The following is a 121,435-nucleotide window of genomic DNA, read 5'->3' on the forward strand; positions in this document are numbered from 1 at the left end:
TATCCGTACTCAACATCCACTGCCAGAGTATAATAACAGAGTATCCTTACTCAACATCCACTGCCAGAGTATAATAACAGAATCCTTACTCAACATCCACTGCCAGAGTAGCAAAAAATCCTTACTCAACATCCACTGCCAGACTATGATACCAGAGTATCCTTACTCAATATCCACTGCCAGAGTATAATAACAGAGTATCCTTACTCAACATCCACTGCCAGAGTATAATAACAGAGTATCCTTACTCAACATCCACTGCCAGAGTATAATAACAGAGTATCCTTACTCAATATCCACTGCCAGAGTAGCAAAGAATCCTTACTCAACATCCACTGCCAGAGTATAATAACAGAGTATCCTTACTCAACATCCACTGCCAGAGTATAATAACAGAGTATCCTTACTCAATATCCACTGCCAGAGTAGCAAAGAATCCTTGCCCAACATCCAATGCCAGAGTAACAGAGTATCCTTACTCAACATCCACTGTCAAAAGAACAGAGTATCCTTACCCAGTTACAACTGTCAGAGTGTGAGGGGGAGATAATCATAACATGGGAATGGGGGGGGCGTATGTTAACATATCTTTAGTATTTAAAAAAAAGAAAATAGACAACATTAAACAATTAATAACTGATACACATGTATCAAAAATATACGTCTTAAAATCTAAACGACAAAAAACACATAAAAGAAAAAAAATAGGACCGTGTCTGTTTTTTTCTTTTTATTCCATTAAGCTTAACGAGTCTTATCCTTGCCATCATGGTTTTACTTTATTTTTTTAAAGCCACAGTTTTTATACATCGCTAATAATACATCAGTTGTTTATATGCACATCCATGATTAAATCGTAATATTCTATACGTACATGCGAACTCTACAAGACGTGTTCTACAAGAAGAACTTGTAGCTAACTGCACCAATACTCAAAGAGTTAATAGTGAGGCACGATAACGCAGACCCTGAGTTTAATCTGCTTGCTCCCACGGCATAGGCATAAGCATATCTGGGAAGCTCCCCGGGTTTTGCCTGGAGACTCTGGGTGAAGTGCCACTTCTCCGGGTCTCCGAGTCACCCCCAGGTCGTGGGACCGGTGTTGGGGCGCGCGCTTAGACAATATAGACAAATAAACTATTCGAACAATAATGCGAAACTAAAACTGGACTGGGACATCTGTCAGAGATGTTCCAAGAGACATTAACCACTAACAGATAAACTAGATGTCCACCTTGGAAAGAAATGGTCCGATGTCAACTATTCAGGTCTTGCCGGGTCTTTCTCCAATGGAACAAACAATTTGCTCCATGTTGTAGTAGCCTTAAAAGTTCCTGCTTTAGCTTGGGGGTTCTGTAGATTAGGTAACTGGTGTGTAAAGTTGGGGAAAGGTTCAGCCATATGTGCATCCATACCACAGGAAGGGAAAAAGTATAGTACGCAACCACAATACTAGTTCCGATATGAAAAACATAAATCAAAAAGGACAGAAGTAATGTTCTAATGGCGGAATAGTAGGTTCCGAGGTTGGTTGCTAAGCCATTGTCACTGCGTCTCATTAGCTTCACGTGATGAAACAGAGAGGCGAGTAACAGAACCGATGAAGTGCTGCACGCAAGGAACGGAACGCCATTCCCGATTCCGAAAAAGACCATGTTTATCCCCAGCAGCTTCGCTTCCAAGGACTTGGTTTGGGGAAGAGAATAGGTCGCGTTACCAACCAAAAGTCCGGCGATTTCTTTGGTGGCGACAGGCAGGAGAGCGAAAATAAGAGATATCAGTGTGGACGCAAAAATGAAATGGTTCACCCTCCGGGAGACTTCCACTTTGAGTCGCAAGAAGAAGGAGTACCTGTAGTTGGCGACCTTCAAGCAGTAGAAGACGGACAACAATGTGGAAAACCAAATATTGATGTAGTTGAGGGAGAGCTCCAGGATATCAATGAATTTTACAACTGTTTCAAGAGCGGTATTTTGTAAAACTAAGAGAATGTCGATGGTGCTCATGCATAGAAGAAATACCCTAGAGATTGCCAGACAGGTTATCATTTTGTCGGTTGGGTTGAGACGGCTGCCCCTTAACCAGCCCACAAAATCTACAGCGATGATAAATGTATTTGTCAGTAACCCCACCGCGAGCGCAGAGCCAGCGATCGCAATGATAGCCAAGTGCTTTGAGCCCATTTTATTTCCTTCCCCTGACTGTATCGGGCGTCGGACTCGAAGTGATCCCTTCCCCGAATGGAATCTTCTTTTTTCATATGTTTTAATATGCAAAAAAATGAATGCAAATTAGAAAGCCAACGAATACAGAATACTATTACAGAAGGGAAATCATTTTCTGAACCTAAACGATCCATTCATTCTGTAAAAATATCCTAAAATGATCAAGTATCAATGTAATTTAGGGTAATAATCACAATACTTAATAATAATAATATTAATAATCATAATAATTATTATTATAATTATTATTTATTTTGTATGTTTTTTTAAAAGGAACCATTGAAACCTCGTGTTATACTTGGGACAGAGAGATGCGCCTACCCTGCGCACGTTGTCAGAGTAACGTCTACTTTTGGTATCTATGGAATTTGATGGCACTATATAAAACAATAAATAATAATAATAATAATAATAATAATCGATAGCGCTTTATATGCTTTTTCCTTTCATATAAATATAGTTTTTACTTATACAAATATTCTCTGTAAGTCAGATTGTTATTTTACATATTACTTGTATTGTCCTGTCCACCCATTGCACGGCGTTATGGAATTTGATTCAGATTTGTGTCAGATTTGCCCCAATTAGTTTGTCAGCGCCATCTTTGCCCCAAACAACTTATCAGTGCCATCTGAACCATGTTTGTCCTGAAACAGCCCATCACTTCCATTTTTGTACCCAAGCAGTTTCATTGCCATTGTATGCCCAAACAGCTTGTAAGTGCCATCTTTATCCCCAAGTAGCTTGTCAGCGCAATGTATGTCCACAAACTCACCAGTGCCATCTTTGCCCCAAGCAATCTGCCAGTGCCATCTCACCAGTGCCATCTTTGTCCACAAACAGGTTGTCAGTAACATCTTTGCCACCCGAAACTGCATTACACTGAATGTGTCAGTGACATCTGATACTCTGAAGGCACCTGTGACGGAACCCTCCATCACTGGGACCACTGGAGATGCCTGAGAGCCAATCTCATCCCTATGACTATGGGCCCTGGTTTTGTAAAGACTTCTCTGTCTACACCCAGAGGATCATCTCATCATTTGCTGAGGGGATTATCTCCAGCAGACAGCCAGGATCTGCCACCAGGGAGTGACTGCGATTGTTTCAGTTTATTGTTGTATAAGTCAGTCCCCCCCCCACCACCACCACTACAGACATTTACCCGGGCCAAATGCTGGAACTGATTTCGCCCAGTAATAGATTACCCATTGTATTGGTAATCCCTTTACTGCCCCTGTTGTCTCTGGGAGGCAGATTAAGGGGGCGGTTTGTGTCCCAATATCTTGTTTTATGTAAATGTGTGTTTTGCTGGATATATCCAGCTCTGTGTGTGAGAAATAAATCAGTCTTCGTTTGGTTTTACCCTACACTGAGTCTCGGCGAGTGACTGGGGAACCGGGAAAGAGTCTGTTGTCCCAGGCTAAGGGAGCACAAGACAGCGGAGGTCGGACTATCCAGCTCCGTGACAGCACCAAGTGCCACATTTGTGGACAAACAACTTGTCGGTGCCGTATTTGCCTCCAAGCAGCTTGTCAGTGTCATATTTGCCTTCAAACAGCTTGTTGGTGCCATTTTTGTGCCCAAATAACTTGTAAATGACATCTTTGCCACCCAAACTGCATTACATGGAGTGTGTCAGTGACATCCGATACTCTGACTTTAAATAAGACATTGGGAGCGAGGGGGAGAAGCATGAAGTCTCTGCTGATTTAGTGGCAATTTGTTGCCCCAAGGCATGTTCTTTCAGAATAGATTTGTGGAGAAAGAGATGCATTTCCAATACTGGCATGAAGTGCACCGGGAGGAGTGCACTGGGTGGCTATGGTCACAAGAAAGAGGATGAATAAAGAAGACAGAGGGAGAAGCAGACAAAGAAAGAAGACAGAAGAAAGAAGAACAAGAAGAGGCAAAAGAAGAAGGACAGCTGACGGAAAGGTGACATGGACACGAAAGCAGTCGGCGGGAAAAGTAGGACGACATCGGGAGAGAGCATAAAAGATTGTTAATGAGAGTGCGAGAGAGAATGTATTAATCGCGATATATCATAAGACATGTGGGCGTGGTTATGGTGGTGGGCGTGGTTTGGTTAGGGTGGGCCATTTTAAAAGAAGCGCTATGAAATAGCTGCCCTTCTTGCCCCCTCTGCCAGAATTCTGCATCACCAACTGCTGAGGAGGTTTCAAAAATCCAATATTATTTATACTATAAGAAAAAGAGAACTCATTCATTTACTGGTTGTAAAAAAATAAATAAAAGCTAAAATGCTTTTTGAATATGTGTAAATACTTGTTTTTTTTTGTTTTTATATTTTTTTTTGAATATGTGGTTTTTGCCAGGTTTTTTTTTTTGTTGCATATAATTATTGTAATTTGTTACAATAATTATTATCTTTTATTTATTCCTTCAGTACAAGATGGATAGAGATCCCTGTAGGGATTTTTTTATTTTATACAGCGCCATCATATTCCGTAGCGCCGTACAATGTGTAAACAGGACACAACAAGTACAAAAACACAACAATTTGACTTAGAGAAACAAGAGGTGAGGAGGGCCCCGCCCTACAATGGAGCCGAGTTCGGCAATTGCCCCAGGCGGCACTTTTGAAGGGGCAGCACTTTGCCGCCCCAAGCGCTTTTTTTTTTTAAGTGGAGGAGAGAGAGGGGCGCTGAGTGGTAAGTACAAAGGGGGGGGTAAGGGTAGATAATGCCGTTGGCGAAGTTTAAAATGCCGCCCCCCGGCGTCAGGGGCGGCATTTTAAACTTCGCCCCAGGCGGCATTAAGTCTTGGGCCGGCCCTGGGCCCCGCTCACGGGAGTTTACAATTTAGAGGGTCTCTCAGGATATGTCATGAATTCCACAATGACATCAAGGAGTTCACAGAATTGTTTATTTTTCTTTAAAACGATTTTTTTTACTTTTTTTTCACCCCTTCGTTTATATAGAGAGAGACCAGATCAGGGTCGCTAAAGACCCTACAGACCCCTGACTGAAAGAGTTAACCTCCTCCAGTGACGTCATCATATGACCAGGGACCTGACTTGTATTAGCGGCTCCTGGCCGCCAGGCGGCGCTGCTGGCAAGCGGCTGCTGCGTGTCTTGTCTCGCCTGGCAGGGGATGCACTCGTCTGCTCAGTGTCCACTTCCGGTGTGTGAAACGCACTGTGTGCTAGAGCTGGATAGTGCTGCCGGAAGAGGAGTGAGCGGAGACTCCCGGCTCTGGAGTGGGAGGGAGAAAGCAGTGAGGGTACAGAAACCCCCCGTTAGGAAACGGAGGGGGCCGTGGAGAGTGAGTACACAGAGACCCCGGTTGTGACAGGGAGAGGGCCGTGAGGGATGAGAGCTCCCTAGAGGGAGAGGGCAGTAAAGGGTGACTACCCAGGGACCCCTGGGCTTCGGGACAGTGTATACTCCCACCATGCTCAGGCATTCTGTGACTAGTGACGCCTGTATTTGGCAGCAGGGGGTGGCAGGTGCTATTCGGTACCGCCAGGTCATTCCTGAAAGAAACTGGATTACTGCATTCAGTTGCTGCATATGACAGCGGATAAGCTTCAGTCCTTCTGACTGCTTATCTGTCCAGCTTACCCTAACATAGAAACATAGAACCTGTCAGCAGATCGGCCCCATCCGGCCCCCGTCTAGTCGCCCGTTTCTCCTGCTGTAAAGACTCAAACCTTGATCAGTCGTTGGTCTCATCCTAGATTCAGGAGCCGTATGTCTATCCCATGCATGTTTAATACCCTTACTGTATTACCCTCTACCCCTTCTGCTGGGAGGCTGTTCCACTTATCTATCACCCTCTCAGTAAAGTAAAACTTTTTTTTATTCCGTCTCATCCTCTGCCTCTCTGGTGTTAGATTCTGGTCTCTTGTTGTCATTTCTCCTCCTTTGGAACAAGAATCCCTCCTGTACTCAATACTTAAATCCTGTTTACTCTTAAGCTTGTCTTTCGCTTGTTCCCTTCTGCCACTTGTGCTGGAAGGCTCTTCCGCTTATCCACTATCCTTTCAGCCAACACATGCATGTGTTTCAGCCAACACAATATCCTTTCCTCCTGTACTCTACACGGCTGTATAACTAACCGTTATCTATGTGTATCGGAATTCTGACGGTGAGCTTTGCGTTTCAGCTGTCTATTGGTGTTTATGTACGGAGCCGGATCACATCCTGTTACGGATTAACCCCCGGATATCTGCCCTCTGGTGTAGCCGCATCGCAGAGACCCACTATGGTGTTCTACTTTACAAGTAGCGGTAAGAAAGCCCGGCGTTCTGTGTGCCCCCGTGCCGTTCTATGTGTGCCCCGTGCCGGTATTGCACACCGGCCCCTCCGGCCATGGTTTACACTTTAGAACATACTGGGGCTCAGGGGCCCCTCTTTAATCTTTGTTTCATCCCCGTTGCTAATGGATGGAGGATTTCTGCATGATTGCCGCGTACTCGTTATCCTCCTTACCTGCCTGCCTCCTCCTCAGCGCGCAGGATCAGGTCCGGCCGAAGTCATCGTCAGCCAGATCTAGCATTGACCGGCCCAAGAGTTCCCAGGGGCCCCGAGGGCCCGATGTGCAGAAAACCCTCCCAATTAAATACTCGAGAGTAGGGAGCTCTGAGGGAGTTGTGTCGCGGCCCAGGAGCGCTTTACTTTATTGTTACAGCGAGTAAAGTACTTCCACGCGGCTGAGCGTGATGTGAGCGTATAATGCCGTTAATCCAGAGGTTGCCACCAGGGGGCACTATTGTTTGAATCAAATAATTGGGGCTTTTTTCATACAGCTCTCAAAACTGTAGATATTTTATGTAATTTCAGGCAAAGCAGAAAATTAGTGGAATCTGCCGGCAGATCGGCCCCATCCGGCCCCCGTCTAGTCGCTTGTTTCTCCTGCTGTAAAGACTCCAACCTTAATCAGTCGTTGGTCTCGTCTTAGATTCAGGAGCCGTATGTCTATCCCATGCATGTTTAATCCCCTCGCTGTATTACCCTCTACCACTTCTGCTGGGAGGCTGTTCCACTTACTCAGGGAGCTCAGGGAAGTCCCTTCGGTTTTGCGCATGGCCTGGAGATTGTGACTTCCCAACACGTTGTGTTGATCCACCCGCTGGGATCCTGACTTCCTTCGTTTTGTTTTTGTAAGAGTTCCAGTGCCATTAATCGGTTAAATCGCAGGATAATGAGATGTAGAATACCAAAGCCGCTCGCTAATCCACCTCTCCGTCTCGTGTGTTCTGTTTGCAGTCGTCTCCCCGGCTTACACAATTTACATGGGAAAGGACAAGTATGAAAGTAAGTGGCCTGCGTCTCACTGATATAACATGATGCCTGCCGCTAATGGGAGTGATGGGAGTGATAAAGGGCCATTGGAACGTGGGAGTGATGGGAGTGATAAAGGGCCATTGGGACACAGGAGTGATGGGAGTGATAAAGGGCCATTGGAACACAGGAGTGATGGGAGTGATAAAGGGCAATTGGAACACAGGAGTGATGGGAGTGATAAAGGGCCATTGGAACACAGGAGTGATGGGAGTGATAAAGGGCCATTGGAGCACAGGAGTGATGGGAGTGATAAAGGCCCGTTGGAACACAGGAGTGATGGGAGTGATAAAGGGCCATTGGAACACAGGAGTGATGGGAGTGATAAAGGGCCATTGGAACACAGGAGTGATGGGAGTGATAAAGGGCCATTGGAACACAGGAGTGATGGGAGTGATAAAGGGCCATTGGAACACAGGAGTGATGGGAGTGATAAAGGGCCATTGGAACACAGGAGTGATGGGAGTGATAAAGGGCCATTGGAACACAGGAGTGATGGGAGTGATAAAGGGCCATTGGAGCACAGGAGTGATGGGAGTGATAAAGGGTCTCTGTAGGCCCATGAAGAGATTCCATTAAAAATCAGCCGTTTCCAGCTACAATAGTCATTTACAACATTAACCCCGTCTGCGCTGGATTTCTGGTCCTTTTCAATAGACAAAATGTGCTTTTCTTTCAAAAAAACAAGGACGTTTCTAAGTGACCCCAAACTTTTGAGCGGCGGCGTGGCTGCACACTTTGTAGTTATCGTGTCTGATGGAAATTTATTGTCTTCCAGATGAAGATCTTATAAAATACGGCTGGCCGGAGGATATATGGTACGTAGGAAGCAGAGCAGCTGCAGATTCCCTGAAATACGTGTTTGAGAGAGCGTCTCGGGGTGAAGTTCTCGTGCATCGCGTAGAGTAACGGCAGTCCGGAGAGACGTTACATACGTGTTTGAGACGTTCCCTTCTGCTGTAATCCGCGGTGGGGGGAGATCTGAGCCTCTATGTCTGAATGTTATGTCGGGGAACCGGTTAGAAAGCGAGACTCGATCTTAACACTAAGTGTTCCTAGCTCTTCCTAGTGCTCTTCCTAGCTGCGTAACTGGTGCCGGAATCAGGAAGTAGAAGGCTTCAGATGACTGCTCGCTGTAATGAAGGGATATCTGGGATATATGCAGTCCTCGTAGAGCTTGGCGTGGGTTTCCTGTGGGTTTATTTTATACAGGAATAGGACCTTTATGGCAGTTTAGAAATGGCATGGAGGGGCTGCTGGTTATTCGGGGGTTAACTGGTGTAGTATTGAGGGTCACTAAGACTCTTCCATCAAGGAGAAGCTCGTCGTCTCTCGTGTTTCGGAGCCCGTTGAGTCTCTCCGTATCTTAAATATGTGGGGGCCATGCGAGCCCCCGCGAGTTTCTTATGCAAATGGGGCTGACCAATCGCGTCGTTCTTCCCGTGTCCTGCAGAAGCTTTAGACCCTCCGTCTTCCCGTCTTCCGTTTGGGGCAGGAGTGTCTCCCGTTTCACCGACCTCGTGTGTTCTTTCGCCCGCAGGTTTCACGTGGACAAACTCTCGTCGGCTCACGTTTATCTCCGACTGCACCAGGTAAATCTCCGGGAGAGGAGAAGACGAGCGTTGTTGCTTGCGTTGTTGCTTGCGTTGTTGCTTGCGTTGTCGCTTGCGTTGTTGCTTGCGGAGGAGCCTGTTAGTTAAATGAGGCGGATCCGAGAGCATTTCACAAATAAACATTCGGCAGACACCTCGGTCGGCGGCTCTTCCAGAGATCAGACCCTGCATTCATCCCTCCGTACAGCCGGCGGCCGCAGATTTCCTTGGTAACTGATGACGCAGCTAATAATACAGCTTTCTGTTTAACCGTAGTTAGCCCCTGCTGAAGCCGTTTTGACCCCACAGAGGCTCTGCAGCGTTGCCCCCTTGTAGATTAGAACGTTAGATTTGAGGAACAATGGTAATGAAAATATATATAATCTCTGAGCTCTCCCGTGGGGTCTGAGATGTTTTACGTATGTTTTATGCAGTGCCTTGCTACTAATCCTGCATCTATGTGATTAGTGGCCGGCTGCGGGTGATGAGATTTCTTTCTCGGGCAATTTTCAGGTCATTTTATTCGATCTGAGTATAATAAAAGCACATTTTTAATAATTCATTATTTTTTTCTTTTGATGATTACTGTTTACGACATGGGGCTCTCACCCGTTATCTTTTGGAGCCTGCGATCGGTCTTTTTGCGTGTTCTGTAGTAGTAAATGGTTTTATCGCACGGGACTTGGGTATCGGAAGAAGACTCCTTCCATCAGTATTATCATTCATGCCTTCGCGAGATGCGCTGATAAAGACCAGCGGGGCGGCCGTGTATTTTTAGGTGACGGATGTCACTTTATTCCAGTTTAAGAATGTATTAAATACACTTTTTTTGTCCGTGCGGTGGGCTTTGCGATTTGTTTTGGAGCTTGAAATGCTCTGTGGCTGGCGGCCCCAAATTCAGCCGAGGGCCGGTCACGCATCGTGGCAGAACGAACGGCTGTTATGGATAAGGAGACTTTGCGCCGTTCAGAGGCAGGCGGCGAGATGACTTTAGACCAAAAGCGTCAAGCGGACGCCCCGATTCCGATGCATTCACCGGTATTCACGCGTTTGTTGGTTTTTTCTTCCCGTGTTTAGGGTCAGACGATAGAGGATATTCCCAAGGACGTTCTAACGGACTGCGCCCAGCTGGTGAAAGCCAACAGCATCCAGGGTACGTGCCGGCATCTCTAACCATATTAATAGGACTTTCACAAAACTTTATTTCACCCACGCAACTACACGACGTTAAAGGTCAACCCAGGAGAGACCTTTCCTATTGGCCTACAGAACACAAACCTAAATGTATGGGTTATATAGGGGCAAACTCTGCCCTTCCTCCAGGGGAAACTTCTCCATTCCCGATAATCTTTCAAAGCTGATCGTTATATCTCTGATCTATTTGGGAGCGTGATGAGAGAGATCGGAATTAAGTTTCTCTCCATTTTGAGGGAAAAAAATTAAAAGTAGTAATAAAAAATAAAATAAATCAAAATAAAAAGAGTAAAAAGGCATATATAACAAGTTCTGAGTGATGTTACATAATCATCGAGGGGCGCTATAGTTACAGGAGAACTACGAGTCTACGAGGGCCTAAAAGGGACTAATGGTCATGCAAAAGAAAAAAAAAATGTTTTTATGAATTTAAGGGGCGCAGCAATTCCTCCCAAATAGTAATAATTAACAAAAAAAAAACCCAGTTAAAATTTACTTAAAAAAAAAATCCTAAGTGTGTGGAATGTTGCGAAACATAAATTAGCTTTTATATCATCTATCCAGTGAAAGGATTTATAATACGTTTTTTTTAATGAAAAACCCTCCAATTTTGCCTCTGTTTTGTAATATATTATTCCTACTAAATATTGTGATATATGTATAAATAGTCATACTTTTTTCTGAAAAAAATGTGAAAGTAGCAATCATCCTGTAGGTAGATGGTAGCCCAGACCCAGGAGTAAAAGAACGGTCATATATTCTGATCTAGGAATGTTCTGGAAGATTTGAAACAAGACTAGTTATTCGAACCAGTTGATATTTAAGGTTAAATCTTTTATCAGAAATCTGCTTTATTGTTGGCCTCATATTGGGGAGCGAGTGAGAATAGATAGAAGCAAAATAAACGGGGGGGGCGCTGAATGGAGCATCTTGGGTTATGTACGGAGGGTCAGAACGGAAGAAAGTTTTACTTTACTGAAAGGGTGGTGAATAAGTGGAACAGCCTCCCAGCAGAAGTGGTAGAGGGTAATACAGTGAGGGGATTAAACATGCATGGGATAGACATACGGCTCCTGAATCTAAGACGAGACCAACGACTCATTAAGGTTTGAGTCTTTACAGCAGGAGGAACGGGCGACTAGACGGGGACCGCATGGCTCTTCGGTTACGCCTTGTTCGTCTTTAGTTGTCCCTGAGATGAACGTCCCGATCAGTATTTTTGTCAATTGCAGGATGTAAAATGAACAACATAAACGTTGTCTACACACCGTGGTCGAACTTGAGGAAAACAGGAGACATGGACGTCGGACAGATCGGGTTTCACCGGCAAAAAGATGTAACTAAAATTTTTGGTTTTGTGGTAAATTTTAAAAATTGTACTAAACCCCCCCCCCCCAAAAAAGTACTTACTAGACATGGGCCAAAAGCGGTTCAGCAAATCTTCTGGTTCCTTCTTGGCCCATTAGTTTTCAGATGAATAATTGAGTTCCCTGCCCGTTCAGTTTGGCCATTTTTGATTTGGGAATGAAGTTCGTTGCCTGCTGCTGCATTCGCTCTCTCTCTCGTTCCCGTTCGCTCTCTCTCGTTCCCGTTCGCTCTCTCTCGTTCCCGTTCGCTCTCTCTCGTTCCCGTTCGCTCTCTCTCGTTCCCGTTCGCTCTCTCTCGTTCCCGTTCGCTCTCTCTCGTTCCCGTTCGCTCTCTCTCTCTCGTTCCCGTTCGCGCTCTCTCTCTCTCTCGTTCCCGTTCGCGCTCTCTCTCTCTCTCGTTCCCGTTCGCTCTCTCTCTCTCTCTCGTTCCCGTTCGCTCTCTCTCTCTCTCTCGTTCCCGTTCGCTCTCTCTCTCTCTCTCGTTCCCGTTCGCTCTCTCTCGTTCCCGTTCGCTCTCTCTCGTTCCCGTTCGCTCTCTCTCGTTCCCGTTCGCTCTCTCTCGTTCCCGTTCGCTCTCTCTCTCTCTCTCGTTCCCGTTCGCTCTCTCTCTCTCTCTCTCGTTCCCGTTCGCTCTCTCTCTCTCTCTCGTTCCCGTTCGCTCTCTCTCTCTCTCTCGTTCCCGTTCGCTCTCTCTCGTTCCCGTTCGCTCTCTCTCGTTCCCGTTCGCTCTCTCTCGTTCCCGTTCGCTCTCTCTCTCTCTCGTTCCCGTTCGCTCTCTCTCTCTCTCGTTCCCGTTCGCTCTCTCTCTCTCGTTCCCGTTCGCTCTCTCTCGTTTGTTCCCGTTCGCTCTCTCTCGTTCCCGTTCGCTCTCTCTCTCTCGTTCCCGTTCGCTCTCTCTCGTTCGTTCCCGTTCGCTCTCTCTCTCTCTCTCGTTCCCGTTCTCTCTCTCTCTCATTCCCGTTCGCTCTCTCTCTCTCTCTCGTTCCCGTTCGCTCTCCCTCTCATTCCCGTTCGCTGACCTTTTACCGTTATGAGTTGCTGCTTTTTTTTTCGTTTGCCTTTTTTGTTTGGCGGGCAGGAGGTTTAGATTTATTAGTTCTACCCATGTCTAAATTATAATGAAATAACTCTTTCCTTCTTTAAATCCCAAAAAACAAACACTGCAGCTCGTGTGGGCACGTTAAATAATAAAGAATGTCGGATTTTCTGTGCATTCCTTGAATATATTGTAATTCTGTAATTTATCCAGAAGAGGGAGCACTCGGCTCACAAACAGATTCCTAAATCCACTAAACGTAGAAAAAAAACATGGCTACCCGGATGTTTTCCCTTTCCGCGCAGTCACAAGACACATTGGATTGTTGACGTTACGAAAGAATGTTTGAAAATACCCTTTTTTTCAGAATTATGGATTTGTATTTCCATTCTTTTTGCCCGATTTTTTTTATTTTTGGGGTCCCCGGCCTCATTTCGCCGAGCATGCCGCTAACTCCCCTGTTTCTTCCGCTCCAGGTTAAAAGCGTGACCGTGGAGAAGAAAGTGAACGAGGTCGTGAACAGGCTGGAGAAGACGAGGGACGAGCGCTACCCCGACCTTGCCGCAGAGAAGGAGTCGCGAGACCGAGAGGAGAGGAACGAGAAGAAAGCCCAGATCCAGGAAGTGAAGCGAAGAGAGAAGGACGAGATGAGGAAGAAGAAAGAACTCGATGAGCTCAGGTGTGCAGAGGGTCCGTGGGGGCCACAATGGACAATTTTGGGCTTAATGGAATGATTGAAGTATCAGAGTCCCTCTGTGTTTTATCGCTCGCTGGCTGCTCTGTTAAAAAAAAAAAATATGCATTGCCACAAAACATCAGAATTTTTATTCTTTTAGAAGGAAACTTTGCAGTTCATAATGTATGGTTAATGCGGGGGGGGGGTGAAATAGTCATCTGATCATCTACCACCCCCCAACCCCACCACGTTAAAGGCGATTCGGATGAATGGGTTAACTGGATAAACAGCCCAGCGGGTCTGTAACCTGCATGCGCATGCTAAACCCCCTGTGATGTTCGGGTCTCTGTATATGTTACAACGGAATTTGATGGTGCTATATAAAACAATTAATAATAATAATAATAATAGTAATAATTAACACGCCATTGTGTTTCAGGAGCTACACTTCATTGATGAAATCCGAAAACATGTCTTCGAATCAGGTACGGCTCCTAAAATCTTGCAGACGGCTGTCTGCGCTCAATAAATAGACTTTAGGCGCTCTTAGATGAGCCGTTAAAGGGTAGCTTGTGAAATATGCATGCAGTAACGGGCCCGGTCGCTTTTTGGTGGGGTGGGGGGTTTGTTAAAGTATCCCTGAAACTAATACGATTTCCCTCTTTGAGCAGGACGGCAACGACTCCGATGAGTTCATGTAACGACGGCCCGAGGCGCGTCATCCCTCAGCTGGACTTTTTTTTTGTTTCTCCGATGCCAAAATAAGGAAAATTAAACAGGGCGTTTAACGTGCGCGCAGCTTGTTAGCCCCCCCCCATGCGTTCCACGAGAGGGAAGTCACAGACTTGGGGAGGAGGGCAGAGGAATCCTGATAAAGACCTTGGAGAAGGCAGCATGGACCCTGAAGAAGAAGAAGAGGGTCCTGTCCGCCTCCCAAAGCCTGGGTTTGCTGTTGGATCCGTCGACGGCCCGTCGCCATAACTCAGACTCGTTATGGCTTCCAGCGCCCCCAAAGTTTTAGCCTCACGTGAGACCGCCCAACATCTGCTGACGAAAGCGTCCGGAATGAAATCTATTTTTTAAATGCTTTTTCAGCGCTCTCGCGTTTGTTTGCCCAACTCCTGTCTCTGAAGGAATGCGTTAAAATAAGCAAATAAAATGGCTGCTTAACCAAGAAAAATGTATTTCTGCATGCATGTTCCCTGTGTGCTGCCTCCTTCTGTATAAAACTCCATGATCTGATAATCGGCTATACATATTTTACGGGTTTGGGGTCTCTTTGGAATGAAGTGCTGAACGGTCCTTTAAGGGGGCGTCTATTCAACCCCCACCGATGAAGAACGGATATTAGTGTTTTTCATCATTATACCGTTTTATGAAGCCGCCGCCCAGATATGCACCGATTTAAATTGACTTTCACCACACTGAGCTGATGCTTTATGGCAATGCTAATGAAGTCTGCTCCTCTATTGACTTATATTAGTCAGAGAGTCCAACTGGGTGATAAGGGCTGAGCCATTCCTGACATGAGGTGTTTGTTTAGTAGATTGGGGGCTCAGATAACCGAGTGAGAACTATGAATGCCTGATATGCTGCTGTCTGAAAAATCTTTAACATGAAAACAGAGCCCGGGGGTTAACTCTGATTTTGGGAACTAACAAAGCGTGTGGATCTGCGTTATATTACGCGGTGAGGTCATAACCTATTCTATATCAATGAGCCGGTCCCTGCAGGGGACAGACTATGACGGCGCTTGGAAAATGTTGTGTGTTGGGGGTAACTGGGGGGGTAACATCCTTTTACAATCCATAATCCTCTGATTTTGTTCATGTTTTTAATCCCGTGACCTACAGATGAAATAGAACGCTGATTATTGACTAGAGGCCGCCTCTCAACTGCTGCCAAACATCAGGCTTGGCTTCGTGAAGTCAGATGTTTTGCTTTTAGTGTGTAAAGTGTAGTTGGGTTTTATTTATTTTATTTTGTCTTGTAATTGTCATGGCCCTTTCCTGCGACACACTGCTCCATTCCTTTGCGCTGCACTTTAAAGGGACATCATATGAGTTGCGCAGTCCTTTCATTTTTTTGTGCTTATCCCCCTTAATACCCCAATATACCCCCCAAGCTATTTGTTGTCTATCAGAGATGAAGATCACTTACCGCCAGTCGGGTCCAGCGCTGGATTGGCGAATGTTGCGCCTTTCCCCTCAGCGTTTTGTTTCTTTCCTGCCTCTCCTGGGTAGGTGTGTTTATCCTCCTCGCGGGAGAGCTCCGTTCCCATGATCTGTACCCTGCCTCGCGTGCTCTGTAGTCTTGGTTGGGCCTGTCGATTACCAGGTGCCTTGGTCGGATCACTAGATCTTTACGGCACCTTGGACGGGCTGATTACTTACTGGCTGCTAGAGCCCTGTTTCCACTCTAGCGTGTGGTGTGGACACAGTGGGTGATGAGTAGAGCTTAGCCCCATATTACGGCCTGCCTGGCCGGCCTATTTCTCCATGCCTCCTGCCGGGACTTGCCTATTGACCTGCCGTACGCAGAATGTCCTCAGACAAACTTGAGTTATCTGAAGAGTAAGAAGACTACGTCCACCCCGAGCATCCAGCTTGTCGGAATGGAGAAGATGCTTTTGTTTGACCCCAGCAGGAGAACCTTGTTCTGCTTGTTCCAAGCTGGAGTCAGTAACGGACTAAAGGATCGGATGACGGCTGATTTACAGACTATCTTGGAACAGCTATGTTCTCCATGGGGGCTTCATCCCCTCGGTTTTCCCTGAATAGGGATTTTGTGCGCCCATCATTCCTTGGAGGTACCGACTTTACAAGATGAGTGTGAGGCGTTTTTAAAAAAAAAAAAAAAAAAAAAAAGAGAAAAAGGTTTTCCGGTGGAGGAAGTGGATAAGTTGGCAGCCGTTAAATCGACGTTGGCATTAGGTGAAGATAAGATGTGTAACCAGACCGGTTGTCGGTTAGAGGAGCAGTAGAAGCTACAGATGAAGCTCTCAGTTTCTGGAGGGGGTCCGGGCTGAATCCCTTTGCAGGAGAACACCTGGAATTATGTGATGCCCCTGAGATTGATGCCCCTGTGGCTAAACCAATCAGGAGGTCAGCCTTTTCTTCTAGATGATTTCTTCTAGATGGCCCCTTTTTGGATCCCATGGACCGCTAGAGAAATCTTTGAGCATTGCTGTTACACCTGTGACCAGACCCGTCAGGATTTGGCTGCAGCGACTGGGGGTGATGCGGCTGGAGGAGATGTTCCTTGTATTGCTGATATCAAAGAGCTGCCGATTTTATGGCTACTCGGCTATGGCGTCCCTGAGAAGAGCTTTGGATCTTCTGGATGCGTGCGTTCATGTATCTATAAGGAAGACTTCTGGAGGTTTCTTGGGGACAGCAGTACGAGGACCAGGAATTCAGGATCTGCAGTCCCCGGAGCTTCCGGTTGTCCTCACATCCGTACCGTGTACCTTTGCGCTGTTCCCAGTGGGGTATCGCTCAAGTTCCTATTGGGGGCCATATTTTTTAAAAATTTTATCTTATAAATTTATATTTCATTTTTCCTTTTTTTTCCCCCTCATTTTTAGGAAGGGGGAAAAAATCAACTGTGATCAGCAAGCAGGGCTCCATCATATCTTGGTGCTCTGCCTATAAATCTATGCGCTACAGAGGCTGCGCCAACGCGACGCGCTCCTCCATAGTGGTCTCCTTGTTTTCTGGAGCTGGCACGCTAGGCCAGAATCCGTGATCACACGCAAGTACGTCATATTAAGAGAAAAAAATAGTTTAGTTCTGCTTTTGCCTGTAATTTTTATTCCCCCCCCCGTCCCCGAGTCACGCGCCCCCCGCCCCGGCTTATTCATCTGCTTTTAAATCTGCTTGTAGAACAAAATCGGCGTCTCTGCCAAGTGACCTTCCTTTCACAGAGTCCGAGTCAGCTCTTTTCTGCCGGCTTGGAAATTGGCCGGGCGGAAATGTTTTTGGTTATTTTAGCTCTCGGATGAAGACTAATCGCAGGTCATCCGTCTTCACGATCTGTTGGCTCGGTGTGATGGGAATGGCTGTTGGAATTCTTCATTTAAAAGTGATTTCAATCATTTTATTTATTTTATATTTCCGTAATTAGCTAGATTTTAGAATTCTGTAATTACCGTAATCTCATAGTTAGCGTTTTGTATCGGGGAGAGATTTTCTGCATCATACCCCCTTTAAATAGCGACGTGTGACATCACACTCGCTCGTGTGTCCCTGAAACTGTATACTGTGGGCATCCATTCGCATACCTGCAAAGTGTCCCTGTTTAGGAGGGCTAGTCCCTCATTTCTAGGAGCTCAGAACGTTTGCTGGGTAGGATTGGATCTGATGTGAAACTGAGCTTTGTTCACGTTTTGCTCAGGTAGCCCAAGCAAAGCATCAGGAATCATCTCTAAACGGCTAAAGCCCCCGGCCCATACCTAGACTTGAGCCATTGGGTCCCCCTAGTTTGATACGAAGGTGGTAACCATGCCTGGGAACTCTCAGGGTTTTTGGCCCAATCTCAGGGCAAAGGGGCAGATTCTGGGGGTCACGCAGTCTGACTCCTTCCTATTCTCCCCATGCTGGGATCATATATAAGACTCCCAGTTGGTGCTTTTGCTTCCAGTATGTTATGGTTGATCTCCCTGCTTGAGTGCAGGTGACTTAATTAAGTCTATCTTTAAATAATAAGTCAAGGTTTCCATGACGACCGGTACTAGAGCCATTCACAATGGGGGTCTCAGGGTCAACTCTTTTAGAAAGGCACTGTTAGTAGCTGCTTAGGTCCCTCACTTGGTCACGGGGTCCGATTCCAGCCGAACGCTGCTAGGCTGAACCCCTGAATATATGGAAACTGTATTTTTTTTTTGTTATTATTTTTTTTTATTACCTTCTTAGCATAAAAAATACAAAAATGAACCAAATCTTCCAATGCCTCAAAACACCATAGTAAAAAAATGAAATAAATACATAATTCCAAGGAAATATATGAGTGCGGAAGATAAACGCATGAAGTCTGTAGGTAGAAAGCCCCCCGATCCTCTTCCGAGCGCAAACATCTCGCTGGCACTCTGGTCGCTGTCGGTGGAGTCGCCGCTCCCGTCCAGGAAGGATTCGTGTGTTTGGGTTGGGAAGCGTCTCGAGTCCCGCCGCTCGGCTTCCAGAGAAAGATGCTGACCGTTCGTTCCTGCAGAAGACGCAGACTCCGCAGCCCGTCGGGTTATTTGATGAAATTTGCTGATTTCAGCCTCGCTTTGCAGCTGGTAATGAGTCACCGGCCCCCGACGGCTGCTTCTGCTTCGGCGTATGATTCAAAGAATGATTCTATTTCCAGAAGCAGAGACAACAATGAAATACGGAAGCCTCGATTATTCGCATTATTATTATTACGTTGTATTTACGGAACGAAAAATGCAAAATGAACAAAAACGTTCAAAGTTACAATATCACAAAAATTACAGGTAAAGAAAAAGAAGAGGGTCCGGCTCTGGTGAGCTTACGCTCTATTATTAAAATTAGGAATACTGATTAAAAAAAATAATAATAAATACAAAACCATGGATAGAAAACTTGTACATTGTGTTAATTTTTGGGGATTTTTATGTTTGTTTGTTTTTTATCATAATTTTTTTTTTTAATTATAAAGATGATCTGATTCCTGCGATAATTACCGATGATGTACTCTGCTATCCAACATGCGCAAAGCGTAGCAAAGGCGTTGGCGAAGACTCCGTTCAGTAAAACATCTGCCTAATCTGAAGGACACCCAATTATCTTGCAGTACGGTAAATTTATAAATCCCCCCCCCCAAAAAAAAATGATTTCATTTTTAGATTTTTACCATAGATTTTAATTTCCTAAAATTAGAAACAGTGACTGATAAGAAGCATCTGAAAGTCTTAAAGGGAAACTCCAGCCATTAATGCACTTTAATGTATATGATAACCTAGTGCCCCCCCCCAAAAAAATACATAGTGGGATTAAGCAGAATATCTCCCACCCCCAATTAATTTACCCCCGTAGCTCGTGTTTTTGTTTTTTTTCAATAATTAAATTTCTTCTTTTTTTTATATTTTATTTATTATTTTTTTTACATTGTTAGTGGCTGGCAGGGATAGGGAGGGGCACCTGTGACATCATAATTCCTGATCCCCGCATGCTAGCAGGGATCAGGTTTTTTTTTACCAGGTTTGGGGGGGGTGTCATTAAAAACGCTACGGGGACATTGGGAAAAAAAGGGGATCCTGTAGAAAATGCCATATTTTGTTAACACTGTTGTGCTGTGAATTTATGTTTTTTAATAATACTCATTTTTTTCCTGTATTTAAAAAATATACATGTTTTTTTCCAAAACGATGGATTCTGTTCCCATGTAAAATGCTGTATCTGGAATTACGATACAGTCAGACTGTGTGGGTGTTTCTAAATTTGTGTATTTCGGCACATTTTTGGGATTTTTTTGGAGCCCGCAGGTATGTTTTTCCCGCACAGATGTGTGCTGCTTGTACTTGGTCCACATTATATAACTCAATTTATATGTAACCCGTTGTGGTTCAGACGATTTCATTAAGCAGACTTTATCTTTTAGCTGGGCTCCTTGGTGTTCATAGGTCTGTTCCCAGATCTTTGACCCCGGTCTTGTAACTGGAGCCATGTCCCCGGAGACCTGACCGCACAGTTTAACCAGTCTGAAACCAGTCTGAAACCAGTATATAGAGTTTAAGAACCCATAACCTCCAGGTGAGACCAAGAGAGCTTCTAGTAAGTCTAAGACCACTCTTAAAAGTACCTCCTAATTGGATCTCGCCCAGGATGGCCCCACGTCTCTCCATTAGCAAATCGCCCGAGAAAAGACCCTTTGGGCTCATGCCACCATACACCCGTAATAGCAAGTGGTGGACTATGATCCTCACAATCCTCACCAAGCAGGCGAAGAGATTTCAGTATCATGCAGGGTTTATGGTGACTCAAAATTATGGAACAGCAGGAGACCAATCTTTTTCACATCAAAACATTGACATGCCTGGAAATTCTCTCGGTTTCGACACCTGAGTCCTCCGGGTCGCGGGGTCGCCGCCCATTTCCCCCTTAAATGTGTTTCCCATGACATCAGCAGGACCGCCCAGTGACATCAGACAGGAAAAATGCCAATATATTAGATATATTTGTAATCTTTATTATTATTATTTATTGTTTTATATAGCGCCATCATATTCCGCAGCGCAGTACAATAGGTACACAAGCATAGGAAACGTACGAAGATAAGGCTAAGTGAGCTAGTACAGGAAAGTACCTCGCAATATGCCATTTGTCCAGATAGACACATCAGGGGTGTTGCTATAGTTGAGAGGGGGCAGGGCCAATGGTGAGAGTGGATGTGGCCCTTACCGGCCCAAAAGTGGGACAGCTTTGCGGGGGACACAGCCCAAGTGATGGAACAACAACCCATTCTAAATACCCAGACGTAGTTTCAAGACCCCTGGCTCCCAAGGGTCAGTTCCTCACGGAAAGAGCAGGAATGTGGAAAAAAGGATAGATTTTCTTATTGCCTCTGTTATTGCCTCTTGCATCATCACTTACTTCCTGGGGCCTGTCTGACCAACGCTGTTACCTCATATCCTGCTTCCAATGTGGTTCCTTATCATTTGCGTGGCTTTGGAGATTTTTCCTAGAAAATGAGAGACAAAAGTGCCCACAAAGGTACCACAACAAACTCAATGCGAGCTACAATACTTCTTCAACAAATGCTGGCACTCACTCACCAGGGTCACACACAAAAAGACCAGAGAATAACAAAAAGGATCTCGTCAGGGTGAAAATGCTGCGCAAAGATCTGGATTTCTCCCGGTGGCCGTGTGCGGTACTGCAGCGAAAACCACAGCTAACCAAATAGCCATAGAGCTCCGGCACATTCCGTAGCGCTGCTACAATACGGAGAGAGCGAAAACATTTAGTAAAGACAACTTAAAATGAAAAATAAAATGAACGCATGTTAAGACAGACTGGAACGGAAGAAGAAGAGGGCCCTGCTCTTACGATCCATTGGACGCCACATGGAGAACACATATAAATCACTTAATAAATCAGAAACCCACGTTGACCGTGCTGTAATTAATATATTAAACATCACTGCGGCTGGAAGAAATAATTATGCTAATTATGTTATAAAAACTCTTAATTAGCAGAGGGCGGCTTTCCCGCTGTTACACATAAATACCGCTAGACACACACATATATAACCAGGGAACCAAGAGAACAGCAGCCATAGCAACGTATTCTCTGTACGACACAAAAGCATTTGGATTTCATTTTTATACGATGTTTCTGTGTTATTAAAACCATCTGCGCTCTCTATAATCGTGTGCACGGACTCCGATACCTCGGAATGACTGCCAAGACTTTAATTCAGAAGTTCCTCGGTTTGGGCCACACATTACTAGACAAATAATGGCTTCCTGATGTTAAGTGTTCTGTGCGACATGACATTCCGATGGAATTCTCTTAAGATCGACCCCGATTAAGATAGATCAAGACCAATAGGCAGGACCCATGTTTGTCCCCGTCTAGTGGTCATCAATAAGTCTTCTTCAAGACCTTAGTTTCTTATGGTTTTTCAGTTCCTTAACTTTTTTGCACCATTCCCAGAGCAACATAGATGGAGACCACCTTGGTCACCTCTCTTATATCTTACTGCATCCCATAATCATTTTGTTGTTTCATTTATTTTTTATTTCTAAAGCATTTTTTTAATTCTTTTTCTGTTTTTGGAAGAGTGAGGAACTTTGATCACAGTACCAGTGATCAGCCATCAGAGGGTGTGATTATAGATCTCAGAAGGGCCCTCTCCCCCTGAGACCATTGGATGGATGTAAGCTTTGATCACATGCACCACCAATGCTGACTCCGGCTAGCAGGGGAGAGTCCAGGCTGTGTTTAGATCTCCCTGCTGCTGCAAAAAAGTTGGACGTACATCTATGTCGTAAGGGTCATCTTGGCAATGTTTTTGAGAACATATATGTATGTCCAAAGGGGTGTAAAGAGGTTAACCTCTTCTGATGGTTGGTAAATAAAATGTACAACCGATCCCTTGAACTCTGTGATAATATAAGCAACACACGCACTTATACACACATTGACACATTCACTCTCACACTAACACTCTTACACGTTCCCACTAACATTCACACACATACACACCAGCAAACACATACACATTCATGCTAACATAAACACTTACGCTAACATAAACACACATTCTTAACATTCACAATCATGTTAACACGTACACATATATACACACTTATGCTAATACAAACACACACACATACACAATCATACTAACACATACTCACACATACACACTTATGCTAAAATATACACACTAACACACACACACACACGAAAGCACTCACACTGATACACATGGTAACACAGACTTACATATACACACTCATGCAAACACACACACATACACTAACTCTATCACATAATCACACCATCATCACACCCTTACCTTGACCGGAGCGTTCAGAGGAATTTACCTATAAAAATTGTGACAATGCCCCACGAACATGATAGGAGAACATAACAAAAGGTTTATGCATCACAGCGGTTTAACCAAACGGAATGTTTTTATGGTGAATAATTCAAGGCATATTCTGCAAGAGATTGGAATTCTCAGTAAATAGTCATTATGGAATAATACTCCACGTCATTCATGTTTCAGCACAAGTTTGGAAAGCCAAAGCTGGGAAACGTCCAGCCAAGATTTTGAAAGTCCTTTGTGCGGAAACAAAGCTGTAAAAGTTATTTTTTTTATGGAATAAAAACATGTTTTTCAGTTGTAATGGCGAAAAAGGATATTAATTAGATGTTAAGAGCAGTCATCCGTCTTGTGTAGCGTCTTGTGTAGCGATGACGATTGGCCGGATCTCTTTCAATGTCATCTTTCAAACAACAATATGAAGGAACCGGCAGATACACTCGGCTAACGTTATTTAAAAGCACCGCAAAAGAAATTATTGGGGGGTTTCCAGCAAAAATGAAACTTTAACATTTCAGTTCCGGAGCCGGACTGACGCTGACGGAGCGACGCTGGCACTTTAAGGCCAGCAGCTGCCCGATGGCATAGGTGCGGCCAACGTCTGTGTATTTTAATAAGAAACTGCGGTTTCCATGTAATCATCATTTAATACTTCTGGGGAGGAAAAACAGGAAACTGGGCTGCCAGCATAAATACAGCCACGGCGCGGCCAAAACACGACCTCTGCGGAGAGATTTACACAATCAGAGGCTTCGTATGTCGGGTCAGACCGAGCACGTTACTTTTTTGTTGTTGGTTTAACCATTTCAGTCCCAGAGTAATGACCATGTGTTTTATAGGTTCCACCGGGCAAATCCAATGTGCACCCGTGGGGGGTATCTGGTCTTATATGGTTTATTTTTACATCTCCAGAAATACCGAGCAGCTGCTTTTCACCATTATCGGCAAAATCGGCGTCTTCTTAAAGCAAGGCGCCAGTCATCATAAGTCTAATAATAACTATAATAACTCTAATAATAACTATAATAACGGAATCCCCCTCCCCTTGCAATTGAATGGAAGGGGGGGATTCTGTGGAATCCTCCATATGCATTGCCCCCCATTTCCCAAACTACGGCCAAACGCATCTCCTGCTCACCACGTGCGGTATAAACGTGCAAGAATTCCAGGGGGTCTAATGAGATGAGTAGAATGTTACAGTAGGAGGAACATTTGGCAATGCTTAGACCTTGACTGGATCCATTCTGTGCTCCGCGTGTTTTGTGTGCAGTTCTACCTTCCTTGAATGCGATGTCACACAAAAAGGAGGCCACAGAAGTCGGATTATCTTCCTTCCATCTCATGTGTCCATCCCAGGGATGACCCAGAGTCTCCGGGTGAAGGTCTGCTTCCCCGGGTCTCTGGGTCGCTTTCCTATTTCTCTGCTCTCTCCACTCTCCGCTTACTCTCCTACCCCTTCCCACTTATTTAAGGGTATCTCTGGCTAGCTCTACGCTCATACGCTGCTGGTTCCGATTTCTATTTAGTGGGCTATTTATAAACATCTGTGAATTGGATTAAAATTAAGGGAGGGGGGGATTGAAAAACTTTATTTTTTCTCACCACCGAGCCTAGGGCAATAACCTGTTTTTTGAAAGCGCGGACGTTTCAGACAATGCGCCTTTTATATATGTCAGGATATGCTGATTAAAAGTCGTGGGTGTAGCGAGCGTTCCTGCCAAGTGCCTGCTCGCTAAATTCCATTATATTTAAAAAAAATCTGCCATTTTTTTTTACCGTTTCTGCCAACGTCTGTATTCTAATTAGATTCATTACCGCCTGCAGTTAGTAATCTAATCTCTGCGTATTTTAATAAATCACAGATTAATGGGGCGGAATTGTAATGAACAGCTGTGTTTTGCCATTTTTCCTCCTAAAAATGTAAAGTGAAGAATAACCAGTGTTTTAACTCATTTAACAGCATTTAACTCTTCATTCCTAGAATTCTTAAATTTAAAAAAAATCTTTCCAGAAATCATTCTTTCGGTGGATCAGTGGATCTCCCCAACCCGTCCGTGCTCCCCAGTGCCCTCAAAGGAGAGACAGTGGGGCAGCTTCCTGGGGCAGCGTGACGGTGCCCGGAAATCAGGACGGTCTCCCACTTTAAGATACAGAACGTTATCGTTAGTGGGTAAAATCTGTGTGTGAAGGCGAGAAGTCAGATTCTCAGAGCAGATTCTATGACTTGGCCGGAATTTTTGTGGCTTTTCTCATTTCTCTCATCGTCTTGGCGATTGTTTTGAGATCAGCGAAATCCTCAGCTTCCTGCCACAAGAGCCGCGTCCTCACCGCGGAATATTATATTACTGTATACAGCGCTGGGGGGTATATTACTGTATACAGCGCTGGGGGTTATATTACTGTATACAGCGCTGGGGGTTATATTACTGTATACAGCGCTGGGGGGTTATATCACTGTATACCGTGCTGGGGGGGGTTATATTACTGTATACCGTGCTGGGGGGGGTTATATTACTGTATACAGCGCTGGGGTTTGCACTCCCCCTGATTCAGTATCACTGAAGGTAAGACATGGATGTACTGGGTGTAGAGTATGGCAGTCTCACTCCGCTAATCACCCCGTGGAGTGTATAGGGAGGAAGGTGAGCAGCGGGCGAGATTAGTTTCTTTTATTTCGGATTTCCGTGTTTATGGGATTTGTGTGTTTGTGCTGTTTTCTCATGTAACATCTGGGCACTGGAAGGCCCGTTAATGTGTGATACTGTGACCTCTGGGAGTTGTCCCGCTCGGAGGGGTTTAATAAATAGCAGATGTCTACAGCATGAGCCAGCGTTTCCCTAAGAAAGTCCAATAAATTTCCCAATTAATCAGACATTTGTCCAAAACAGCAGAAACCAGATCTATGCCGTTTCCATGTAACCACGCATGTACAGGCCAGCATGCAGGGTAATGAACTTTCAGGATGGCCACCCAAGAACACATTTTTATGAAGTCCTTGCTGGAACCTGTTGGTTGCCACCATTTGCGGGGTCACTACACTCAATCTATGTTACTAACTATTAAAGGGTTAATATTGAAGAGTTTCTTCCTGAGTTTAACTGCCTCGGGGAAGCCGAGATCTGTGGAAGAATCTGGAACACCTTGCATAGCTAATCGATTTGCTATCCTGAAGTTCTCACCCTTCTCCTCATCCTCACAACCAGCGTGACAAAGGAGACTCCAAGGTCCCTAGTGCCTTGCTGCTCAGGCTTATCCGTCCTTGTACCTTCTTCTTCTACCAACGGCAATGACATGGCCGACCCTTAGGTGAGTCCGACTCTGAGTTCTTCTGAATTTAATCCAGAATGTAGTGGAGCTCCTATTCCTAACTTTTCACTGAGCCCCACTGCAAACTCTGCGCAGTCCGACCTTGAACGCCGGTGACCTTTAACTATGTCTGACCCCAAGTTCTGTCTGACTTGAACCTCAGCTAATTCCCTTTCTGGTGACCTCTGACTATGTCTGACCATGAGCTTTGTCTGTTTCGGAACGCAGCTGGCTTCCTTGCTGTTCTCGTTCTACAGCAGATTAAGCCGCACCGCGGGTCAGGCTATTTGTCTTCTGCTGAATTCCTACCGGGTTGCCGCTGACTAGTACACATCTCGTAAACACCTGCGGGAACCTTCTGTCTGACTTTTTATGAGTCCTCTGACTTCCTGGTGCCTATTTCTTGGTTCCCAGCCATATTCCATTTTTTATATCCTGACTTTGTTTACCAGGCTATGGTACTCAGCTCATCCACAAACTGTATGAACCAATCAACAGGGAGAGATACAGGAGAGATACACATATTTTACTTATTTTAACCTGTAAAAAACACAGTTTTTTCACATAGCGCTCTCATTGCACCTATCACACAAAACACCTCTCTTCCTCATACCATCACACATTACGCCCATCACACCTATCACACAAAACAAAACACCTCATTTCATCACACCTATCATTCATCACTCCCATCATACGACTCTCTGTTTCTGTCAGGGCCCGGGTCAACAGGTCGGGTAGGAGCCCAATTGCAGGGGATTTCTGAGGCTCTGTCTGTACTCTGAGATGCATACTGACAGACCGGTAAGTACAGACAAGAGAGAACAGTCACGCACCAGGCTGGTAAGAATAGATTACACTGATGAAAGCCGGCTGGTCAGGAACAGGACCGGTATATACAGTGGATTAAAGCACAAACAGGATACAATCGTAACACATGGCCTGGAAAGTCTTGCCGGACAGGCGTGAAACTGAAGACCCTCAGGCACGGCAGAAAGCCCACAGAGAGGGTACACGACAGGAAGCCCACCGGCAGGGCACACGTGTTACCTCGTCCGTCGTCCCGCGGGTAGGGGAGCTGAGACGCAGCCCCCTGCTCGTTTCGTCGGCAGGAGCTGCTGGTAGACGCGCGTCCCCGCAGAGATCAATGGATCCTGACGGGGCGCGCGTCTCGACGTCATGAGTGCCCTTCGCGCATAACTCATGAATATTCATGTCGCTTCTTAAAGCGACATTTATCTTTTTTCCTCCTCCCCCTAATTAGGTGGGTAGGAGGATCCAGATATTGAGGGGGATATTTAAACCCTCAGTAAGCACTTCACCTTTGCCTGTAATAGTGCCTTATAGCCTTCACTAGCGTTCCATTACGGTTTTGTTATTTTTGGTTCTGACTCCTGCTAGTTTTTGACCTTTGATGTTTGCTGACTGCCCTGACCTCTGCTTGTGACCCCAACTACTCTTCTCCCTGACCCCTGAATTTATTATTTGATTTATTATTTTGTTCCTGATTATTCTGTACTTCGCTACGCTCCTGTGTCCTCTATACGTCTCCGTGCTCTGTTGCTGTGCTCTCCATCTCCGCCAGGGGGCGCCTTTCTAATTTCTGCAGCGTGGATCCACTGCCAGTACTGCAGACGTGACAACATGGCAGAAAGCCCACCGGCAGGGCACACGGCAGAAAGCCCACCAGCAGAGCACACGGCAGAAAGCCCACCGGCAGGGCACACGGCAGAAAGCCCACCAGCGTTCCGGACTCCTCATACGGGAGAGTGGCCTCTTGAGGTTGCATGGAAACATGACAAGGGTATGATATCATGAAATACAGGAACCCTGACAGTTTCTCGGTAGCTGTACTATTTCAATAAACATAGTAAACATGAGCATTAATGAGAAAAACAAAATGGTAGACAGGTTTCTTTAACTTCTCTCTACATGATGACGCGACAATTATCGGGTTTTTTTATGAGGTACCCTAGGTGTAAAAGCCTCTTTTAATAAATGAAAATGAATTCAAATAATCCATTCAATGGCACACCCAGGACAAGAAATCGTTTCCACGTTGCACCATATAATGAAATGAAGAAACACATCTGTCATCTAATTGCCTTTAACAGCGCATGTTCAGGGCACTGCGAGGTCTCCGTAACCACACGTTCTGTTACATACTACACGCAGAGTTTTTTCTATGGTTTTTACTAATACAATTCCAGAGTTTTTTTTCTGTGAAGCATATTCTCTGGGGGGGGGGTGATGATCAGAAAGGCCAATAATGAATAAAGAAGATACCCTCCAAAAACATACCAATTGCCCAAATATGGGCAGATTTGGTTCCAGATGGTGTGGTTAGAAGCCACGAATAGGTGACCGGACTTTATTGCTATTTTTATATGACTTTGTAACTTATTAATAACTATTTATGTAACTGAGTAAGCATGCCCTACAACATTTCAAGTTGAGACACCATTGTTGAGGGTGTGGTTAAAGGTGGCATGGGGTGCGGTTAGAGGTGGAGAAAGGGTGTGGTTAGAGGCGGGACAAGGCCATCCATCTACCTTACCTCTCTGCCCACCAAGTGATTTATTTCATGCAGAATCCCGGGAGAGGACGTCATATTGTGGTGCTCAGCTTTAATGAGTTGGTGTAGCGCCCCATGAACATGCAAGAGTGAGCTGATCCATCTTCTCCGTAAAATCCAAAAATGGTTAAATATAACAATTTCAGTAAAAAAAAATAATCATGATATATATATATATATATATATATATATATTATGTTCCAAAGCATTATGCTTGGTGAATATTAAAATAATGATTATTATTTAATTTTTCCTGCAACTTTTTTATTCATTTTTCCGGATATTTGATATTCGAAGCAAAATGTACCTGGGTTAATGTGCTGGCTTCAAGAACTGCAGCTTTTGCCCAAAATGTTTTCATTTCGAAAGCATAAACATCCAAGTCATGCCGTCATTTGGCTCCCTGTCATTTTTTTTATTCCCCCCCCAGATGGACGACTGGTTCCTTAAGAGACTTGGTTGTTATGTAAGTCAGGGTGACACATAACGTTACTTAATATTCTGGCTGGGAAGGAATAAAAATGTCTTAATTCTGCACATTGAGAATTACCACTCAAACGATCCAAAGTACGGCCAGTTCTGAGGCCTTCGCCAGAACCACTCTGCGAGTTCTCGAAACACTAGATCATTGTTACTCTTATTCTTCATTATGACCTAATATGCCACCATCTAATGTGACTACGTGTTCCTCACCTCCTCCCAAACACAACAATCCTCTTTAAAGATTGACCCAACCGCTAATAGTCTCAAGAGCGGGCAGCGTTAGAAAAAAGTCTACCCCCTGGTGTTGTCTTCTTTACTTAAATTCTATCTCGGAATAAACAATAACAGATTTTTTCATTCAAACAGATCATGGATAACCAAAAATTCCACATCTGACCATGTCTTCTGCAGTCTGAGTCCAGACCCCCAGCTCTTATACAGAGAGGAAAAGTAAATCTATAGGACAGCATGCGCAGGAACTTCCTCGGTAAAAATATTCTACTTGGGTCAAAAAATTGTTGGTCCTTCATGTCTTACATTGAATTATTTGGTCCTGTTTGTTTGGTTCTTCAGTGGCCTACGTTGAATTGTGTACGAGGACATGGTCTCCTTTTGCAAGAAAGTATTTGTGGGTGAAGCCCCGGGGCGGGATCTGTTACATCAGTAATACTAAGGTGGGAAACAACGCTCATTGTGGACCAATCTAAGGTGCAGGAAGAAGACTCTGACATCATGGTCATAATATCAGGAAGTCGGGGCTGTCAAAAAAGGTTGAGAGAAGAAGTATGGTCCTAGATCATACGGTCAGACCAAGGACAAGCCAAGTGGGGTAAAGAGCCAAAATATGGTAGTCAACATCATAACACATGGGCATCAGAGATATTTATGGGTAAATGGTGTGCCCTATGTGAGTGGTCATCATCCATTTTTTCACGACATACTTATGATGACATGCTGAGTAGTTCCAAGAAGAGAACTGGTCATTTTTCCATCTTCACCCTGTATTCACTTGAGATTCATTGAATCCAAAACCAACTTTGTCACATTTTGCGACCCAACAGATGTACGTTCAGATCCTGCATACAGGCCATTTATGTGAGGGCAATACCTTGGCTTTCCAGGCCTTCTCAGACTGGCCGTAGATGGCATCTAATTTATGAGTCCAACATCTTCTCTGTTGGACACTCCTGCAGCATTTGAGTCGACGTCCTTTTAACCCCCTTGCGTACCTCTTGGCTTGAGGACAGACATGGTGAAAGTAACTATCTATATAATCCTGCAGCCAGTTACATCATGTGCATCATTCTGACATCATCAGCAATTGTCAAGCAATGGCGCTCCCGCAGGAATTATAACTTAAAGGGCCCAAAATTGTGAGAAGGAACAACATGTCCCCTTTCTGCCCAGCTTTGGCCAAGATCAATGAACCACCAATGATCCCAGAACTTCCTCTCATTCCGTACACCGTACAAAGTGAGATCACTTAAAGGGAGACATCAGCGTCGCATGGAACCCCAGCCAGCGAGGAATTCCATTGAAATTCTACAGAATCCCGCAAATCAATTGCAATGAAGACAAAATCGGAAAAAACGTAACGGGATCTGTCGTCTGTGGTATGCATGAAAGTATCGCTTTAGTTCTTGGCCAAGCAGCACAAAACAATGTTTCTACTAAAAAAATTAAAGAAGTGAAACAGAAGGAAATGTTCCAAGATTCTATTATTCTTCTTTTTCTATAATTACTGAAAATTAGATGTTTGCGCGCTGAGGTCTAGAAGACATTTGAGGGACATTAAGAGAATGTAGAAGGCGTGTAATCCTGAACCTTCAATTACATACCTGGGTAAAAACCATCAGCCGCTAATTCATACAGCGCTGGAAAACATCAGAGCGCCGTCTTTCCAGAGCCATATTTATATACGAAGAGAGCGTCTGCAACCGGAGACCTTCCCTCAGAACAAAATAACGTTAACTCTTAACATCCACAAACCACTGGAATAATATACCAGCGCTGTATACAGTAATATAACCCCCAGCGCTGTATACAGTAATATAACCCCCAGCGCTGTATACAGTAATATAACCCCCCAGCGCTGTATACAGTAATATAACCCCCCAGCGCTGTATACAGTAATATAACCCCCAGCGCTGTATACAGTAATATAACCCCCCAGCACTGTATACAGTAATATAACCCCCAGCGCTGTATACAGTAATATAACCCCCCAGCGCTGTATACAGTAATATAACCCCCAGCGCTGTATACAGTAATATAACCCCCAGCGCTGTATACAGTAATATAACCCCCCAGCGCTGTATACAGTGATATAACCCCCCAGCGCTGTATACAGTAATATAACCCCCAGCGCTGTATACAGTAATATAACCCCCAGCGCTGTATACAGTAATATAACCCCCAGCGCTGTATACAATAATATAACCCCCAGCGCTGTATACAGTAATATAACCCCCCAGCGCTGTATACAGTAATATAACCCCCCAGCGCTGTATACAGTAATATAACCCCCCAGCGCTGTATACAGTAATATAACCCCCAGCGCTGTATACAGTAATATAACCCCCCAGCGCTGTATACAGTAATATAACCCCCCAGCGCTGTATACAGTAATATAACCCCCAGCGCTGTATACAGTAATATAACCCCCAGCGCTGTATACAGTAATATAACCCCCCAGCGCTGTATACAGTAATATAACCCCCCAGCGCTGTATACAGTAATATAACCCCCAGCGCTGTATACAGTAATATAACCCCCCAGCGCTGTATACAGTGATATAACCCCCCAGCGCTGTATACAGTAATATAACCCCCAGCGCTGTATACAGTAATATAACCCCCAGCGCTGTATACAGTAATATAACCCCCAGCGCTGTATACAATAATATAACCCCCAGCGCTGTATACAGTAATATAACCCCCCAGTGTTGTATTCAGTAATATAACCCCCCAGCGCTGTATACAGTAATATAACCCCCCAGCGCTGTATACAGTAATATAACCTCCCAGCACTGTATACAGTAATATAACCCCCAGCGCTGTATACAGTAATATAACCCCCAGCGCTGTATACAGTAATATAACCCCCAGCGCTGTATACAGTAATATAACCCCCAGCGCTGTATACAGTAATATAACCCCCCAGCGCTGTATACAGTAATATAGCCCCCAGCACTGTATACAGTAATATAACCCCCAGCACTGTATACAGTAATATAACCCCCCAGCGCTGTATACAGTAATATAACCCCCCAGCACTGTATACAGTAATATAACCCCCCAGCGCTGTATACAGTAATATAACCCCCAGCGCTTTATACAGTAATATAACCTCCCAGCGCTGTATACAGTAATATAACCCCCAGCGCTGTATACAGTAATATACCCCCCAGCGCTGTATACAGTAATATAACCCCAAGCACTGTATACAGTAATATAACCGCCCCACCGCTGTATACAGTAATATAACCCCCCAGCGCTGTATACAGTAATATAACCCCCAGCGCTGTATACAGTAATATAACCCCCAGCGCTGTATACAGTAATATAACCCCCAGCGCTGTATACAGTAATATAACCCCAGTGCTGTATACAGTAATATAACCCCAGCGCTGTATACAGTAATATAACCCCCAGCGCTGTATACAGTAATATAACACCCAGCGCTGTATACAGTAATATAACCCCCCAGCGCTGTATACAGTAATATAACCCCCAGCACTGTATACAGTAATATACCCCCCCAGCACTGTATACAGTAATATACCCCCCCCCAGCGCTGTATACAATCATATACCCCCCCAGCGCTGTATACAGTAATATAACCCCCCCAGCACTGTATACAGTAATAGAACCCCCAGCGCTGTATACAGTAATATAACCCCCCAGCGCTGTATACAGTAATATAACCCCCAGCACTGTATACAGTAATATAACCCCCAGCGCTGTATACAGTAATATAACCCCCAGCACTGTATACAGTAATATAACCCCCAGCGCTGTATACAGTAATATAACCCCCCCAGCACTGTATACAGTAATATAACCCCCAGCACTGTATACAGTAATATAACACCCAGCGCTCTATTCAGTAATATAACCCCCAGCGCTGTATACAGTAATATAACCCCCAGCGCTGTATACAGTAATATAACCCCCAGCACTGTATACAGTAATAACCCCCCAGCGCTGTATACAGTAATATAACCCCAGCGCTGTATACAGTAATATAACCCCCAGCGCTGTATACAGTAATATAACCCCAGCGCTGTATACAGTAATATAACCCCCAGCGCTGTATACAGTAATATAACCCCCCAGCACTGTATACAGTAATATAACCCCCAGCGCTGTATACAGTGATATAACCCCCAGCGCTGTATACAGCAATATAACCCCCCAGCGCTGTATACAGTAATATAACCCCCAGCGCTGTATACAGTAATATACCCCCAGCGCTGTATACAGTAATCTAACCCCCCAGCGCTGTATACAGTAATCTAACCCCGCCAGCGCTGTATACAGTAAGATAACCCCCAGCGCTGTATACAGTAATATAACCCCCAGCGCTCTATTCAGTAATATAACCCCCAGCGCTGTATACAGTAATATAACCCCCAGCGCTCTATTCAGTAATATAACCCCCAGCGCTGTATACAGTAATATAACCCCCCAGTGCTGTATACAGTAATATAACCCCCCAGCGCTGTATACAGTAATATAATCCCCAGCGCTGTATACAATAATATACCCCCCAGCGCTGTATACAGTAATATAACCCCCAGCGCTGTATACAGTAATATACCCCCCCAGCCCTGTATACAGTAATATAACCCCCAGCGCTGTATACAGTAATATAACCCCCAGCTCTGTATACAGTAATATAACCCCACAGCGCTGTATACAGTAATATAACCCCCCAGCGCTGTATACAGTAATATAACCCCCAGCGCTGTATACAGTAATATAACCCCCAGCCTTGTATACAGTAATATAACCCCCAGCGCTGTATACAGTAATATAACCCCCAGCGCTGTATACAGTAATATAACCCCAGTGCTGTTTACAGTAACATAACCCCCAGTGCTGTATACAGTAATATAACCCCCCAGCGCTGTATACAGTAATATAACCCCCAGCGCTGTATACAGTAATATAACCCCCAGCGCTGTATACAGTAATATAATCCCCAGCACTGTATACAGTAATATAACCCCCAGCGCTGTATACAGTAATATAACCCCCAGCTCTGTATACAGTAATATAACCCCCCAGCGCTGTATACAGTAATATAACCCCCCAGCGCTGTATACAGTAATATAACCCCCAGCGCTGTATACAGTAATATAACCCCCAGCCTTGTATACAGTAATATAACCCCCAGCGCTGTATACAGTAATATAACCCCCAGCGCTGTATACAGTAATATAACCCCAGTGCTGTTTACAGTAACATAACCCCCAGTGCTGTATACAGTAATATAACCCCCCAGCGCTGTATACAGTAATATAACCCCCAGCGCTGTATACAGTAATATAACCCCCAGCGCTGTATACAGTAATATAATCCCCAGCACTGTATACAGTAATATAACCCCCAGCGCTGTATACAGTAATATAACCCCAGCGCTGTATACAGTAATATAACCCCCAGCCCTGTATACAGTAATATAACCCCGCAGCGCTGTATACAGTAATATAACCCCCAGCACTGTATACAGTAATATAACCCCCAGCGCTGTATACAGTAATATAACCCCCCAGTGCTGTATACAGTAATATAACCCCCAGCGCTGTATACAGTAATATAACCCCAGTGCTGTTTACAGTAATATAACCCCCAGCGCTGTATACAGTAATCTAACCCCGCCAGCGCTGTATACAGTAATATAACCCCCCAGCGCTGTATACAGCAATATAACCCCCCAGCGCTGTATACAGTAATATAACCCCCAGCGCTGTATACAGTAATATATATTTTTTAATGATTCTAAAAGCCCATAAGCCGTGTGTGTGTTTGTGTGCGTGCGCAGCCCTCGCTCCTGTACGGTTAAACCTGTTTATTTTGCTTGTGTGAGTTTTCGCTGCGTTCCACGGAAAAGTTAGAGAGCGCGGGCGTCAGAGAGTTTTCTCTCCCGAAACGCAGGCGCCTGCCAAGAGAAAGCAAAGCATCCAGGTGGATGCACCGAGTTCCATCTGTGCCGTATAACGCCAACCGCAGAACGCGCCAATCAAACTGAATCAGACAACACAACGCCAACCGCGGAACGCGCCAATCAAACTGAATCGGGGAACACAACGTCAACCGCGGAACGCGCCAATCAAACTGAATTGGAGAACGCGACGGAGAACATTAATTTCCAGCTTCATCCGGAGGCTCCTAAAATCAAAGATGGCGGACTCCATGTCTGATTGGTCTCCGGTCCAGAAGTTCTCTCACATCTCCTGAACCAACCAACAAAAGTCAGCAATTTAAAAATAGGGGAGACGCAACTTAATGGGGATGAAAAATCAGGCAGATCCTAAGAACAGGAAGTTAAGATAAAACACGTATTTTTTTGGCTATTGGGTTTATTTAGTGTACAGAACCGGAACATGGATGATTTGGGAAGATAATTACAGTTTTCTTGTTGTCCCCACAGACTCACATGGGTGGCCCCACAGCAAGGAAACCACGGTAACCCACCCATATAATTTATACAAAGTAACAATAGTATTTATTTTTTGCGGAGAACCCATCATTTTCTCATTTTATTTATCCTTGCATTTTAGTCATAATTTCTCTGGTAAAATCGTTCTTATTGATGAGAAGATCGAGTCGCCCCCATGGAAAGCAACAGGGATTATTGAATTTCCGATAATAGGGGGCAGGAGGGGTAATTATACGTCGCGTGATTTGCTGGCGCCGCTGTCTGCTCTGTTTAAGGCTCAATTATTATTCTCCCGTTACAGTCTCCACTTCATTTTCTCCTGCGTTCCTCTACATTTCAGAATATTCCCAATTCTCCAGCTTCGAACTTAAAATACCTGTACAGGCTCACAATGCATTGTTTTTAATGGGTTTAAGGACAACCCATTGTCCTTAAGGGGTTAAATTACACTTAAAATGACCTAGATTTTTTAGAGGGTGTGGTTAGAGGCGTGGCTGGGGCGGGGCTTTCCCCCAGACTCTTTATGTGACTTTGTGCCCCACTGCGGGGTATTTGTGTAACTGGGTGGGGCATTTAAAAGAAGAATAATGGGGTTTATTTACCCCTTTTAATGTATAAAGCCGTTGCCTGCTGTTTCTATACACATTATCGGGGCTTTTAGGGCTGTAGAGCAAGCTGTCAGCAGAACTTGTTGGGGGATGGTGTGGGCTGTGCTTGCATGATCCTGACACTAAAATATCCACTCATGCTAACACACGCGCACACACGCTTACACACGCTTACACATACACACTCATGACAATATTCACTCGTGTTAATACACACACACACTCACACTCATGCCAACAAACATTCCCTCTAAAATATACCTTCCTTTGGTTACTATTAACATAAAATGTTAATTTTGATGTTTTCCATTTTATTTTTTTTAATACTCATAACCCGCCCTCCGTCTGTATAAACGGCGTATAAGAGCTGAGCGCACTCCGTGAAACGGCTCCCGGCCTTTTGTAAATAAACAAATCGTCTACCTAAGCTGGGTAAGCAAAAAAAAAGCCATCGCTTGCCCAGAGACACGCTCTGTTTGGTTTGGCCCATCGCAGGCACCGTCCGCGCCCCTGGCGGACAGCATGTGCCGGGGGTCCGGAGTCCGGGGAAGGGTTAGCTTTGAGGTGGTCGGGGGGGGGAGGGGTCCATGTTCTCTGCCGTGTGTTGGGGCAGATATTGGAAAGTATGTCTCGTCAGTACCGAGAGCCTCACACAGGGCGCTTTGTTTTCGGCGGGTCGGACGGTCCGTCAGTTTTTCTGCCGCTGGCCGAGGTTTTATTTTCCCTCAGACTCTGGCGGCCGTCAGATGGTGCAGGTGCAGGAAAACGGCACGAGATCAAAGGAAGTCAGCAAATCCACGTTTTCTCTTCCTGTATATAGATATATATATATACTGTATGTACACATTACATTTATTTATAAAGCGCAGCGCTGTTACAGTCAGAAGAACAATTTCACATACAAAACACATACAATAACAAACTGGTACAAAAGGAGAAGAGGGCCCGGCTCCCGGGAGCTTACAGTCTAGTCGGTGGTAGAGGGGGAGGGGAGACAATAGGAGAGGACGGCTTGGATGGGGATGAGGTGATTTGGTTCCGATGATGTTGTAGCCGCTTTCTGCAGTGGTACCTGGTATGCCGTTTCCCTCCCGTGTAACTCTTTCATGGCCACTTACAAGGAGGCCACTTGGGGAGAGGCCACAGCAGCTACGTTTCCAAGTGAGGCTTGGTAATTTATAGGCTTCCTCACAAGTGGTCAGATAAGGTGATTGCATTCAGGAGGCAGATGTTTCACACCTTGGCTAACAAATGCAATTAAGCTATACTAGAGGGCACCAAATTTAACCCTTTGAGAGCAGCGGGGGTATGGAGACAGGCAGGATACAGCCCGAGAATGTTTTCACCGTATCGGGCCGACCGGTGTCTCGCGGATCTCCAGCTACAAACTTTATAACGTTTATAAAAGGTGCGGCTGATCCCAGAGAGCTTCACCCACCCTAACGGGGAAAGCCGGCCCTGTATGATGTATAGTTAATGAGTGGACATACCTTGAAAGGCTTTCCACTCTAACATTTAACTGTACATTATACAGGGGCCGGCTCACTGATTTATCTATACATTATACAAGGCATCACACTGATTTAACTATACATTATACAGGGCATCTCGCTGATTAACTATACATTATACAGGGGCCGGCTCACTGATTTAATGATACATTACACAGGGCATCTCACTGATTTAATGATACATTATATAGGGCATCTCGCTGATTAACTATACATTATACAGGGCCAGCTGTTCTTTATATTTTTTGTTCGGGTTCTGGTTATGTCACAGCTGGAATCCCTGCTTGAATACAGGTGAGATCATTCAGAATAAGTCAAGTCACGGGTCTCCATAGGGACCGTTATTAGAACCCTGTGGCTGCAATGCCCTTGCCCTTGAACTTATTCTAATGAAGAGGACAGACTTTGAAATGTTATAGCGGGTCGGTCACCCAACATCAATCAGATGTGAAAAGGTCTCATCCGGGGGTGGGGGGGTTTTGCAACCACCAGCATGAAATATTCTTTGATGTTCAAGTAGTTTTGTACAGAGCAATAAGCAAACAGTCACAAGGTACATATATGCAAATACTTAGATTGAATCATACCCTCACTGTATTAGTCTCTACCACTTCTGCTGGGAGGCTGTTCCCTGTATCCACCACCCTCTCAGTAAAGTAAAACTTCCTTCCATTCCATCTCAGCCTCTGATCCTCTAGTGTTAGATTTGGGTCTCTTGTTGTAACTTTTCTCCTCCTTTGGAATAAACTCCCCTCCTGTACTGAAGATATGAGTAGAACCGGATAAAAAAAAAATCACACTCTCATCACCTTCAGCCAAATGGGAAAATCCCCACGTATGGATAAGGACCTATTATATCATCACCAGACAATTTATTAGGTCATTCTTTAACTAATTAAACAATAATTGTAATATTAAAGAGACTTCACGGGACACAAATCAATAATAAAGTTAGTTTAAATAAATCATGAAAATCATTTTATTTAAAAAAAAAATTGTTCTATTAACATAAAGAGACAGAAAACGTGGTTTTTTCAGCAAACGTATATTTATTGGTCTGTGAATAGTATCAGAAATATCGGAGACACATTTTAACCTACAAAACAGCATTTTTTTTAAACGTTTGTGCAAACCAGTTGCACGTTTACAAACACAATTCTCCAAACTGAGAATGAGCCAATCCATTTGACCTATGACATCATAATTCATTAACACAACTGTAACAGAATAAGTATTTGGTTTGCATGGTCACGTGTAGTTATGCAGCAGTTATGTAGTCGGTGGCATATTCTGGCCTAGGGTGCCAGGTCCAGGGGGGCTCGGCAGCCCCTTATGTCTCATAACATGTCACTGCTCAATGGGCCTATTAAAAGGGAGATCACTACCCGTTAGCGTTATGGAGGACTGTGCCAAGCGATAACCCCACCCCACGCCCCTGAGACCACCATCTTCACTGCATTAAAAGGCTCTAAGACACCTTTAAGACACAGACCCCCAGGATATGACATCACAAACCCTACAACTGTAGAATAAAAAAAAAATTTTGTGCGTTGAGATGAACTCTATCTCCATAGTAGTTTTAGGACTTGTCGTTTTTTTTAAAAAAAACAACATTTGAGAAGAAAAAAAAAGGTTGATTATATTTTTCACATAACCAAAAACAGCAATTGAAAAAGAACTTAGGGGTTAATTACTCTGCCATGGCCCACCAGCTGGTGAACCCCCAGCTACTAGAGCAGGGTTTAACTTTAACTGTCTTGTTATTATATCTGGCAAAGAAAAAATGAAAATGAATCTACTGAATGTTTTCTTGTTTTGTGTTTTTTTTTATTGGTTTTCTTTTCTGTGCAGCAAATTGTCCCAAAAATATTTTTTTCTAAGGCAATGGGGGAAAAGATTTTAGTTTTTTTTGTAAAAACAAGTATCTTTTTTCAACCTTCACAAAAAAGAAAATGAAAAAAAATTGAAGGGTCTTGGCAATATTCACAAACTGAGCAGAGCCTCCACCCTGGCTCACTGATAACTACACATGAATACATTCAAAAGGACCAGTAACAGAGGTGGAGGACCCTAGGAGGAGGACGCTTATGTTTCTCCTCATTCAGAAGGACCAGTAACAGAGGTGGAGGACCCTTGGAGGAGGACGCTTATGTTTCTCCTCGTTCAGAAGGACCAGTAACAGAGGTGGAGGACCCTTGGAGGAGGACGCTTATGTTTCTCTCCATTCAGAAGGACCAGTAACAGAGGTGGAGGACCCTTGGAGGAGGACGCTTATGTTTCTCCTCGTTCAGAAGGACCAGTAACAGAGGTGGAGGACCCTAGGAGGAGGACGCTTATGTTTCTCCTCGTTCAGGAGGACCAGTAACAGAGGTGGAGGACCCTTGGAGGAGGACGCTTACGTTTCTCCTCATTCAGAAGGACCAGTAACAGAGGTGGAGGACCCTTGGAGGAGGACGCTTATGTTTCTCCTCGTTCAGAAGGACCAGTAACAGAGGTGGAGGACCCAAGGAGGAGGACGCTTATGTTTCTTCCCTCATGATAACCTTGGCCCACTTTGGCTGGCCGGGGGGTGGATCAGCTTCTTGGGTGATCACCCCCCCTGGTGCCCCACTGCTTAATGGGTCGGCTATAGGGGAGATTTAATGTCATATCTTGGCCTTCCGCGATGACCATGGAGAGGGTGGCCGGGGGCAGCCGCCCTGTGTCAAGCCCAGAGCGAGGTCCAAGGTAAATACGTCACTGCCTATATAGTTTAAATTATTTATATGTCTTCTTTAAGGTTTTAATACACGTATCCTGCATTTTGAATTTAGTATTATCAGTGCAAAAAAAGGAAGCAATTCTTAGTTGAATATCAGCAGTTCTTATATCGTCTTTTATATCCATTCATTAACATAAGCTTTAGTACTTGGTAAAGTAAGACTAGTTTTGGAAGGCTTTGTCATCAACCTCATACGTCTTCCACACGAGAGGCGTTCTCTGGGATTTGGTCGAAACCATGGAAAACCTTAGTCTTGACCTTTGTACCTTTTTGTAAATTAAGCACTTTACCAGCAAGTGCCAAAATTCCAGCGGGGAGTAAGATAACGCCACAACGCAGCATAACCGGCCTCTACAAGAGAGACGATCTCTAGACGGCTACCATGTGCAAAATTTAGACCTGGCTGAATACCAAGGAGATATACAGATCCCAGACGAGCTTGAAAACCTTAAAAATAAAGGGGGGGGGGTATTTTGGACCTTCGAGGGGGAAAATCCAACATTCCACTAAACGTTCACAGATTTTTCACACCTGATTTTTCTTTGGTCTAGTGATAGTAGAGAGAAGTGGGAGATTTATGCCTCTGGTGGCCCCAGTATCTAGGCCCCATGAGACCTTGCCCATCAAGGCTTCAAATGATGGAAGACAATGACATATGACATCATACTCACACACTGGTTAAATAGTATTAATGAGACACATCCTATGCAATCTCCATTCTGCATTTGTTTTCCAGCCAATAAGGGCGCTGAATTGTGAAACTTCCCCCTTTTTTCATTCACTACATTATCAGGACTAGATACCCTTTTTCAAACTTACAGTAAAGATTCCTTAATCATTCTTGACACTTTCTGATAGCACAAATTTTTTTTTTAAAGCTCCCAAGAGTCCCGGTTTTCACCTGACAGGTCTGGTTTATGGGCAAACAGGATGATGGACCATCTTGGAAGATCGTCTGATCTCTCCTGACCGTGTCCACCTTGAGCAGCTCTGTAGTTGAGCACTGCAAAGTGGACCAGGTCTAAGTCTGGTCACACCCACTTTTGGGTCAGACCCCTCCCCCCTCACCATTGGCCACATTCCTCAGAACAGGTGTCAGCACTGAATAAAAGCCATGACCATGACTGCATATGCCATAACTGCCAACAGCCCTGAATTGACCAGGACAATCTCACAAAGGAGCTTATGGTCGATTGTAAGCTGTCCCAGCAAATGCTGGTTTTATTGGGACATTTGCAAAAAAGTTAGGAGGCTGGGTATTTTGTTGACAGAATGTCCTGCAACATCACCGCTCGGGTAACGTATTGTGGGTTGAATCGTTGCTTGGCTGAATTTGGGGAATAAAATGATGTATCTAATCCTTTGGGAACTGTAGCCATCTGAAAAAAGGTGTAGAATAAATGGGATTTTTTGGAAGTCCTGACATATAAGCAGCTAACAGTACCGAAAACATGAATCTGATTCTAGATATCGAGTTGTGAAAGGATTGTATTGGGTCTGAATCCCAGATAGACTAAAGGACATTTCAGCTTCACCATCCTCAACTTTTTACACCCAAGGTGGGCCACCATGGCAGACACACCTCTGGAAACTTGAGGAACATGTGAGCTACTCGTTAAACCTTTGATTGGTTTACCTGGACCTCAGAAGAGTCCTGAGTATAGCTATAGATTGTCAAGTTAAGCCCCTGAGTTGGCCAGAGGTTCCTCAGTGAACAACAAAGGTGATAATGAGTTAAACTAGTGAATAAACCACTAAAAACCAGTATATGGAGCATGACTAGCACCCCCCTTCTTCTAGACAATCTGTTATTACTTGATGTGACATAATTCATAATACTTGCTTCTCACTAAAACCATACCTTTTTTTTAAGGGTTTGATCTTCAGGAACATATTCTGGTAAGCAAATGGTGACGACGTCTTCTAAAACAAATGGACTTCCTATCAAACCATGGAAGGAATACCTTTAACATGCCGTCTCACTATATGTGAAGCATTAGATATGTAGCTTATGTAAATTCTTCAATATATATATATATATTGGACAAGTTATTTATCAAGATGATTGCCCAAGTTTTGCTGATCTAGATTAACACAACGTATGGTAGACCACATTGTGACGTCCGGTGGCCAGAAGCGTAGATTCCAAAAAATAAGTGTTGTGTTTTTGGTAGGATGATTTGTGAGGAAAGGGTGCGCATTCAGAATAGTCACAAGATGTTCCTTGGTGTTTCTCATGAGGAAAATCGGTTATCTCCAAAACAGCTCCATTATACTTCAGAGAGAAGATTTTGCTGGTATTCCTGGTGGCCCAGGAAGACCAGGTGGGCCTTCAATGCCCGGTTCTCCTTTTACACCTGGTGGTCCCTGTTTACCAATCATCCCACGAGGTCCAGGAAAACCAGGTTGTCCTTGTAACCCTGGTGGTCCTATTGCACCTGGTGGACCATCCGGTCCTGGAGGGCCAACATCACCTTTTGCTCCTTTTTGGCCTCTTAAGCCTGGAGGACCCATACTGCCTTTTTCTCCTTTGATGCCTTGCGTCCCTTTTACTCCAGTAGGTCCTTTCTCTCCTTGGGGGCCAGCATCTCCAGCGGGGCCTCCTGATCCTTGTGGGCCTGGATACCCTAATTCACCCCTGTCTCCCTTTTCCCCTCTTGGACCTAGAGAACCTTTGATTCCTACATCGCCTTTGAATCCTCTTGGTCCTGGTAGGCCTGGCAATCCTGCCATGAAAGATAAACATAATTAGAAGTGATTTTATTATCTGTATTTATTTGTCCAATTACGTATTACGTTCAGTCAACCTTTTTTGACTCTGGAGGGTAAGTTAATAGACCTTCGAGTCGGTGTGTTTAATGTCTGGGCGGGAGCTATGCTTGATTCTGCCCATTCCCTGCCCGTTCCCCATACTGATCTGATCCACTTGCCCTCTTTCTCTGGTGAGGTCTGATCAGAGATCTGGATCTGACAGGACCACCTACCGCTTCCTGCTACTAATGCCTCCCGCTATACACCCCAGCATACTGCAACGGCTTTTCCAATGCTTTGTTGCATTGCCTGCTTACCTTTAAGTCATTGGAAATAATTACCCCCAAGTCACTCTCATTTATGGCTAACAGCACAGAGCTCCTGAAGCTATATTCTGCTTTTGGATCTTTATTTCCCAAGTGCATCATCTTACATTTATCAACATTAAACTTCAGCTAATCTCAATCAATTCATTTATTTGCCATTTGGCTTTTTCCACCCATTGCAGGCCTTTGTATCATCTGCAAAAAGACGTATCAAACCATTAACGCCTTCAGTATTATCACTACTAAAAATATTAAAAAGTCCCAATACTGGGGGGCCCCACTAGTGACAAGACCTTCCTCTGAATATACCCCATTTACGACAACCTTCTGCCCCCTGTCACTCAGCCATTGGCTTATTCAGATCCAAACAATGCAATTCATGTATGAGTCTCCTATACGTGACAATGTCAGACAGGCGATCTCTACTGCCCCTCCCGGGGCTATTATTTTAGTCACCCAGTCAAAGTAATACATTAAATTAGTTTGGCAAAATCTCCCTGCAGTAAACCCATGGTGTTTCTCGTCTTGCAAACCATTTACATCAAGACATTTAACACTTCTTTCCCCAGAATGCATTCCTTCTTCCCGATTGGCTGCCCGCCACATAGATTTCATGTAATACTTTGTAACATGGGGAGAATCAGACACGCTGGTTAAAGAGACAGTCTAATGTCACCGACAGCCCCACATATTAAAGTGCGTAACATGTAATATGCATTATTCTACAATTGGCACTGCAAGCTGTCAATCAGTGGCAGGAAAGTACTACCTCTGAAATCAATAGGAACACTTTTCCCATGCGCACTGGGGGTCTAAACAGACCCTCGCCCCGAGGCGTTCAGCCGAAGCAGTGGCGGAGATGGCTGGAGGTGAGCAGATCACGCGTAAGGAGATGTCTCCTGGAAGACATCTAGCTGAAGGAATGGAGAAAGGGGCAAATATATTCTGGGGGATTCAGCTAATTATATTATTATTATTAAGGAAATTCCATTTAAAAAAAAGACGGGACGACATTTTTTTAATGTTTCTTCATAAAATGGCACAGAAGACTTGCGGAGCCGTAAAGTTTATTGGTGTCGGTGGAAAAACGTTGTCGACTTGTTTTTCTTAATCCTTTCTCGTTAGCGTGTCTGGCTCGGTGTGATGTCATGCTCCGACTCGCCTTATCCCACCCAGAGCTTAAAGGAAGCTAACATTTTACAACTTGTCAATTCTGCAGCTCTCTGCGGGGTTTATCGCGCTACTTTTTCTTTCCGCCAGAAACTTCTCTGTCCCCAAAACCTTATTTATTCGTAGAGTCTTTTCTTCCGTTGAAAAATATATATTTTTTTAAAATTATTTTTAGAATTCCAAAATATCAAATTACTTTGTCTCTTTCGTGTCTGTTTTATACATAAAGTAGCATACGTGCTCATCATAAAAGAAAAATGTAGCTCTTTATTTTCTTTCTCGCCCTCTCTCTCACAGGGCCGGATTGGCAATGACGAGACGGAGCTGGCACTTTAAGACCAACAGCCGCCACATAACCACCAATGCGGCCGATGGCCGGATACGGGCGCTTTTTTGTAGCGCGCGGCCGGGCATCTCCCCCTGCCGCCTGCACGCTGCAGCACCAGATCTGCCACTGGAGCAGCAGATCGGGCGAGTGTGTGGAGCTGTTGGCCACTGGCCCACTGGATCCTTATACTTAACTGCCCTCACCCTAGAGGTCACACACTGTGCCGCAAAACACTTGGACGCCCCAATAGACGAACTTTGACGCCTACACGTTAGCGGATTATGTCCCTCACAAGTTACTCCATAGTCACAAAGTTTGCTACCTAAGGAGTTTCGTTCTTGCACTAGGAGTATCTAATATAAGACTTTCAGCCAATGCCAACGCCCTACTCCCCTCCTGACGCTAAACACTCCTCACCTAAAACATTTTGTGGATTTTATCGGCTACCATACATTATAACGAGGGTCACGGCATCGGCTGCTGTGTTGTTAGTAACGTTGGGAATAAGGTGATCTTGTGCCCCATACACATATCTGGGAACTCTCCGGTTCTCCTGGTCAACACCCGTCTCCTCCAGGTCACAGGACCGGGGTCTTGACAGGCCCCACTCCCCGCCCATTTCCCCTTTAAAAAGGGGTGTTTCCCACAATGTCAAGGGGAACGCCCCTGACGTCAGTAGGCCGCCCCTGAGGTTCCCAGGTATGCTCATAAACCATCAGGGATAGGTATATCCTATACAATTTTACACCATAACCCATCTCCAATCAGGAGGTGAGAAACCTGAACAGGAAGAGGGTCCAATCACAGTGAAACAAATGCACTACGATTGGTCCTTCAGCTTAAGGTCCAATCACAATCAACAATTCCCACAGTGACATGCCTTTCATATATAGAGGTACTTTGCCTTTCATATATTTATATATATACAGCCAGATTGGACCAAGTGTCCGGTGGTCACTCCGTATCTTCCGATAGCCCCGAGTTAATCCACCTCCGACGCATTTACCCCATTCAGTATTTTCGAGGGATATTTTTCAAGCCAAGAGCGGTTCAAAACCAGAAGTTATTTGGTACGTGGTGGGAGACTGTAGTGTTTAAGGAAATTTACTAAAAGAAAATGTAATTTTTGGAATATTTTGTAAAAAAAAAAAAAATTGTACAAATGATTCCTAATTAGGAAAAAAAAGCCAAGAAATGGTGCTTCAGTGAACCTCACACGCCCATGTATGTCCTTTAAATGTTTTTAAGCTAGAATAGGGATGATAAAATGTTCCTTTGTACGGCTCTGTGGAATATGACGGCGCTATACGAAACAATAAATAATAATAATACCCATTTGGCATTCACAAAATAAACCCATTTATTTTTATGGTTTGGGAGCAGAATCTAAAAAAAGACATTTTATATACACATTTGCTAAAGAGCACAGTTTCTTTAGCATCAGCCAATCAATGCTCGCCTTTGTGTCACGTGACAATTAAGTGTTCCCAGTAAAAAAAAAAAAATATGAATAAGGCAAAATTAGACATGCTTAATGAATTCATTTTTTGGGGCATTCTACAGCGCCAGAAATGATGCTTCTGAGAATGCATTTAGTTCCAAGCGTCGGTGGAGCTTATCTCCAACAATGTGTATAGAAACGGCGGGAAATTAGCTGGAATTGCCACAAATACGCTAAGCGAACTTGTTTCACGAGTCATCGAAAGCTTGTAAATGCGATAGAATAATAAACGCAACGCCCGTCGCCCCCACACGGGTTTAGAGTCAAACACGGAATTGGGTGGACCACAGGGCTTTTAATCAAATAAAGCTGCCTTGGCACCCGATCGCCACATAAAACCTTCACGTACTACTCACAATCCCCTGGTAGCAATAGTTACAGAGTTTATTTGGCTTTCGCCGGTTACTTACTGGAGAAAGGTTAAAAAAAAAAAAAGCTTGGAAAAGCCAAATATTAACCCCTTATTAGTTTATTCTGGGTGCTCCTTGGCACTGAAAAAGAGTAAAAAATATAAATAAAGTAATGAAAAATCCAGCTCTCTCCTGGAAAATAAGACCAAGTTTCAGTTTTAAGAACATTAGTCCAAGATGGGATTACTGGGTATTTTCGCCTTAAGCATACCCCCCCACACCAATATTATTTTAGATCTACCCGTCTTTTTGATATTTTGTTTCGTTGTGTTCAGCCGCTATAACCTCTTGTGAGCATCTACTTCCGCTATCGTGAAAAGCCGGAGCTCCACTAGACTAAGGGTTTCTTTGTAAGTCATAAAAGCTCACACACTTGAGGCCCCACATGTGGCAAGCTCAGGAGGACACGGCAAGCTCAGGTGGACACGGAAGTCTCTAGCTGACTTACACTGGGACATACTGATGTCCTTCAACTGCTACCAGGAATGGTACTGGAGATGGACCTCTGGCTGATAAATGACTTGTGTCTGGAGACATGTTGCTGCATGCTTCAACCTTACGCTTTTTCAAGGTGTACCTAGCAAGCGGCCGCAAACCAAACCATCAGATCGGCCCCATGAGTGGAGAAAAGTGGGAGCCCAGAGAGCAAGTAATTGGTGCACCTGGCAGGTATGTAATGTTAGACGGGTCCATACCAAGAGCTTTTGAAGATGCAAAACAAGTCAGTGACTGTATATACCAGATCTCTACCTTACCTTTCACAAAGGTGACATCGTCGAGAATTTTCCCGTGCTTGGTGTCCACCAATTTCATCTCTTCCATGATCATGGACAGGTTCCGTACGTCAAAGTCGAGCCGGGCGCTGAGGAGGCTAAATCTTTCCCTTAGCAGATCAGTAGTGCCCTGCATGAGGGTCACGGATTTATTTAGGTAATAAAGTTCCTCGGCGTGCGAGTGAAATCCCAGGGTGCAAGAGAGTCGAACGTCGTCAAGATATTTCAACATGCTATGGACGTGGTTGTCCGTGGCGTTGATATTGATGAATATGGTGCTGATCTCGGTTTCATGGGAAGACATTCTGCCTTCCAAGCTCTCGAACCTCTCGACCGTCCGATTCTGTGTGTATTTGGAATGGTATTGAAGATCCTGCATGTTCTCCTCGTGGTCATCCAAATAGGAGGAGACGTTGTCCAGTTGTAACTGAAGGCCCATCACCTGCAGAACCAAATCGTGCATGACCTCAGTGTTTTGGCTGATCCTCTGGGCCGTAGCTCCGATACTGTTCTGAATGTTCTTGGAAAGCTCGGCCGTTTTGGCCGATGTGGCCTTAAACCCGTAGACGACTCTGCTGTAATTCTGCCAGTCACTCACAATCTTTTGCAGCGTTAGTGTCTCCTCGTCGGTTTTCCTTTGGATAACGTTCACCCACTCCGATGTTTGACCTAACGTGAAATTTATTTGCTGAACCGCAGCCGTGATGTCGTAACGTTCCTGGACCAGCTTTTTCACCGAGGTGTCCAGCTCGCTAGCCGCCGCCTGCCAAACTCTCACCTGCGACAGGAAGAGCCCCAACGTCTGGTTGATCTGTCGGAGAGAGAAGTCGCTTCTTTGGATCTCGCCATCCATTCTGCTGTTGGTCGACGTGAGAAGCTGGTGGCTTTGAGAAGTCCTGTCTAGAAGCATTTCTTGTACCAAAAGCATCTTCTGGATCTCCTCCAGCTCCGTGTGGAGCTTGTTGATCTCCTCGCCCAAGCGGGTGGCATCATGGCAGTAGGAACAATTGCCCAAAGATTTATCATCTGAAAAGAAAACCAAAAAAAATTAATTTACAATTTCAAAAATGTTAAAAAGTTCTGATTGATGATCTACAAGAAGGTGGCACCTTATCTAAAAGACAAGGAAGACATATTCTCCATTCTCTACCTGGTTCTGTCAGACTCTTGCCTACTTGTTCTAACTTTAAATGTTCACAAAAACCCCACCTGTTCAGAGAAGCTTACAATCTATCCCCTTAATACCCTCAACCTGCCCCCTAAGGAACCATCTGTCCACACCACCTTGGAGATTTCCATCCATTGACCTCTCCACGCCCCCCCCCGCTACAATCAAATCATCATCACCAAAGTGGTCTCATGTCCTCCTCCTGTCTCGTTCCCCCTCAACCTCCTCATAGATTGTAAGCTCATAGGGCCAGCACCCTATTCTCCTTCTGCCCCGGTATGTCTTAACAAGTGTTAATACTTTACTAAATTGTTGTTAATTATCACAATCCCCTATTTGTAACGGTAATATAAATATATATTAATAATAATAATTAATACTAATTTGAAAGAAGTAAAAATGACAATAAAATGAACCTTGTTTTTATTTTTCACGTGAAAATAATTCAGCCGGCGCGATAAATTTGCCATTTAAATGAATCTAAATCCTCCTCCTTTTGGGTTACTTTTTGCTGTTTAGCGAATTCCCGTCACTCGTCTTTTTTTTTTGGCCGTTCGGAATGAGTTCATTCCAAAAACAGGATGTGGTTATTTTTTTCAAGTGAACTTTTGATATTAACAGAAGATTCCGTGTCCAAGTTTCTTCCCCCTCGGCCGATACACAGAAACCACTATTATACCCTTCAAGGGCTTATGTATAGAGGGGTTACACGGTTAGGGCAGGGGCCAGACCTGGACTGGCCATCTGGCAACCGCCCAGCTGGCACCAAGTGGCAGGGGCCACTCACTTTTCGTGCTGCTGGCATGGCGGATCCGGGCCGTTTATAAAGAGTGTAACAGGAGACCAGGCGTATTCACGCACGCCATTTAGCGGCCGCTGGCCTTAAAGTGACAGAGACGCTTTTCTGCTATATATATATAATCGGAACGATGTATACATTGTGGCTCATATTCCTGATATATTGACTTAAAATGTGTATTTTAGTTTTGTTGAGTTTTTGGCACAACAAACCCCGCTTTTGGTTAAAACACTGATCAAATCAGTCCTACAGGTAGCCAACTGTGATCAAAAAGTTCAGTGTGTCCAGATCCCCTTGATACGAACTGAAATACAACCTTTACAGGTATATATTAAAAAAACAAATACCAGTATATATATATATATATATATATATATATACTTATATTACTATTAATAATTCAAAATAATATATTAATATAAAAATAACTGATATACCGTAGTATTATAATAACTAATATTGAATAATTTATAATATACTAATATAATAATAATATAATAATAAATACCGTAATAATAATAATGTTTTAATTCATTATAAATAATTATCTTTACTATTCTTCCTGCTGCATGTTTTTTTTAAATATTTTTTTATATTTAATATTATAATTGCTAGTTTAAACTGGAGGGGGGGTATACTGAGAGCACCAGTGGTCTGGCTCGAATGCTATCTTATTATTTCCCTGTCTTTAGTGTTGTTATTACGTAGCCATAATTGTTACAAAACAAGGCCAGTTGCATCATGATGATGACATCACAGGAACGCTTTTAATATGAGGAAGCACCAGGAGGGTTATGTTGCCATTGGGGTTACTGCAGAAGGGGGTGAGACTTTCCGCCCCGGGTGCCTATGGGTAATTCCGCTATTGAACAGTTTTGATTTTGACCAAATTTTTTTTAACCCCTTAAGGACAATGGGCGGTCCCTAAACCCATTGAAAACAATGCATTTTGAGCCCGTACATGTACAGGCTTTGTCATTAAGGGGTTAAGGCTCTTCTTATCAGATCTCAGAGAAAAAGGAAATAATAAAGAATATTTACCGAGTTCTTGGAGGTTTTCCTGCACGGAAACAATTTTCTCCTCGTAATAATTCTGGGCCGTGCTCAGGTCGTTGTACAAAGAGTTGACTTTCCTGAAGACTGATGAGGTGAGAGATGAAACAATCGGAATGAAAATGACATCACCGGTTTAAGCAATCCGTGCACGGCCAGAAAAAGTCAATAAACTGAGTTGGCGTTCTGATTCATGTAATGTAAGGAAGTTTTACTTTACTGAGAGGGTGGTAGATAAGGGGAACCGCCTCCCAGCAGAAGTGGTAGAGGTTAATACCCTGAGGGGGATTAATCCCCATCCAAAGCATTAATAACACATGCCCCGGGGTATTACGGATGTCACGGAGCATGAATTGTTTTTTAGGAGTTGCGTATGTCCTGTGGGTGAAATCCTCAACAGAAATTCCAAAATAAAAACAATTTATACCTTCCAAGTGTCCCCTTTTCTGGGTCACAGTCCTGATTTGCTGAGACTGTCTGTCTACTTTGACTGACTGGCCCAAGGAGCTTTAAAATTGATGGCGGTCTGTACCGAGTGCCACGAGGGGGGTCTCCTGCCCTTGTCCCTCCCCACCTTCCAGCCACTACTCCCAACAATAGTGCCCTGATTTGTAGGTATGGAAATGCCTGTGTCCATTAAGGGGTTAATAGACTTGTTCTTTTTGCATAACTATTAAGGTCATAAACCCACCGCGTCCGAGCGGAGACCCCATGTTTCATGTCACTAAACGAAACCCAGCTGCCTTATAACGGACAATATTGGGCAACATCTCCATTCTCTGGAATTTTCAATAAATAATCTTAAACTCCACTGCCCCCCCCCTTCCGATCTCAATCTTGTAAACAGATTAATCCCATGTAACCCGCCAAATCGGGAAACAAAAATGTTAAGTATCTCATTTTCAAGGCAAAACTGTAAACAAGTTACCTTTTTTTAACACGTTAAGCCCTGGAAGAAAACAATCATGGAAGTAAAGGGTTAACTACGACACAGTTCTTGATTGTGTATCAATTTTTAAATTGTAATTTGTTTTTTTAAATTGAAGCTAAAGCTGCATTGCGGACTGAATTTCGCAAATGTGTTTTTTTTATATGATTGTTCGAACTTGAATGCGTGGAAAGACTGGAACCAAAGAGCTGACAATCTAAATAAACAGCTGCATTATTTGTATTTTTATATAAACTCAGATTAAATGAACATTTTTATTTAAAATAATTCCACTTGCCTAATGAAGCCAGTATGATGACCGCCGCGATCAGAACCACGATGATGACATAAAGAACCTTCACCGAGTGCTGGAGCGTCAGGTTCTTCTGGCATTTAATGCAATTGGTTCCCATCCGGCCTAAAAAATAAAAGTCAAAAACACGATATTTTAATATTTTTCCGCTGAATGTAACAATTTTGCCACTAAAGGCATTGAGAGAAACCCCGATTCTCAGTCCTGGCGAATGCCCTCATCTAAAACATGGCTAGAAATTCCATATGATGTAATATGATGTAAGATATGATGTAATGTGATGTAATGTGATGTAAGATATGATGTAATATGATGTAATGTGATGTAAGATACGATGCTCTATCTATCAACTTTCTAACAGCAGATAACAGGAAGGAAGTCAGACAAACCTTACGATAATTCCATTTGTAGGAACAATACAGGAGGGAGGAGTGACATTTGGCCACACCCACTCAAACTCTCTTCCTCCCTAATCCCCAACCACCTGAGGGAGTCTGGGGCTGCTTCCACATGAAGCTCCCCAAGAGATAGAGCTCCGAGTATCCTACCCTGGGTCATTCCTCTGCCCGCCAGACCCCGGGGAACCCCGTACCATGTACCGTGAAATTTCCACCTACCGTTCGGTCTGCACCTGCCGGAGGGCATATCGTCTTCCTCCTGAATGAGCTCCTCGTCTGTAAGACATAAAAGTTCTGCTTTCTTTTATGGTGACATATTTATAACACCCAACGTTCTAAAAAAATGTATTCATATATATACGACAAGGAAGAGAAAATGACATCATCAGGAGCTCGTTGTTCCAAGTAGCCAATGACTGCGAGATAAGGCGATGGATGTGTCATCATACACTGTGTATAGCGCCCTCTAGTGGCACAACAGCAAACCTTAATCAGTCGCTGGTCTCGTCTTAGATTCAGGAGCCGTATGTCTATCCCATGCATGTTTAATCCCCTCACTGTATTACCCTCTACCACTTCTGCTGGGAGGCTGTTCCACTTACCTACCACCCTCTCAATAACTTAGTTATATGGTTCCTGGAAACAGGCAGTTAAGATGGCTGCTCCCATAATGAGGGGGCACATGGGAGCTGCAGCCGCGGAGGCCACATTTTTACAGCTCCCTGGGCCAGTCGGGGGAGACCAGAGGATGTCTCCAAGGGAGCCGCGATCCCCACAGCTGAGCCACTCAGCAGCCCCAAAAATCAGGACTGTCCACGTGACACGTGGCATAATTGCTTATTCATTCCATTTAAATTTGATTAACACGTTTTGTTTGAGGGACTTTTCTGTAGCCAAAGGGTTAAAATAACCCCCCAGCTTCGTAGAAACGCTTCGTTTGCGACCTTTCTAAATATAAAAGGTCTTTGTGGACCCGAGGCGGCGGCGGCGGCAGCTTCCTCCGGGATGTTTGGAGTTCTCTCCCCGCTGATGAGGTGACATTTTCCGCTCGCACAGGCGGCTTTAAAAAGTTTTTTCACAGCAGAAACACAGAGGTCCTCGAGACGCGGGGCAGAGGCAGAGCTTGGCGGGTGTCGGGGTGGCAAAATCGGGACTGTCCCACGCGAAGCGGGACAGATGGGAAGCATGATATAAAACAACAAACAATAATAATAACAATGACATCCGCCCGATCGGTGCACGGAGCGCGGAGGCCGATGTGGCTGCCTGCTGTACGGGCAAGAGAATATCGGCTGACGGGCTTTCAAGGACTACAACTCCCATCACGCTCAGTACGGTGGGCGTTACAGCCCTCAAAAGCAGGGGCACAAAAAAAGTAGAGGGGAAAAATAATGGTAAAAATGTGTATTTTCTTCAGATAACCTGCGTACCGACGAATAGCTTAGCGTGCCCCCCAACAATATATATATATACTGTATATGTATATATGTTACGCTGCTTATTAAATTGTCCCCTAAATCATATATATAGAAAAAAAACGATGAAAATGTGTCCTGAATACCATCACAGGTTAATTTCCCTCATTGTATTAACCTCTACCGCCTCTGCTGGGCTGCTGTTCCAGAAATCAGTGAAGAAATACTTGGTAGGGTGCGGGGAATCTTTCTAGCAGTGCAGACCCGACTTCCGGCATGTTGTTTACTGTCCAGTCTGACACGCGTGATCTTCCCAGTGTGACATCATATGTTTCCGCGTGGAAATATGTTTCCAATCTCACTGCGGGGATGACCTCATCCCTGAACGCTAACATTTTCAGGGCTAACATTCCAGACTGCAACTCCCATCACACCTATTCCAGTGCTGTGTGTCGGGTGACTGTCAGAAATCACGCAGTAGCTTAATATACCCGCTGACGGGTTTAGTAGATAACTCCCATCACGCTCAGCCACCTGTTTTTGGATTGGCAGTTTCTCATCAGGCTCATCCAAGCTCTTCATTTACAGACATTAGATACCAAGCACTTTCTATTCATTTAGTTGCTGACTATAAAGCCCATCATCCAGACGACTCTGATTTTGATATGTTATCCCCCATTAATCACGGTGACTTATATATATCACATATAAAAAAGCAGCAGCCATACACGATTTCAGGGCCTCCGAGGTCCCTTCTTCAAATGAGATGATTCCACCTGAGGAAGAGACCTCCGAGGTCTCAAAAGCTTAACTTCAACTGAAGACTCCAACATCCTGGTCGATCTCATCGAATCACTCGTCATTTACGAAACAGCGACTCAAAAGTCTCCTCTCCAGCACCTCTCCTTCTGATATGCGGACTATCGGGCGGTATTATTATTATATACTGTATTATTATTATATACGGTATTATTATATATGTTATTATTATATGCGGTATTATTATTATAATATACGGTATTATTATTATATACTGTATAATTATTATATACGGTATTATTATATACTATATTATTATTATTATATACGGTATTATTATATATGTTATTATTATATGTGGTATTATTATTATATACAGTATTATTATTATGTGCGGTATTATTATTATTATATACTGGATTATTATTATTATATCCGGTATTATTATTATATGCGGTATTATTATTATATACGGTGTTATTATTATATACGGTATTATTATTTGCGATATTATTATTATCTATGGTATTATTATTATATGCGGTATTATTATACGAGGTATTATTATACGCTGTATTATTATTATTATATACGTTATTATTATTATTATATGCAATATTATATACTGTATTATTATATACAGTATTATTATTATTAGATACGTTATTATTACGGTATATACGGTATTATATGCGGTATTATTATTATATACTGTATTATTATTATTATATACCTTATTATTATATGCAGTATTATTATAAACTGTATTATTATTATATACGGTATTATTATTATATACTGTATTATTATTATTATATACGGTATTATTATATATGTTATTATTATATGCGGTATTATTGTTATATACTGTATTATTATATACATTATATGCAGTATTATTATAAACTGTATTATTATTATATATACGTTATTATTATATGCTGTATTATTATATACTGTATTATTATTATATACGTTATTATTATATGCGGTATTATATACAGTATTATTATATACGGTATTATTATTATTATTATATACGGTATTATTATTAATTCTGTAGCACCCTCATATAACGCAGCGCGGCAAAACAGTCCTTTGCATATGGAACTTTACTTAATTACATTTAAATAATAAAAAAAATAAAAAACGAATACCAGTAAAAATAATCAGCATCGTCAGCAAAGGGTTAACTATAGGATATAGGCTCAGTATAATACCCCATATATGGAAATATTCATTCCGAGCCACAGACACTGGTGGGTCGTTCCATGCATTCACTACTGACTGAAATGCTAAATTGTTGTATGTCAGTTTATGGCTGCTGTGGGGAACCACAACTCTTATAACACTCAGCCATCTGCAAGCTGGTTAAATAGAATCTGCCAGCAGATCGGCCCAATTTGGCCCTCGTCGAGTCGCCCGTTTCTCCAGCTGTAAAGACTCAAACCTTAATCAGCCGTTGGTCTTGTCTTAGATTCAGGAGCCGTATGTCTATCCCATGCATCACTGTATTGCCCTCTACCACTTCTGCTGGGAGACTGTTTCACTTATCTACCATTCTCTCAATAACCACAGTGAATGGCATAACATGGAACTCTCATGGATCTTTGCCCCAGTCTCAGGGTCTCGGGGGCAGATTCTCAGGGTCACACAGTCTGGATCGGACTCCTTCCTATTCCCCCCACTGGGATCATATATAAGATCCTGTTATGGTTGATATCGCTGCTTGAATACAGGTGACTCAATTAAATGTATCTTTAGATAATGACAAGTCAAGGTTTCCATGACGACCGGTATTAGAGCCGTTTGGGTGACACATTTGGCGAGCCGCTACAGAGAATCTTCACGACGGGCTATTAAAGGGTTAATATAGAAAGCGTCTCAGTGGCGGCTCGTTATGATAATCCGGTCATTAAAGAGTTAAGTGGGGACCGCGGCGCGCGAAGCGTCTCTCCTTACCTTTCATTTCGCTCCCGGAGCTGGAATCCTCCGTCAGGTGGTCCGAGAAACGCGCCGAGGGGCTTAAAACCCCGTTAACGCCCCCCCTCCCCTCCCCCGGGGAGAAACGGCAGGAAACGCCCGGGAATTCTCTCTCTCTCTTCTTTTTTTTTTTTTTGTTCTTTTGTTTTTTAAAGAAAAAAGCAGAAAAAGAGATGTGCGTTTTGGGAAACTTTTTGTGTTTCCTTTAGAAATGTTTTGGATGGAGGCGTTTGCGGCCCCCGTTGGCCCCCGGCTCGGAGCGGGCGGACGGCATCCCGGAGCACTGGACTCTGTGTGAGCTGCGAGCGGAGCGGCTGCGGGGAGGAGAAGGGTTCTTGGCCGCCGTCCAGCGCAGGCTGGGGGAAATCTGACACGGTGCCGTGCGGCCGGCGGGCAGAGGGTCCGGGCCCCCCCCCATCTCCTTCACAGTAACGACAAACAAATGTTTCGGTGCGGGGGCCGGGGGGGGCTGGAGATTGAGACCGACAGCGGACCTCTGATCCGGGGGGGGGGCAAGAGACCCCGCAGCAGTTATTTAACTTCATGTCATCTGTATGATGTCATCTCCCTGACATCACTCGCTGATTTATCTATACATTATACAGGGGGCCGGTCACTGATTTATCTATACATTATACAGGGGGCCGGTCACTGATTTATCTATACATTATACAGGGGGCCGGTCACTGATTTATCTATACATTATACAGAGGGCCGGTCACTGATTTATCTATACATTATACAGGGGGGCCGGCTCACTGATTTATCTATACATTATACAGGGGCCGGTCACTGATTTATCTATACATTATACAGGGGCCGGCTCACTGATTTATCTATACATTATACAGGGGCCGGTCACTGATTTATCTATACATTATACAGGGGGGCCGGTCACTGATTTATCTATACATTATACAGGGGCCGGTCACTGATTCATCTATACATTATACAGGGGCCAGTCACTGATTTATCTATACATTATACAGGGGCCGGTCACTGATTTATCTATACATTATACAGGGGCCAGTCACTGATATATCTATACATTATACAGGGGGCCGGTCACTGATTTATCTATACATTATACAGGGGCCGGTCACTGATTTATCTATACATTATACAGGGGGCCGGTCACTGATTTATATATACATTATACAGGGGCCGGCTCGCTGATTTATCTATACATTATACAGGGGGCCGGTCACTGATTTATCTATACATTATACAGGGGCCAGTCACTGATTTATCTATACATTATACAGGGGGCCGGTCACTGATTTATCTATACATTATACAGGGGCCGGTCACTGATTTATCTATACATTATACAGGGGGCCGGCTCACTGATTTATCTATACATTATACAGGGGGCTGGTCACTGATTTATCTATACATTATACAGGGGCCGGTCACTGATTTATCTATACATTATACAGGGGGCCGGCTCACTGATTTATCTATACATTATACAGGGGGCTGGTCACTGATTTATCTATACATTATACAGGGGCCGGTCACTGATTTATCTATACATTATACAGGGGGCCGGTCACTGATTTATCTATACATTATACAGGGGGCCGGCTCACTGATTTATCTATACATTATACAGGGGCCGGTCACTGATTTATCTATACATTATACAGGGGGCCGGTCACTGATTTATCTATACATTATACAGGGGGCCGGTCACTGATTTATCTATACATTATACAGGGGGCCGGTCACTGATTTATCTATACATTATACAGGGGCCGGTCACTGATTTATCTATACATTATACAGGGGGCCGGTCACTGATTTATCTATACATTATACAGGGGGCCGGTCACTGATTTATCTATACATTATACAGGGGCCGGTCTGGGGCTGGCATTCAGGATTTGGGCCGCTTACTTCTAGTGAAGGGAAATCTTAATGCTTCGGCGCCAACACTCTCTGGACGAGGCTCGGCTTCCAGATTTGTGGAGTTTGGAGAAGACCTTTTCCAGCGTGACTGCCCCCCCCCCCCCGAACACAAAGCAAGCTCCATAAAGACGGCTGGATGAGTTTGGGGTGGAAGAACTCGACCGGCCACACAGAGCTCTGACCTCCACCCCATCCCTTTGGGATGAACCGTAATGGAGACTGCGAGCCGGGCGTCTCGTCCAACATCAGTGCCGACCTCACAGACGCTCTACTGGAAGAACGGCAAAAATCCCACAGAAATCCTTCCCAGAAGAGCGGAAGCCGTTATATCTGCAAAGGGGGGGCCAACTTCATATAAATGTCTGTGTATTTAGAATGTGATGTCATCAAAGCCCCTGCTGGCGTCCAAATACAAGAAATCTCCCTCTGGCCGCTCTTAACCCCTTCAGTTTCCTTTTGTGCCGCTCTATCTCTCCTCTCCATCCCTCACTTTCACTTTCTCTCCGTCCCTGACTTCTTCCTTTCACATTCTCTCGCATACACTTTCACTCTCTCTCTCAAGCTTTCACTCTCTCTCTCAAACTTTCACTCTCTCTCTCTCGCACTTTCACTCTCTCTCTCGCATACACTTTCACTCTCTCTCTCTCTCATACACTTTCACTCTCTCTCTCTCGCACTTTCACTCTCTCGCATACACTTTCACTCTCTCTCTCGCACTTTCACTCTCTCTCTCGCACTTTCACTATCACAGATCGCTTTCACTTCCTCTCCCCATATCTTTCACTTTCTCTCTCTATTGTCCGTGGCTTTCACTTTCTCTCCCTCCTGTTTATCGTTCTCTCCCGTTCTCCTCTCTCTCTCTCTCTCTCTCTCTCTCTCTCTCTCTCTCTATAGATCACTTTTGTCCATAGGTGTCACTTTTTCACTATCATTTCCTTTCGGTTCTCTCTCACTCCTCACCTCCGCTCGCTCTTTGGGTTTTTCCGTTATGTTTACGCCTTCCAGCGCTCCCCTGTATCCTGCGCTTTCGGTCATTTTAGATTGTAAGCTCTTTTGAGCTCTTTTATTTCGGTATAATTGTTATGTCCGGTTCACCCGTCTCTCACCTTCCTCAGGCTCTCTCTTGCTGTCTCTTTGTCTGTCCTCGCAGTTCTTTGTTTTCTCACTACTGCCCCCTGGTGTTGGAAAGAGGAATTTCCAGGCATTGGTTACATTTTAATATAAATTATTCATTTTTCAGGGACATTCAGCCTAAAAAAACCCACATTTTTATGACAGGTTTTGGAACATATAGACCCTGACATGAGAAAAGCCTTAGCTAAACGCATGGGGAGGAATAATTCAGAGAACAGAAAGCTGGCTGCTTCCATAGAATAAACATAGGGGAGGCGGCTCTACTGCTCCACTTTACAGCAGATTCTTTTAAGGGGTGTATATTCCTCCCAACTGTCCTGCTTCACACGGGACAGTCCCGATTTTGCCACGCTATCCCTCTGTCCCACCAAGCTCTACCTCTGTCCCGCTTTTTTGGGAGAATAGAATATTTCTACAAAGTATGCGGAAAAACAAAGGAGCGAAGAAGTGGCCAGCCTCCGAAGGCCGGACCCTGAATGCTTTAACTCAGGTTGCCACCTTTTCACAAGCATTTTCCTGGACCATCTCTGGAACACCGGATGGTGCGACTGGGAGGTGACCAAGGAGAGAGACCTGCAGAGATAAGAAGAAAGGAGAAGAGGAAAAGAGAAAAGGATGGTGAAGAGGAAAGAAGACAAGAGGAAAGGGTGAGGAGAGAGATCAGAGAGAGGGGGGATGATACAGAACGGAGAGTAGAGAGGAAGAAAAGAGTAGAGAAAGAGCAGAGAGAATAAAGAAAAGAGAGCAATCTGTAACCGAGGGGGGCATTTAGAAGAAGAATAATGGGGTTTATTTACCCCGTTTAATGTATAAAGCCGTTTCCTGCTGTTTCTATACACATTATCGGGGCTTTTAGGGCTGTAGAACCCTGCAATCCCCTCATACCCAGCAAACATTCTGACCTCCTAGAAAAGAGGGGCATCAGGGGAGGAAAGAGGGGTATTGGGAGGAAAGAGGCTTTGGGGGAAGAGAGAGGGATATCAGGGGAGGAGAGAAGGTTACAAGGGAAGGGATAAAAAAGGCATCGGGGAGGAAAGAGGAAGATGGTGTGGAGGGACAGTTGGCAGGTATGTATCTGACGAGTGACCGCCTGAATAAAGATTAAACTTGTTTCGCATGAAAGATGTTTTAAAGTTATGCACAAAGAATGATTCTGGTGCAAAGTTCTTCAATAGTGGCCTTATCACCATAGCAACCAGTACACCACCCTCACTGATTGGCGCACCACACTGGCTGCAATCGGGATAACGGCTGCCTGCTTAAGACTTCAGTTACTATTTTTTTCCCTAGAATTAACTCTTTTAGCTAAAAAGGTAGATGATATGTCAAGAGAAACATTTCTTAACTTAATTGTTAATAAATGTTTTATTACGAACAGCCTCCCAGCAGAAGCGGTAGAGGGTAATACAGTGAGAGACTGTAATATGGGATCGGCATACGGCCGGCAGTTTTCGGACCCAACAGGTTAAAAAAAATGTAAAGAGCTCTGCTGCCCCCTAGTGGTCATTGTTTACATTTCATCTCTATTAAGGACAAGACAATATATTTCTTTTCGGGAAAAATCATTCATTTTTGTTTGTTTTGGGTAAAATAACTCAAAAAATACCCCAAAGGCTTTCCAGATTTTAAATCCTGGAATCCCCCCCCCATCTCTCCATGGGATGGATTCCTAAGCAACGCATCTTTTATGGGCCAATCGGGGAAACGGTTAACCAATAACCGGTACATTTTTTGTGTTTAGTTGCTCAATAGCGTGGATGGCGCTGATTACGCAATCCTGCATAACGCTGCTTTTTGCTTATTAATGGTCCCCCCCCACCATGCGCTGGCCACGCGCCGGACGCACTCACTCTGCAGATGTTCGATGCCGGAAATGTCACGGCCGCTTCCTGGGGTCTGGTTTTCTATCGTATGTACGCATACCTCCCAAGTGTCCCTGCTTAGTATGAAATGCCCCCATACCAAATCCCGGTGCACCTATCTCTTCCTCTGTGCCCCCCCTTTCCTCCCCTGATGCCCCCTTTCCTCCCCTGATGCCCCCCTTTCCTCCTCTGATGCCCCCCTTTCCTCCCCTGATGCCCCTCTTCTCTCTTCCTTGATACTCCTTCCTTGAAGCCCCCTCTCTCCTCCTCTGATGCCCCCTTTCCTCCTCTGATGCCCCTCTTTCCTCCCCTGTGACCCTCTCTCTCCCCTGATGCCTCTTTCTGCTCCTCTGATCATGCCCCTCTTCTCTCTTCCTTGATACTCCTGCCTTGATGCCCCTTTCTCCTCCCCCATGCCCCTCCTCCTGCCTTGATGCCCCTCTCTCTTCCCCTGATGCCCCTCTCTCCTCCCCTGATGCCCCTCTTTTCTAGGAGGTCAGAATGTTTGCCGGGTATGAGGGGATCGCAGGGCTCTACGGCCCTAAAAGCCCCGATAAAGTGCTTTAAGGTGTTATACACAAAACTGAGAAATGTGCATACTTCCCAACAGTCCTGGTTCTAATGGGAAAGTCCTGATTTTCAGGCAGTATCCCGGGTGGCTGCCCTACTGTCTCGCTGTAGCAGAGGAGAACATGGGCCGGTCACAGACTGCCGCTGCGGCTCTCGCGTGGCTCCCTCATCATGCTCAGCCGTAGAGCGCCGCCTGGTGGCTCCTTGAGTAAAGTGGGCTGTGAGCTGGCGGGTTTAATGTTAACTCTCATCACATAAATACTACTGCTACTCGAGTCACCTGTATTCAAGCAGGGATTCCAGCTGCGATCTAGCAGGGAGAAGCGCACCCGTTGGGGTGGTCAGATACGATTAAATCAGTGGAGAAGGTGAAGGAGTTGGCTTTAGATTGCGTGACCCCGAGAATCTGCCCCCTCACCCCGAGACTGGGGTAAAAACCCTGCAAATCTGCCCCTTCACCCCGAGACTCAGGGCAAACCCCCCTCAGTTCCCAGGCATGCCGGTGCGAATAGGAGAACGCATTCTTTATTACTTGATCCTCTGTCCCGGGAGAAATAGCCCCGCCGAGGGGTAATTGTTCTTATGGGAACCCTGCGGACAGCGCCTCGTATGTCTCTGGAATCAGCGATGGGACTGGCCTGTGGGTATTCAGGTCACTCGGCATCTGTACTGCGGGGATTACACGGCATTACACGCCTCGTCGCGGGATTACACGGGCAAATTAAAATAACAACGACTCCTATACCTACCAGCTGTCCTGGATTTCCAGGTAAATTCACATTTCTGGGTGATAGTGATAATGCCAGTTCTGCCACCTTTTGCCACAGATCTCCGGCCATCACCTGCTCTTTAATGGATATAATAGCGGGGAGGTCCCTTTAAATGTTCATTGCATTACCCCCCCCCCCCTGCTATTTGCTATATGCATCCCCCCCCTTCCTCCAGGTATTTCATGCAGGAGGTGATAGACTCATTATCAGTAGGGGTTGATCTATTGAGACCCTGTGCGCATGCGCAGAAAGTGCTCCAAGTGATTTCAATGGGATCACCTTCCTGCTGCTGATTGGCTGCCTCAAGCAGGGGCAAAAAGCCAAATCCAAAAATCAAGTCTTATAAAATAATTATAATAATATAATAATATAATATATAACTATAATAATAATTATAATATAAGCATATAATATATAACTATAATAATAATAATATATAACTATAATAAAAATAATATAATCATATAATATATAACTATAATAATAATAATATATAACTATAATAATAATAATAATATAATCATATAATATATAACTATAATAATAATAATAATAATATAATCATATAATATATAACTATAATATTAATAATATATAACTATAATAAAAATAATAATATAATAATATAATATATAACTATAATAATAATATAAGCATATAATATATAACTATAATAATATAATATATAACTATAATAATAATAATATAATCATATAATATATAACTATAATAATAATAATATATAACTATAATAATAATATAAGCATATAATATATAACTATAATAATATAATATATAACTATAATAATAATAATAATATAATCATATAATATATAACTATAATATTAATAATATATAACTATAATAAAAATAATAATATAATAATATAATATATAACTATAATAATAATATAAGCATATAATATATAACTATAATAATATAATATATAACTATAATAATAATAATATAATCATATAATATATAACTATAATAATAATAATAATATATAACTATAATAATAATATAAGCATATAATATATAACTATAATAATATAATATATAATAATAATATAATCATATAATATATAACTATAATAATAATATATAACTATAATAATAATAATAATATATAAATATAATAATATAATAATAATATAATAATAATATAATAATAATAATACTCATTAATTGCCCCAAACCAGGCATCTCCAAAATCATTTGACACTTTCCAGGCAGTTGTAACAAAATAACTCGCTTAAGGGGGCAGTTTAATGTCACGGACAGGCAGGAAGGATGTATATGAAAGTACCCTGTGAGGAACCCCAACCCTGCATTCTTGAATACTGGACACAGAAGAGGCTGCCCTGCTGCTGCAGCTGCCCTTCTCTTCCGCGCTCTGTGGCAGGAAAGAGCTCATTGAGGCTGCAGGAAGGAGTGGATTCTGCAGAATCCCCCCATATGTGCGAAAAGCCTCCCCCCGTAAGCATGTAAGGGGGCCGCGCAGCTGTTTGTGGTGAGATGGTTTCAGTCACCAGCTGTGGGTCCGGCCGGTTTCATACTCGGTCAAATCTCTGAAAGCCGGGACTATCCCCGGCCATCGACCTGTAATAGCCTTCGGGCATTTAACCCCCCGAGCCCGTGACTAATGTGACTTCATTGCATTCCTGCTGTAAAGACTCAAACCTTCATCAGTCGTTGGTCTCGTCTTAGATTCAGGAGCCGTATGTCTGTCCCATGTCCCTCACTGTATTACCCTCTACCACCTCTGCTGGGAGGCTGTTCCACTTATCTACCACCCTCTCCGTAAAGTAAAACTTCCTTCCATTCCATCCCAGTCTCTGATCCTCTAGTGTGAGATTCAGGTCTCTTGTTGTAATTTTTCCCCTCCTTTGGAATAAACTCCCCTCCTGCACTTCATTAACCCCATTATGTATTTAAATGTCTCTCTTGCGGCTGCAGTACACAGCTCCGGTTTGCCCTCTAATGGAGGCCGGCGGTACTGCAGCCCCCGAGCTCAGACACTTCCAGAAAGCTCTTGTTGCTTCATTGTGCGCTGATGAGTCACGGCAGCTGGACCCAGCATATATAATAACCCCAGCATCCCGAGAGCTCCTCAGAGCGCCAGCCGTCAGCTCTGCGCTGCCCTCACCCCGGTACCTCCCAGGTAAGAACGCCACGTTCCGCTTACTGGTATAGCGCCAGCAGATTCCGTAGCGCTGTTACAATAGGGAACAATTTAAATGACAATAAGATAAACTGACGTTAAAACGGAGGCAGAAGGAGAGGAGGATCCTGACCCTGGGAGCTTACAATCTATTACTGTAAGATTAGAATCCCCTTGAAGCAGCCGCTCTTATGTATTATTTCTTAACGTTTAGAACCACAAAACCCAAGCATCCAACCCAAAATATATCTTTTAAAGCTTCCATTACATCGTATTTTAAATTTTTAGTTACATTGTATCTTCATCTTAACCCTTTGAGGGAAGGTTGGGATGTGTTGCATATACCCATGGTTTTTAAAGGGTTAAAGCCTAACGGACCAAAATAATGGTAAAAAAATATATATATATATAACCAAAAGTAGTGACATCGCTCCCCGGTGATTATCCAGGATACAGTTTATTAATGTGCACAAAAAGTGTCGGAATACGGTTTATTGGAATTGTATTATTTATATATGAAATAGTGACAATTCTACATTATATAATATTATATATATACTGTGTATATTTATGTATTTTTATATATATATATTGCATATATTTATAAATCTATATATGGTATATACTGTATATAGTTATGTATCTATGTCTATATACTGTATATATTTATGTAATTTTTTTATATATATATATATATTGTATATATTTATATATCTATATGCTGCATATATTTATGTGTATATATATATATATATATATATTATTATTATTCATGTGTTATTTTATACAGCACCATCAAATTCCGTAGCGCTGTACAATGGGTATATATATATATATATATATATACTGTATATATTTATGTATTTTTTATATATATGTATTGCATATATTTATGTATTTATATATACTGTATATATTTATGTGTGTGTATATATACCGGTATATATATATTATTTATTATTTATTATTATTATTCATGTGTTATTTTATATAGCACCATCAAATTCCGTAGCGCTGTACAATGGGTATATATATATATATATATAGCTATATATAGTAGTACGGGTTATGCATTGAGTGCAGCTGTTAATATATTATATATAATGGATTATAAATATTGGAATATATAATGGCGATATACGAGTGAATATACCCGGTTACTGTACACGGTCTGCCCCGTCAGCAAAACCTGATAATGAGCAGCCTTCCCCGCGGGGCGGCCCGACGGCGCCAGAAAATGAGCACTCTCCGAATGTGCTGCCTGGCAGTGAACGGGTTAACCATTACACGCGCCGGTCACGGTTATCACTGATATGTCATACGGTTCCAGGACGGGCACATCACGGAATATGGGGGATTATTAGATACATTATTAGATTTCTATACAGTCATTTTACGTTTAATAATTTGGGGGCAATCAGCGGATTTGATTTTTTTGGGTGTAATTCATGATAATTCCGTGATAAATCCTGGGAGTGTTTTAATTAATGTTTTTTTTTTTTTTGACAAATGAAATGGTGTATTTAAAGAGAATTATCCGCATTGTCAGCATGCAGAACCGGGCCGGCCTTACAACAGCCTCCGGCGCTCTTTGGGGAGGAAAAAAACAAACAAGAACAATCCAAATAGAAGAAAGAAGGAGTTAAGGAGCTGCGTTGGGTGTATTGGGGATCTCAGGAGAGATGGAGGTCCTTGGCGTTGTCCGATGTTCTGCGCACACGGGCGTAGGAACCGGGGGGGACGGGGGGGACAGATCCCCCCCAGGAAATCATGCAGGGGGGACCGATAATAGAGCAATCCCCCCCAGTGCCCTCGGTGCACAGCTGCCCGGTCAGCAGCTGCAGCGTGCAGGACTGGTTGGGGATTTCCCTAACCAGTCCAACACTTACCGGTGTGCTGTCTGTCACTGAGTGCCGGGCGATGGGATATGACGTTTATATCCCAACCCCGGCGCTCAGCAGAAACAGCTCTGCGCAGCTGCACTGCACTAGAGCGGCAAACCACCAGAAGGGGAGGAGGAAGAGCAAGCAGAAAGCAGAAGAGAAGAAGAGAAAGGTAAGAGATGTGCAAAACGAGGGGGGGGGTCTGATGTGCAAAACGAGGGGGGGGGGTCTGATGTGCAAAACGAGGGGGGGGGTCTGATGTGCAAAACGAGGGGGGGGGTCTGATGTGCAAAACGAGGGGGGGGGGGTCTGATGTGCAAAACGAGGGGGGGGGGGGTCTGATGTGCAAAACGAGGGGGGGGGGTCTGATGTGCAAAACGAGGGGGGGGGTCTGATGTGCAAAACGAGGGGGGGGGGTCTGATGTGCAAAACGAGGGGGGGGGGTCTGATGTGCAAAACGAGGGGGGGGGTCTGATGTGCAAAACGAGGGGGGGGGTCTGATGTGCAAAACGAGGGGGGGGTCTGATGTGCAAAACGAGGGGGGGGTCTGATGTGCAAAACGAGGGGGGGGGGTCTGATGTGCAAAACGAGGGGGGGGGTCTGATGTGCAAAACGAGGGGGGGGGGTCTGATGTGCAAAACGAGGGGGGGGGGTCTGATGTGCAAAACGAGGGGGGGGGTCTGATGTGCAAAACGAGGGGGGGTCTGATGTGCAAAACGAGGGGGGGGTCTGATGTGCAAAACGAGGGGGGGTCTGATGTGCAAAACGAGGGGGGGTCTGATGTGCAAAACGAGGGGGGGTTTGATGTGCAAAACGAGGGGGGTCTGATGTGCAAAACGAGTCTGATGTGCAAAATGAGGGGGGTCTGATGTGCAAAACAAGGGGGGGTCTGATGGTAGATATGTGTGTGGGCATATATATATATATATATATATATATATATATATAGTGAGGCATGTATATGGGCAATGTCTATGAATGTGTATGGGCACTTGGGCAGGCATATGTGTGTATGGGCACACGCATATAAGGGCAGTGTATGTGCATACGTGTGTATGGGCAGTGTATATGTGTACGTGTGTATGGGCAGTGTATATGTGTACGTGTGTATGGGCAGTGTATATGTGTACGTGTGTACATGTGTATGGGCAGTGTATATGTGTACGTGTGTATGGGCAGTGTATATGTGTATGGGCAGTGTATATGTGTACGTGTGTGTGGGCAGTGTATATGTGTATGGGCAGTGTACGTGTGTATGGGCAGTGTATATGTGTATATCTGTATGGGCAGTGTATGTGTGTATGGGCAGTGTATATGTGTATATCTGTATGGGCAGTGTATGTGTGTATGGGCAGTGTATATGTGTATGTGTGTATGGGCAGTGTATGTGTATGGGCAGTGTATATGTGTACGTGTGTATGGGCAGTGTATATGTGTACGTGTGTATGGGCAGTGTATATGTGTACGTGTGTATGGGCAGTGTATATGTGTACGTGTGTATGGGCAGTGTATATGTGTACGTGTGTATGGGCAGTGTATATGTGTACGTCTGTATGGGCAGTGTATATGTGTACGTCTGTATGGGCAGTGTATATGTGTGTGTATATAAGGAGTGTATTTGTCTTATAGTGTATACGTCTGTGTAAGTATGTGCAAAGGCAGTGTATATTTATGGGGAGGCGTGTGTGTGTGTGAGCAGTTTATGTATGTTTGGGCAGGCGTGTATAAGGGTAGTGCATATGTGTGAGTACTGGCAAGTGTGTATGTGCAGGCAATTGCAGTGTATGTGTGTGTTTTTGTGGGCAGGCATGCGTAAGGGCAGTGCATATGTGTGTATGGATAGTGTATATGTGTGTATGGATAGTGTATATGTGTGTATGGATAGTGTATATGTGTGTATGGATAGTGTATATGTGTGTATGGATAGTGTATATGTGTGTATGAGCAGGCATGTCGTACTTAAAGGGAAGATTATGATTCCCTGTAACACATGTTTAACTCAGGGGCACCTAGGGTTAAATCCAGGCCTATTTCTGGTTAAAATGAGTATGTGTGTCACTGTATGTCACAGCATTCGGACACAAGAGAATATTTCGGGGTGCTACTTGATCTAGGGCATCACTAATACAAAGCACCACGAGTTAATCTAGGGGTAGGCAGAGTAAGTGAAGGATGTGTTTGCGTGTCTGGGTGTGATAGCGTATGTTTGTGGGTTTGTTATTGTGCACATCTGTTTTTATGGGTATGATAGTATGTTTCCAGGTGTGTTATGGTGGGCATGTGTCTAGGTATATTAGGGTGGGAATGTTTTGGGGTGTATTATTGTGTGCGTGTGTATGTTATTCAAGTGTTTAAGTGTGTGGATATGTTCCTGTGTGCATGACGTGTTAGGAGTCTTAGATGGATCCTTCAATACATCACAGTAGTGTCTGTGTCCGTGTCCAGTGGGGTCCATCTGTGGTTGTAGATTTTTCTGTTTCTGTGGGAATTTTCTCCCATTCATCCAGTAGAACGTTTTATGAGCTGAAGGTGATAAACCAAGACATTTTGGACAGCACTATGCTTCTAACTTTGTGGGAACGGTTTTGGGGAAGGTCCTTTTCTATTCCATCATGACTGCCCCAGTGTACAAAACAAGGCCCATAAAGGCATGGCTGCAAAAATTCCCCACAGAAACTCTCCAAAATCTTGTGGAAATCGTTCCCAGATGAGTGAAAGCTGTTATAGCGGCAAAGGGGGACCAACTTCATATTAATGTCTATGTATTTATAATGTGATGTCATAAAGTCCCTGTTGGTGAAATGGTCAGGTATACCCTACCAGAAAAAATGCTATCCCCCCCAGATTTTTAGGGGTTCCTACGCCCATGTCTGCGCATGATGAAAAGTAGATGTGAGGTCAGGCTGGCGGGCGACCTTTGAATCTGCCCCGTGGGCCGAACTCCCTGGAGTGGGGAACTCAGGGCCGTAACTAGGGTCCTTGGGCAAGGTCAGAGGTTGACCCCAGCCTGAAGTCACATCTACCACCGGTGGGAAGCACCGAGTGAGTCCCCTTATGTTGAGGCACCTGAGGGCCCCTTTTGCCCCATGGACGTTCCGGCCCTCGCTGTATGCGTTGGACAAGCTGGTAGCTCAATGCGGCCACTGGCTTCACTCATGGAGCCACCCTCAAGCCAAGATGGACGTGCCCGTTGTATGGACCCAAGCGGGGAGAAAAAAGTCTGTAGTGGAGGAAGTGTCCGTGCCGGCCGAGCTCCGAGTGCCGCTTTAACCCTTCGTGAGCAGAGAAGGACAGCAAAAGCGCTCTACTCGTTCACATCCATGGCCGCAGAGCCTCCGGTTTGGAGCTTCTGGCAAATAGTTCCGTTTATATTTTTGTTTTAATTTCGATTATTTTATTTTTTTTAAAATTTGTGAACATTTTTGATTTTTGGAAGAATCTCCAGAGAACTTCCACATATTTTTCTCTTATCTGAAAAATAACGAGAAATTCTGAGAAAGGGAAAATTTGCCAAAAATAAATATTTTTTTTTTTTTTTTTTACAATAAATCGCTTGTCAGGCAACATTTTTCATTTTGAAATATTGTTGCCTTAATTCGCAAACCATCCAAGTCAACTTGGCTTTAACTCTTTACACGCCAAAAAAAAAAACTTTAGCGCTCTTAGGGAACTTTTTGGTCATAAATACCTTTTTATTCCAAATCTGGAGCCGCTTCAATAAAACGTGACGTGAATTTTCCAGATGCGAGAACGAGGATTATTGCCCAAGATTCTTGCTTCTGGGGGAAGAAAAGTTTAGTAATACTTTATTATTTTTCCCCGCTTCCCTAACTATGTTTAGAAATTTCCAGTAAGTTGCGTTATTGTTATATAATAAAAAAAATTTACAAAAAATTTAAAAAAATCTTAAATACAGGGTTCTTTGTTGAAGAAGAAATAATGCATTTTTTCTTTTTTTTTTTACTCTTTTAGACGGAAATCCCCCTTTAAGGGAAAAAAGAATAATGTAACTAACAATAAAAAATTGCTAAAATATTTAAAACAGTCCAGTTTTTTTTTGTTTTTTTTTTTAGAGAAAAAGTGTAAAATTACATTTTTTTTAAAAACTTTGCCACTTTTTCATTTTTTTTTCTACTTATTTATGTTCTATACCTTTTTTTTGAGCTTATAATAGGAGGTGGGTGGGGCTACTTTGAAGCTCCTCCTCCTTTGCCTGCCACGGTACAATACGGTATGTTTTTGCCTGCCCTGGCATGCGGAGGCAAAAATGAATACCTTTGTACTGTATTGTTTGAATGTTATATTTATCGCTATTCAGTGAAACCGAAGGGAGAGGAATGAAAAAAATAAATAAAAGACGGAAAATAATGCCATATTTAAAAAAATATATATTTTGTTATTTCCTAGAAGTGACGCCGTCGATACGATGAAGACCACGTCCGTGTTTCCCGTCTTCCTGCTGGGAATCCTCTTTGGGCTCAGCCATGCGCTGCTTCCTCCGGAGAGCCTGAAACGTAAGTCACGACTCGCAGAGTCCTTATAGAGTCTTACATTATTCTCTTTACAGCAATTGTTTGCATTCATTATCTATTAATATTCCCCAAATCCTGCAATTTGCGGTTCTTTACACCAAACAAGCTTATTTAATGGTGTTTACAGATAACATAAGATTTAATACCTATAAAAAGTCATTTTTTTCCTTTAAAAATGTATATGATTCCTCCCCATTAAGTCATCTCTAAGTTATCTCCCCATTAAGTTGCTGATTGTTGGTGATTGGTTCGGGCAGGCTTTGTAAAGGTGGGGGAAGGAGAAGGGAGAGAACGTCAGGGCAGGAAATCGATTAGGTAATGCTGGCTCTGCCACAGGCTGCCACCAGTCTCGGTTTTAAAAAACACATTTGTAATAAAAGCTCTCCCCTTTTAAAATGTAGCTTTTGGATTTGAATTTTATAACGGCCATATATAAATAATAATAATAATAAATAAAATGAAGAAATAAATAATACAAATAAATAATAATAATAAATACAAAAAATAATAATAAATAAAATGAAGAAATAAATACAAATAAATAATAAATATAATAAAAAAAATAAATCAATAAAATGAAGAAATAAATAATACAAATAAATCATAATTATAAATACAATAAAAAAATAAATTAATAAATAAAATAATAATAAAAAATAATAAATAAAATGAATACATAAATAAAAATTAAAAAAAATTAAATTCAAAAAGTAAATACAAATAAAAAATAATATTAAAAAATAAATACAAATAAAAAAAAAAAAAAAAGAATAATAGTTTATTATTTAACGATATAATACGTGGAAAGTATTAATCCTCTTGGGGCTCTTGTGCATCGAGCAGCGGTCATCGTTACAGAAACATCGATAGGACGCCGTTCAAGGACTCCCCGGCAGACGAATCTATTTCCGTCCCGGAGCCAAACGCATATCGCTGACGTCTGCTGCATGCAGTAGATCCGCTATCTCTGTCGCTCTCTGATTCCTGGGGCTGTCTCTTTTTTATTCCGCCAGCTGGAAAACTCTCACTTTCCAGATGTCCACCGTCTGCCGGAAAAATGTTCATTAAAAACACAACATAGTTTGGGTGTACCTTCCAAGTGTCCCCATTTACTGTGTCCAGTCCCTATTTGAAACTATTTTTCTGTAAAAAAATAAATAAATAAATTAAAAAAAGCGCTTTCTGACATAGATGACTGTAGGTGATTATAATGCGACTATTGTCTCGAAATCACGAGTAATAATGTTTGATGTAAAATGAGCCAATACATTTACTGCCGGGAGCATTTTAATTATTGGCAGAAAAGAGAAAATCTTTTTTTCCAGGGACACATTCTCTGAGATATCTGCCGCTCTGAAAAAGAAAAACTTGTCCTTGGGGTGATTTGGGATGATTTTGTACAAATTGTTTATCTCTCAGGCTCAATCCTCTCTCCCTATCTTCTCCCACAACCACTTCAGGATCTCTGCGGAGAGAGGGGGGGAGAGGAGACGGGAAAAAGAGATGGTGGGAGGCAGAGACAGAAAAAGTAGAGATGGGGGGACGACGGGGGGGGGAAGCGGAGATGGGGGGGAAGACAGGGAAACGGAGACAGGAAAGTAGAGATAGGGATAAGCGACTGGGGGAAGCGGAGACAGGAAAGTAGAGATAGGGGGAAGTGAAAATGGGGGGGCAGAGACGGGGAGAAGTGGAGACGGGGAGAAGTGGAGACGGGGAGAAGTGGTGACAGGTTAGTAGAGATAGGGGGAAGTGGAGACGGGGGAAGCGGGGATGAGGGAATGACAGTGGGAAAGTGGAGATGGGGGGAAGCAGAGACAGGGAAGTGTCAAACTTCTATGTCTCTGAATCTGGATGATTATTCCTCCTCGCTTAGTTATCTCTGGCATATCATTAGGTTACTGATTGTTGCTGATTGGGTCAGGCAGTCTTTGTAAGGTTGGGGGGGGGAATTCAGGGCAGGAAATTGATCAGATTACGCTGACTCTGCCGCAGGCTGCCACCCATCTCAGATTCACCCGGATGACTCTAAAACAACAACAGCGATGGACAAACACGGGGTTTAATTAATTGTTTATTTAATTAAATTACTTCATTTAGGTGTAAAAGCTGCACCAGATCCTCATTAAAACAATAAACTAATCAAGGGGTGGAAAAACAGTCACCGAGTCAACAAGATATGATCCACATCATATATTTGTATCTATGGACGATTCTTATAGATCGCGGCAGTGGTTACAGATACACTAGAAACATAGAATCGGCCCCATCCGGCCCTCGCTGTATTAACCTCTACCATTTCTGCTGGGAGGCCGTTCCATTTATCTACCACCCACTCCACCACTGCGATTAGTAATTAATATGTCTGCTCTCTCTCTTTCCAATACAGAGATATCAGAAGAAGGCAGTAAATACATCACAACGCAGTTTGAAAATGCCCTGAACGGCGTGAAGAAGATGAAACTTATCATGGACAGTACCGGGAAGGAACATCAGGAGATCCTGCGCACGTTGGATGAAACCAAGAGGAACAAGGAGGTGACGACTTATTGTATTTTTATCATCGTGCTTTAGAGGCGCAGCTTTAATGTACTTTTTATATAGATTCCAGGAGTAGACAAATTTTGCCAGCAACTTTAAGCCATGGGGACAGCCCAGCTAAAATGACCATGATCATTGGGGCCTAGGAAATGATGTGGGGGGGGCAGAATGCACCATTCGTTAACCTTCACTAATCAGGACTGACAGGACATCAGTAGAGAGACCACAGAGAGAATCTGCTCTTGGAAGACGGGCTGCCTAATGAGATTGTTAATCGGCTCCCCCTCTGGCCATATGTGGAATTACATTTGAACAAATGGGTACTCAAGTATCCAAGAGTCCCATCAATAGTTTACTTTTAACAAACATTGAGTCCACACAACGATGAATGAAAATGATGTGAAATATAAAGTTATTTAGATATTGTGTTGAATGCGAGATTATAATTTCTAATGTATAGATTTAGATTCCTGTCTATGATAATTTGATGGCATACGTTGGCAAACAGTGAAAAGATGGGAGTGGAGGAGGGAGTGATTACTTTTCATCCTCCCTTCTCTTTGTCACCACAGTTATTGGATATTTATATTCTAAAGATGGTCGTCATAGCTTTTAGTGACCAATGATGGTGGAGAGAGTCACATAAGAACTCAAGAGTTCCTTCTCCATATGTAATCTGATGACTTTTAGTACATCTATTGCTTTCGTTTAATGTGATGCACATGAGTACAGGGCATTTTATGTGTTATTAGGTTGGTGTAATAATAATAATAATACAATGTTCTGCTGTCATCCTCAGGAAGCCCTCAAGCAAGCCATGGAGTCAGAGCAGCAGTTGGCCGAGACACAGGAGGTCTGTAACGAGACCGTTCGTGCATTATGGGAGGAGTGCAAACCCTGCCTGAAGAAGACCTGCGTCCGATTCTACTCCAAGACGTGCAGGAGCGGCTCAGGCCTGGTGGGGCGTCAGGTGAGGGTTTTTACGAATGTACGGGTCAAGGGCTGATCAAGGAGCCATCTAGAGCCAAGCTAGAACGTCAACCTTTGGTCATGTCGAGGGTTCTAAAACAACGGTCAAGTTTCTCAAACTGGACGCCACTTGATCCTGTTCCATCAAAACAAGCTTTACTCCATGTCAGGAGATGCTGAGATCAGTGGCAGTCTGTGGCAGAGCCAGCATTATCTAACCAACTGCCTGTCCTGAAGTCCTCTCCCTTCTTCTCTCTCCTACCTTAACAAAGGCCGCCTGAACCCATCAGCAACTTAACGATACAGGAGAGAGATAACTGCCAATAAGTCATAAAATAGCTACCAATAAGTCATAAAAAAAGTGGAATTTGTAACAATTTTGCTTTCACTGCAGTTTGAAGAATTCCTGAACCGATCTTCACCCTTTTCTATAATGATAAACGGCGAAAAAATCGACACCTTGACAAAGGAGGACGAAGAACAACACATGGCCCTGGAGGACCTGGAGGACGGGTACAGCATCGTGGAGGACAGCGTCGATGAAATCTTCCAGGAGAGCATCAAGGCCTTTAACCAAATGAAGCCTTTCTTCCCCAGCGCTCTCCGTAGTCATTTTCTTGCCCCCCAGTGGAATCCTTTCCAGCACCTGAGTCTCCCGTTTTCAGCGTCGGGGAGGCGCAGGGAGAGATCTCCGCTGTTCAGCCCGTACTTCTCTGGGGGGTTTGAATCTCTTTTTGAAGCAGCCCAAAAAATGATGGAAAGAAGCCATCAGTTGGCCGGTCAAGTGCCTCGGTGGGACGGGCCGAGCTCCTCGGAAGGTAATGGGAACAGCCACACATTCACACGTGTATTTATTTATCCATTGCCATGCTAAACGTTGGATATTATGTATCTGGGACAAGGGTCGTCCATATCAGGCCCACCAGGTGCAGGGGGTTAGCCAGGGAAATAAAATAACCAATTTTGGTAAAGATTAAACTGCATTGCATTGGATTGCTAGGTTTTGGAGACGCAACATGGAACATGGAAACAGTTTACGCCAGCAGATCGGCCCCCTCCGGCCCCCGTCCAGTCGCCCGTTTCTCCCGCTGTAAAGACTCAAACCTTAATCAGTCGTTGGTCTCGTCTTAGATTCAGGAGCCGTATGTCTATCCCGCGCATGTTTAATACCCTCACTGTATTACCCTCTACCACTCCTGCTGGGAGGCCGTTCCACTTACCTAGTATCTTCGCAGTAAAGTTAAACTCCAGTAAGCCACTGACCCTCAAGTTTTAATGATTAAAGACTTTACATCTCTCTGGATACGGTGACTAGCTCATAGCTGTTATGGACACGGGAACAAATTATTTGGTGAAAATGTCCCTGATTGGACTTGAACCACCAACCTTTCAGCTAAACACGCTAATGCATTGTGAGAGGCAAACATGCACACACACACGTACATGCACACGCACTGAACTAATAAGCGGGGTCACCACAAGTAGTACATCCTATGGCTTTAGCACAGATGACCCCCCTGCAGGCTGATCAAAGGTACTGCAATCAGCAGTGCAGCGCTACAGAGCTATGTGATCAACTGCAGCGGGGATCAAAGGAAAAAAATAAATGCCTCTTATAACATGAGATGGCCCTGCTGTCATTGCCCAGCGATGTGTGATTTAATTCACGTGTTCTATGTATATAGGTATGATATAATTCACTGATAACACGCCGCGGTTCTTTCCCTGTCTCCGGCTTCTATTAATAAGGTGAAAACCCAGCGTGTTAAACATTCAGGGAGAAAAACCACGTTTCTTTACTTTTCCTAGTAAACATGACGAACGACAAGGTGGTCTGCCGAGAGCTGAGACGCAATTCAGCCGGCTGCTTGAAGATGAGCGAGAAATGCGAAAAGTGCAAGGAGATTCTGGCGATCGGTAAGAGGGAGCGACAGAGAGACAGGGGGGTAACGGAAAGGACCCCAACGCCAGCTATGCTGGGCAGGCCAAAACCGTTCACAAAGGGGCCGGTTCGATGTGCACCAGGTCTCTCGCGAGGGCAGGAGAGCAGCGGGGTCCGCTTGCATTACTTTTAAGTGATCCCACTGCGGTCCTGTCCACTGCGGACTAGCCCAGGGGGCCGGGATTGTTGGCAACTGTTATAGGAGTGAGGTGTGATTGATAGGTGTGATGGGAGTGAGGTGTGATTGATAGGTGTGATGGGAGTGAGGTGTGATGGGAGTGAGGTGTGATGTATGATAAAGTGAGAGAGGGGGTGAGGTGTGATGGGAGTGAGGTGTGATGTATGATAAAGTGAGAGAGGGAGTGAGGTGTGATAGGTGTGATGGGAGTGGGGTGTGATGTATGATAAAGTGAGAGAGGGAGTGAAGTGTGATTGATAGGTGTGATGGGAGTGAGGTGTGATTGATAGGTGTAATGGGAGTGAGGTGTGATGTATGATAAGGTGAGAGAGGCAGTGAGGTGTGATTGATAGGTGTGATGGGAGTGAGGTGTAATGGGAGTGAGGTGTGAGTGATAGGTGTGATGGGAGTGAGGTGTGATTGAAAGGTGTGATGTGAGTGAGGTGTGATTGATAGGTGTGATGGGAGTGAGGTGTGATTGAAAGGTGTGATGTGAGTGAGGTGTGATTGATAGGTGTGATGGGAGTGAGGTGTGATTGAAAGGTGTGATGTGAGTGAGGTGTGATTGATAGGTGTGATGGGAGTGAGGTGTGATTGATAGGTGTGATGGGAGTGAGGTGTGATGGGAGTGAGGTGTGATTGAAAGGTGTGATGTGAGTGAGGTGTGATTGATAGGTGTGATGGGAGTGAGGTGTGATTGATAGGTGTGATGGGAGTGAGGTGTGATTGATAGGTGTGATGTGAGTGAGGTGTGATTGATAGGTGTGATGGGAGTGAGGTGTGATGTGTTATAGGAAGCTCTTTCTTCTTGAGAATGCAATGAATGCCCAAACATTTCTTGTCCACTATTTTCACTCTTGTTTGGTCTGAAATGCTGAGCCGTTTGTCCCTCGGGACGTTCTTCTCGTGGTTGTTCTTGATCCCGGAGCTCAGACCCCGGCCCGTGTATTAATAAGAATAGTGTGAGGTTTGTGGTGGGTATATCGTGTGTGTTGTGTTCTCTGAAGATTGCTCCGGGATGGATTCCATCGAGGCTCGTCTGAAGGAGAAGTTTGAGGATTCCGTGCGCTTGGCAGAGAAACTGACGCGGCAATACGACGATCTGCTGCAGAGATTCCGCCAGCGCATGCTCAATACCACCGGCCTTCTGGAGCATCTGAACCAGCAGTTTGGGTGGGTCTCCAGACTCGCCAACCTGACTCGGGACCACAACGACGGAATATTCCAGATTTCTACGGTAAGCGCCGTGCTTATTTTTATAATTCACTGGAGTGGAAAGCCAGACGTATTGGAAATTTTTGGGACATTTTTTTAACCAGTAATTCGTTCAAAAAGACAAACAAACCCTAAACAAAGAATTCTCAGAAAAGGAGTTTTCAGAAATATTGTTTTACCCCATTTGTGGTTTTTGCCCCATAATTTAATGTTTTCAGGCAGCTGCATATCAGCCGTTTGTATGATTCTCGCTCTGTTATCTGAGCCCCGATCTACTAAACACCGCGACTCCTTATCATACGGCCTGTGGGGAGCAATAGAATGGCTCAGTCTTAATCACCCAGCTAGACTCTCTGACTAATGAAAGTCATGCTCATGAGCGTCAGCTCAGTGTTGTGTTTGAGGCTCGCCTAGCATACCAGTGATACCCCCGTACAGGGCAGTCTCTAATAACGAGACGCGGGCGACCGGCATTCACGTGTTTCCCACGATCCGCAGGTTTATTCCAAGTCCAGTAGAGACGGCGTTCCCTCCGACACCACGGCCACCGTGAAGCTTTTCGACTCCGAGCCTTTTACGTTCACGGTGCCGGCCGACATCCCGTTTGAAGATCCAAAGTTTGGAGAGTTGGTGGCCCAGGAGGCCCTGAAGAGATTTAAGACGGAAGTCATGTAAGGTTTGATCCGGCCCTTCGCAGAGGCGGCTCCTCCATGTTTTGTTTTCATGTCATGTCCAACGAGGTCCGTTATTCTGGGGTTCGGGTTTCTCCTGCTGTAAAGAGTCAAACCTTAATCAGTCGTTGGTCTCGTCTTAGATTCAGGAGCCGTATGTCTCTCCCATGCATGTTTAACACCCTCACTGTATTACCCTCTACCACCTCTGCTCGGAGGCTGTTCCAATTGTCTACCACCCTTCCATTGCATCTCAGCCTGTGACCTGCTAGTGTGCGATTCCGGTCTCTGGTTCTAACATTCCTCCTCCTCTGAAATAAACTTCTCTTCACTCGTATCTCTCTTTGCAGTGAAGCGGCCTGACGAGACGCAGCGGGGTTTGCTTCTGCCGTTAAGTGCTTCGGTCGGATCCTGCAGATCATCCGACGTTCCAAATAGATCTCCTGAACCCACCGCTGATCCCAGTCTTACCACTGCTGTCTTATCACTGTTACTGCCGCATAGGAGCTGCTTTTTTTTTGTAGGGACCAAAAAAAACAAAAAAAAACCCTTCCAAATAATAAAGGACCTAGAAATGAAATGTTTTTTGCACCCAATTCTTGTGGGAACCAAACATCGACCTTCAGGCATTTCCAAGGTCACGGCCGAGAGAGCTGGGAGAGATCCTCATGTGATCAGCAGGGCTGGGATCCCCGGCTACCCGATCGATGCACGCAACATATCCTCCTCCAAAAAAATACCCATAAAAATGATATTTTAAAAAAAAAATAGGGTGCAGTGTGATGTCACCAAAAAAAACGTAATCGAGGACTGTTATTGTGCATGAATTAGGTTATTATATTTCCTTAACCCCTTAAGGACAATGGGCGGTCCCTAAACCCATTGAAAGCTATACATTTTGAGCCCGTACATGTACGGGCTTTGTCATTAAGGGGTTAAAAAAAAAATTTAAAAAGCAAAATTGGCAAAAAAAATTATAGTTTTTTTCAATTTTAGCCAATTTTTTTTTGTACATTTTAGTTTTAAATATTAGAAATAATATATATATAGGTAAAAAAAAAAAAAGGTCCCGGGCTTTTGAGTATTAAAAACGCGTAGCCAAGAAGGGGTTAACTATTCTTTATATAGGACCTGCTTCATATAGGACCTTTTATAATGTATATTAAAGTAGCTGGGATGTTAGACCCTCCCGCAAGCTCCCGTTTTAGTGAATGGACCCCTGAAGGAAGTTTTGTCTGCTGCTATGGCAACAAGTACTCTTTCCCCGGGCAGTTAAGGCTGGCATTAAGGAGTCCCTTAGAAAATGTAGGGCACGCTGTCCCGGGATAAAAGATTTCTTTCTAGGCCGGTTATTGTAAAGGTTAATGCATTCAGACGGAGATTAGACTCTCGGGAAGAGGATCACGTTTTCTGCAAACAAAAGAGAGGCCGAGAATCTTCTGATTTGGCAAACGGTTCACGGAAACAAGCGGGGTCCGGTTTCCACGGCGATGCCAAAAACCTGCAAGCCGCGGAAACTGTATACTCTGTTTATTTGACACAATTCTGGAGAACACAATGCCGGGGAAATCTGAGCGAGATCGCAGATTAATGCCCTACCTAAAGGCCATGTGCTTCTAAACAATAGCGTTATTATTTATTGTGCATAGCGCCGACATATTCCGCGGCGCCGTACAACCGAGAGCAGCTGGAAACGCACAAGGAGACGAACAGCAAACATTCCACTTCCATTATCACTAAACGCCTCAATCGTCATTTCTTCAGGGAATGCTTTATAGTCACGTGACACAGAGGTGCAATCTGATAGGCTGTTGCCGTAGAAACCTAAAACGCAGCACAATTTGGTTAGGCAGCCCTAAAGCGATGAGGCCGTGATTGTCAGACCAAGACTTGAGGTAGGTTCTGTGGTTGGGGCAGGAGCTGATGCCCCTAGACTGGGCAGGTGGCCCAAAGTGCCCCACATGTACCCTCCAGTATTTATGGTGAGTTTACATTGGAGCTAGACATCGCGGCACCTTATGCCTATACAATCCAATTAACCCCTCTCATACTGAAATTGGCCATACCATCTCTACCAGGTAGCAAGTCTGTTTATGCACTACACAAGCTGGCGTGACACCCAGGACTTCCATTGAGGGTTTCGATGACAGAAGCGTCTATTCAGAAAGATCGCCGCTGTCTTCAGGATGTGTTGGGGGGGTCTCTGTGGGAAGAGGGTGGTGAGTAGACACGAGTGGGTAGGTGGCGGCCACTCACTGATGCACTCATACACCGACATGGAGTAGCTGAAGCATCTACACACACTCACACTCACGCTGTCACCTATAGATCCCTATATCCCACCATGATGAACGACTATCCAGACGACAGAGCCTTTTCCCATCATCCCCCTGCTCTGCTGTACGTTGTGCGGCTCTTGTTGAGGCGTTATGACATCACAAGGAAAAAATGTTGGTGCGCTAAGCTATTAGGGTAAGAAGCGCAGACAGTTTTTGTTTTTTGTTATGACATCATACCCTAACACCCTCAGCCGCAGATTACCCGCTGCCTCTTTAGGTGACGCCAATTACCGACCCTCCTCCTTGTGTCATCCCCCATGACCGTAAGGAGCCCCAGGGCCGGTCTGTCCCCGAGAAACGGACGCTCGGCCTCAGTCCTAACTCTGAGTGCGTCCCGGAGCGGATGCCGTTCAACAGAATAGTGAAAAAAACGAATGAAAGCCCCCCGAAACGCGCTGATAAACATCAGGTTCCGCACTTTACAATAACACAAAACACACTCCTAATCCCAGCGTGCGCGGAGAACGAGCCGCTCCGGACAGGATTTATTATCCGGGTACAAAACGCGCTTCCCTTGAAATCCTTTTTATTGACAGTTATTGACAGTTGCCATGACGATGAACGCTCATATAATCGAGCAGACGATGCAATAGTGCGAGTTCTTACAAAATTACAATAATCAGTGTGAGAACGTTTGCGTTACACGTGAGCACCGCGGACCCGGCTCATGAAAAAAACATCTCCAGACACGCGGAAAACCTTTACTGATTATTAATGCATTCATGGTCACGGGTGACATGCGTAGATGTCATAGATAAGCGGAACAGCCTCCCAGCAGAAGTGCACCAGTCGTCAGTCTCGTCTTAGATTCAGGAGCCGTATGTCTATCCCATGCATGTTTAATACCCTCACTGTATTACCCTCTACCACTTCTGCTGGGAGGCGGTTCCAGCTATCCACCACTCTCTCAGTAAAGAGAGCCACAACTCAATGCTTATTTCACCCAGATTTTTTCCGCCCTTCTTCCTCGAGTCTGCATTCCAACCCTTTGGGTTATTTTTGGTGTAAACGTTGCTAAAACATATGTTACTAAACGAAAAACTTTATCTAAACGCAGAAAACCCGTTTCATTAAAAAATCGTAAAATACTATTTATAATTTGCCCCGCGAAGAATTTCCCGGGCATTTGCCTAAATTCCCTTAATTTTTTTTTTTACATATATAATATAAAGTAAACAAGAAAACGCTTGGATCACAGTCAGTGGCGTATTTACCTCGGCCCCCAGCTGGCCCTTCCATGGCCGTCGTCTATGCTGCGGGGCGCTGGGATATGACATCATACCCTGGCGCTCTATGACGCAGAGCACCCACGAAAGCAGCGGGTGGAGTTAAGGGTAGAGACGGAAGATCAAGGATCTCCGGTCTCATTGAGCAGCGGGACATGAGGGCAAGATGCCCCCTATTTTGGCGTCGTAGGGGGTGGGGTCTGCCTGGACCTGCCGGACTAGGCCTCAGCTTAGCCGATGTAGGCTAGAATACGGTAACCAAGCAAAAACTTTAGTATTTTTGTGCTGACTGGGCCAAGGTTGGCCTTAAAATATGTCTGAGTGAATACGCCCATGAGTTCCGAACACAGTTCTCTTGTATCGCGTAGAATCCCCTGCTTAATATCAACATTCCGCGTTGATGGCCGTCTGTTCTCCACGTAGGAGGCTCTGAGTCTCATCACTCTCTTCCCGACACCTGCGGCACATCAGGGGCTTGTGAAGGCCGTTGTAAAGAGCGGTTCCCACCAGGAGAACGATAAAGCCCAAGATCTGCAGAGCGTGGAACTTCTCCCATCCCACCGCGAGGCTGACCACCCAGATCACGACGGTTCTCAGGCTGTCCAGGACCATTCGGGTGGTCGCGCTGATTTCCTTCGTTACGCTGATCCCGGCGAAATTGAAGAAGGCGATGCTGCTGATGTTCCCCAGGAGAGCTACGATAATCAGGGGCTGGTTGCCCATTTGGCAGAAGGCATCTAAGGAATCTTCAAGGACCCCACGGTCATTGTTGCTGAAGTCACTTGCTGGGATGTAGTAGAAAGGAATCAACAGCAAAGTGAGGATAATGAAGCCAAAGAAACCTGCGAGGAGACAGAGGGACTCATTAATTCAGCTTTCCCCAACATGGAAACCATTCGATATCGATGAGACGAAGCTAAACACGGGTCAAAATCGTGGACATCACATGTGTCATGATGTTTATGACGTGTGACTAATGTTAAACTAGAAAAAGGCTCCAGGCACTCAAGGGTTCCATCAGGCAGATTTATTGAAGCAGAAGGACAACAACGTTTCGACCTCACGATGAGGTCTTTATCAACTTGATAAAGACCTCATCGTGAGGTCGAAACGTTGTTGTCCTTCTCCTTCAATAAATCTGCCTGATGGAACCCTTGAGTGCCTGGAGCCTTTTTCTATTTAGATTTACTGGGGAGCTGGCCCTTCCTGGCACAGCTAAGCACCTGAGTTCCTGTGGGGTGTGTGTGCAGATTCCTGATTCTGGTGACGTGTGACTAATGTTGACATTTCACTTTGACATCAGTTGGTGGAAGCTCCGCCTGAGAGCTTTGTTGCAAGTTCTTAGTCTAATCAAAAAGCCCAGTTCCACCCTCCCAACCTCCGAGTCTAATCCAGTGAGGGAACTTCAACGTGCATGGGATGCGTGGGAGATATGGTACTAGAAACCTTTGTATATAATCAGAGAAGTGGCCATTGCCCCAGGTCTGATCTAGGGCAGGTCCTCAGCTGCCCACCTCCCTGGCCGCTGTCCTCACCGCGGAGCACTTAGACATGACTCCATATCCCAGCACTCCATGTTTTATCGGCACAGTCCTCCACGGCGTAGATGGCCCGGTTGGGGAGATCACAGATCTCCCTTGTAACCAGCTGATTGAGCAATGGCATACCAAGCGGGGTGATCGCCCCCAGAGGACAACAAGCTCCCCTATTTTGGAGCATGGAGACCACCCTCTGAATCTGCCACCTTAGGCCAGGATAGGTAAGAAATTGAAGATCACAGATAACATGGGTTCTAGATAACTCAACGGTCGTCCGTCTACTTACCCTCGGTGCCCACGGCTCGGAGCGGGTGCACGTTGTGCTTGTAGACAAATTTCTCTTCTAGAACCATCTGGATGGAGACAATCACTTGAGCCATGATTATGAGCAGGTCACCTGCGCAAGAAACGGTGCAGGAAAGTCAGAATGTGATTGGGCCTCCAAACCCAACTGAGAAATATATTTTTTTAAATAATTTCAGATTTCGTCCCCTGTTTTTATTTTTATCGGGTCGGATGAATTCCAGGCTGTAGCCATGTGACCCAAGAACAGGGTACTGATAGGTCGGTGTTAAAGCATGAAAAAATATTTAGTTAATCATTAGTTTAGATGAAAAAGGACCTTCAAAAACAACTCATTTTATTATTTCTTCCCAAATATCGAGTTAACTGACCCGTAATGACGTCACTGAGGCTCTTCCCGCTGGTTGGGCCGCTTAGCAGATCCGCCAGGCCGACAACCACCAGCCCGGCGATGGTGACCAAAATGCCGACCCACTGGCTGCACTCCAGCTTCCGGCCCAGGAAAGCCACCGACAGCAGACCCGTGAAGATGATGACCGCCCCGCGCAGCATCTGGAAGCTGGAGGCGCTGGTCATGTTCAGAGCTGAAAAAAAATAATAAATAATAATAATAATTAAATAAAAAATTAAAAAATAGACAAAAATATATATAATACATAATAAAGCGGCATCCAACTTATCAGAGTAAATTCATTTTACTGATTTACTGATTACATGTCCCTAGGAAATCCAAAAAAGTGGAATTTCATCAATTTTCTTTAAAAAAGCAGTACAATTTAAACAAAAATAATTTCTGGGGTTCATATGGTTACGCGCTTCCGATTCGCATTTATTGGGGTGATTTATAAGCTTTGTAGGCAAAAAAAATAAAAAAGTGCGGATGAAACCAATGTACTCCGGGCCGCGGGAGAGGCGTTACGTCAGTCCCCGCCCACTTCCCCTGCAATAAAAGGGTGTGTCCTGTGATGTCAGCAGGTCCTCCCACTGATTATTTTTATTTTAATGCAATTTTTTTAAAAAAATGATATTTTGATATTTTTGAATCCACAAACTGCGGAAACTGTGATCTTTTACACATTTTCTATATTTTTACTATCAATGACTAATACGCTCATCACAGCCGCTAAGAGTCCTGAATTTTGTAGAACAGTCCCAACATCCATAAGTGAATCTTTAAATAATGACAAGTCAGGGTTTCCATGACGACCGGTATTAGAGCCATTTGGGTAACACTTGGAGAGCCGCTACATAGAATCTTCACGACGGGCTATTAAAGGGTTAATATTTAAAGACCCTCATGCAGGACGTTGAAAAGAAGGTAAGAACATACGTGTGCTTCATACACTCACCCACATACATGATGCTGGTCCCCGTCATGTCACAAAGAGCCGGGGGGAGGAAGAGCAGGGAGTTGAATGGTTGTGAAGCCGATAGGGTGGGCTCCGGAGCGCGGCGGTCTCTAAACACCAGTATGTAGAAGACCGCCAGACAGGAGAGCTCTCCTAAGAACATGCCGACCGCCTGCAACAGACAAACAGCCTTCATCGCGGGCTTCCCCACGCTTACATTCCCTCGCTGTATTACGCTCTACCACTTCTGCTGGGAGGCGGTTCCACTTGTCTACTACCCACCTGTAGGAACGGGTGCTGGAACTGGTGAGACGAGGAGTCTTTGCATCCCTTTGCTTCAAAGTTGTCTGCCCACCTGCAACACAAACTCCGAGCGGTCAGCGGCGAGGCAAAAGAAGGAAAAGATTAGAAAAGAAAGAAGTTGCAGCTCCCAGATCCGGCGCCCAGCGGAGGGGCAAATTCTGTTACTGGAATCCATGCATTTGGGTTAAAGATTAATACTAAATGTATCAATATTTACAAAGTTCCACAAATTTACATAAATATACAGTAAATTTTATTTCTGGTGCTCAAAATGTAGCTTATTTCATGAAATAATGTTTCTCATATACCGTATTGGCTCGGATATAGGCCGCCCCCGTATATAGGCCGCAACCCTAAAAGTTTGGTGCTTTTTTAAAGAAAAAGTTTTTTTCTTTAAAAAAAGCACCAAAAAAACATGCTGCCACTGTCCCTCCCCCCCCGAGATATGCTGCCACTGCCCCCCCCCCGAGATATGCTGCCACTGCCCCCCCCCCGATTTACCATAGCAGACTCCCGGGTGTCTTGCGGGGCCGGCGGGGGGCATCTACGCAATACGCGTAGATGTCCCCCGCCGGCGCCCCGCAAGACACCCGGGAGTCTGCTCCGGTAAGTCTTGGGGGCAGAGGTAAAACGCATCGTGCGGACGGTCACTGGCTGCCGCGATGCGGGTAAACAACCCAGAGGCTGTTTACCCGCATCGCCGCAGCCGGTGACCGTCCGCACGATGCGCTTAGACAACCTCCCGTGCCGGCACCCCCCATCGTGGAAAGTGCTGGCAGGGGAGGCTGTCTCAGCGTATCAGAGAGTAGGATACAGGTCCCCTGCACCGCTGCGGGGGATCTGTATCCTAACCCCGCTGCCTGCCCGGCGCCCGGGACTGCATGTCCTCGAATATAGGCCGCACCCCCACTTTAAAGACTTAAAGTGGGGGGAAAAAGTGCGGCCTATATTCGAGCCAATACGGTAATTTAACAACACGTCCTTTTCCTATTGGATTGTATACAGTAATATAACCCCCCCCAGCGCTGTATACAGTAATATAACCCCCCCCAGCGCTGTATACAGTAATATAACCCCCCCAGCGCTGTATACAGTAATATAACCCCCAGCGCTGTATACAGTAATATAACCTCCCAGCGCTGTATACAGTAATATAACCCCCAGCGCTGTATACAGTAATATACCCCCAGCGCTGTATAAGTAATATAACCCCCCCAGCGCTGTATACAGTAATATAACCCCCAGCGCTGTATACAGTAATATAACCCCCAGTGCTGTATACAGTAATATAACCCCCAGCGCTGTATACAGTAATATAACCCCCCCAGCACTGTATACAGTAATATAACCCCCCAGCGCTGTATACAGTAATATAACCCCCAGCACTGTATATAGTAATATAACCCCCCAGCGCTGTATACAGTAATATAACCCCCCAGCACTGTATACAGTAATATAACCCCCAGCACTGTATACAGTTATATAACCCCCCAGCGCTGTGTACAGTAATATAACCCCCAGCGCTGTATACAGTAATATAACCCCCAGCGCTGTATACAGTAATATAACCCCCAGTGCTGTATACAGTAATATAACCCCCAGCGCTGTATACAGTAATATAACCCCCAGCACTGTATACAGTAATATAACCCCCAGCGCTGTATACAGTAATATACCCCCAGCGCTGTATACAGTAATATAACCCCCAGCACTGTATACAGTTATATAACCCCCCAGCGCTGTGTACAGTAATATAACCCCCAGCGCTGTATACAGTAATATAACCCCCAGCACTGTATACAGTAATATAACCCCCAGCACTGTATACAGTAATATAACCCCCAGCGCTGTATACAGTAATATAACCCCCAGCGCTGTATATACAGTAATATAACCCCCCAGCGCTGTATACAGTAATATACCCCCAGTGCTGTATACAGTAATATAACCCCCAGCACTGTATACAGTAATATAACCCCCAGCACTGTATACAGTAATATAACCCCCCCCAGCGCTGTATACAGTAATATAACCCCCAGCGCTGTATACAGTAATATAACCCCCAGCACTGTATACAGTAATATAACCCCCCCAGCGCTGTATACAGTAATATAACCCCCAGCGCTGTATACAGTAATAACCCCCAGCGCTGTATACAGTAATATAACCCCCAGCGCTGTATACAGAAATATAACCCCCAGTGCTGTATACAGTAATATAACCCCCAGCACTGTATACAGTAATATAACCCCCCCAGCGCTGTATACAGTAATATAACCCCCGGCACTGTATACAGTAATATAACCCCCAGCGCTGTATACAGTAATATACCCCCCCAGCGCTGTATACAGTAATATAACCCCCAGCGCTGTATACAGTAATATAACCCCCAGCACTATATACAGTAATATAACCCCCAGTGCTGTATACAGTAATATAACCCCCCAGCGCAGTATACAGTAATATAACCCCCAGCGCTGTATACAGTAAAATAACCCCCCCGCGCTGTATACAGTAATATAACCCCCAGCACTGTATACAGTAATATAACCCCCAGCGCTGTATACAGTAATATAACCCCCAGCGCTGTATACAGTAATATAACCCCCCCAGCGCTGTATACAATTGTAGAATTTGAATATATAGACAGTTATTCGAGATTCCGCCGCCAGGTGTCAGTATTGAGCCTGCAGATTGCATTGGTAATTAGAATCCTATTTTTTGGACAATGTATCTATTATTTTACATTTAGTTATCAGTGATAGACAAATTCTGCATTAAAGGTCGATAGAACCATTTGACTGCCACCATTTGCGAGTAACAGGGTAGTAGATACTAGATCTTGGTCTGTGTGCAAAGTTATCCTTAATGATTTAATAAGTCTAAAAGTGATTCATAAACAGCACACTAGAGGGCCAGTTGTTTTTTTTTCCAGTTCTATCTATAAAAGGGTTAAATTTTAAAAATTCTCCAGCTGGCAAGAGTTCCTGGTATGTTATCAGCATCTGGTTTAATGTATAACCTTTCAAGAATCAATAAATAGCGCAAGGTGTTATTAAAACAGACAAAGTTGTTATGATCATTTAAGGAAATCCATCTATTAACCCCTTCCCCCCCTTTGTATCCACATTCATTTCTATAATATATGTAATATTATATATAATTTATATAACATATAATATTATATTTTATACACGGTAATATATGATATTGTATTTTATATAATATATAATTGTAGATGTTTTTTAATATATCATTTTATATTTTATAAATAGTTTTAATTTTGTTTGTTTTTTTTCGAGGAAAGATAGGATTTTCTTTTGATTCCACTTTTACGTGTAAAGCCCAGCATTCATTTTTCATACTATATTAAAAAAAAAACGTTTTTTGTTTGATTTCCATTGAGTTTTTGTTTATTTTTTTTACAGTTAGTGTACTGCTTTGTATTTTTAGTAGTGAACAAAAAAAACATGACCCCCCCCCTTAAAGTTGTCTAAGAAGTAGACAACCTAAGGCAGGGCCGGAGCAGTGATGGCAAGGCGACCCGGGCACTTTAAGGCTGGTGGCTGGATATGTAGTCAGCTAGAAATACCCAAAGGGTTAAAAAAAAAAAAAAAAAAAAAAAAAAAAAAGGTATTATTATTATTTTTATTTATTGTTTCATTTAGCGCCATGAAATTCTGTAGCGCTGTACAATGGGTTAACATGCGCTTACGATCTAGAGGGTAATATACAGTTTATGAATGTGTAACTAATAATAGTATTTGTGTATTAATAATAAAGTGTAATAATAATAATAATATTTTTTATTAGTAATAAAATGTCCTAAATATCGTTTATGAAGGTGTAACTAATAATAGCAATTTTATATTAGTAACAATGCTCGATATATAGTGTAAAACCAATGCTTTTCTTAGTTATAAAGTGCAATGTATGGGTTATTAATGTGTAACTAATAATAGTCATTTTTATTAGTAATAATGCATAGTATATCATTTATGAATATAACAAAAAATATTGATTCTTTATTAGCAATAATGCATAATACCAGTATATACTTTATGAATGTGTAACTAAAAATAATAATAATTCTATATCAGCAATAATGCATAACATATAGTTTATGAATGTGTAACTAAAATTAATATTTGTATTAGTTATAATGTGCAATATATAGGTTATTAATGTGTGACTAATAATAGTATTTTTTATCAGCAATAATGCATAACATATAGTTTATGAATGTGTAACTAAAAATAATACTTTTATTAGTTATAAAGTTCAATATATAGGTTATTAATGTGTAACTAATAATAGTATTTTTTATTAGTAATAATGCATAATATATTATTTATGAATATAACTAAAACTAATACTTTTACATTAGCAATAATGCATAACATATAGTTTATGAATGTGTAACTAATAATAATATCTGTATTAGTTATAAAGTGCAATATATAGGTTATTAATGTGTAACTAATAATAGCATTTTTTATTAGTAATATAATGCATAATATATCATTTATGAATATAGCTAAAACTAATAATTTGATATTAGTAATAATGCATAACATATAGTTTATAAATGTGTAACTAAAAAAAATAAATTCTATATCAGCAATAATGGGTAACATATAGTTTATGAATGTGTAACTAATAATAATAATAATTTTTTTTTGTAATAATGCATAATAGATAGGTTATGAACGTGTAACTAATAATAATAATATTTTTTTTTAGTAATAATGCATAACATATAGGTTATGAATGTGTAACTAATAATAATAATATTTTTTTTAAATAATAATGCATAATATATAGGTTATGAACGTGTAACTAATAATAATATTTTTTTTTAGTAATAATGCATAATATATAGGTTATGAACGTGTAACTAATAATATTAATATTATTAATAGGTACAGGTTCAGCTAAAGGGCACTTTGTACGTTCTACTTTTTTTGGTGGGTATTGTGTTTTTTGATGATTAAATATTGGTGAATTTCCGTGTGCGTTTGATTCTTTGGAGTGTATTTTGGGCGATCCCCGCTTTGTTAATTATCGCTCCAGACCGTGACGCACCTGAAATTATAAAGTCATTACTAAAATATGTAGGTCAATAAACCTGAGCTAAACCCCAAACTGGATTTATGAATTATAATAAATAATCAGAGCCAACTTCGTTAGGGCTGCGTTTTTCTCAGCACAAGAAAGAGCCATAATCTAAGACTAAGGGTGGTAGATAAGTGGATCAGCCTCCCAGAAGAGGTGGTAGAGGGTAATACAGTGCGGGTATTAAACATGCATGGGATAGACATACGGCTCCTGAATCTAAGACGAGACCAACGACTTAAAGACTAGATGGGCCGAATGGGTCTGATCTGCCACCCAAGTTTGCATTTTAACCCATTCAGTGCTGGGCAACAGAAACAGAAGAACATTTTAGTTTTAACCTGTTCAGCGCCAAGGGGCATACTACCATAAAGCATTATTGTCCATTGCACAGCGCTGCAGAATATGTTGGCGCTATATAAATCAATAAATAACAGGACTAGTCGGGCCGAGTGGGTCTGATCTGCCGGTTTCTGCGCCGGGCTTTTTCCGTAAACCTCTTCGCTCTCGTTGGGTGAGCAGGAATTTGCCAGCTCCGCAGAACAGGCGGCGGGGGGGGGGGGCTGGGTAATTCACTGACTCGTTACCGGAGCCGGGACCTGCGCGACTCACTGACTCATGAAGAGAACTCACAGAACCTCTCGGAGCCGGTGTGTGGACCGCCAGGGGTTAACGGCACTTTAACAACTAAACAGCAGCCAGAGAGAAGCGTAAGAGAAAAGCTCTTAATGGTGTAAAGTGTACAGCGCACCTCCCTCCCAGAACAGGCGATGGGGGGGACATTTAGAAGAAGAATAATGGGGTTTATTTACCCCATTTAATTTATAAAGCTGTTTCCTGCTGTTTCTATACACATTATCGGGGCTTTTAGGGCCGGAGAACCCTGCGATCCCCTCATACCCAGCAAACATTCTCACCTCCTAGAAAAGAGGGGCATCAGGGGTAGAGAGGGGTATCGGGGGAGGAGAGAGGGGCTATAGATTTGAGAGAGGGTGCGTGTCCAGACTAGGGCCGGTCTGAGAATATGCTGAATGAACGCGCAGCTCGGGGGCCGTTATGGAATGGATTGGAAAACGTAGAAATTGTGCAACGCTCTGCGGCTCTTTATTACTAATTCCTTCCTTTTTGTGTAATTTTAGCTCTTTGCTGACGCTGCTGATTTCTTCCCCGATGTTTCAGTTCCGCATCTACAAATCTCTGATACTACTACTAATACTACTACTATTACTTCTAATACTACTACTACTACTACTACTAGTAATACTACTACTAATACTACTACTAATATTACTAGTAATACTACTACTACTTCTAATACTACTACTAATACTAATAATAATACTAATACTACTACTAATAATACTACTACTACTACTACTACTAGTAATACTACTAATAATACTACTAGTAGTCGTAATACTACTACTACTACTAATAATAATAATAATACGACTACTACTACTACTAATAATACTACTACTACTACTACTACTAATGCTACTTCTATTACTACTATTACTACTACTAATACTACTACTACTAGTAATACTACTACTACCACTAGTAATAATACTACTAATACTACTGCTACTAATAATAATACGACTACTACTACTACTACTTCTATTAATACTACTACTAATACTACTACTACTACTGCTATTACTACTACTACTTCTATTAATACTACTACTACTTCTATTAATGCTACAGTACTACTACCACCACTACTACTACTACTAATACTACTTCTATTAATACTACTACTACTACTAATAATAATACTACTAATAATAATTCTATTACTACTACTATAAATAATACTACTTCTAATACTACTACTACTACTACTACTACTAATAATAATTAATAATTGACTTTAATAAATGCATAATGCAATCCTGATTGAGACCCCTCAGCCAGCCGGTCTGCCGCATTCATACTCTATTTAAGTGAAATAATAAATGATTCCACTTCCTCTGCTGCGTCGAATTCCCGAGGTCCCCATAACTTGGGGTTTTTTAGTCGATGTTTATTGAGAACAAAGAGGACCCCTCAGCGCATTTTTTTTTACTCGGGGGGGTTGGATACATTTTATGGCAGAAAAGAGCTGACAGGACAGGCCGAGGTGGTAACGAGACCTCACATGACGATGTGCACGATGTGTCGTGTGAGCTTGTGGTTTGGAAAAGGCTACATGCGCTAAATTCACAAGAGATGTCCGTTACGGGGAACTCTCAGGACTTTTGCCCCAGTCTCGGGGTGAAGGGGCAGATTCTCCGGATCTGACTCTCCCTCCCCCCATCGCTGGGATCATATAAAAATCTCTTAGTTGGTGTTTTTTCTCCCAGTATGTTATGGTTCATCTCCCTGCTTGAATACAGGTGACTCAATTAAATGTATCCTTTAATAATGACAAGTCAAGGTTTCCATGACAAGGTTGCCATTTGGGTGACAGATTTGGAGAGTCGCTACATAGAATCTTCATGATGGGCCATTAAAGGGTTAATATATAAAGAGTTCCCAGGGCGATTATTATTATTATTAATTATGTGTATGCAGCGCCAGCATATACCCCAGGTAGGGCGATTTGGCGACACAATATAACCAGAAACTGGAACAGAGTATCCAGAACTCATCTCTCTATTTCTTGCATAGAGACCTAGAACCCACCGGCAGATCGGCCCCATCCGGCCCCCGTCTAGTCGCCCGTTTCTCCTGCTGTAAAGAATCAAACATTAATCAGTCGTTGGTCTCGTCTTAGAACCGTATGTCTAACCCATGCGTGTTTAATACCCTCACTGTATTACCCTCTACCACCTCTGCTGGGAGGCTGTTCCACCCTTTCAGGCTTGTTGAGGTCACTGAGCTGTATAATGTAGGATTCGGATGATATGACGGACGTATCCAGAACGTATATCTGATTTTATATACTAAAGCTTTTTAGTCCCAGCAGTTATTATCAAGTTACGATAAAATCTGGTTCCAAAAAGATTCTAACAAAGAAAAAATGACTCCTTCCCGGCAACCAAACGGCAACACGCAGAATCCGGAAAATATCTTTAATATCAAATAAAAGGACAGAATTCCATCCGTGCAGATTTAATGCTAACAAGTAACGTAAATCCGTGCGGTACTAAGAGGGTGATGGATACGTGGAACAGCTTCCCAGCAGAGGTGGTAGAGGGTAATGCAGTGAGGGTATTAAACATGCATGGGATAGACATACGGCTGCTGAGTCAAAGACGAGACCAACGACTGGTTAAGGTTTGAGTCGTTACAGCGGGAGAAACTTGTTGTTGCTTGCGGATGGAAAGTGAAAGCGAGATAATGTTTTATGGCGCGGCTCACCTGGCGTTATCTGCAGAGCGTTATATCGGGCGGCGTCTGGGGGTCGGATTCCTGCAATGTCTGGATATATTTAGAGTCGAGTTACTGATGGAATGACAGCATTCTAAGGGAGGACTCTATTATTAGTTTATATATCGCCATCATATTCCGCAGCGCAGTACAATGTGTTATTATTATTAGTTTATATTATTACTACTTGATGATGAGTGCGGATGTTGCTGCGGATGTCCAGCCAATGGCTGCACGCCTGTGATTTGTGGGCGGTTGTGCCGTGACAGAGATGATTTTTACAGCCAATAAACTCCCTTTATCTGCAGCCCTGGAGCCGGCGTTGCTGTCGGTCATGTGATATTTTGGGGGACTCTCCTGGCTCAAACTCCACACTGAGCTGATGCTTTATGGCGATGCTAATGAAGTCCGCTCCTCCATAGACTTTCATTAGTCAGAGAGTCTGACTGGGTGATTAAGACTGAGCCGTTCTATTGTTCCCCGCAGGCAGTATGATAAGGAGTCGGGGGGTTAGTAGATCGGGGATCAGATAACAGAGTGAGAATCATACAAACGGTTAAACTACAACTGGGGTAAAAAAAAACCCTGATATTTTTGGAAACCTTTTCATGTGAAATGAGGAATAAGAACTTCCTCCCCAGTCGCTCGCCGAGGAGGAAATCGGTGGAAGTGAAAGTGAATTCAGTGAAAGCCGCTGGGATTTAATAAATCCGCACGTTACTTATTCCTTCTTCCTCTTCTGTGCTATGGTAGATTGTAAGCTCTTGGGATCAGAGCCCCCTCCTTCTGCCCCACTATGTGGTAACGCGTGTTAACGCCATTGTCGAGTAGTCTTACCCTCCCCCATCATAACAGCGCTACGGAATCTGCCGGCGCTATAGAAATAAAAGGGGGGGGGTTAACCCTTTCTGTGCTAAATGATGTGGGAGGGGTTAATCCATTTAGCGCCCGGCTCCAGCCTGATAGCAAAGGAGCTAACAGTTTAACCCATTCAGTGCCATTATATATGGGTCATGGGTTAACCCATTGGGTACAGTGTTACAGACCGATGTAGAAGAATCAATGGGTTTGACCCATTCACGACCAGATTCCATACAGATCATAAAGGGATTGGGAGCTTTAACCCATTCAGTGTCAGGTGGTAAAAAGAATTGTGGGTTTCAGAGGCTTAGATGCAATATAAGGAAGCTTTACTTCACTGAGCGGGTAATGGATAAGTGGAACAGCCTCCCAGCAGAGGTGGTAGAGGCTAATACAGTGAAGGAACATGTATGGGATAGACATATGGCCCCTGAAGACAAGACAGCAGAATAAACAGGCGACTTGACGGGCCGAATGGGGCCGATCTGCCGGCAGATTCTGCATTTTAACCCATTCCATGCTGGACTACAGACAGATGCAGACAAAAAAGTCAGCTTTAACCTGTTCAGTGCCAAGGGACATACCACTACACAGCATTACGGTCCACCGTACAGCGCCGCGGCATATGATGGCACTATATAAATCAATCCATAATAATAACAGGAGCTATTAACCCATTCATTTCTAAGTTCAGTGAAATCCCTAAAGCTCTTCTCTGTAAACAAGCCCCGCCGCCGACGACATACTTAGCTGACAGCGTATTAATGGAGCCGGTGACGAGCATCATCCCCGCCAGGAGAAGTTGATACGAGGTCCACGCCATGGTGCAGGAGGTCTGGGGCTGCCTCTGCCAGGGGGCATACGAGAACGAGTAACTTGAGCTGCTACCCTGCTTCCTCTACCGGGCAAAATCTGAAATCATGTGACCGGCGAGTCAGCTGAGAGGCAGGGCGTGCAGGAGCTGCGTGTCACGGGCAGGAGTGTCACACGCAGCTGCCTCCCAGCAGACATCTCTCTCCACGCAGAACGGGACTTAATAAAAGACAGGAGGGAGGTGTAGATCAAAGGAGGAGAGACCGCAGTCTAACACTAGAGGCTCACAGGCTGAGATGGGATGTAAAGGGGAACTGCCTCCCAGCTGAAGTGGTAGAGGGTAATACAGTGAGGGGATTAAACATGCATGGGAGAGACATACGGCTCCTGAATCTAAGACGAGACCAACGACTGATTAAGGTTTGAGTCTTTACAGCAGGAGAAACGGGCGACTAGACGGGGGCCGGATGGGGGCCGATCTGCCGGCAGGTTCTGTGTTTCTGTATTTCTTACCCCCCCCACTGAGAGCCACAGACCCTGCATCCAACCGGCAAACAGCTCGACATCTGTCCTCGGCTTCTACCCCCCCCCCAGGGCTTTCTATTCATAAAAAAGAATCATGGGCTTTATTATAAAAAAATATATAAAATGATAAAAATACTCATCAGCCCATTTTATTTTAATATTACTCCTAAAAATAACACCTGATAATAAATAAAATATAAGTTATTAATAAATAAAACATAAAACATTTTTTATTGCTTTTTTTTTCCGTTGCTGAGATTTTTTTTATTCATAAAATATTAATTTATTATTATTTATTAATTATACATTTCATTATATTTATTATTTATTTTATTTAGGCCAGACTGACAGTTTTCCCTGCTCTAAAGAACCTTAACCCCTTCTTTGCCGAGAGTATAACGTATCCAAAAAACATCTTTTTTCGCCCCCTTTATACGATAGTTTTTTTTTCTTCAAGCGCACAGAGGGCTCTTTTTTGATAGCCCAACATTTACTATAAATAATGTAGAAAAAAAAATAAAAAAATATATATATAATAAATATTATAAATTGTCACCAAAACAGCCCAGGATACATTCATTGAAGTGCCTTGTAAATAACGTAAGAATTTATATATCCTCGTGGCAATCAGAGGGTTAATATTAGACGGTATACATTTGCTGTTTCAGAAAATAAAGGGTTAAATACCATAATATACTAATATAGAAACGATCTGGAAAAGACTACAACTCCTATCACCCTCACCCGCCTGATTTATGAGCCGCCAAAGCGGATACGCTATAAGAGCTCATCTTAGATTCAGGAGCCGTGTGTCTATCGCATGCATGTTTAATCCCCTCGCTGTATTACCCTTCTACCACCTCTGCTGGGAGGCTGTTCCACTTATCTACCACCCTCTCCCTTCCATCCCATCTCAGCCTCTATTGTTTGGAATAAAATTCCCTCCTAAACATGTCTTTATGTATTTAAATGTCTCTCCCATCCCCTCTCTCTCTCTTCTCTCCCCTCTCTCTCTCTTCTCTCCCCTCTCTCTCTCTCATTTCTCCCGCCTCTCTCTCTCTCTCTCCTCTCCTCCTTTCTCTCTTCCCCCCTGTCTCTCTCTCTCTCTCTTCTCTCCCCTCCCTCTCTCTTCTCTCTCTCACTCTCTCTTGGTGGTACCGGACTGTAAACACTTTCCGGCGTGAGGTCTCATTAGAGGTGTCTCTCGGTGTCTGTCCCTCCCCGTCACTCTCTCATTGTCCCGGTGGTTGTTGTCACTCGCTGGTCACCTTGGAGATGATTTACAACAAACTCCCGCCGGCCGCCGTTCTCCTCCGCTCCTCGCCGGAGTCACAGAGACCTCAGGACTTTCTTTCTGGAAATTGGAGAAAATTCCTCAAAATTTTGAATTTTATTGAAAAAATCTGAATGAAAAATGGCGTAAATGCTGGAATTTCTTCGGCGGAGACGAGGTAACGCATCCCTCAGGAGCCCACCATACCCGCTGGGCGGCAGCTCACGGGCAGGGGCCACAACTCCTAGCGTCTCTGTCTGTCTAAACGTATTGGCGTTATGTATTCAGGAACTTACGTTGTACAGCGCTGCGGTATATGCTGGCGCTGCATACACTTAATTAATAATAATAATAATTATGACTCCAGGGGCCCGATCTCAGCCTGCGGGTGATCTCATTGGTTAATTAATGAATGAGCGAAACATGAGCGGACATGTGACACCGAGGTTTACTTTACTGAAGGGGTGGTAGATAAGTGGAACAGCCTCCCGGCAGAGGTGGTAGAGGTTTGAGATGAAGGTGGGGGGGGAGCGGGGCCGGCGCGTTTCTATTGGAGGGTTGAACCTGCGCGTTTTGCCTTCCCCAGCTGTCGGTGACGGAGGTAAAGGATGTCTCGCCGGCGCCTGGAGGAAGCGCTCCTAAAGTCCAGGGAGCTGGAGAGCTGCGGGGAGAGCTGCGGGGAGAGCGCGGATGAGACATCGGGGGGCGACGGCGGAGAGGGGTACTCCGAGCTCTTCGTCAGGAGGCGCGTCCGGCTCAGGGAGGATCCCCACGGTATCTACAGCCTGCGCTTCTCGCCCGACGGGAGGCGGATCGCCGCCGGGTTTGGCAACGGAGCCGTCGAGGTAAGCAGCAGCCGCCGGAGCCCTGGAAAAAGGAGGGAAAAATTGGGTTTTCTGGAGTTTCCTTAAAAAAAAGCGACATATAACTTTATTTTTTAACTCTTAAAGGGCCGCCGTCCCACGGAGCCCCCTATACTCTGAATGCATACGGGAACAGCCGGGGGGAGGGGGGTAAAGGGGCAATGGATGGGGGGGGCAGAGAGGTGTCTTAGATTCAGGAGCCGTATGTCTATCCCATGCGTGTTTAATACCCTCACTGTATTACCCTCTACCAACTCTACCTGGAGACTGTTCCACGTATCTACCACCCCCTCAGTAAAAACTTCCTTCCATTCCATCTGGAAAAGTAGGAAAAGTGTATATTTTTTTTTTTGCCATCTCTTTTTCACCAAAAAGTCATGAAAAAGTGACATTAAACGTTAATTTTCACTTTTAAAGGGCCGGCGTCCCAGGGAGCCCCTAGAATATGAATAAATATGGGTTTGCTAAGTACGGGTTGTACGGTCGTTATGGGGTTAATGCCTAAAATAAGATAGTTTTACTGAGAGGGAGGTGGATAAGGGGAACGGCCTCCCAGTGGAAGTGGTAGAGGGTAATACAGCGTTGGAATGGTCTTGTTGCAGGTGCTGAGCGCGGGGGATGGGAGCCCGGACGGGACATTATTCTCCGCTCAGCGCGGCAGGCAGGCGGTCACCGCCCTGAGATTCCACCCCAAGAGCCCCGATCTGCTGGTCGCCGCCGGAGCCGACGGACTGCTTTCTATTTACGATATCAAGTCCAAGATCAACGTCATCACGCTGACAGGTGCGCTGAGAGTGATGGGATTTATTTACCCTATTTCACGTATTAACCCGTTCCCTGCTGTTTCTATACACATTATCGGGGCTTTTAGGGCCGTAGAACCCTGCGATCCCCTCATACCCAGCAAACATTCTGACCTCCTAGAAAAGAGGGGCATCAGGGGAGGAAAAATTATCACATTGGGCATCAAAGGAGGAAAGTGGGACAGTGGGGTGGAAAGAAGGAAATGAGGGAAAGAAAAGAGGGGCAGTGGGGAGGAAAGAGGGGTATCAAGGGAAGAAAGAAAGGAGAGGCACTTGGGATCCGAGGGACTTTCCAAACTAAACAGGGACACCTTGGAGGTATGTTATCGCATGCGACTTTTTTCTCCCCAGAGATACAGAATGAAATCAATGCTTTGGATTTTTGTGCTGACGGCAGCGTTTTCGCTACGGCCGGGAGAGACAGAAACATCCGACTGTATGACGGCCACACTAATGAGGTAACGTCAACACGTGATGAGAGAGAGGGGAGAGAGAGACGGGGGGGGGGAGAGAGATGGGGGAGAGACGGGGGAGAGAGGGGAGAGAGAGATGGGGGGAGAGAGGAGAGAGAGACGGGGAGAGAGAGGAGGGAGAGACGGGGAGAGATGGGGGAGAGAGAGGAAAGGGAGAGACGGGGGAGAGATGAGGGAGAGAGAGGAGAGAGACATTTAAATTCATAAAGAGATTTAACAAAGGAGGAGAAAAGTTACAACAAGAGACCGGAATCTAACACTAGTGAGTCAGAGACTGAGATGGAACGGAAGTTGAAGATCAGCTGAACGGCCTCCCAGCAGAAGCGGTAGAGGGTAATACAGTGAGAGAATTTCTTATCGAGGAAAGGATAGGTCACAAGTGCCCCCCCCTCTAAAAACCCAATCAATAAAAAATAAAGAAAACAAACGTATTTCATGAAAACACTTTTTTTTCGATAAAAGAATTAGACCAGCCATTTTTCACTTCAACCCCTATCACTCTCAGCCAGAATGCTAAGAGAGTCGCAAGGAATAGGACTTAAGTAAAGTAAGTGGCAGCCGACAGTAACCCCTGAATGCCTCGCGGGCACTCGCTGTTTCCTAGCTGGGTGCGAGGTTGGGTTACGCTCCTGTTTTTCCTCCCCGGATGATTTTTGGGCCCCTCCCCCGGCAGATTGTGAGCGTGCTGAAGGCCCCCGCGCTCCTGTACGGTGACGACGCCGCGCTTCCCAGCGGCCACTCCCGGCGGATCTTCGCTTTGAGGTTTCACCCCTCGGAACCCCACGTCTTCGTGACCGGCGGCTGGGATAACTCCGTCAAAGTAAGTCACAGAGCCTCTGATTGGCTGGAATCCCTCTAGACTGCAAGCTCCTCCCCCGTTATGTTATATACTGCTTGTCGTTACCCGTTGTACGGCGCTACGGAATATGATGGCGCTATATAAATAATAATAATAATAACGTTATCTGCTGCCTCTGCTCTAACGACGCGCCCTTCTGCTCCGGCGCCGTAGGTTTGGGACAATCGAGTGGCGAAGGAGGCCCGGAGAGACATTCGCGGCCCCCATATATGCGGCTCGGGGATTGACATCCAGGTGAGGGCTGCTGCTGGGGCATGTAGGCGAGCTCCGTGATTGGCTGACGGGGCGTTCCATCTGTATAGCCTTCGATGCCCCCAGAGAGGAACCTATTGCGATGTGTGGGGGAGGGGTTGGGGATGGTTGGAACCCAAGGTGCCCCCTCCAGCCACCGATAAACAGGTTATGTGCCCGAGGTGCCCCCCCAGCTACCAATAAAAGGGTTATTTACCCAAGGTGCCCTCCCAGCCACCGATAAACGGGGTATTTGCCCGAGGTGCCCCCCCCCCGCCACCGATGAACAGGTTATTTGCCTGAGTTGCCCCTCAGCTGCCGATAAACAAGTTATTTGGGGTATTTAACTTCTTTTGTAACTGGTGCAAGACTCAGGGAGTACTCGGCCTCTCAATGTATAGTCATTTTGATCAGTGGGGGCAGTTAGGGTGGCCCCTTCACGTAATGACTACTTCACTCTGTCTGCAGGGTAACAAGCTGCTAACTGCCTCGTGGGTGGCACGCGATGCCCTCCAGCTGTGGGATTTGCGGGCGGCCCAGCTGGTACAGAACGTGCCGTTCCCGGCAGCCGCTTTGCAGGGCCAGTTCCTCTACGCCGCCGCGTTCTGCAGCGAGAATGTGGTTTTAGCTGGCGGCAGCGGGACCTGCGCGGCCTCCGCCATCGACCTGAGAACGGAGCAGGTAACTCTCCGAAAACTGAGCCTCTTCTGCCGGATCGGCCCCATTCGGCCCCCGTCCTGCTGTAAAGACCCAGATCAGTCGTTGGTCTCGTCAACGCTAGGAGGCTGTTCCACGTATCTACTACCCTCTCAGTTATACATTCTTTTATGTTTATGACACGTTGTGCCTTCATCGCAGGTCCTGGGAGACATCTCGCTGTCCAGCAGAGCGGTTCAGGCTGTGGATGCTGCCCCCGGTGGCCGGGAGGTTGCAGCGGCAGGCGTTGCAGGGAATCTTCACATCGCAGAGTTATGTTGACGCTGGGCCGCGGGGTTAAATGTTCTGAGATAACTTCTCCGGGATCCTCAGCGGCACCAATAAAAGTCAGATTTGGGAGCCTTTTTGCTCAATTTCACTCTTATTAATTATAAAGATTTATTGTTATATTCTATGTTTCTGTGTTTGCAGATGACACTAAACTCGGTAATACAGGGGGATCGGGATATTACAGTGCTGCAGAGGGATCTAGAGAGACCGGGGGGCCGGGCACACAAATGGCAGATGAAATTCAATGTAGATAAATGTAAAGTTATGCACTTCGGGGTACGGAACGCACAAGCAACCTACACCCTAAACGGTAGTGAATTAGGGGTCACGAGAAATGAGACAACAAACTAGGCCTCAATGTGCGATGTCAGTCAGCGGCCGCTAAGGCCAGTAAGGTATTGTCGTGTATAAAAAGGGGCATCAAGTCGCGGGACAAAAATATAATTTTGCCTCTGTATAAATCAATGGTAAGGCCGCACCTTGAATATGCTGTGCAATTTTGGGCACCTTTTCTAAAGAAGGATATCATAGCACTAGAAAGCAGGGGCGTAACTAGAAACCTCAGGATCTACCCTCTCCTTCACTACGCCCCCCCCCTTTGTAGGTCACTTACCGTCAACTCCTGTGTTGGGAGCGTGAGGCGTTTGTCTCGGGTGCCGGCGCTTCACTGCTGACGGTCCCAACACTGCACTCTGGGCAGCGCTGAGGCAGGCGGCGGGGACGGCGGCAGCGGCGGGGAGCAGAGGCATCCTGGATTTCTGTCAGTCAAGGGGGCCCAAGAGTTGCCGAGCGGTCGTTTTCAGCAACCGCTCAGCACCCCTTGGGCCCCCCTGACTGGCAGAACTCCAGGGCCCGGTCGCATTCGCGACCCCGGTAGTTCCGCCATTGCTAGAAAGGGTGCAGAGGCGGCGACAAAATTAATAAAAGGAATGGAGCGCTATAGTTATGAAGAAAGGTTAACTAATTTAAATCTGTTTAGTTTAGAAAAACGTCGCCTCAGAGGGGATATGATAACGTTATATAAATATATTCGGGGGGGCCAATACAAACCATTGAGTGGAAATCTGTTCATAAACAGGACTATGCATAGGACGCGGGGTCAGGCGTTCAGACTGGAAGAAAGGAGATTTAGACTAAAGCAGAGGAAAGGGTTTTTTACAGTAAGGGCAGTAAGGATGTGGAATTCTCTGCCTGCAGAGGTAGTTTTATCAGAGTCTGTACAGACGTTTAAACTGCAACTGGATGAATACCTGGAAAAACATAATATCCGGGGATATAATCTTTAATTATGGGGAAACAGCTTATTGATCCAAGGAGAAATCTGACGGCCATTTTGGGGTCAAGAAGGAATTTTTTCCCTGGTTAGCGCAAAATTGGAAAGAGCGAAGCCGGGGTTTTTTGCCTTCTTTTGGATCAACAGCAACAAATAAACAGATATCGGAAAGGCTGAACTTGATGGACACAGGTCTTTTTTCAGCCTATATATAACTATGTAACTATATATATAGCGCTAGCATACAACGCGGCGCTGTACACATTCCATGTCGGAGAAACAGGGCAGATTGTCCTTAATGCCACCGATCCATAGACGGACTGCGAAGCACATCCTCCAGACTGAACTTACTCTGCGGCGCGCCAGGTTATGATGTCATAGCCCAGCGCCCAGAGGCGGGAGGGACCCGGGCGAGGTCTGCAGCAGCACGCAACGGGATGTGTCGCTGGTCACCATTGGCTGCCTACAGCTTGAATGAGGACCCTCATCGCAATACGGCTGAAGGCTTTGTAGGCCTCTAACTAAATGACACCGGAGGCTAACTATGGCGCCAATTATTAACCCTTTCTGTCATTAAAAATGCTCATTACCGGTATCTTACTTGACTTGTGTCTCTATTACAGAATAAATGTCCTAACGGGGGTCATAATCCAACCGCCTATACCCCAAGGAAACACGGAGGGCTGTAATAACCCCCAACACTGTATACAGTAATATAACCCCCAGCGCTGCATACAGTAATAACCCCCAGCGCTGTATACAGTAATATAACCCCCAGCACTGTATACAGTAATATAACCCCCAGCGCTGTATACAGTAATATAACCCCCAGCGCTGCATACAGTAATATAACCCCCAGTGCTGTATACAGTAATATAACCCCCAGCGCTGTATACAGTAATATAACCCCCCAGCGCTGTATACAGTAATATACCCCCCAGTGCTGTATACAGTAATATAACCCCCAGCGCTGTATACAGTAATATAACCCCCAGCGCTGTATACAGTAATATAACCCCCAGCGCTGTATACAGTAATATAACCCCCCAGCGCTGTATACAGTAATATAACCCCCCAGCGCTGTATACAGTAATATAACCCCCAGCACTGTATACAGTAATATAACCCCCAGCGCTGTATACAGTAATATAACCCCCCCAGCGCTGTATACAGTAATATAACCCCCCAGCACTGTATACAGTAATATAACCCCCCCAGCGCTGTATACAGTAATATAACCCCCCAGCACTGTATACAGTAATATAACCCCCAGCACTGTATACAGTAATATAACCCCCCAGCGCTGTATACAGTAATATAACCCCCCAGCGCTGTATACAGTAATATAACCCCCAGCGCTGCATACAGTAATATAACCCCCGAGCTGTATACAGTAATATAACCCCCCCAGCGCTGTATACAGTAATATAACCCCAGCGCTGTATACAGTAATATAACCCCCAGCGCTGTATACAGTAATATACCCCCCAGCGCTGTATACAGTAATATAACCCCCCAGCGCTGTATACAGTAATATAACCCCCAGCGCTGTATACAGTAATATAACCCCCCAGCGCTGTATAAAGTAATATAACCCCCCCAGCCCTGTATACAGTAATATAACCCCCAGTGCTGTATACAGTAATATAACCCCCCAGCGCTGTATCCAGTAATATAACCCCCAGCGCTGTATACAGTAATATAACCCCCCAGCGCTGTATACAGTAATATAACCCCCCAGCGCTGTATACAGTAATATAACCCCCAGCGCTGTATACAGTAATATAACCCCCAGCGCTGTATACAGTAATATAACCCCCAGCACTGTATACAGTAATATAACCCCCAGCGCTGTATACAGTAATATAACCCCCAGTGCTGTATACAGTAATATAACCCCCCAGCGCTGTATACAGTAATATAACCCCCAGCGCTGTATACAGTAATATAACCCCCAGCGCTGTATACAGTAATATAACCCCCAGCGCTGTATACAGTAATATAACCCCCAGCACTGTATACAGTAATATAACCCCCCAGCGCTGTATACAGTAATATAACCCCCAGCGCTGTATACAGTAATATAACCCCCAGCACTGTATACAGTAATATAACCCCCAGCGCTGTATACAGTAATATAACCCCCAGCGCTGTATACAGTAATATAACCCCCAGCGCTGTATACAGTAATATAACCCCCAGCACTGTATACAGTAATATAACCCCCAGCGCTGTATACAGTAATATAACCACCCAGCACTGTATACAGTAATATAACCCCCCAGCGCTGTATACAGTAATATAACCCCCCAGCGCTGTATACAGTAATATAACCCCCAGCACTGTATACAGTAATATAACCCCCCAGCGCTGTATACAGTAATATAACCCCCAGTGCTGTATACAGTAAGGGAGTAAAATGCCTCCCTTCCCTTTGTACAGAAAGGGTTAAAAGTTAAAACCAGCTGTGTCAGTGAGTTAATCATTCATCCATCCTCTCACTAATATTAATCTATGGAAGAAAGGGCTTCATTAGATAGGCAGGACTTCATCAGCACTGCCATAAAGCGTCAGCTTGGTGTGGTGCAGATAAAGGGAGTTTATTGGAGTATAATATATATATGTGGTCAGGTATGCACAAATATATATATATATTATTATTCTAGCAGTAACCCGGGAATCTGAATGTTTATGTTTTTACACTTTTCAGGCTGTGCGCTCTCCTTTCTGTATATTATTTTCACAGACTGTTAGTACGTGAGATGACCACAAGGGGGCAATAGAATTACACATAAAGAACATGCGTTTTAAACTTCATAAATAATTTGAATATCCAGCAGGGTTAGGAGTTCCACTTCCACCATTTTTATTTTTGAAGTATGCATATACACTGACCAGCATAGAAACCCATCCGGCCCCCGCCTAGCCGCCCGTTTCTCCTGCTGTAAAGGCTGAAACCTTAATCAGTCGTTGGTCTCGTCTTAGATTCAGGAGCCGTATGTCTATCCCATGCATGTTTAATACCCTCACTGTATTACCCTCTACCACCTCTGCTGGGAAGCTGTTCCACTTATCTACTACCCTCTCAGTAAAGTAAAACTTCCTTACACTCCTTACATTATGGCCAATTGTTCTAACATTTTTCCTCATTTTAAATAAACTTCCCTTTCTGTATTTACATTTTTTTATAGCCCATCTCCTCTCTCTCTCTCTCTCTTGTTTCTTCTCTCTCTTCTTTCCTCCAAGCCGTACAGATTGAGATCCCATAGCCTTTCTCTGATCTTCCTCCAGTTTGTCAATCTCATTCCAGAGACGTCTCCAGAACTGTACTGGAGACCCCAACGCAGGTCCGCATCAAGACTTGGGGGGGGTGACTAGTAGCCCAGCTTTATATAAAGGAATGGCTGTGAGCTATGGCCTGAGTAATGTTCCTGGCTATCGTCCCTTCTGATGTCAGCATTTTCCCATGACATCAATCAGCGATATTATTTTTTGTGTCCGGCACCTCTTTTCATGCATTATCTGGAGGAACAGACCCCCATAAGTCTTCTTTCCAGGGTCTACATCTCTGCTTTGATTAACTGCCAACTGCAGAACCTTACATTTGACCTTGTGCAACCTTTCTTCCATTATGGACCAGATCACTTAAGATTTAAAACCCGTCAAAGGGGCTTAACCCCCGGTAATTGTAAACAGTTCCCAGCCGGAGCAGACGCAGGAACAGCCGGGATTCACAAGGAAACACGGGAAACGGATATTCCCGGCTTTGATGGTCACGGAAGACGGGCCGTTGTGTACAATATCAAGGATCTCTGTTTACTGGGACCTCTGTCCTTAACATGTTGGCTACGGGGGAAGAGTCAAAAGAAATATCCACAAAGATGAAAATATTTGGCGCTAATTAAGAAGAAATTATCTCCAGCAAACATTCTGACCTCCTAGAAAACAGTGAGGGGCATCACTTCTGCTGGGAGGCTGTTCCACTTATCTACCACCATCTCAACCTGGAATGTGGCTAATCTTTACCATGTTTGCCTTAAATACATATTTGCTGCTCGAACGATTTAATTAACCTGGTACATAGTAGTAGTCCTCATATATACACTTGCGCTTTCCTAGATTGTAAGCTCACAAGAGCAGGGCCTTCTTCATCTCCTGTCCCGATATGTCTTAACGTGTGTTATCCTTATTGTCAAATGACACATTGTGAATTGTAATGTTATTGTTAATTGTCTCCCTGTTGTAACAGCGCCACGCAAACTGCCGGAGCTCTATTAATGTAATGAAATTCTGGACTCTGGAGCTTCACACCTGCTGCAGTTCGCACATTTGGCCACTAGATGGCGATAGTAACACATTCTCTACCAGAGGCATGAATACGCATAATAACGCTAACATTTTCATTTCCCGTCTATACCTTCAATCCCACGGGATATATATACAGCCCCCTGCACCCACCCTATTTAATCTGCTCTATATTATTGCATCCCACCGATCTCGTGATGTTTTTGGCTGCTATTGTTTATGTTTCATGAATGAAGAATGAAGAATAATCCTCTTAAAACGAGTCTTCCGCTTGTTGCGGTTTCACACTTCATCTTGTGGGCCCAGGATTCAATGTGACCCCAGACAGGCGGGCCCCTGCCAAGCTTGCTCTAAGGACACAGTACCCGCGTCTAGGGCCGCTATATCGATCCGGCAAAACACAAACGGAGCCGAGTATTGGTCTCTGCGGAGTTCTAAGACGTGACGTCATAGCCAGGCGCGCCCCTTTCTCGGCGATTTAGAAACCACAAGCACAAGGGACAGCAGGACCCCCACTGGCTCCTTCCTAAGAAAGGGATCAAACCCTTCTTGCCCCAGAATTTGCCCCCAAAAAATGGAAAACGGAGCTACGGTCAGCCTGTGCAATCCTGAAGTGTCCGTCCATCGGGAATACCACCACTTGGCCAGGAGACTTGCGGGCGCCTCAAACGTCTTGTGAATGGTGGTGACCAAGGCCCGGCGAAGATGGCGGCTGTGGAGGGGGGGACTCTGCAATGAAGTCACATGATGGAACTCAAGCTTTGAGGTGGACGTCCACATTTTTAACAGGTCCCTACGAAATGAAGGCCATGCAAGTCTTCCAAGTCGACGAGTCGACGGATCTTGGCTATCGCCCAACCTCGTAGACGAGTCCGGCTCGGTTTTTTTTAGCCTGGCGCTTTATTGATTTTCTCTGAACGTTTGGCGGCTTCGAGGGCATTGCTTTCCGCCGATGATTTATTAACTTTTCTCGAAGAGGAAACAAAAAAACACGAATCGAGGACACGAGGGAACTTCGCGCAGGTACAAGAATTACACGAAAACAAATCCACCGCTCGTCAGAGAAGGATGCGAAATCAGAGAAGAAAAAAAAGGGAGATTAAGTCTAAAACAGGAAGCGAAGAAGAGGAGGAAATACATTCACGGCGACGCTTGTCCAACGCGTGGTCAATGAGGGGTTAAGCGATCCGACGGAATTTATTATTTTATAATAAAAACGTTGTTCATGGATGAAATTACCGGAACCTGGAGGAGTTAACCGGGAGATCTAATTGTCTTCCTCCGTAATCTGAACGTTGACTGAAACTCTAGCTCTAGAACCAACTCTCAAACTTCACAACCCTGGAGAGCCCCCCCCCACGCTACATTAAATAAAAGAAAAAACACCAAATGGGGGTCCCTAGGATCTTCTACTACATGCAGGGTGGGGGGTAATTATGCCCATTTACCCCTCCATCCTCATTAGGTGGGGATTATTACACAAAGTAACATCTATCGTATCTGCTCAATAATAAGACGACCCCCCAAAATCGGAATATTAAGAAAAAGCCTGAATATAAGACGACCCGATAGGAAAAAGAGTTTTACAAGATTTTTTTGTTTTTAATTCCTTTTATTTGGCAATCTGCCTCCAGTTACACACATCTGCCCCCCCCCCAGAAATGACTTATACCCCAATATGCCACTCTGCCTCCCTAATAAGCCACTCTGCTTTTAGATGTAAAAATTGATATTTATATTAATATTTTATGACTAATATTTTAATGAACTTTAACTCATTCAGCACCACCGATAGTATGTTTAAGGGCACGTAGTTGGCCACCTTTGAATGTCTAATATGAAGTATGCAGTGGCTCTCTGAGGGCTCCTGAATGCATAGCTCCCAAGTGCCATGGTTCTTGGGGGGCAGTCCTGATTTTTCCCACTTTTGCAGGTCGTGTGAACATGCCTCAGTTGGAGGGAACCCCTGATCTCCCCCGACCGGCCCAAGGAGCTGGAAAGTCAATGAGGTCTCGGCCGTTACCGCATAGACCTCCATTGTAGCTCCCATCTTTAGCGAATGAAATACCGTAGTATGTAGTTTGAGTAACCGTGGTATATGCATGCGACATTGCGTATGCACAAGTGCAATGGGTCTGTCACTGCGTTATCCCGTCTCGCGCATTCTGATCGTTCGGGCCGGACGTCGGCGAATTATGAAAGTACACAGATTAATAAGATTTGGGTTTAAATAATTCATGTTTCCCAGAGGCTGAAAGAATTATTTAAGGTTTCATATATATCCAGCTTTATTACTAATCCCGCAGATCTCACAGCTGTTATTAGTTTTTGCAGAGCAGCGGGGGATGGGGTGGGCATCAGGTTGGGGGATGGGGAGGGCATCAGGTTGGGGGATGGGGAGGGCATCAAGTAGGGGGTGGGGGCAATAAGTTAAACTGAGGATTTTTCCATCACCCGGGAGAGAGGGAGGTTATTATTAGAGACGAAAGTATACATTTTTATACATAGTTACGTTTTTCTGAATTCCTTCATGTCTAGTTTAGTCTCTGTTGATGATAACTCTGGCCAGTCCCTCTCCCAGATTCCTGTGTCCATCTTTCCTCCTTTCCTCTCTACAGAGCCCTCAATAACCCGCACCCCCTTAATCTCCATCCTCCTATCCAAATACCCCCTGACTGCCCCCTTCGTCCCTCTAACGACCCCCGTCTCTCTTCTACCCTCATTACCTCTTCTCACTCCCATATTCAGGATTTGCCCCGTGCTGTACCACCTTCTCTGGGATTCTCTTCCCCGTCCGTCAGACTTTCTCCCTCGTACGCGACTTTCATAAAGTCTCTGAAAACCCACAAGAAGCGTAAACCTTTCCTCCCAGCACTCTCAGCCATCACCCTAATCAATCCACCTGAACAACCAACAACCTCTACCGATCATCCGGACTCGACCAACTCACCCCCATCCAAGCCGTCCTCTCCTACTGTCTCCCCTCCCCCTCAACCACCGACTAGATTGTAAGCTGCCGGGAGCCGGGCCCTCTGCTCCTTTTGTACCAGTTTGTTATCGCGCGTGATTTTAAATCATTCCACTGATTGGAACAGCGCTACGGAACCTGCCGGCAATATATAAGGAAATGTAATGCAAATTAAAGTCAATAAATAATCCAAGGACGCTAAACATTCTGGGAACTTTGTGTTTATGCAGCCGTGAGACAAATCGTTAAAATCCAACCTCAGAAGTTTTTTGATTTGCAAATTACAGGCGAGGGAATGCGAGTTCACTTAACAAGCGACTGTAGTCAAGTTTGGTCATTTTATTTAATCCTTAACTCAACTGAGCCCTTAACACCTTACTGGATAGACCATAAAGAAAGTCATATATAATGATTCAAATGGCCAGTGAGGGACTTTTCTACTTTAGCCGGCTGTAGGACCCTAGAAAAGAAGGGGCATCAGAGGAGGAGAGAAGGATCAGGCGAGGAAAAACGGTTGCAGAGATCTGGGGGAAAGGGACTATTGAAGTTAGACAGGGGCAGTTGGGATGTAGAATAGCAATCAGGCCGTGTCTTTGAATGCTGTTAGTTCTTAGAATGTATAGGGGATATAAGTGACTTAGATACAGTATGTGGTCCTCTTGTGCTTTGTCTTCTTCTATGTCGCCGGCATCTTCATGGACGTTCCACCAGTGACGGTTCCAGAGCTTCTGGCTCTAGATGAAGTCATTATGGGGTTGTCACCGCACCACAACAGAAAAAGGGTTAATAAAAACGTTGTCACGACCACGGAAGAGACGGGCGTCTGGGAGAATACAGACCGCGCGTGGAGAACCGGGACGCAGGAGTAACAAGGTGCTCCAGATGTATAATTCATCATACGTTCCTCCTTCTTCCTCCGCTGCGCAGACTCTCGTTACGAAGCTTCTCTCAGTTTTTCCTCCCAGAATCGCCTGGAATTTTCCTCTTTTATCTTCTATTTTTCTTCTGGGTTTGGGGAATCGGGTTCTGAATGCGGTTCCTTTGAACGTTCCCCTCATTGTATATCCTCCTGAGTGCTCTCCTTTTAAAGCACTTAAAATAAAAAATAAAAAAACTCATGTGCTTGGAAAGGGTCGAGCCGGCGTGGAGATATTTGCCAAGAGAGCGCTTTAATCATTTAGAAGAGCTCTAAAACAAACACAGCGGCGTAACGGGCTCCTTCTTGTAAATGGCTCGCTCACGCGGCACAATTAGCATCGCGAGGATCCCGGAGACGCCGATTCTTCCTAATCTTCAGCCCGAAAAAAGAAGCTGACGGAGAAATAACTTCATTCTCCTCGTCGGCTCCGGAAACGAGATATTTACCACCTTAAAATATAAAATTAATCAGAAAAAAATAAAACTCCATATGGAAATGTAGAGTTTTCCGACAGTCTGTGGCCGCCCCCCCGCACCCCCCCCCCGTGTCCTGTAGCCCGTTTCTCCCGCTGTGAAGACTCGAACCTTAATCAGTCGTTGGTCTCGTCTTCAGGAGCCGTCTGTCTATGTGGGATCTCCAGCGACCTCTCCTGCTAGCTGATCACAGTAACAGCGATCAGCAAAGCAAGACCACGGATCCCTGATTGCTGGTCATTCTATGATCGCCTGCTTTGGGGATCAAAGTGAGAAGAGGAAGAATTAGAGTTTTTGCCTTGTTCTTAAAAAACAAAGATGGCCCTTAAGGGTATTCTTTATTAACTTTCGGTTGCGAGACGGACTCACAGCAGACAAATCGCAAATTCTCCAATTTGTGCGATGCCTCCCACATTAAATGTGAATAAGAACTTTTTTTCCCTTCAGATCTTTATTTCTATGATTATTGCTATTTTTTTAAAGAATCATTTATTTCTTCTTCGAATCTGAAAGGGGGGGGGGAGTTCAGCTGCGGGTTACATTGTTCCAGATTAACAATCTTCTCCTCCGTCGTCCATCTTTGTCTTTCTTAAACACCTCAACCCCTTGAGACGCATTCCAGCTCTGACATTTAATGGTAGACAGAGCGTTAAGATCATCGGAGACGATTCGGTTTTCCATACACGTTTTATAATCAAAGTGTAAGCCCCCCCCCGAGATTTCAAATAACGGCATTAAAGCTCATTTGTTAAAGCGCTGTGCAAGATTTTAAATACCCCAGAAGGCGTTCCATGTGACTCAAGGCTACTCAGGAATTGTTTTGAGTGACAATTTTATTTTATTATTGTGAGAATCTGTATATAAAAAACATATAGATGCAAATATACCACCTACTAAAATACAAAAAAAACAAAAAAAAATACAAAAAACCTCCCGTCACCAGGGTGTGAAATACCCCGGACATGAAAAGTTTATAGAGGATCATTTTAAGTGATATAAAAACTGTTTGATCTCCAAAACTGATAAGATTTAGAACAAAAATCAAACCGTAAAACTAAGCCAATTAGTGTCCACCAACCAAAACATTTTTTATTGGGTGAATAAAGAAATTGTGATGAATGGAAGTCTCAACAACTTTCTAGATTTAGTCGCTGACCAAATGTTCTGTACTTTAAGAGGTCTCCACATATTCTTCCATGGTAGGCTGGAAACGTGGTGCTTTGTGCACCAACCAGAAGAGGGCAGACGTCGTACCTGGGGTTACTGAAATGGAACAGGCAGAGAGGGACGGGACCATTAGCCTCCGAGTTAATGGTCTCGTCCTGGTCTCTTTCCTGACGACCTACTATGAGTGTGAGTGAATCACTGTCTTTCTAAAGACCCACCTTGAGAGTAAGTGATCTTCGCGATCTTCCCATGCTGGAGATCTACTGGCGCCATCTTGGAATCCAAGACAAGTTTGCATGCTCTGCTGAAACCTTCCAATAGATTAATACATAAAGGACCAATTTATGACCAACCACTTCAATTATGCTGATAAATTCAATTTTCTCCCTTAATTGATCTTAAAAAAATACTCAAGGTGTTCCTTTTGCATGAGCCACCAACCCGGGGATAGGCAAGGTGTCCGTGGCAAGGTTTGTGAAGGTCCATAGAATTCTCATCGTTAGATTATCCACCACAGACCCCAGTAGATGTCCACCATGAGCGATGCTGGTGCCGACCCCTGCACCAGCTTTAATTATGTACATGTCCTCTGACCTCTAATTGACATTCGGCCATTCCCAAACACCCAACTGCTCATCGAATACTATAGGATATTGGGTAAGCAAACACCCCTTCCCTCCGAGAGGCCATCTTTAATTCTTTAATTCTTTAGCTTATGATCGAGAAAGGAGGACTTTCCATCAATTTCATCACATTCCACACAAAAAAAAATCTACAAATTGGCTAAAACGTTGTCACTCTTGAAAATTTCCGAATGATTTCTTCTTATTCCCTCTTTTTTTTTTAGAGTTTGATGAATAAAACGACGCGCGTCTCATGCAATCACAGCCCCGCTGCAGCTGGAACAACATGTGAGAGACTTGTAAGCGTCGAGAGATATTTGTAAGCCTGTTTACATTCGCGTTGGCTTCGGAGACTTGTGTATACAGAATTATAGGTCAAAGCGATACACTTGAGATTTTTAAACACAGACATGGTGTTAAGCTAATGCAGCAGTGGAAAGTCTTCTCGGCTGGGCGCACATCCGTTATCAACAGATCTGTAAAACAATATTTTAGACAATGACTGTCTCAAAGCGCCTCCGTTTACTCAGATGAGACTCCAAGAAAACCACCTTGCGCTTTGCTGATGTCTCGGGATCCGCGCGTTCTTACACAAACGCAGACGTTCGCAATATTTTCCGGGGTTTATCTAAATATAGATATCGTGGCGTCTCTGATGACCTCATGAAGTCCTAGAAGAAGCGGTGGGTTTTTTCGTGGAACACTTGCTCGATAACATAGACATCGTCATGAGCGATGACTTCTTCTAGAGTCCGGCCGAAAAAAAAATCTGATCGAAGTTGTATCTCTGCTGTGGAAAGTTCTAAAAGAATGCATCTGGGCCATACCATTCTTGGACAAAAAAAAGGTCAGGAGATGGAAGTGTCTCCCCCCTGTTTTTCTTCATCCAAAAGTTTGAATCCTACTTAATGTCGGCGAAACTTGAGACGGTGATAAGTTCGTCTATCTGTAAACTTTCTTTGAATTCAAGCGAATTTGGGTGAATTCTGAAGACATCCCCAGTAAACCATCGCAATCTTCGGCGCGCCCACCTTGGTCATTTAATAAAAAAAAAACGTGCTAAAATTTTGTGTCCCTCTGATAAATTTCCAGAAAAATAGTTTTGTGGTGGATATACAAAGCTGATATATTTTTTTATATTATAATATTATTTATTTTTATTTGTATTTTATGCAGAATGTTCCTTTTTTCTTGACACTTGGTACGTGTTATCAAGCAGCCATCAGATCGTATCAATACATATTACTCCGTTTCTTATTTATTCGACCAAAGTCTGATAAACCTTGGTCCCTGGTAAGGAGCAACCATTACAATCCCTATTATTAAGTTTAATAAGCCAATGAAACAAAAACGAGCATAACATACATGTCCGGGTGGTCAGTCATCTTCTGGATTAACTCGATGACACCGCATGCCCTCGCATGCAAAACAGCTTGTAGATTCACTATCGCATCATTAAAAAAAAAGCTTTTAAAGGTTCCCGCGTCGCATTTAATGAGATTAACCCTTCAGAGGAAAGAATAAAATGTCAGATCTTCTAACGTTGACGTGCTGGACGTGCTAAGGAGCACAGGCCAGGTCTTGTGTAAGTGGAACTGCCGCTTTAAAACATTGCCGTATGGCTGTTTAATTCCGATTTGAGTTATGATGGCAAAGGTTTATAGCGCAGGCCGGCGGGAAAAATATTCCCTGAGGCTATAATAATAATATTAAAAATTTATAGGGGGTCGATCAATATTTAAACTTGGCCCAGCCGGAGTGACGCGCGGTGTCTGCCTTTATCAAAGCGGCTTCGTCGGCCTCTGCAGTCATCTGATATTCGTCAGGAATGGAATTTAATAAGAAAAATGGACGTAGCCATGGAGAAAGAGAAGCGTTTCTGCGCTCAGCTCAAATTTTTAGACCAATTCTAGGGCTATCATAGAAGAGTTTGTAAAGATATACGAGCTTTTGTTACCTCAGAGCCGGCCTTAGAGGTGTGCGACCTGTGCAGCCGCACAGGGCGCCACGGCAACAGGGGCGCCTGCCCGGGAGTTAAATTAAAACAATGTTTTTTTGAAACTTTATTTAACATCCTTCATGTTAAATAAAGTTCTGTGAAAAAAAGTTTTTCCTTTCTTTTTTTGGGATGGGGGGGCGCCAGAGGAGTAGTCCGCACAGGGCGCCAGAACACCTAAGGCCGGCTCTGCCTCGGAGATCCCGGAAGCTCACGTTAACGTTATATTTTTTATATAAACTTTGACTGAAGACTAGATAGAAATGTAGTCATTTTTTTTTAATAACTTTGCCAAAAATATACAGATTTTTTTTTAAATTGAATATTCAATTTTTTGTGGATTATTTTCCAGCCGTAAACATCTGGTTGAATTATTTTATTTCTGATTATGGTACCTTCAAAAGAGCAAATGCATGATGAGACCCCATCGGTGGTATCTGCGGAGGACCCCAGCTGGCAGCCAGAGCCAGACGTTTGCCCCGGAGCGATATAATTATCAACCCCTCTGTAAAGAGCGATACGCACCTAGATATTTAGAGAAAAACATTTAACCCATTGTTATCGCTGATTTTTTTAACCTCTTAAGGACAATGGGCAGTCCCTAAACCCATTTACATGGACATGTACAGGCTTTGTCATTAAGGGGTTAAAACATAATCTGTGTCCAGATACCCCATGTCGATATTCTGTACGCGTGATTTATCGTTTATAAATTGCACTATTCCTTTAGAATGAGAATAAAGATACAGATATCGAGGGAAACAAGCCTGAAAAAATGATTAAAATTGATCCCGTTCCTCTCTAATGAATCACATGACCAATGTCTTTCCAGATCGCAAACTGACCTTTCTTGGTCATCAATATCCGTGGGCCCGTCTGCTGGTAATACAACGATCTTCAATGAACTTGTCGTTTCTCCAAAGTTCCATTAAATTGTCTGACCGAGCATAATCATTTACCGACCGCCATCTCGTATCGGCCATCGTCTGCCCGCCCATTCATTTCAGAAGGTCCGCAATCAGCAGTTTCACGCGTGTTTGGTCACTAACTATTCTAGTTCTTGTCTATTCTATTGATTGTCAGGTTGGGAAAGGCGATCATTCGTCATGTCCCCCATGATCGGTGTCCCCGTGAAGGGTCTGAGAATTAGAGGAACAGGCGTATGGGGATCTTCTTTCAATCGATATCTAGCCATGATTGGGACTCTCTCTGTGTCCTAGCCAAGACCTCCTGGAGCTATTATATGTTGACTTACAAAGGGAGAGAATTTTGTCATATTATATATTATATACTCTCCGGCCGTATAACTAATCCCGTCCTTATAACCCGTTATATCCCTGTATATTCCTCATATTATATATTATACACTCTCCGGCCGTATAACTAATCCCGTCCTTATAACCCGTTATATCCCTGTATATTCCTCATATTATATATTATATACTCTCCCCCCGTATAACTAATCCCGTCCTTATAACCCGTTATATACTGTATATTCCTCATATTATATATTATATACTCTCCGGCCGTATAACTAATTCCGTCCTTATAACCCGTTATATCCTGTATATTCCTCATATTATATATTATATACTCTCCGGCCGTATAACTAATCCCGTCCTTATAACCCGTTATATCCTGTATATTCCTCATATTATATATTATATACTCTCCGGCCGTATAACTAATCCCGTCCTTATAACCCGTTATATCCCTGTATATTCCTCATATTATATATTATATACTCTCCCCCCGTATAACTAATCCCGTCCTTATAACCCGTTATATCCCTGTATATTCCTCATATTATATATTATATACTCTCCGGCCGTATAACTAATCCCGTCCTTATAACCCGTTATATCCCTGTATATTCCTCATATTATATATTATAAACTCTCCCCCCGTATAACTAATCCCGTCCTTATAACCCGTTATATCCTGTATATTCCTCATATTATATATTATATACTCTCCCCCCGTATAACTAATCCCGTCCTTATAACCCGTTATATCCCTGTATATTCCTCATATTATATATTATATACTCTCCCCCCGTACAACTAATCCCGTCCTTATAACCCGTTATATCCTGTATATTCCTCATATTATATATTATATACTCTCCGGCCGTATAACTAATCCCGTCCTTATAACCCGTTATATCCTGTATATTCCTCATATTATATATTATACACTCTCCGGCCGTATAACTAATCCCGTCCTTATAACCCGTTATATCCTGTATATTCCTCATATTATATATTATATACTCTCCGGCCGTATAATTAATCCCGTCCTTATAACCCGTTATATCCCTGTATATTCCTCATATTATATATTATATACTCTCCCCCCGTATAACTCATCCCGTCCTTATAACCCGTTATATCCCTGTATATTCCTCATATTATATATTATATACTCTCCGGCTGTATAACTAATCCCGTCCTTATAACCCGTTATATCCCTGTATATTCCTCATAATATATATTATATACTCTCCACCCTGTATAACTAATCCCGTCCTTATAACCCGTTATATCCTGTATATTCCTCATATTATATATTATATACTCTCCCCCGTATAACTAATCCCGTCCTTATAACCCGTTATATCCTGTATATTCCTCATATTATATATTATATACTCTCCGGCCGTATAACTAATCCGTCCTTATATCCCGTTCAGGGGCGTAACTAGACCCCTCAGGGCCCGGGTGCGAGAATCTGTTAAGGGCCCCCCACCCCCCCAAAAAAACATGATTTTTACCCAACAATTTTTTTTCAACAAATTCAATTTACATATTGAATCATTTCTGTAAAAAAATCAAAGAAAAAGGGGCGCATGTTCAAAGGGCATAATCAAAGAAAAAGGGGCACATGTACATAGGGCCCTTTTTGTACATGCGCCCCTTTTTCTTTGAATACATAAATAATCTTTCCACCAAAACAGCCTGACTGTGGCATTTTTGCCACCAAAACAGCCCGCCTGTGGCATCTTTGCCACCAAAACACCCCGCCTGTGGCATCTTTGGCCCCATAACAGCCCGCCTGTGGCATCTTTGGCCCCATAACAGCCCTCCTGTGGCATCTTTGCCACCATAACAGCCCTCCTGTGGCATCTTTGGCCCCATAACAGCCCGCCTGTGGCATCTTTGGCCCCATAACAGCCCGCCTGTGGCATCTTTGCCACCATAACAGCCCTCCTGTGGCATCTTTGCCACCATAACAGCCCTCCTGTGGCATCTTTGCCACCATAACAGCCCGCCTGTGGCATCTTTGGCCCCATAACAGCCCGCCTGTGGCATCTTTGGCCCCATAACAGCCCGCCTGTGGCATCTTTGCCACCATAACAGCCCTCCTGTGGCATCTTTGGCCCCAAAACAGCCCTCCTGTGGCATCTTTGGCCCCAAAACAGCACTCCTGTGGCATCTTTGGCCCCAAAACAGCCCGCCTGTGGCATCTTTGCCACCAAAACAGCACGCCTGTGGCATCTTCGGCCCCATAACAGCCCGCCTGTGGCATCTTTGGCCCCATAACAGCCCGCCTGTGGCATTTTTGGCCCCATAACAGCCCGCCTGTGGCATCTTTGGCCCCATAACAGCCCGCCTGTGGCATCTTTGCCACCATAACAGCCCTCCTGTGGCATCTTTGGCCCCATAACAGCCCGCCTGTGGGATCTTTGGCCCCATAACAGCCCGCCTGTGGCATCTTTGCCACCATAACAGCCCTCCTGTGGCATTTTTGGCCCCAAAACAGCCCTCCTGTGGCATCTTTCCACCAAAACAGCCTGACTGTGGTATCTTTGCCCCCCCCTTACACATCCATGCTATCTCTCACACACACACACATATATATTAATTCACAAATATTTACTCACTAATTCACAGATAATCCATTCAATCATTCAGATATTCATACATTGATACTCATTAATTCCCTCATTCAGATACTCATTTACATATACTCATTCACAAACATTCATTCACTCACTCCTTCACAGATATTCATTAATTCTCTCACTCAATCTCAAATACTCCTTCATGCAGCCTCCCCTTACCTGAACAACCGAAGATGTAAAAAGTATGTGCCGCTCGGCGCTCGCAGACCAACTTGTTCAGTGCATAGGGGGAAGCAGATGCGCAGCAGGGTCATGTGACGTACGTCACGTACGTCACGTGACTGTTGGATTCCTGCGTCCCCCGGCATCCTCGTCTGCCAGTAAGTAGCGGCCCCCCGCGGAATTAATCGTGGGGGTTGCCCGGGCCCCCTAGAGTGGCGGGCCCGGTAGCAGCTGCTGCAGGGTTAAGGGGCAAGTGCCCCTTTTGCCCTGAGTTATAGACGGCCGTAGAGGCCGCATAGGCCCAGTCAGTCCGGTCCTGACTGGGCCTATGCGGCCTCTACGGCCGTCTATAACTCATAGACCTTGGGGCCCCTTGCCGCCGGGGCCCGATTTCGGGCGGCCCCTTGGCTTGGGCCCCCCTGCCACCGGGGCCCGGTCGCAGTCGCGACCCCTGCGACCCCGGTAGTTCCGCCACTGATCCCGTTATATCCCTGTATATTCCTCATATTATATATTATATACTCTCCCCCCGTATAACTAATCCCGTCCTTATAACCCGTTATATCCTGTATATTCCTCATATTATATATTATATACTCTCCCCGTATAACTAATCCCGTCCTTATAACCTGTTATATCCCTGTATATTCCTCATATTATATATTATATACTCTCCGGCCGTATAACTAATCCCGTCCTTATAACCCGTTATATGCTGTATATTCCTCATATTATATATTATATACTCTCCGGCCGTATAACTAATCCCGTCCTTATAACCCGTTATATCCTGTATATTCCTCATATTATATATTATATACTCTCCCCCCGTATAACTAATCCCGTCCTTATAACCCGTTATATCCCTGTATATTCCTCATATTATATATTATATACTCTCCGGCCCGTATAACTAATCCCGTCCTTATAACCCGTTATATCCCTGTATATTCCTCATATTATATATTATATACTCTCCCCCCGTATAACTAATCCCGTCCTTATAACCCGTTATATCCCTGTATATTCCTCATATTATATATTATATACTCTCCGGCCCGTATAACTAATCCCGTCCTTACTAGTACTTGGTACTTCTTACGTCACAAATAGATTCTGACGCACTTCCAATAAAAATGCCAT

The 121,435-nt window shown here is 44.1% G+C and overlaps 5 protein-coding genes across 5 annotated transcripts; 3 read left to right on the plus strand and 2 right to left on the minus strand.

The window, feature by feature from the left end:
• Positions 1 to 5,391: 5,391 nt before the first annotated feature.
• Positions 5,392 to 14,538, plus strand: CCDC25 (coiled-coil domain containing 25). The gene is made up of 10 exons (XM_053458464.1): positions 5,392 to 5,513; positions 6,357 to 6,480; positions 7,460 to 7,507; positions 8,313 to 8,352; positions 9,075 to 9,126; positions 10,204 to 10,279; positions 11,553 to 11,656; positions 13,200 to 13,402; positions 13,839 to 13,884; positions 14,071 to 14,538. The coding sequence occupies exons 2-10, from the start codon at positions 6,456 to 6,458 to the stop codon at positions 14,098 to 14,100; spliced, it is 624 nt and encodes a 207-aa protein (XP_053314439.1). The 5' UTR covers positions 5,392 to 5,513; positions 6,357 to 6,455; the 3' UTR covers positions 14,101 to 14,538.
• Positions 14,539 to 42,500: 27,962 nt separating this feature from the next.
• On the minus strand, positions 42,501 to 57,063 carry SCARA3 (scavenger receptor class A member 3). Its single transcript, XM_053458465.1, has 6 exons — positions 56,922 to 57,063; positions 53,005 to 53,061; positions 52,373 to 52,492; positions 51,135 to 51,233; positions 48,109 to 49,152; positions 42,501 to 43,593 (listed from the first exon to the last, which is right to left on the minus strand). The coding sequence occupies exons 1-6, from the start codon at positions 56,926 to 56,928 to the stop codon at positions 43,145 to 43,147; spliced, it is 1,776 nt and encodes a 591-aa protein (XP_053314440.1). The 5' UTR covers positions 56,929 to 57,063; the 3' UTR covers positions 42,501 to 43,144.
• An 8,158-nt stretch (positions 57,064 to 65,221) lies between these two features.
• CLU (clusterin) lies at positions 65,222 to 79,861 on the plus strand. Its single transcript, XM_053458461.1, has 9 exons — positions 65,222 to 65,353; positions 71,644 to 71,750; positions 74,155 to 74,303; positions 75,106 to 75,276; positions 75,670 to 76,093; positions 77,085 to 77,192; positions 78,403 to 78,632; positions 79,109 to 79,281; positions 79,632 to 79,861. The coding sequence occupies exons 2-9, from the start codon at positions 71,663 to 71,665 to the stop codon at positions 79,642 to 79,644; spliced, it is 1,356 nt and encodes a 451-aa protein (XP_053314436.1). The 5' UTR covers positions 65,222 to 65,353; positions 71,644 to 71,662; the 3' UTR covers positions 79,645 to 79,861.
• Positions 79,862 to 82,129: 2,268 nt separating this feature from the next.
• SLC35F6 (solute carrier family 35 member F6) lies at positions 82,130 to 96,656 on the minus strand. Its single transcript, XM_053458462.1, has 6 exons — positions 96,422 to 96,656; positions 86,319 to 86,391; positions 86,037 to 86,208; positions 85,059 to 85,271; positions 84,671 to 84,781; positions 82,130 to 83,688 (listed from the first exon to the last, which is right to left on the minus strand). Exons 1-6 carry the CDS (start codon positions 96,496 to 96,498, stop codon positions 83,231 to 83,233), a joined length of 1,104 nt encoding a protein of 367 aa, XP_053314437.1. The 5' UTR covers positions 96,499 to 96,656; the 3' UTR covers positions 82,130 to 83,230.
• Positions 96,657 to 98,369: 1,713 nt separating this feature from the next.
• Positions 98,370 to 102,576, plus strand: LOC128482642 (katanin p80 WD40 repeat-containing subunit B1-like). The gene is made up of 8 exons (XM_053458463.1): positions 98,370 to 98,464; positions 98,873 to 99,131; positions 99,752 to 99,932; positions 100,304 to 100,410; positions 101,099 to 101,245; positions 101,438 to 101,518; positions 101,984 to 102,196; positions 102,374 to 102,576. Exons 2-8 carry the CDS (start codon positions 98,895 to 98,897, stop codon positions 102,491 to 102,493), a joined length of 1,086 nt encoding a protein of 361 aa, XP_053314438.1. The 5' UTR covers positions 98,370 to 98,464; positions 98,873 to 98,894; the 3' UTR covers positions 102,494 to 102,576.
• The last annotated feature ends 18,859 nt before the right edge of the window (positions 102,577 to 121,435 follow it).

This window comes from Spea bombifrons, chromosome 3, assembly GCF_027358695.1.
Source record: "Spea bombifrons isolate aSpeBom1 chromosome 3, aSpeBom1.2.pri, whole genome shotgun sequence".
NCBI lineage: Eukaryota > Metazoa > Chordata > Amphibia > Anura > Pelobatidae > Spea > Spea bombifrons.

What these genes read in the sequence shown, in the direction of transcription:
- CCDC25 (XM_053458464.1), top strand. Translation starts at nt 6,456, where the DNA reads ATGGTGTTCTACTTTACAAGTAGCG. An exon ending in AAAGAACTCGATGAGCTCAG is followed by an intron (nt 13,403 to 13,838) that starts GTGTGCAGAGGG and finishes ATTGTGTTTCAG; the next exon opens with GAGCTACACTTCATTGATGA. An exon ending in AAAACATGTCTTCGAATCAG is followed by an intron (nt 13,885 to 14,070) that starts GTACGGCTCCTA and finishes CTCTTTGAGCAG; the next exon opens with GACGGCAACGACTCCGATGA.
- SCARA3 (XM_053458465.1), bottom strand. An exon ending in CATCATACTGGCTTCATTAG is followed by an intron (nt 51,234 to 52,372) that starts GCAAGTGGAATT and finishes TCACCTCATCAG; the next exon opens with TCTTCAGGAAAGTCAACTCT. An exon ending in GGAAAACCTCCAAGAACTCG is followed by an intron (nt 49,153 to 51,134) that starts GTAAATATTCTT and finishes TTTTCTTTTCAG; the next exon opens with ATGATAAATCTTTGGGCAAT.
- CLU (XM_053458461.1), top strand. Translation starts at nt 71,663, where the DNA reads ATGAAGACCACGTCCGTGTTTCCCGTCTTCCTGCTGGGAATCCTCTTT. An exon ending in TCCTCCGGAGAGCCTGAAAC is followed by an intron (nt 71,751 to 74,154) that starts GTAAGTCACGAC and finishes TTTCCAATACAG; the next exon opens with AGATATCAGAAGAAGGCAGT. An exon ending in CGGGCCGAGCTCCTCGGAAG is followed by an intron (nt 76,094 to 77,084) that starts GTAATGGGAACA and finishes TACTTTTCCTAG; the next exon opens with TAAACATGACGAACGACAAG.
- SLC35F6 (XM_053458462.1), bottom strand. Translation starts at nt 96,498, where the DNA reads ATGGCGTGGACCTCGTATCAACTTCTCCTGGCGGGGATGATGCTCGTC. An exon ending in ATTAATACGCTGTCAGCTAA is followed by an intron (nt 86,392 to 96,421) that starts GTATGTCGTCGG and finishes TTTGTGTTGCAG; the next exon opens with GTGGGCAGACAACTTTGAAG. An exon ending in GACCAGCATCATGTATGTGG is followed by an intron (nt 85,272 to 86,036) that starts GTGAGTGTATGA and finishes ATTTTTTTTCAG; the next exon opens with CTCTGAACATGACCAGCGCC.
- LOC128482642 (XM_053458463.1), top strand. Translation starts at nt 98,895, where the DNA reads ATGTCTCGCCGGCGCCTGGAGGAAGCGCTCCTAAAGTCCAGGGAGCTG. An exon ending in TTGGCAACGGAGCCGTCGAG is followed by an intron (nt 99,132 to 99,751) that starts GTAAGCAGCAGC and finishes GTCTTGTTGCAG; the next exon opens with GTGCTGAGCGCGGGGGATGG. An exon ending in GCTGGGATAACTCCGTCAAA is followed by an intron (nt 101,246 to 101,437) that starts GTAAGTCACAGA and finishes CCGGCGCCGTAG; the next exon opens with GTTTGGGACAATCGAGTGGC.